Source organism: Embiotoca jacksoni, unplaced genomic scaffold, assembly GCF_022577435.1.
Source record: "Embiotoca jacksoni isolate LCO1_2020_lvr unplaced genomic scaffold, fEmbJac1.0.p SCAF_19, whole genome shotgun sequence".
Lineage (NCBI taxonomy): Eukaryota > Metazoa > Chordata > Actinopteri > Embiotocidae > Embiotoca > Embiotoca jacksoni.
Genome location: NW_027185329.1, coordinates 9,713,791 through 9,857,969, shown reverse-complemented (window position 1 = coordinate 9,857,969; position 144,179 = coordinate 9,713,791). Strand labels below are relative to the sequence as shown.

General features: G+C 41.1%; 6 protein-coding genes and 3 non-coding genes across 17 annotated transcripts; 2 read left to right on the top strand and 7 right to left on the bottom strand.

The window, feature by feature from the left end:
* Positions 1–59,376: 59,376 nt before the first annotated feature.
* mfsd8l1 (major facilitator superfamily domain containing 8-like 1) lies at positions 59,377–68,866 on the bottom strand. Of its 2 annotated transcripts, none has more exons than XM_069153418.1 (12): positions 68,504–68,866; positions 66,246–66,431; positions 66,015–66,077; positions 65,468–65,587; positions 65,240–65,319; positions 64,793–65,129; positions 63,940–64,013; positions 63,474–63,687; positions 63,016–63,138; positions 62,733–62,863; positions 61,515–61,601; positions 59,377–60,934 (listed from the first exon to the last, which is right to left on the bottom strand). In XM_069153418.1, the coding sequence occupies exons 1-11, from the start codon at positions 68,601–68,603 to the stop codon at positions 61,521–61,523; spliced, it is 1,509 nt and encodes a 502-aa protein (XP_069009519.1). In that variant the 5' UTR covers positions 68,604–68,866; the 3' UTR covers positions 59,377–60,934; positions 61,515–61,520. The 2 variants fall into 2 exon arrangements, with proteins under 2 accessions (XP_069009519.1, XP_069009520.1); XM_069153419.1 differs by having other exon boundaries at positions 59,377–60,931.
* A 2,165-nt stretch (positions 68,867–71,031) lies between these two features.
* On the bottom strand, positions 71,032–73,800 carry polr2h (RNA polymerase II, I and III subunit H). Its single transcript, XM_069152897.1, has 6 exons — positions 73,623–73,800; positions 73,369–73,461; positions 72,787–72,870; positions 71,848–71,941; positions 71,589–71,672; positions 71,032–71,410 (listed from the first exon to the last, which is right to left on the bottom strand). The coding sequence occupies exons 2-6, from the start codon at positions 73,439–73,441 to the stop codon at positions 71,293–71,295; spliced, it is 453 nt and encodes a 150-aa protein (XP_069008998.1). The 5' UTR covers positions 73,442–73,461; positions 73,623–73,800; the 3' UTR covers positions 71,032–71,292.
* Positions 73,801–74,184: 384 nt separating this feature from the next.
* On the top strand, positions 74,185–100,938 carry LOC138200600 (lisH domain-containing protein ARMC9). 8 transcript variants are annotated; one of them, XM_069153413.1, is made up of 26 exons: positions 74,185–74,394; positions 74,666–74,834; positions 75,066–75,191; positions 75,427–75,597; positions 76,018–76,173; positions 76,320–76,412; positions 77,142–77,166; positions 77,656–77,813; positions 78,247–78,345; positions 79,029–79,064; positions 81,183–81,217; positions 81,309–81,420; positions 81,984–82,076; positions 84,147–84,237; positions 84,737–84,860; positions 85,114–85,253; positions 86,133–86,209; positions 86,755–86,829; positions 87,274–87,364; positions 87,568–87,620; positions 88,152–88,250; positions 89,746–89,861; positions 90,662–90,828; positions 91,424–91,529; positions 96,939–97,123; positions 99,796–100,938. In XM_069153413.1, exons 2-26 carry the CDS (start codon positions 74,760–74,762, stop codon positions 99,837–99,839), a joined length of 2,547 nt encoding a protein of 848 aa, XP_069009514.1. In that variant the 5' UTR covers positions 74,185–74,394; positions 74,666–74,759; the 3' UTR covers positions 99,840–100,938. The 8 variants fall into 8 exon arrangements, with proteins under 8 accessions (XP_069009514.1, XP_069009515.1, XP_069009511.1 ...); XM_069153414.1 differs by having other exon boundaries at positions 99,792–100,938; XM_069153410.1 differs by having other exon boundaries at positions 96,939–97,140.
* Positions 100,939–108,305: 7,367 nt separating this feature from the next.
* b3gnt7 (UDP-GlcNAc:betaGal beta-1,3-N-acetylglucosaminyltransferase 7) lies at positions 108,306–111,386 on the top strand. Its single transcript, XM_069152896.1, is given in 3 exon segments — positions 108,306–108,490; positions 109,835–110,852; positions 110,854–111,386. Coding segments are annotated over 3 exon segments (1,257 nt in total). The 5' UTR covers positions 108,306–108,488; the 3' UTR covers positions 111,091–111,386.
* Positions 111,387–117,933: 6,547 nt separating this feature from the next.
* Positions 117,934–125,555, bottom strand: ncl (nucleolin). Its single transcript, XM_069153409.1, is given in 17 exon segments — positions 117,934–118,647; positions 118,921–118,978; positions 118,980–119,211; positions 119,474–119,600; positions 119,833–119,975; positions 120,296–120,425; positions 120,570–120,706; positions 121,162–121,288; positions 121,433–121,569; positions 121,990–122,113; positions 122,294–122,374; positions 122,543–122,695; positions 122,941–123,171; positions 123,510–123,617; positions 124,019–124,130; positions 124,244–124,342; positions 125,411–125,555. Coding segments are annotated over 17 exon segments (2,082 nt in total). The 5' UTR covers positions 125,429–125,555; the 3' UTR covers positions 117,934–118,582.
* LOC138200668 (small nucleolar RNA SNORA57) lies at positions 120,888–121,025 on the bottom strand. The gene has a single exon (XR_011178418.1). It is a non-coding gene; the product is annotated as a small nucleolar RNA SNORA57 (small nucleolar RNA).
* LOC138200666 (small nucleolar RNA SNORD82) lies at positions 122,189–122,256 on the bottom strand. The gene has a single exon (XR_011178416.1). It is a non-coding gene; the product is annotated as a small nucleolar RNA SNORD82 (small nucleolar RNA).
* LOC138200667 (small nucleolar RNA SNORA57) lies at positions 123,261–123,398 on the bottom strand. The gene has a single exon (XR_011178417.1). It is a non-coding gene; the product is annotated as a small nucleolar RNA SNORA57 (small nucleolar RNA).
* A 5,831-nt stretch (positions 125,556–131,386) lies between the features above and the next one.
* Positions 131,387–135,101, bottom strand: nppc (natriuretic peptide C). Its single transcript, XM_069152895.1, has 3 exons — positions 134,892–135,101; positions 133,487–133,780; positions 131,387–131,938 (listed from the first exon to the last, which is right to left on the bottom strand). Exons 1-2 carry the CDS (start codon positions 134,982–134,984, stop codon positions 133,508–133,510), a joined length of 366 nt encoding a protein of 121 aa, XP_069008996.1. The 5' UTR covers positions 134,985–135,101; the 3' UTR covers positions 131,387–131,938; positions 133,487–133,507.
* Positions 135,102–144,179: the final 9,078 nt, after the last annotated feature.

The window sequence follows — 144,179 nt, the reverse complement described above, 5'->3', positions numbered from 1 at the left end:
GGCTGCTTCCACCAGCTGGTTCAGAGCACTGCTGCTTTTACTGCTGGTGTAGATTGCATATCCTCTGTTAAGTTTTGTTTATTGCAGGGTTTTATATGATTTCACTCAATGTGAATAACTTTGTCATGAAAAAAGATAAAGTCAGTGGTGGAAAGAGCGTTCAGATCCTGTATTAGTTGAGGGACAGATACAACAATTGAATTATACTCCATTGTAATTAAAAGTCCTGCAGTCAAAATCCAGCTAAATAAAAGTCTATAAGCAGCTAAATGTATTCTCCATCAATTATCTAAACCCGCTGTGGGGAAGAAAGACAGACAACCACTCACATTCACACCAACGGCAATTTATAATCATCAGTTAACTTAACGTGCATGTCTTTGAATGGTGGAAGGAAGCTGGAGTACCTGGAGAAAACCCATGCAGGGAGAACATGAAAACTCCACACAAAAAGGCTCCAGCTGAGATTCAATCCCAGAATCTTCTGGGTTCTGGAAAATGTACTCTGTGTGACGAAAATTAAGTGTTGTGCAGGAAAAAGTGATCTAATAGCACATTGTTAGTACTGATGCACTTTAAATATACACAGCGGCTGAGTTCAGTTCAGTGGTTCCCTTCATCAAAGTACCACGAAACTGTATATAAGTAGTCTTTAAATAAAAGTAGTAAGATAGCTCCTCCATCTAAAAGAACTAAGTGACATTTGTGTAACATATCTGTAAATCATATGTGTATGATATGTGAAATAGATTTCAAGTGTTTTTGTGCATAGGCTTATTTTCTATATATGAAACCACGACTGTATGTTTATGCAATACAATAGGATATTTACTAAAATACAGATAGTACAATTATTGCTTTTGGCAATATACTTTAAAAAAAAAAAAAAAAAAAAAAAAGAGAGAAAAAAATAGCTGATGCTTGACATCCATCAGTTGCTCTCTGTGGAGAATTTGGTGAAGTTGTTTCTTGTGATGGATTTATTTTTGCAACACTGCCATCGCAGGGTTTTAGAGGTTTAGTGGACAGTTATTACAGGCACATCCACTATTACAGTATCTCAATCTGATAGGCGAACATTGTTACAAATGTCAACAGCGAGAGTTAAGTGTCCACGTATTTTTATATCCTCGTTCTGCCCCTGTGTGCGGGAAGCGACAGCCGTGCTGGTGACCTGTCATGGGCTTTCACCTAGCTGCAGTCTTAATCAATGCTGAGTGCAGCTCTCCATCACGGCAATGAGGGGAAAGTCTGGAGGGACAGCTTTAGCCAACATTCAGACTGGAGCTAATGTGCTGAACAGAAAACATCCTTGCATGTGGGTGAAATCAAAGATCAGCAGAGCGGGACCACACGAGAGATTTTCAGACATTTTAGAACACGAGAATCAAAGCGCACGGAGAAAGTCTGTTTGATGAACTCCAAAGAAGCTTTTTTCAAAACAGAATATAAAATTTTTGTCCAAACTGCTAACTGGGAATCTATGTAAAAGGAATGCAGTGTGAATGAAATACTTTCTTAACAGAAGTTACATCATTACAATTTAGCTTGATGAATGTTTAAGTGATCCTACAAAGAAGGCAGTCTCATCCAACCAGGGCAAGGAAAGAAGACAGGACACATGTATTGAGCCACTGACAGATTTAAAAAAAAAAAAAAAAACATTTTTCATGTTGCTAGATGGAAACAGAACAACAAAATCATGGCAAAGAGTACAAAAAAATGCTGTTTTAAACCACGACGTGATTAAAACATAATGGAACGGATGAAAAGAAATATTAAAAATGGTCTTGGTTCTATAATCTGAAATTTTTGGCTTGACTTGCTCTCAATAGAAACAAGGGAACTGTGAGATATCTAAGTGACATGGGGAGGAAGCGAGTGTTGAAGTGATAAATTATGGTACCTGAGTGGATGTGTTCCCTGCTTCTCCAACAACTGCCGCCAGTCAGGAGTGATACAAATTACTTTCTGCTACAAATTAGTTCTGTTTGCACGTCACACCCTGGAGTTATGTCCATGTCTTGTACTTCTGGATTTTTTTTTCTTCTTGTTTAACTCCATTTTTCTCTGTCACCTGTTGCAGCCAATTATCGATATTGGCCATGCTGTTGTCTGCATCCCTGCCAGCGTCTCAACATGTTGTTACAGTCGTAGAACAAGGAAAGTCATTAATTAGTGACAACTGCACACCCGAAAGAGGTGTGAACATTAATGAATTTGAGCTGGTCTGTGAAAAATAGCTACTTTTTGCTGACTCATTCAAAAGGGGAAATAAAATGAAGGTGGAATTACCCATTCATCAGACATCTGTGAGGGAAAAGATGACCTCATCTAAGCTTGTAAAATGCACGTTGAGATTTTGCTGTGAAATCATAGCAGTTGCATATTCATGCACCTCACAGCAGTGAAACTGCCAACCGCCTTAAACGATTCATCTATCCATTTATTCTCATGTGTTCTTGTTTGTTTTTATTCTGCAATTTTTCAGATGTTTTCTTTGCTTGTCATCGTTGCGTTTAGTAAAATTTAGCATTTTGTGAAATGGTTTTGCGTTTCGTAAAATGTCATATTTTATGAAAATTTTATGTTTTGTGAAATGGCTTTTTATTTTGTGAAATGTCGTTGCATTTTGTAAAACGTCATTGTATTTAGGGACATTGTTGGGATTTTGTGAAAGGTTTTTTCATTTTGTGAAGTGTATTTTGCATTTTGACCATCAGGGTGGCATTTCATTATCCTGGTATTTCATAGGTGAAGGTGGTCCCGCTAGTTGTAATAATCAAGATGATGGTGAAGTCACAACTACTTGTGATACTACTTCCTGTATTAAAGACTGTTGATTGTTGATGGCACAAACACAGGTGCCAAAATCTGGAAGATCAGATCTAGTCAGTAAAAAATAACATCAGTGAAGAGAATGAAGAGACAAATTGGAGAAGAAATAGGAAAAATGAAAAACATCGAGGGTCACGGGGAGATGGTGGCAAGAAAGATGGAAAACAGAAGATGGAAATTGCAAAGCAGAAACGGAGAGTGGAAAGCACCAAAGCAATGCAGGCAAAGCATATTGAATAAATAGATAGAGCAGGACAAAACGACAGGGATGAGGTGGAACACAGTTGATGTGAAAGTGAAAGGAAACGTAGAGGAAGGAAAATAAAAGTTCAAAAAAAATTGATAAACTGATAAACTGCAGGAAAAGAGTGAGTGAGGGAAGTATATAAGAGACAGGTGGCAACGATAAAGACAGAGAAGGACAGAGAGCATGAAAGAGAATACAGATCGGACAGAAAGGCAGATTAGATGCAGAGAATGAAAGAGAGATGAAAGTTTCGTACAAGGGATAAGTAGCAAAGGATGAAAAGGACAGAAGATAAGAAGGAACAGGAACTGAGAGAAGGAGAAAGATGGAGGGGGTTTGTTCTGTTTGTCCTGACTCTGAGCCGCCTGCTAAGCAGATGATGATAAATGAGGCGGTGGGGAGGCTGGCTCCCCGCTCTGTTCACCGGATGGAGAGCCGCACACAAGTCTTTTCTCCCTAATTACCTCTCACTTACCATTAACGCTGCCACAGCCACTCAGTTCCACCATCAGTTCCTGGCTCCGCCCGGCCCATCGTCTCCCATTGGTCCCCTGGAACCGAGCGTCTTCAAATGACTCTGCTGATTGGTTGTCTCCAATGGGTTCAAGCCCATAAACCCTCAGGCCTGATGGGTGTGTAAACCTGTGCACACAGAGAAGGATGCACATTGATGAGTGTAGGTCAGCTTCTACTGGGTCCATAGCATACACAGAAACAGGGGGGGAAAAAGACCTAATTTCACTCTCTCATCGTATTCCAGCATCCTTGCTTGATGACTAAAATTGTTTTGAATCTGATGAATCACAATGGTTACTTAAGCATGATTTATAAATCCAGTGTCAAATATCAATCATCCATTCCGTTTACAGCTGAGATTAACTGAAGGAGAAGGTTTTTTTCATTACTGGTGAACGGAATCCCTCGAAACCTTTCACTCTGAAAACAACGTATGCCAGGATGTCTGTAAATAGGCTGAAGATGTTTATTTTGAAATGTACTTAGTGAGCTGAGTGAACTCTCAGCTGTACATTCATTCAGAAAGAGAAGTTCTGAAGTGCTGTGAAAATAGAAACTGGAAATGTTTAGTTGAATTATCTTGAAATTCAGTTTACATCACACCTAGAGTGCAGAACTCTTGCCCCCCCTCCTCTACCAGTGGTATTAAATACAAAAACAGCCAACATGATGTAAAAATTGTGTATACTCAGTGAGCTATCTGGCAATGTTGGGTTTAATCAGCATTGTGTGAACTCGTGTTCCAGGTGCCTCAATGTAACGGATGTTCATTTATATGTAAAAGCCCCGCACTATAAGTTTTTGTAACGAGATCATTTGATTCCAATAAATTCCAATGTTTGAAAGTGTATCAATGTTGGGGTAACTACCCAACATAATATTATAGTATGAGACTCTGACATATGACTTCCACTTCTGGTCTTGAGTATGATTATGATGCTTCTAATCAAATCCTGAGCCCTTTTGAACACATGATCATACAAATCTGAGAAGCAGAAACCATTGTGCAATTTAATGTCTTAATTGCATTTTCCCCTCTGATGATGCTGGATGACAAAAACTGAATGAATAATCTGCCAGTTCACATGATGTCATATTTACACCTTTTTTTGTTACATTATTATTTTGGAGTATTTTGTCCCTTGGTTAGGACCAACTCAACCCAAGTATAGCTGTGAAAGCAAGTTTAAAATCTTCCTGTGAATCAAGGCGTAAGAATTCAGTCTGGTTTTGTTACTTTATTGCTAATGCACTTTGATGTGTAAAAGAGGTTTCTGAAAAGGTGACATTATGAATAGCAAGTCAGCCATTAGCATCCAGTTATAGCTCTTCATTCACAAAATTCAAGACAGGAGCTGATTTGCAAGTAAAATAAGTTTATAGTAAGCAAGTGAATTATCTCACTCCACTGGTACACTTTAAATAATTCAAAGTAATTTGACACTTTTGAATTTTATCAGTGTCACAGAGTGAAGCCTTGAAGCACAGGGAGCTTTGATATTCTATGACGTGGATGATACAGTGTGCCAAAGACATTTCACAAATCATCACCGATGACCAATTAGCTACCTGCTATTTGTTTCTGTTAACCATCCTTGTTTAATGAAAAGTAGAATCTTATTTCCTCTTCCAAATCAACTGCCCCATGGACTTTTTTCCCAAAGCTTCTTCCCATCTCTGTACGGTTGTTATTGATTGAGCCAGAGGAGTCTGGACAGTCAGTAATTAAACAGAACGACTGGTGGGTGTAAAATTAGCCATTGTGTCATTAGACTGGAACGACCGAGTGGGTAAAGGAACAAGTGCAGCCAAGATGACTGATGACTGAAGGCCAATTAAAAGGCAGAGCGAAGACGGCATGAGAAGAACGGCTGAAGACGTGGCAGAGAAGCATATGGATTTGTCTTGGATAATGAACTCTTCAACTGCAATCGATCTGCAGGGAAAGAGACGGTGGATCAAAGATCCACTTTGAAGGAGCTCAGAGGAATCAGTGGATAGTTTGCTTTAGATCTCCAGATGAATTTGTAAACATTAAATTGGTTTTCTGTTAACACTGGGAAATTGTTCTTTTCAAGATGATCTGAGCTACTCTTGTTCTCAATGTGTCAGATGCGTAAATGGCCACTCTCTGGAGTCAACGTTGTTGTATTCATCAGTCTCTGATGAACCGTGCGACCTTCAAGTCCCTGTAACAAAGCATATTAGTCTTAAGCTTTAGCGTCACAGGTCTATAGATGCTGATGGCCAAACTTTAAATTCAAGGCTTCATATTTGACCGTTCTCAAACCAATGCGTGATGCCGCTGTTGGTTGCCGCTTGGACTTGACCATTAGAACGCCAAGCATACAGTGCACGCGACTTTCCATGTCGTAGCCACAAGCTCTCAAGTTCAATTTGAAGGCAGAATATGATTTAGTAAATTCTAAGTTTGTTAGATTTCAGGGTAGTGCCTACAATGCCCCACTTTCCACTGTTTAATTAATGATACGCTGCATCCATGCAGGTTGGACCCAGAAGAGGCTTTTGCATTTTGAGAACCTGAGGCAATGCTTGCATAATGCCTGCTTTACTTGAGACATCAAAATAAACTGCTTTTAAAGGCCGAACTGTTCCAACACCCACGCCCATATATGTTCCAACATATGACATGTTTTTAATTTTAATCTGTTGTAAAGCTTTTCTTAAATGGAGAGCTCCCATTAATTATATATGGAACTATAGTTATTATTCTGGCCAAAAGTATGACAACAAGATCAGGGTTGCAGGTCAGAAGAATGTTTCTTTAAGCTAATAGTCAAAGTGTTTCTCTGGGATAGAGAAAATAATGTTGATGTTTTTTTGGGGGGGTGATATTTGGGTTTAGTTGTAATCCTATGATGTTGTAATATCATAAAACAACTGTGAAAGCCTTCAGTAGGCCAGAGTGAGCACAAGAGTTTCCATATTTTTGCATATCTGCCAATTGTTCACAAATATAAAATCAAGCTCATAATGGAGGAACAACTTCAGGCCCAGCATATTTTTTTCCCCCTTTGTAAACCAGGAACACATGGGGAGTGTTTCTGTGATAACCATGGTTAAGTGTTTGCAACGTTTTGGTAAAGTCCCTTGTAAGCCTCTGTCCAACAAAAGGAGCTCTCTGACTGAAAAGACCATGACATCAGCTCCGTTCACAGGCTAATCTCTGGAACCAATACTTCTCCCTGGCACGGCTGCTAACTTTGGCTACTTTGAATTAAATCAAGATTTGAGGTGAAAGAAAAAAATGAAAAAGCACTGCAGCTCTGTTCAATACGTGCTCGCTCTGATTTCCAGGAGAAATTAATCTGATATTTGGCTGTTTTTATTGGACTTGACACATCACCTTGAGATTTACCAGGATTTGGTTTGAAAAGTGGAGAAATATGCCGATGTATGATGCAATTAAGGGAATCAGGGAGGTCCATTTAAGACATAACCTTGAGGTTAATAATATTGACCACTCGCAAATAAATGATCACACTTGGCCAGCATTGGATTTGAATTGGAGTTTGCTCTTGTTCATTGCGTGTATGGATCTGTGCAACATCTGTTTAAGTTCTGCTCCAACAAGTTTAGCCAAAAAGTATTCCTCTGCAACAGGAAGAAGATTTTTTTTTTCCTCTTCATTTAAACATTGATGGATGAAAAAACATGTTTTTGGATGTTCAAGTCACATCCGAAAGATTTGAGACTTGACCTGGAGTCACAGCTATGTTCTGTGTGGGTCAATCTGTGTGTTGTATGTTATATATGGCAACTTTGTGATCTTGACATATAGCATAACATGATGTATCATACCAATGATGTATCAAAGCAATAGTTTTATAAATATAAGGTCAAATTAAAACTGCAAGCAGTGATGTACGGGCCCTCGCACTCCCGCGCGCCGCCTCCCCGAAGCCGTCTCCCCGACGTGCAGCGCGCGAGGGACTGTGTATCCCCGCTTAAAGTTTCTATTTTTGTCTCATTTCCTGTCTCCAGGCTGGCAAGCCGTTTGGCCACGCCCACTCGCAAAACACATCGGATGTATTGTCTCACCAAGCCAGATGTATGTGACACGTTTCGTGAGGTTTCAAGCATCCTTTGACCTTAAACATCAACTTTCTGTGTTACAGAAGCTGAGCTCGGGCCCTAATAATATTTAATTGGCTGATTTATGAAGAATCCTCCTATCCACTAATTATGTCTGCTTTAGATCATTATTTGTTATAGCTTGTATTTACAAGTTTTTCTACACAGTGCTTCATCCATTCTTTTCTCAATATAAGTTGCACTCAGTTGTAATGAGATAACATCGGGTCATAAGGGTTGCCTTATCTCCACACATCAGTTGCATTATCATCAACATAACACACTTTTCCATATTATAATCTGTCTTGGTCCTGTTAATGTCCATTGCTAATGTGATTTATCAGCGATAATCCACATGTGGTTGGGAAATTACAAGCTGGGTAAGCAGAAAATGTTTCTGATCAGCCCTTTCAAGTCAGATTGGTTGAGTGACATTCTTGAGAACAGCCAATAATCTTGTGTGCTGCTCCAAATTTTCCACCACTCAATCACAAAAGCCTCTCAGAGAGGCAGTTAGCCATTGGAAGTAACATTGGGTGGGAAATGTTTAAATTGTGGCCCTACATGTTGTAAAACATCCTGCGTTCAGACTGGAAGTACTGATAAAAAGCACTTTGAATGTTTGCATGGTAACAAGACAAGTCGTGTTATTAGTGGTAAATTAAAATTTTAATGGAAGGAATGTCAAAGAATTTCTCAACAAACATTTCTATCATTGTCTTAAGGCCTGAAATGTTTCCCCATCCCAGTCTTAAAGGTTTTGTAAGGCTTGTGAGTTGAAAGTGAGTGAATGAGCCGGTATGTGCTTGGTGTTTTGCCCGTGGCCCATTTAGCAGGATGTTGGGGTATCGAACATGTGACAATTTGCTTGCATTATAAAAAATACATGCGAATGAAAATACTACATCCACATGCTCACACACAGATCCTGTCACCTCCATTGTCCTCTTAATCCGAATCCTTAAATAAACCTAGTGCCAGAGGCACTGCAGCTTATTAATATTGCAGCCCCATCGGTATTCATTATGAATGAGAACAAGTGTGAAGACGCCGAATAGGCTGCAAAACAGTACAAGGCTGTGACTGTAACAATGCAGGTCACACAAATAATCGGCATGCCCCGCCAACCTCAGCTTAACTGACACTTGGCACTGCTTAGAAAACCTTGACAGCTTTCTCTATTCCGTGTAATGTGTGATAAAAATATCTGGTGGCATAGAAGATAAAATGAGTCCAACCGTTGATGTCACATTTTTTATGTCACCCTCTACACAATTTAAAATGTTTAAAAAAGTTTAACTGAATTCAATAACATTTGCATGCAAAATGATGTAGGTACGGACATTATAAAGTATGATAGATTTTTCTGCTTTGGTGTTAAATGAGGAACATTAGTCACTCAATTAGGAGCTGTGTAAACAGGATTAAATGTCAAAGTGTCAGTTTCTACCTAGACTTTTATTTTAATTCTGCCACAGTTTTGTACCATCAATATCCATTTACATTTGCAGACAGGGGGACCTCTCAGGGCTCCACAAATGTCTCTATAAATTATTTACCTTTTTCCATTAAAATGTCCTGTGACATCTGTGACGCCTGACCTGGTACTGGAACTGGTGGCAGTGGAGTGCCACAAGGTGCTGAACTAGACCCTCTCGCACTCGCCTCACGTAGATGTCAACTGTGAGTCCGACAACTATAGTTAAGTGCTTCCTGATTTAGATCTACCAGGAGAGCATCGGGGAGACAAAGAAAGAAGAACATGTGGAACTTAAAGGGCACTCAGAGTGCACAGATCTCAGCCAAGGCCACTAATCCGCTCCTCTATAATATGCAAATCTGCAACCGAAACCCCTTTATATCTTTGGATATATTTCTAAAACTATAAGAATGATGTCAAAATACGCCCGTGCCGAACACCTCGGCTGTTGTACCAGTTCCTGTTCTCCCCCATGAAACCGCTGTCTCCGAGCGCTCCTTAACAACATGCTTGATGTATAAAGTTTGAGCAAGCACGTGTGCATCCCTGTCAATTACAGTGGATGCGGGATGTGATATGAAATCATCGTATCTGCAGAATGGCCTTTGTTTTGTCACCATTGAACTTGACTATCATCCACTGGATTTTAAGATGTAATAGGCCAAATGCCCAATCTGGCAACGAAACATGATTAATGGATCCGCCCTGTGATTGGATTGCACTCCAAAATGTAATCGGTTCTTTCTTGGCCTATGTTAAACCCTTCCACCAAATTTTATGAAAACTGGGCCGATATATTTCTGCGATCCTTCTGAAAAACACCCGAACAAACAAACCAAACCAAAAACACAAACTCCATTGCAGAAATAGTAAAAATCACCACTGACTAATTTTTCATTGAGCACAAAAACTGAAGCACTTTGTGACAGTGAAAGTAGTGACACCATAATACAGTAATTGTTCAAGTTCTTAATAAATGGAGAAATATACATCTTTGCTTTGTTGTGGTGAAACAAGTCAAAATGATAAGAACAGAGAAAAAAGCAGCACGTGTGGAATAATGGCAAACTTAACTCTCTCAAAACGTATAAAATGTACCTTTCAGGATCTCACTAAGTAGCCCATTTTATGTAGTGTTTTTAATTCAGGTGGAATTTTTAATTTAGGAAATAGTAAGGCATGCCACATCCCTATTCTTACAGCCTTAATGCTAAACTAAGCTAATAGCCGCCTAAACCTTCATTCTCGTGAGAAAGGAAACAATCCTCATCTATCTTTTGACAAAAATAGTAGTACACAAAAAGTCATACAAAAGGGTTATTATAGTCCCAAAAAATGTAGAAACTGACCTTTCACTCAGTATCTGTTACAAAACAAGTTAACAAGATTCTCTCAAATTGAAAACAACAACAGTGATAGCGTAAAGAAACGTGACATATCACCTTTTCCACCGTTTCTCCTTTATTGTCACCCTCTTTTTGGATGCTATTTCTGAGTCTTAGCTTGCCTTACATTTGTAAATTTAACAAAGAACACGCAAATGCACAAGGACACACAAATGCTTTCATCACTGGAGAGCATATAACATTGACTTATATTCATCTTCTGAAGACATAACCTAAACCTAACCATAACCACTGCTTTCCTAATCCTAACCCCTCACTGTAAACCTAGTCCTTACCCCAAAATGTAATGCTTTACATTATGGGGACTAAAAGATGTAGATGTATGTCCCCACAACATTAGGTAAGTAAGCAAGCACACACACACACACACACACACACACACACACACTTTATTGCTCACTCTTTGGCCTTTTCTGTCACTTTTTTCCAACACAGACACATGCACACATAGCGTCTTCTGTTTCTTTGTCACTCACTCACTCACACACACACACACACACACACACACACACACACACACACACACACACACACACACACACACACACACACACACACACACACCTGCCTCCATTCTCTGGTGGAGAAATGACTGTGTCTGTGCTGCCAGGTGTGCTCTCAGCGGTGGCCGTGACCCCAGACAGAGATCTGCTCTCTGCAGCACCACAGGGGTTACATCGACAAAGCTGCTTCACACATTTATTTTCTTATCTGTCCTCTCTACTGTTGGTATTTTCTTTCAACTTTCATGAACTGTTGACAGTGAACTGTTTTAGCCCTTTAGCTTTTTATTGACTTACTTAAAAATAGAAATTATAACTGTCATTTTCCATATTACTTCTTTCAAACTTGCAACAGTAATATGGAAAATTACAGTTATAATTGATGTTTTTTAAATAACATATCAGATGACAAAAATCGCGAAAGCTGTCGCTAATTTGAATCGACTTAAAAATAATTTCAACTGCTGCAAGTCTCCTCAGATTTACAGAGCTTTTCGGAAAATTTTAGTTCATCGTTTAGCTGTCGTAAGCCTGGTATTGCAGCATTTTAAAACTATTGGAGTAGCCCTTAACCAATGATATTTGACCACCATGTGCTGTATGTTGTGTGAGAAAACTCGATCACCTCTGGCATTGCTGGGACTACTTCAACTTCATCGCACTTAGCCGCCCTCACTGATCGCTGATTGGTCTGCCTTTCTGAGCAAACCTTCATGCTCATTCAGACTATAATTACAATGAAGACTGAAGCTGTGAACAATAGTCAGACGGAGACAGCCTATAGAGGTCCAGCCTGCAACTGTTTTGGTTCACTGCCACCTTAAAAATTCTTATCAAAGATTTAAGTCATTTTACAATAACAGCAATTAAAATACTGGGTAAAGACAGTAAAATAAGAAGTGTTCATTAAATAAAATCTTTGCCATAGCTGGTGGTCATACCAATCGATATGAAACCCCTTCAAAAGACAGCTGTAATTTCTGATGTTTTGACCTGGCAGAACAAAATTCAATCAGCTGATGAAAACATGAAACGGTATACTACATCTTCAACTGAATTCCAAATCCTGAGTACAGGATTAAGTAAGATATCATCGACTGATCCTGTAGAAGGTCTTGGAGGTGCTGGAGCCAATATCAGGTGACATTTGGAAAGAAGTACAACCTGGACCACTCGGCACTCAGTCACAAAATTCAAGTATAATTAATATTTTTCTTCACGTAAATAAGCTTGAACTAGTTAAGAGATAATGCAGCGCTTGCATGAAATGTAGCTCACAGAGGATCTAAACCTACAGCTGCTCTGTTTCATTTTGCTTCTCAAACATCTTTATTTTCCCCAGGCAGCGGAAGCTAAAGGAAAGCCTTCACTGTAGTATAAATTCAGGGATGTGGTGCATCAATAAACAGCAGTGCTGGTCTCAGAGATCTTTTTCTATGCAACAGGTGTCTTTTACTACAGATTTGCCCTCTCAATTATTCACAGGGTCCCTCCGCCTTTAAAAGACGCCCTACCTTATCCATTATTGAAGTGCCTTTCCACTGTGGTTGGAGGCACCTTCAATTATTCAACAACAATAGAGAGCTGAGCAAGGGGTTAATAGGGCCTTTGCTGGCAGTGAGTGGTAGGGGAGGTAAAATGGGCAGCAGAGGAGGTGATGTGGGAGGTGGGAGAGATTTATGATACAGGTCTAGTGGCGAGGTGATAGATTGTGGCACCGGGGGAATAGAGCTGCGAGACGAAGAGATTGAGGTAAAAAAAAAAAAAAAAAAAAAGGGTTAGTGGTGATGGGGAAGCATGGGGAGAACCCTCGCTGCCACGACCAGCATGAGATGAAGCTGGGAACACGTGCATATACTAAAAGAAGAAGGATCCCTCTATAAACAGGCTGACACTTCATTTCTAGTTTAGTTTGTCCTAAAAAGGCTTTCTCGAGTTTTTCTTTGTCTGACAGGTGCTCCGTGACCACGTCAATCACTCTTCAAATGAATTTCATTTTCTCAAATAAATCTCACAAAAATCTTCAGGTTATAAAAGTTACTTTTGAAATTTTACAGGTTACAGATTAATAGTTACCCAGTTAAAAAAATGTAACAAGTATGGTAACTATGTTAATTACTTCATCAAAGTAACGTCCAAAAAGACACCGGATGAAATTGTAGCCCTGGAATCCACATACTGTGTCTTGTCCACATGCACTGAATAACCTACCTCTGTTGACACTGTCAGGCAAATGCACTGCCTGAGCCCTAGGCAAGAACACCTCTCTCACTTGCTGTGCAGAAAAGAAGTAGGTGAGAAGTGCTATAAAGAAGGAGATAACAGAGACAAGAGTAAACCGGAGCTGAAGGGCACATGACAGGGATTTGTTTGAAACTAGAACATTTTCTCATCGGAAGCCAAGTTATTTTAAACCTACAGGGGAAAACTTGAAAGACCTTTTTCAACTATAACAAAATATGTTTGAGATGAGATGTTGGTTTCTGACCAACCAGACAACACGATGCCTTTGAGATTAGCTCTTTTAATAAATTATCTTATTTCTTCTGACACTTTGCATTTTATTGAATTAAACCGTCAGATCAATCCTTTTTTTTTTTTTTTTTCTTTTGGGAATAACTGTTTTTTTGTACTAGTGTGAATTATATATTGCATTACATTTTAGCATTGTTCAACACACATCAAGGCTTTTAGTTGTTTTTTTTGTTTATGATGTTTTACAACTTAAATCAATCAGTTTAGAGCATTTGTAAGAAAAGTAATTCATTGGAACAAGTTACTTTTAATATATTGACCAAAGTTTTCGTTTAAAAAAAAAAGTGTCTCATCAATTGTTCTAATGGATCTTTAAATTCAGGGGATATTGTATTTTAGTGTGGTTATTCTAATTTATTTACATGAACAGCAGGGTTAAATATTAAAAGGATACTTCAATCCATCAAACTTAATTTGTATAGCTGCTTTCAAACAGGCTAATGCAATTCAAATTGCTTTTTTAGGTCACTGACTACTTCATAATGAAACCCGTAATGTAAAAACAATTGAGACTTCTGCACACTGCATATTTACACATATCAAGAGATGAAACAATAAAAAGGCAATAATAATAAAAAAAAAATTAAATGTAAAAATTAAAACAATGAAATAGAAAAAAAAAAAAAAAAAAGGATAAAAATGCACTGTACTTAAATTTGACCCGGCCTGAACTCTGACTGAGGAGCAAATCACCTTCTAAGAAAAGAATTTAAACTATGTTAGCCAACCGCCTGAGGTACAACTGAATGAGTTAACTGCCTGGCTCACAGTCAACCATTTGGATAATAATATTGTATAATATGAGTAAACAGGGGGATTCAGTGTCTCATTCGAGGTTTACCAGGTCACATGGCTGCCGACAGGCACATGTTGACTATTTCTAGTGTTGAACTTGTGATTTTTCCACAATTAGCTGGCCTTTCTATCCTCCAATACAACCTAAACATGTGTTACAGCAGGCTATTGTGTCCCTCTCAGTTACCTTCCAGCAGGGTTGGAAACAGCCTTCACATCACAACGCCTTTGACCATTAATCCATTACATTAATCTGCACAGTCCACCCTGCAATCAATCAAAGGCCATCATTTTGCAATGTTATCGTTATCATCACTAATTGATTTGATGATCCATGCGTCCCATTAATAATGTAAAAGATGGGAGATTAAGAATTTAACTGTCCATTGCCATTAATGTGATCAAGATGTAATAAATGGATGAGCTACATTTCATTTAATTTAATCAAACCCAATTTTATGCAGTCCAGTTTCAGCCCATATATCCTGCCAGCATGCAGACAGGGAAAAAAAGCGGGTGGTTTATTGATGTGGAAAGTTTTTAAATATCTTTTTGATAAATTCTGGCCTCCTGCCCCACCTCCTCCTATTTAAAATATGAATTATTTTAAGTGGTTTTCAAATAAATTAAAGCCTTGTAAAACACAGACATCCAGCAGTATTATCCTTTTAGCCAGACAAATATAATTCCAATATGAGGTTAAGACTGTATTTAGAAAAAGAGTTAAGGAACTGATTACATATTGCTTTTTTACTGGCAAATAATTTACAATAAAACTCCCATTTGGAGTATACAGAAACTTGCTGTCGGGGTCAACCTCACCTCATCTTCTCCATTTCACTCTCTTTGCGAGTTGTCCAATTAGAAATGCTGCAGCGCCCCCTGTTGGCATGGATCAGGTGGGAGGTTTTTGGGAGATTAAAGTTTCCCAGCTTCATCAGATGCAGCTCTGTAATGTAACAGAGACCTCAGCCAGGAAACCAGTCCTGACCAATCTTTATCTGTGATCTATGCGCTGCAGTTTCTAAATGGCAGTCACCAGAGTGGTGCTGGACATGTCATTGAGGCATTCATGAGTATAATTAAGCATGCCTAATCTCAAATGTCATCAATAACTGCCTCATTCTGCTGTACATCTGAGCTTATTCACTTTTTTTTTCCTGCAGAGGAAAATTATATCAATTTCCAGAGATCAAACAGCAGCGGAAATTCTTCAGCCTCCAGTCTAATTACTGGTTTATTGACACAAAAGCACCCTTTCTGCCTTAACAGTTGAATCTCATTTGCTCCACTCTTGAGATTTCTTTGTCTGATCGCTCCTCTGACGCACATTCAAGATGTTCAGCCAGTTTCGTCCCTGATGCCACTCGTTCAGCAGCTAGAAAGCAACAGACAAAGTGTGAGTGGCTCTTGTCTTTTGGGCTTTCATCCTGATTTTTCTTTTGGACAGCCACTCTTCATCTCCAACTACATTCACAGTGAAGCGCCCACCGTGCCACTTTTTCACTCATATGTGTACATGGGTCTGATGTTTCCTAATCAGTATCAGGCAGAATACAAATGCAGGGAGTCACTTTTTTTTTTTGGATAACTGATATCAAACGACATACAGACTTTTCTGACATGAATCCGAGATAACAAAAACTATCGCACTTTAATTGTGTGAATGTTATTGCCTAAAGATGAGATGACTGTTATGATTTCCGTATAAAGGCACCACGAATGAGCAACGCCGGCGTAAAGGACAGTGAGGTGAAAAGACAGCAAACTGCCAACTGGAGATAGAGATGCCTCAGTTAAGTCAAAATTTAAAGACAAACACAAGACATAAACAAAAGTTGTTGTGTGAGTAGGAAAACATTTTTTTTTTTTATTGCGTCTGTGTTTTTTCAGCATACCCGTGAGGTCACATTAGTCTTAGATAAGCAGTTTGAAGTTAAGAATGACTTATGCATGAGTAAAGCAGTGTGAACGCCTTTTTCTTCTCCTCTATGCTGGAAAGGCAGATCGGAGCCCCGGATAGCGCCATACATCTGTCCGTCTGAACGCATATCTGTCAGCCGGGAGAAAGACGGAGAAATGGAAATATGTCTGTGTGGAGTGCAGGAGGGAGGTGGTGTGCCAGGAAGGAAAAGTTTGCCCCAGGTGACAGCTTGAACAAACTCTCATGAAGCTCTCTGCCGAGAGAGTTGCATGCTGGGCCGCGCAGAAACAATGGACTAATTAAGGGGAGGCTCTCGACGCAGGGTTCATTGCAAGTCCTTGGATCTCGGCTGGACGGTGGAATGAGCGGAGAGGGGGGGTGTTTTTTTTTTTCCTGATTAAATTCAGATCAAGGGAGCTGACACAATCTGGCTTCAGTTCTGGCTTAATGAATGGCTCCAATTATTTTAGTTCTATCTGCTTTGACTGCAGTCTGCACACATACAAACACACACATACTTGTGGTGTCTATGTTAATGACAAATACAGCGTGGCGCTATCAATGCCAACGTTTTGATCTCGATATATAACTAGAAATTGTCCAACAAAAGGCATGTCTTATTGTTTTTTCCACATTATACCCGTGTTATGCTGAAACAATGTGCCTGTGTGTACTTCTAACATGTCTCATGCAGATTACTGATTTGAGCGAATAAAGCTTGAGATCCAATATATGCCAACCATATAAAGAGGAAAGATGGTTTTGGAAAGTAAACGGGGCCATATGGTAAATCTTAAGGGAGATTAAGCTTTCATATGTGGTGTGGGTGTAGGGAGAGGAGGAGGGACAGCGTGTAGGAAAATCTATTTTAACAAGATCTGTATTTTTAAAAAAAGGAAAACATTAATAACCATAATAACCAATAATGTCCTTCAGTGTAATTTGTGAGCCTATTTTAATACCAAATTCATCCCATCAGTCACAAAAATTAATGTGCCGTAACTGTGCCTGATATTCTACAAATTGACTGAAACAAGAAGCAGAGTCAGTGTAATTCAAACGGGCAGTTCGGCCCTGGACAATGAAGGGGTCTGGCAAGAAGCAAGACACATCAAATATACTTCTTTAGGTTCCTACAGTGTTTGTGCAGGTTTGTATGCCGCATTCATCTGTAAAGGTTAAAAATGTATTGTGCCATTAGCGAAGTTACAAACACTGAAAACAACAACCAGACCTGGACAATGTTTGTCTAAATTTGTCTGAAATTATGTTAAAAGTGGTTTTCTTTTTGATTTCAACTAATACAAAACAGTGCTGAAATATTGTACAAAACTAAAAGTAATTTAAACTAAAAAGTTCAAGTAAATTTTACAAAACGAAGAGGAGAATCATTTTATAGAATTTCGACTCTGTGCTGATTGATAATGGATGCTGATGAGGCTGTTGTCCTCTAATAGCAAACAGAGCACATTTTCTGGGGTCGTCTTGCCTGTTTGTGAACACTCTCAAATGAAGTCAGATGTTCCAAAGTTGGAACTTTCTTACTTCCCAGCTGTCTGAATGTACGATAAAGTGCAACTTGATTAGCGGGTGGGGCCATAAAGGGGCACAGCAATAATTCTTGTGATTATACCAAGGTATAACTAATCAGCTTAGTGAACTATTGTGGTTGCTTTTTCTCTGCTGATTTTGTTTTTCTTATGTTCTATTCTCCGAAGGTTTTTTTTAGATTTCATGCAATTTCAGTTTAGTTTTTACTCCAAGGTTTTGTGACTTTAAAAGTAGAGAAATGTAATACTTGACATTGTATGTAAAAAGAAAAATTGTTGATTTTTACAAATACAAAAACATTTATTTTTTTTTTAGATCAACACCAATGACATTTATCATCAGAAAAGAGGAAAAGAGGAAGAGGGCAGGAAGTCCTCCAAACTATACGACCACATAGGTTGTTTATTCCTACTCTCAAATACAACCCACAGGAGTGAATCCTAAATTAGCGCCCCTGGTGAGCTTCAGGCACAAAAACAATGTATTTTGTGTTAAAGCAATGACTTGAACCACGTTGCGCAATAAAGTTGCGACTTCCTGAAAGTTATGCAGCCTCTGTCGCCATGGTAGTAATAAACGCAGTTTGAAAAAACTGTTCCGACTCAGTTTGAAAAACAAACAGCGGTCTCCCGCACCCAAGTCTACTGTTGTACCAAACCATGCACTCCACCCTCCTTCTCCGCACAAGGACAAACTCACATTATGAAGACTTCATCAAACCGCGTCACTTCCACAGGACACCAGATTGTCGTTATTTATACGACCACTAGAATTCACTTGACTTTAGAATGTAACTGCGGGTCGTAACGTGCTGCTTGCGCAAAGCATGTATGGCGTCGCTCTTTGGATGAGGACAGTCTCAAAAGGGGGATAAGAACAACAGGATGGAGGAAAACACAGAACAAGGACAGAAAATTTACTTTTTCACTATCGATGTACATGTCATCAAAATGAAAAGGTGAAATTTTCGTGTGGGCCATTCAGAGGACACTGATGTAAAAGTCACAAAAGAGGAATTTTGCTTACAAAAGGATCGCACAAGGTTTTTTCTCTCTTGGATGTGTTTCAATATCATGACCTTAACATAGGAGAGCAGTTTGAGTCATCCTTTTCAAGCAGTGAAACAGGTTTAATCTGCATCTAGTGAAGTGGAAGCATGTGTAACCATCTTGGTTTAGGTCAGGTGACTTTAAATGAAACAAATTTTGTTTTCACGGCTCTGTATTTTCATTTAGGAGGAAAAGAAAATACTGCTGGTCCAACCCTGTTTTACAAAATTGTCAAAGTTATTCACTCTTCTCTGCGACTGAGGTCGGGTAGTTTTGTCCAGCTAGTTTAAACCCGAGAACAACTAGGCCTGGTGATAGTTGAACAAACACAAAGATTATTGTTAATTACAGTTTTAAAATAACCGGTTAGAGCTCTGACGTAGCCACTAGCAAATGTAACCACTGCCTGGTTAAGGTAATTAAAAGAATGTGGAACATGGTTGAGCAATATGACATCTTTGAGATTGATCAAAAGTTAAAATACAGGATTTCATTATTAAGCGAGTTAATTGGAGCTGCCCGGCTCTCTGTAAAACTACACTTGTCTTATCAGCTTAAATCACAAAGAAAGACTCGAGAGAGACGAGTCTCTCCTGCCTCCTAATTGACACCTTTTTGATTAGCTTCTCTTTGCTCAAATACAATTCTGGAAACTATCTTAGTAAGATCAGAAGTGTAAAATATTCTTCATCTTAAAGTATTTTCTATGAAAAATGAAAAAGAGAGTAGGCTCTTCAGTCGAAGAAAGCTCAACTCACATGTTATGTAATTTTGATGAAAAGCATGGCAGATAGGCAGTTGCTAAGCAAATGGTGCATTGAATATGTGGCTATGTGGCTTTGTGTTACCTCAAGGTCTTTTTTAACTGACATTTCTTCTTTCATAAATAAGTACAGTGCAATATGAGAAGAAACTTACACTGGATGTGACAGGCTTAATGCAGCTGGAAAATGAGATATTTTAACTAACAGTTTATCTGTTTGTCTTTCGCTATAGAAGAATAACTATTATTTTCTGTACAATTCCCAGCTCTAAACAGACACAATCGACAATCTAAAACTCGATCCATCACTGTTTTATACTGACAGTTCATTTTGGGGTTTTAAAATCATTCCAATTTGGCAGTGACAGCGATGGAGCTTATCGACGATTGGGAAACAAACAGAGTCTGTCATCTGTCTGTCTGTCCTGGACTGTGATGTTCTTCCCGAGCGACAGGTTTTTTTGCTCGGCAATCTGCTTCGTCTGCTGATTTGTATTGAGCTGGTTTTGTGTGCGACAGAACAAATATGCAAGCGCTGCATGTTTGTGTGTGTATGTATGTACGTGCCATGCGTTGTGTGTGTGTGTGTGTGTGTGTGTGTGTGTGTGTGTGTGTGCGTGTGCGTGCGTGTGCGTGTGTGTGTGTGTGTGTGTGTGTCCATATGTCCAGCAGATTGAGTTTTCGTTAAACATTTTCAGATGTAGGGCTCAAGCTGGCAATAGAAATAAGAATGTGGCTTTTAAAGCCAGAAATAACTCAACTCAGCTAACGATCCAAACTCCAGTTGCAGAGCAGAAACATCATTTTGTGGGCAGAGCGGGAGGCGCCGCCCCCGATAATTTCATATACTGTAAATCATTTGCCCCTGTCAATTAAATCAAATGTCTGTGACAGTCTCAACAGATCTGAGAGAGATTAGACGAGGCTACGGCTCACACGTCACATTCATTCACACTCTGGACCAACAGGACGCAGCTACACAGTAAACAAGTTACACTCCACTATTCCGTCATCTCACTTACCGACGACAGTCCGCAGCAGTGTTGAGAATAATCTGTTACAAAGTAACAAAATTACAACACGTCACTGTAATTCCACCATTTCTGGCGGTAACTAATCTCACAAAATACTTCTCGAAATGACGCAATTACAATAACTGTTGTTACTTGTTCATTTCGTCTCGCAAATAGCAGACAACTAACTGAGCAATTCGGTCTGTTTACCTAATTCCCTGCCTGCTCCGTTCAAGAGGAGGAGAGTTGGGAACCCGAAGGTGCATGGGGAATCACCGGGACGAAGCCGCGCTGCCCAGTGTCGAAGTTAAGGGACCAAATGGTCTGCTGGGACGAAGTGCCATTTGTACGGGGACCATGCACTTGCACGCACCCCGACGTCAAATCCGTCAGCGGTGGGAGGGGGACGGAGGGGGGCGCGTAGAGTTGCCTAGTAAGGAGTGACACCCAGGCTATAGACGGCTGACCGCAGCCGCACGAGACCGACATGGAAGCAATGGGCAGGGTGACGGAGGATGAACAGACAAGGCCCAGAGACCATTACAAAAATAAAGCCCAAATTTTTTGAAACTGCTTTATGTTTTTTTTTTTTTTTTTCTGGATCTAAAGAAAATGTTTTAAATTACAGATGTGCCATTGAAAGGGCCGTCCCGTGTGAAGAATTAAAGAGCTTATTAAAACGACAGAAGTTATCCTGACAAAGGATATTTTAGAGTGTTAATGTAATTTTTCACGAATCTATAAAACTTTACTAAAGGTTTAACAATCGATAAATCAATCAGTAACACATTTAACTGAACTTTAATGCCCAGGGAACATTTTTTCTGGTGAGCAACTGAGCAATTATTGCACTATAGAGTACAATGGTGAACATGGAGTACATGGTGATTCACATGCAGTTGATACATCAGTTAACAGAGCTTTGTTGCAGACATCTGTATAAGTGGAAAACGAGTCAGAAACTCTGCGGCTTTGCGTTTCTGTCTGCTGAAGTTTGACTCAACCTGTGAGATAATTTTTTTGCCATCAGAGCAAACTGTGCTTGTGAGGTTGTTTTTACGTCCCCGGGCGTTAAGAGAAAGTCATCTGTAGGAAAGAAAGATGCTGAATAATGATCGGAGCTCAGAGATGACAACCAGCGCAGAGAGGAATCTGTGACCTTTCCGACTTTTCAATATCAAAAATGTTTAGGAGGAGAGCAGCTGTCTCCTCTGATCTAAAGCTCCGAAATGAATGAGAAACATTATCGTTCCCGAGTGTCGGCAGATAGCTTTGTTGGGAGCGGTGTGTAACAGGGCGGTGGTGGGTTTGGCAGTGTACGGATATGTGCGTATCCCTTTATGCTTTTGTGTTTTCCTGTTTTCTTCTTCCCCAGACAAAACAACTGAAACGCTGTTTTCATCGCCACATATTCTTTGCATTATGGGTAAGACGATACACACTGCAAACTGTTCAAAGCCTGGGCTGCATGGGCACTGTCATCTGAAACGAAATGAAATATTTAGCCAAGGGACATGGACCCCAACAGGGTAGCAAAAGCAGACAGCATATGAAATGCTTGTGAGGGAGTGGAGGGAGGGGAGCACTCAAACAGTTTATATCATAAGTGGTGCCATCTTCGATGGCCAAACAACTCAATCAGCAATCTGTCGGGACATTTCGAAAATGGGATTCTCCTTCAGTGATGACTGCAGGCATTCACTTCCACGGTGATGGAACGGTATCAACCAATCCACTGCTTTTATTTACCCATGGCACTCCATCTCAAATTGAATATAACAACGTGTATTTCCACATCTGCCGTGGCTACTTTTTTTTATCAGAGGTCAAAAAGTCTCCAAAACTGCAGAGTTCTGTCATTAGAAGTCTATCATGGAAGAAACATGAAATGAAACCATCTTGGCTATGCTCTGTTGGTATTGCAGCCTCTGCTACTGACGGGCCCACGGACTGTAGATGGGGTGCAGTGCAGTGCACCGTGGGAGCTGCTGCCATACAGACAGATTACTCTTGTCACTGCTGATCTACGTGGAATGGCCGGCCATCACCGAAATGATCTCAGGCCGCCTACAAATGCACATTATACGAGCACAGCACAGGTGGACAATCGGCACGAGATAGATATTTAATGGAGACGGGTAGTGTGTTTTGTCGGTTGCAAGGTGAAAGATAGATGGCAACACAGACTGCGATGAAGTGCTGGTACACGTGCGCGCGCGCACACTCACGAACCTGAGACACACGAGAGACGCACACATGTGCACACATGGAGTCCCAAAGCAGATAAAGCCGTCAGTGGAATTAATATCTGTGTTCTGTAGTGCTTTGGGCCAAAACCCTCCCCGTAAACACATCACTCACAGTGCAGCCAACAGGCCAAGGGATCAACCCAAGGTTTGGGAAAGAGAGGAAACAATTTAAGTGTGTGGGTATGTTGCAGCTGAGCAGCACTAAAAACAGTAAGACAGTAAGCTTACAAATATAGAGGAACGGTGGACGTGTACTTTCTCGGTTGTGGAGGATTTTCTTTTTCAAATGTAGCATTTCTGGAACATTTTCTGTACATAAATCACATTCGATGGTCCAGTGAGACAGTATGTTTTTTGTTATTTTCAACAAATTCTAACAAAAACAAAACAAAGAACGAATCCTAATTGGTCAAATTGATGACTGCTGTTTTTTTCTTTTCTTTGCCAGTCCTCCATTTTCATCTTAAAACTATTAAAAACACACCTGGAATCCACACCATTGCACAGACTGACCTGTTTTTTTCATGCAGTAGTTTAAACACCATCCTGCTACTGGACATTGACACTAACTTATCATATTTGCGTTAATCCATTGCTGAAAAAATGCATAATTTACACGTGTAATTTTATGTTTTAACTACAGTATCTAGTTGTTTTATAAAATCAACCATTTTTTTTAAAAAAATGAAAGGATATGAAACCTACAGTAGCAATGAATTAGTAACGGTTGGCGAAGTTGTTAATGGTGCCGAACAGGCTGGAGTAGGCAAAGTATTAGTCGTTTAGATTTATTTACAAGATTTATTAAAAGAGCAGTTTGTAGGATTTACTGGCATCTAGTGGTGAGGATGTAGTTCGCACTTAACTGAATAATCCTCCCCTCACCTTCTAAATACGCAAGACAATCTCCCAAAAAACACAAAGGTCCCTCTCTGGAGTGAATGTTTGTTTTGTCCCTTATAGGCTACTGTAGAAACATGGTGGTGCAAATGGCGTGCTCCATGGAAGAGGACCGGCTCCCTATGAAGAAGTTAACAAAAACACAACCATCTTAATCTGCGCTGCTTTTCTGCTAATGAAAAGACAATCAATATGATCAATATCATATTCCATTTCTCCCTATAGATCCCCCTAAATCCTACGCACTGGTCCTTTGACACAACAATGACATAATAAGTATTACTATGGTGAGCTCTTAATCTATACTATAACAAAGATGTATGGCTTGATATCTCTATACTCCTCTCCACACTGTTAAGCTTCTATTAAACTCTTGTGAAAGATTAAACAGCCTTTGTTCAATTGAAGGTTGTTTGCTTCAGTACAACACATCTGAAAGATCTGTATCCAAAGAGAGGAGAGCTGTTATCATGCTGAGTTGATAAGAAAGCAGAAATGTAGAAGTGTTTGATAACATGACATCAAAAAGAGGCCCGACCAAAGAGTTTTTTTTTTTGTGGCCTTATGGTTTAAAGATCCTGTCCCATAACTTCAGCAGCAACTTAAAAGATTTTTGTGAAGATGCAACAAGTGGAAGATTTTTATTGAGTTACTAGAATTCATCTTATTAAAGTCCTGCAGATGACGGTCAACCGTTACTGGACAGAAGGAGGTCATAGGCTGGGAAAGATGGCAGCAGCCGACTGTGGGAAGGAAGAGAGGCACAGAGGATTCGGGTGAGACCATAGAGGGGGGATCGGAGAGCATTTGGGAAGTTAGAGCGGTCCATGTCAATCACACGGGCCTGAACCGTGGCTGAGTGGGAGGTGGTGATGGACCAGAGCAGGCTCCCGTTATCAAGAAAAAGGGCAGAGAGGGGACAAGCTCAGACAGGCTGGCGATGAGTGAACCTCGGCTGGAATGAAATAAATAAATAGAGCGAGTGAATTTTTAAAGAAAGCGACAGAAACAGAGAGGCGGCTGTTCGGGGTCCAACATCAAATGGCATCTGGGGCGTGGAGGGCTACTGTGTGAAAGAGGCTACCAACGTGTGGGAGATGGTGGGGAGAGCAGAAATATATGGAGGATATCAGAATCGTTTTAAGGGATACGCCGAGACAAAACATGGGTGAAAGGTAATTGAACCGAACAGGGACAGTCTTTGTTGTCTCATTCTTCGTGGCTGCCTTGTAAGCCTGATTACTCAATCTTTGCAACCGAAAGGAATGACTATCCCCGGCCATCTGTGGAGCCGAGCACACACAGGCCCACCATATGTCTAAAAGTAATATGGAAAGCCAGGATCAAGGCGCAACGTAACTGAGATAGAAGACACACTCTGCAGGTAATACGTGGATCGAATCGAAGGCTCGCAGAGGAGAAGATCAATGAAGCGATTTGGCGCTGAACTGTGGCTCAGTCTCATCCAGCTTTTATTAGAAACAAGGAGCAAAAGAAAGTCAGTGAGTCAGTAGAGAGATGCTTCACCTGCAATCTCCTCTGGCAGCCATTTTGTAATGACAGAAGGGAAAGGTGGAGGATGAACTGCAAGGGAAGGAAACAAAGTGGAAATGAAGGGATACAAAGGAGGAATGGTTTTGAATCACATACAATTACAATTCTAGGAGACATTTAATATATCCTTGTTTCAAACTGCACTAAAACCTGTAGGTTTCAATAAATGTGAGCAGCTGGCAAAGGAAAAACATGTCAACCTGCTTGTGATTACAAGAAAAGCATTGTTTTGTATCAGTGCCGAGACAAAATAAAACAGAAGAAATAAACTGCGAATCCACTCGTGTGCAGTACTGAAGGTGTTTTCATGTTTCCTGTAAGATAAGACTGACAAACCACCTTTGTGGACGCAAATGTATCAACTACTGAACTGCAAATGTATCAACTACTGAACTGGCGGTGTTTTCCTTGTTTCTAGCAGTGTCACTGTTCAAATAAACGCAACCCGACTAGAGAAAATTAAAGCATCTGTATTTGCACCAACATATGGGGACGTGTCAGCCGTGGGCTGACGACTGACTCTGAAATGCACAGCAGTGCTTGTGAAAATAAAGTGGAGAAATAGAGAGTGAGTGAAGCGCGAGTTAATTATACACAGAAACAGTTGTAAGCAGGAAGGAAAAAAAAAAAAAAAAAACATTGCATTCAGTTTGATTGCTTTTGAATCGGCTTCAAGTGAAACCAAAAAAAAAAAAAAAAAAAAACATGGAAGCTGGGCATTTTCTTGTCAAACAGCAGAAAGCGGCTCGGCATGCTTCAAGCATGACAGGTTTCTGGCGCTGACCACCCACTTACTCGCCTCCTTAAAAAGTGTGAAGTGAGTTGCTGAGAAAAAGTATGAGAAAGTCTGAAATCACAACCTTGCCGACGCAGCCAAAATCCCCACAAACCCGGTGTTTTTCGCGGCGCACACACGTGTCCGAAGACATTAAACGTGACGCTTTTTATTGTCTTTCATATCTAATCTGGGAAATGTTGGACAGAGACGGGCTATCATTTAAAATTTCTTGGCAGCCTTTGGGTGAAAACTGACGATAGCAGGTCTGCTTAGTGTTCCAACTGCTGCCTCCCGAGACTCATTTGTAAACACACGCACTCTGAAGATTGCTTCACACACACACACACACACACACACACACACACACACACACACACACACACACACACACACACACACACTCTCATACTTAAAGAACCTCCCCATACATGTGCAACAAAAACCTTCCCACTGAAATGTATACACATTCGAAACCACCCACACTTAACACACACTGTCTCTCTCTGTCCGTCTGTCCCTCTTCTCGTCTCTCGCCATCTTCCTGTCTCGCTCTCCCTTTCTCATGCTTCACCCAGGACGTCCGGATGAGCCTCTCTAACTCCTCAATACAAAAATGTCCCCCTCTCGTCCCTTCTTTTCATCTCTCTGTTTGCCTGCTGCAGTGGGGTGGGAGCTGACAGCCAATAAAAGAGCAGCCTGTTTCGAGTTCTCCACAAAATAAAAAAAGGGGACTGAACCATTCTGTGTTGAGTGGTTTGTTTTTCCTCCTTTCTGTGTACTTTGCTCCAGATTTTGGCCTCTTTTAATGTGGTCTTAATAAGAGAGAGGGATTGATTTAATAGAATTCATTACCCCGAGCTGCCGGTCGCAGCTTGGCTGTCCATCCAAAACGCTTTCTGCGCACACAGCAGCAGGATGTTGAAGTCTATAAAAGTCTATAAAAACCTAAACAAAGATATAGTGTTTGGGGGGATTTAATGACTACAGTCAAGTCAACATGTTCATTCAATTAGAAAGATTAATTTTCTCCAGCACGCAGCTGACAGCCATGATTTGCGGCATTGATTTAAACAAGCACAGTGATAGAGATAGCAGTGGTCAGAGATGGGAAATAACTCATCAAAATCTACTCTGCTGAAAGTCGCAGATACATTCCTAATATTTTTATTGGAAAAAAAAAATACCTTAACTGTGTTTCTTTTTCGGGAGTAAACAGAAGTTTCACCTCACTAAAGTTTCAAAACTTATACTTTAAATTCATACATAGGCCATCTGTGCATCTGTTCTTGAGATCAAAACACAACTTACCACTAAAGGCACTAAAGGCACAAGGTGTGCTTGTTGTTGTTATACTCTCCACCAAACACCGAACTCCCTAAAGTTCTGTAGCTATTGGACAGGCACAGAAGGCTTTTTTCCTTCTTCAGCCCCTCCACACCATTTCATTGTTAAATCTTTCAATATAAGCTATATAAATATTTATTTTCACTGTATTGGGTTCATAAATAATTCAGGAAAGAAGAGGGCTCTCAAGGGCTGTGGTTGTTGTTATTGTTACTTTTGTGCTTGCAGTTATGGCACTCTTCTTGGCCCAGAGCTAAAGCCTCTCTTCTTACAGTGGTCTGCTTCTTAACTGGCTTGTTTTGTTTGGAGACAATCACTGTAGGCCCTTTTGTTTTCTTGTGATTAGTCTGTGTCCATTTTGTTCAGGGGAGGGTTGGCTGGGTGTTTTGTTTGTGCAGAGGCCAACGGAAACTGCAGAGAAATCCGTCCATCCCTGAAATGTATTGTGAAGCCAGTGCATTATCCAGCCTTGTCCGTGAGAGGAAAACGTGTCAGTGTCACGTTTTGCCTTGCCAAGGCGTTAAAAAAAAAGAACACGCATGTCTGACGTGGCACCCCGGACTTTCACCGGGGAGCCCGCGTGCCTGAGTCCGTGAGAAAGCAAAAGCCAACATGGATTTGTTTGAAGTGGGTTAGTTACATAATGTACCGTAATTAACTTGCGTAACTTACATTAAGTAACTTTTGTGACGCATGTAATGTTACTTGCGTAAAAGTACCTACTTTCAACCGAACCAAGATCTTGTCCTGAGCCTAACCGCTTCGTTTTCGATGCTGAAACCTAAGGCAGCTTGCTTATCATGCCTAGGTGAAGCAAAACGTGAAGCTGAACCGGTATCCTCCAGTGCAGGGGTGTCAAACTCATTTTAGTTAAGGGGCCACATACTGCCCACTTTCACCTCAAGTGGGCCAGACCAGTAAATTCATAGCATAATAACGCATTCATAACGACAATATTTCTCTATGTTTAAATCATTGGTGAAGGTTTTTGGATGATAAATCCTATTTTAAGGTCTTTCTACAATAAACTAGAAACATAAAGACCAAAAACTCAGACATCAGCCCACTGTTTATCTGCCTGGGCTCTCCTCTGCAGATTCCCGAGCAGCGAGCGCTGCTGCCTGTGGCAATGAGCGCTGCTGCCTCCGGAGCAGAAATCGCATTTACGCTGTTTTTGAAGCAATTACTGGATCGATTAAAAATAAAATTACAAAATGTTTGTACTCATAAACCTCCATATTCTCATAGAAATGGAATTTATGTCTTTCTGTAATTTTCACATTTAGCAAAGTCATCCGGCGGGCTGAGCTGGACCCCCTGGCGGGCCGGATCCGGCCCGCGGGCCGTATGTTTGACACCCCTGCTCTAGTGGACTGACAGGTGTATTAGATGCTCTGGTGTGATGCGGGGTTGCATTATCGCACTTAGAACTTATGGCACTCAAACACACATACAGAATTTACCGAATAGCGTTTTTATCTGAAGTCCCAATCATTTTGAGAAGGATTGCTGATGTTTCTGGTGATTAAGAATTGAATTCAAAAGCCATGCTTAGCCAAAACAAATCAAATGACTGAATAACATTGCCATCCCCAGAGCCATGCACCTAGCGAGGCTTAAAATGTATCTCCATTCACTACAATGTTTTTTCTCAACTTGTTTTTATGTAGTGTCTCATCATTTTTAACTTAAGTGATAAATGAGGAAAACAACCTGGCACTGCAACATCATAAAAGGCCTATTTGTCAGAGGGGGGAAAAGTTCCAAATAAGCCATTTCAAATTCATTACACTCTGTTGATCACAGGTTTCTATTTGCAGTTCAGACAGGGTTTATGAGTTTGACCCGTTGCCCTTCCATCAAGGGCTCATGCAATTGGCAAGATAAGTAATGCAACAGATACACAACAGCAGTAAAAAAAAAGCTGCCTAAGGAAAAAGCTCCATCAGATTGAGGTTAAGACTTAAAGCGTTTCCCTTGCCTGTTGCCCTTAGCCTTGCACAGCTCAAAATGCAGGTGTGGAGACAGCAGGGCTGCTGTGTCAGCAATCGGCACTCACTGGTAAACAAGTGCAGAAGGACAGAGGAGAAGTGAGAGTAGGTAAATGTTGAGTACTCAAGAGTGATTGGTGTGGAAGAGGAGAAGGGCAAGAGAGGTGGGAACCACAGAGGGCGAGGAGGGGAGGAATAGAGGGTGAAGTCAAGGAGACGGAGAGACGAGGGAGGAGAAAGTAAGGAGGCGTATCTGGAGGTGAAAGAAAGAGTTGAGCAACTAATGAGTCTGCGATTGTTTATTGGAGTTTGAGCGCTTTAAAGAATACATAAGCGTGAGTATGAAACAAGGTGGTGTGTCAGGGGACGCACGTCAGTGTTCATTTCTACTCCGAGGGAACGATACAAAATGCAATTTGGAAAGACACATGAAGGTTCAAGTCAGTCATTGGTGGGGTAAACTGGAGCAAAGATACAAGGTGAGAATGTTGAAGGAATTGGTGTTATGATAAGTCGTTTAGTTTAGGATTTGTGTATGAAGGGATTAGAAGATGATAGCTGGGGCCACAGTTGGGAAAACAGGTTTGAATTGTTTAGAACTGCAGCTGATCCAGTCTGCCTGGCAGATGCTGGGAGAGCAAAATAGAGTTTGAGTAGTATACCACTTAAAACAATTTCAGGGTTACATTTTAGTTTTTGTGACTATTCGGTACACATAAACGACCAAAAAAAGCTTCTGTCACCACCAGACACGGCTGATATATTGAGCCTAGTTCTGTACACATAAAGGACAACAGAGGAGTATCCCAATGTGCACCACAAATTCTCTGAATTTGTTAGACCTTTTTTTTTTTTTTTTTTTTTTTTTTAAGTTCCTGCAGTAGCTTAAAGTTTTTTTTGCGTCGCTATTGAACAGAAAGGTTGGAAAATTGCTCTCGCATTAAGCTGTACTCTCTGACGCATTGCATACACTAACAATCGATGGGTCGCTAATGGTTATCAGTCAAGGTGGTGCAAATAGACAGCAAAAAGACTCAAAGATGGCAAGACAGTGGTAAAATATATGCTAAAACTGAAGTCAATTTAACTTTAACAGAAAGTTAAAGCCTTTTTCTGTTTATCTGCACCATAAAGACCAGAGCCTCAGGGGCAGGAAGGTGTGGCGCTCACCTGTCAGTCACCATCAAACGTATAGAGTCTCGCGTCTTAAATTTTCCCAGAGGCCTCGGCACTGGTAAACACGCTCGATCAGTCAGCGCTCAAATGTGTCAGTGAATGCGACAGATTTTTTTCACCTTAAAAAAACTGATACCTTCGATACAAACACATCAAGGTTATTTGCCTGACTCCATAAATCACAGTAGAAGACAGTAATGTCGTTACAATTGAATGCGTAATTAATTATGACAAAGAAATCCCCTAAATCACTGTAGTTTTAAGTGATGTTTTGCAGCTTTTTCGAGAGACAAATCTTTACAGACTCGAGCCAATTAATTTTGCTCTTTTAAAAAGACCCACACTGGTGTGGGCTAATCAATAGTATACACAGAGCTCCCACTGTGAGGCCTTCTTTGTCCAAGGAAGAGGAATAAGTCTTCTTCTGTGTCTCTGAGGTCTGTGAAGCCGGACCACCGTGAGCTGAGCCACACTGCGCGCAGACAACTTTAATCTTTTACTACTGCCGACGCATGGAGATAGAATCTATCTGGAGTCTAAAGTGGAGTGCTCAGGATGGAAGATTTAAGGTGTTTTACCTCCTGCTGAGGCTCAGAGTCAAATGTCTGTTTTCTTGATCTCCCTAACCTGCTTTATAGGCCATTTTTTATTGCTTCCGCAAATTGTTTCCCATAGGTTATCCAGTCAAAGATGTTCATGCATAAAACTGTCCTCTCTTCTGCTTTTTTTTCTCCCTGGCCGTCTCACTATTTGGTTGCCTTGTGAAAGCAGTAAATGCCTCTCGAAAGGAGTCGTGTTTTTTTCTCGCCGATGGATTGAGAAGTAGGGACAATTTGACGGTGGAAAGGAACAAACTTTTCTTTCAAAAAAGATGAACAGGAAAATTTTAGATAGTATTGTTAAAAAATAAAAAATTTAAAAAAAACTCTCCCCTTTGTCCTGGAGAATTACCACTGCGGTATCAGGATTATTCTTTCTGCATTGTTAGACAACCTCTGCAAATGCTGTGACATGGTAAAGTCAATTCACACTGGATGATTACAAATTTAAGAAAATGAATCAATTCATAACCGTTTTCTTCTGCTGTATTGCCTTGACGTCATGACCTGCATGCACCAAAGACAGAAAATGAAAGAAATCTGCTGGAAATGATTTCAAATAGAAAGAAAAATACATCAAATAGAGTTAAACAATTATTTTCACTAAAACACACATTCATCAGCACATATATTTACCTACACAGTGCCTATATAGCCTCAGTCTTTGTCCTGAATCTCTACCTTCGCTAGAGGTCATCCCCTGAACAACGAGTCACGTTGAAGAGTGAGCTGGATTTAAGAGACATGCATCACTTCCAAGTCAGCCTCTAAAAGCTGAGGCCACTTCCTGAAAGGAAATGTCAGAGACCTGAAGGGTTTTGTTGTTGTTTGTTCTGTATTTATCTTAACTCTGAGTCACACAAATGTACTCCACATAAGATCTCATAGATCTCATTCAGCTGTCAAACTGCAGTCTCCTGGCTGTATTTACGCTCGTGTAATTACTAAAGCCAGATGACAAGTCGCTGACAGATGGCAGATAGATGGGCTGTGCCCTTGAGTTTGGACTGCGCCCACATGGCCTGTTCATCAAAAACATAATAATCCTGTAGGTGGATGTTGCAGAGTCTCACATGTGAGTTCCAAATTCAAGGACACAATGGTGTCTGGAGGTCTCTTCAGAAACTGAATGGCAATTATACATTCAGCACTGAATACAAATGCAAGTTTGAATGTTCACACTATTCATCCTTCCCAGGAGAAATATACTGCCATAAGTGCCATAAATATATTGGCACATAAGTATTTTTGACAGCAAGTTCCCTCTTCTGGGAGCAGTTCCGTTAATGCTTGTTGTGAGAGAAAATGGATGACTTTTCAGATGTTGCTGCCATCAATCCTCCCCATAGTTTTCATCTGAGAGAAGAGATGGGGGTAGCCATAATGTTGTCATCTGTCAATAAAATACTTTCTTGCTCCAACGGCAACCGTGCAGCACCATCCGGCTTTCAGCAGACTGAAACGTGTATCGTCTTACCCATAATGCAAAGAGTGTGTGGTGATGAATATGCCCCTTCAGCTGTTTTAGTTGAGGCAAAGAATAACAACCAGTATCACATATACACATGGCAATTTTTGCCATCACACGAGAAAAAAAAACAACGTTCATTTGTGGACAGACAATGCAATCATGTAGTCAGGTTTGACTTGAAGAGCCTTCAGTTCCCGCCCCATTTCACTGCAGGAACTGTGACGTAAATCCTTCATAATTCTATCGCTGCAGTATTATTTCAGCTGCCATGGCCACTCGCAGCAGAGGCAGGGAGACAGTTGATGTCGGTGTTCAAAAACAACAGAAGAGCGCATCGAAAACCTGCGAGGGCCATGCCAAGAAACTTCGCCATCTCATCACCATCTGTTTTGCCTCTGCATAACTTTCATTCTCGGGTCCGGAGACTCCGGCTTTCACTCGTGGTTGCCTAGCTGCTGCCATTTTGTGATGCGACAAGCAAAAACAAAGTATCCTCTGAAACATGCCCGTAACTCATCCGCAGCTGCCAACGCTTTGTCAACGGCCAGTGGAGGAACACGGCACAAATCACAACGCGGGTAACTGCACGCTTTCAAGCATTCAGCCCCTCCAATCACCTGACAAATACTTCTGACACATTGGCTCATATAGTTTTCACCACATGTACATACAATGCAAAGTAAGGGGCTGGAAAAACACTCAGAAATTGCTTTAGCTATTATCAGCACATCATTAGCTGAGGAATAGAAAGGGTCTGTCAAACATGGCAACATCGAGCCTTTAATCTGTGATTTGTTACATGATACAGATGAAGACTAAATCAGCCATTTGGTTATATTACCCCAGGAGGCCACGGCAATGAAATGTTTACGAGCGCACAGAATTTTGCCTCTTGGCCTCTATTATTTGTAGGCGATCACAACCAAATATTTACTGGTGGGCTTCTCATTTCCTGCCTGGTTTCAGTAACAGTTGACTAAAACTTTAAACATCCGTGTTTGTTTGATTCTCGTTACAGCTTAAGGAATCAAACAGAGTTCGGAACTGTTAAAAATATTTCTGTGCACAGAGAGACACAATGTTCTATATGAGCTGAAAGACTGGAATGACAGGTAATTCACTTAATAGGAAAAAAATGTTTCTTCTGGCAAATCTGTCGTAAGATCTCGGCACATAGGGTTTCATAATTTAGAGACAGTTAGCAGTCTTTCACTCCGTGTATGTCTGTGTGTGTGTGTGTGTGTGTGTGTGTGTGTGTGTGTGTGTGTGTGTGTGTGTGTGTGTGTGTGTGTGTGTTCAGCACAGACCTCTGTACCCGTCATCCTGTCTCCAGAAGGATTTAATCTAGTCCCTCAGGCCTTATGCTCAAAGGCAATGACTGACAACTGGCAGAGGGTGTGAGAGATATGCATTACTATGTGTACTGTAAGTGTGTGTGTGTGTGTGTGTGTGTGTGTGTGTGTGTGTGTGTGTGTGCGTGCGTGCATGCGTGCGTGCGTGCGTGCATGCGTGTGTGTGGTGTTTCTGAACACTACCTGTCTATTGTGCCAGTTTGTACAGTACGAATGAACATTAATCCATACATGAATGAGGATTACATGTGTATGTATATGATGAGTGTTTAACATTCAGCAGCACTTGTCCTATATTGATATATTGCTTTTGAGTGCAACGCCTCCACCCCCTCTCCTCCCCTGTGCATGCCATGTGGACTGTATAACTTTGAGATGCCTGACAATCCAGCTCATGAAGAAACACAGAGTTAAATTGAATTAAAAAATGATTAGAAAAACATGGTTACCTAGAAGTTGTTAGTCCTTTCAGATCTGTAATAATACAAAAAACACGGTAGGAAACACAATAATGCCAAGCATAAAACGTATTTGCCATCTGGGCGACGGTAGTGCCCCCCCCCTCCCCTTTGTTTACCAAAGAACGACCAAAATTTTCATTTGATCCACAATCCATTGAGGTTTTAAACAAATAATGAACCTAAATGAAGCAGGATGTCCAGCTGGTCCGGCCATCCATCTTTGGTGCATGGTGTGTGAGTATGTCTATTGTTGAATCTATATGGGTGTGTGTATGAGGATTATGGGTATGAGGTTTTGATGAAATGCCACAAACCATTCCCAATAGGGACAAATAACTATGTAATAAAAAGGCTGTAATGGGATAACATTTGGAATTTAGACATTACAAATACTGAAACATACTTCGTACTAAAATAATAAAGTAATGTCACGGTAATTACGTTGGACTTACTATTATCTTCAGGAGCTTTCATTATATGAAAACTTGTTGTCGTGGGTCGTACTGTCAGTCATGAGAAGACAACTATCTCCATGACAGCTAAGCAAAATCCGTATACAATCAAAGATTGTGAAATGCATTTGAAAGTTCGATAAAAAGAAAGTATTTGAACCTTGAGATGAATTATTTCATCAAATTATAGTTACTTTAATTGGTTTGAATACTATTTAGCTGTAACTTGCTGATTTTAATTAAAATAAAATGTCTGGGTTTCTCTAAGGTTTCTGGAGGGCTCAGGTGGTCAGTGGTCAGAGTGAGTGTGTGTGTGTGTGTGTGTGTGTGTGTGTGTGTGTGTGTGTGTGTGGTGGGAGGGGTTGGGGAGAGTAGTTAAAAACATTTAGGACTATTATCACTGCAATATTTATTTAAAAAAAAAACACTGTGCTATATAGATAACAATTACAAAACATTGGTAAAGAAAGGCTAATAGTGATTAGATTTGAACTGCATTTTTCTAATTCAGAATATTTTTTTTCTGTTCATCTGGCTGTGCTGTGAAAAAAACACTTGTAATGGGGGAGGAGGGGTGGACCTGTAATGTATTCTTTCAGCAAAACACATTTGCAAATATGAAAAGTTAAATTGTACGTTTGATCTTTGAGCACGGCTGCCACAGTAGAGTACATATATAATCAACGGGGTCTTTATTTCACATGAAACCCTCCATGCACTGCACTACATCGCAGTTTACTGCTGGATACGCTTGTCACTAAAAGCTGGAATAAAGATTGACGTTTCATGTAAAGGCCTCACAGCTGTGGGTTAGTGTTGGCTAAAAGAGAGTTATCAAGCTTTAAGGCTGTGAATGGTTGCACTGTATGAACAGCGGTCTCGTATGTCAATCTACAGGGGAACTACTGTTGCACCGCTAAGCCTTGTCATTGTTACAGTTGCTACTGTCGGAGAGGCGACACACTTACACTGCTAAAAGCTTGTGTGTGTGTGTGTGTGTGTGTGTGTGTGTGTGTGTGTGTGTGTGTGTGTGTTTGTGTGTGTGTGTGTGCGGTGTGTGTGTGTGTGTGTGTGTGTGTGTGCGTGCGTGCGTGCGTGTGTGTGTGTGCGTGCGCGTCTGCTGTGCACAACATGCACGTGGGCACAAGCACGTCTGTTTCTACCTCCTGCATGTGTTCGTATCAGTGTGTCCTCAAGTCCTCTGTGTGCTTTCCATTGTAAGAGTGTGTCAGTGTGTGTGTTTTGGCAGAAGATCAGATCCTGTGCCGACAACAACAGGACCCTCAGTTTAGTGCCAAGTCACACAGTGCCCCCCTAATTCCCCATAATCCACCCTGTCTCCAGGCAGGTGATCCTTGTGTGTCTTTGCGCGAGTGCATCTGTACTCCTATGTTCCCAGTCCCACTCTGGTGGCACCGGCAAACTGTGGCTTCTCTCAGTGCTTTGGAAACTCATTTTCCCATCAGTCTGTCACTCCTCACAGTAACCAGTGGGCTAAGCCTGTCATAGCTCCAGTTAAGCCTTATCATGTCTTTTGTCTCTCACAGTGGGCCACCAGAGCTATTAAATATCAAAACAGGGACACTTTGGTCCCACCATCAGTCAATCTGTCAGCCATTACTGCATTACAAGTGCAGCTTTGCTTGGTAAATGTCTGACCAACTGGAGCCTAGCTGTAGTAATTAGGCACCGTCTGAAATTCAGTGCGATGTTTTCCAAATTTTCATTCATTTCAGTGACTCTAAAAAGACAAAGGGGGCTCAGATGCTGGAGTGCAATGTCAAAAAAGCTCCGGGGTCATCCAGGAAAAGCTTAAACCTGACTCCCTCAAAGATAAACACATTGCTTGTTTTATCTGACCAACTGTCCAGAAACCAAAAATATTCAGTTCACAGCTAGCTTCATATTTCGTGTACAAACACAGAGGGGGTATCGATCCCCTCAGGTAACTCTCAGCAAGAAAGAGAAATAGCACATTTCCCAATATGTTGCACTGTTCTTCTAATAAAGCCAAAGAAAAGCAGGCTTGTATTCTGCTAAAACGGACATCAAACATTCAGTATCAGTATTGCATCAAGCAGAATTCCACTATGGCTGCCAGAGGATGTGTTGCATTACCTGAGATTTCTTTCTTTCAAAAATAATTCCAGATGTGTTTTGGGAGAAGCTGGAGGCACACATTCGACAAATACATGCGCTCAAACAGATGTTTATACTCCAGAAAGCTCACGAAGACATCTGTCCGTCTACACACTCTTGCACTCACACAAACGCCCGGGACACCACCACCATCTTTCCACCCACAGACTTTAACATGCCCACTGCATTTGTCAATCACTCAGTCAGTTATACCGGGTGTCAATCACTGTCCTTACTGACCAGCCATCACGGTGTGCAGCCAGAGAGAATATTGGCCCCCCTGCTGCACTCCAGCCCGAACTCCTCACCCCGACCATAATGCACTTGGCCTCCGTCCAGCCTTCCTTCAGCCTCCCTGCTTTTACCTTTCTCTCTCTATTCACAACACCAGCATTTATGGACTCACAGATCCATCACTCAGGGTACTTTATGTCCCCTCTCGCCGATTTTGTGCCCTCTCCCCCATCCTTGTTTAGGCTCTCATCCAACTATTCCTGGTATTTAGCCTGAGTGACAGTGTTTAATAACGTGTTCAAGAATAAAAGGGCATTATTAAAAAAGGGTGGAGGTGGAGGGACGCCGCTAAAAGGCCAGCTTTTAGGGCAGCCAGGTGAGGAAGCGTGTTTGTTTGATGGGCACTCGCTGGAGGGTGCGAACGGGTCACCCTGGTAGTAACGTACACTGGCATGGATCTGTGGATGTATAACTAAAAAGGAAGCACACAGGAAGGTGTAATAGCTTGTTCAATCATTAGACAACAATTATCTCAACAAATTCTAGCCCCCTCCCCCCCTAGAGTACTCTGTCTGACAAATTCAACATTGATAATACGGAGTAATGAGGACACTCCAGCTGCAATTTGGTGTGTAATTCTACGTGAAGTTAGCATTAACTGAACATCACAAAAGGCATTACCGGCATGTCTAGGAATGTGTGCTGCTCGGCCGATCCTGGCCAATGATAAGGCACCATCTGTTACCCATGAGTGGAACTGGTGAGCTGTCCCACGTACACAGATGCATACACACACCAGTCTGTAGAAAAGATTACAGAGAGTTTGGTTGGTTTTCTCTCTGTTATTGTAACGTCTTTGAACGGCAGGCTCTGCCCTTTCTTCCTCTCTTCGGTTTCTACCGGGGATTACGAACAGTAATGGGGGTGAAGGGACGGCTATAAACTCCCGTCTCCGCTCTCTCTCTCGCTCCTCTATGAATTTAGGGACACGGGGCCCCATAACAGCAGTTCCCTTCTCCTCCCTCCAGTTTTAATTTGATTGGATGTGCTAGCAGGGAAGAGGGAGAGACTTACAATGGGAGCGATGAAGTGACAAGAAAAAAAAAAAAAGATCCTGCTATATCATTTTTTTTTCCTTCATGCTGTGTACAGACTCTGGTTGTTGTGTTTGGAAGAGGTTCAGAGTGTGAGAGGGCTGCCATGGGGCACGGAGCGAGGATAAGGTGACTCCAGCTTAGTAGAATGGTCACAGGATTGGATTTCCACAGAAAGCTTTTAAAAAGTGGCATTACAATCTCTCTGACCTCACTATGGTTTAATTAAAGAGCAAGTAAGATGAATGTCAGTCAAACCAGATGGAAACTATACATTTTGAAAGTCTTTTTTTTTTTTTTTCTTCCTGCCTTGTAATGTCATACAAAAGTGCAGCAGGGAAAATGTCCCCTCTAATAAAAGCTACAGATTTGTATTGTTCTTTTATCTGATGGTGGGCTGGAATGACAGTATGTCAACAAATAGCTGGCCAGTACTGGTCTGGGGCGCGTCGCTGCTGGAAGTAACTATATGCCTCATATCTGCTCTCGCTGGTGCTACTTAAGATGGTCTGCTTGCCAAATATGAGGATGGAAATGAAATATGAAAACAAATTAGGTTGCCATTCTTCAGCGAGCGTTTCTCTATGCAATCAGTGGTGGGTAGTGCGAATATGAGGTGCTGCATTGTGCAGATACTACATTTTGAAACAAGCTAGTTGATATTGCATCACTGAAAGGGCCAGTTAGACATGTAAACCAACAAGTTGCCAATTGTTTTTTTTTTCTATTTTCAACTTTTTTTGCAACGGCAAAGGAGTACTTCTAAAAGCACAACAAGAAATCTGTCAGAGGATTCAAATACCGCACTGGTCGAGCCAATGAATTTAATAAAGCAAACGCCAGACATCTTTGTCTGACTTTGATTTCACAGATCTTTTGTCTGCTTTCTGTCTTTGGTTTGAATTGCTGATCCGAACGTTTTTGGATGTGTCCACTCTTCATTCTGCTTGTACAAAAAAGTTTTCTGCTCGCTCGATTTTACCATCATCCACAAGCAAACGTCAAACCACCTTCTAAAGCCGGTTCCCAGTTCAACTGGAAGTCGCTTCCAAGACTTCTCCCATTACATGGAACTTCACGTTTTCAACTAGCGCTCCCCGGGAGCGAATGGCTGCCATCACCTCTTGACGCAGGAACGATAAGTGGGTGGAGGCAGAGCAGCAGGAAGCTGGCTGAAAAATCCACCAGGATGTTGGTGAAGAAGCAGCAGGAGGGTGAAGCAGACAGCAACGATGGGAAACGGCAGTACAGACGCGGAGAAGCAGTGAGAGGTCTTCAGAATGGTGAGAGGAATCCAGGGGAGCACTAGCAGGGGGTGTAATGAGAGAAGCCTGGGATGAGATGGTTAACAAGACGGTTGTCAGGTCTACTCATCCAACCAACTCAAAAGATCTGGAGAATGAATAAGTAATGCAGTCTGCTCTCATGGATGAATGCTAAGTTATTTATGACTGCTATCAGCCAGTATGAATTGCATCAGCGATAGAAGTTTTCATGACCTGCATAAGTCTCTGACAGGCTCTCTTTTTGTCTCAACTATTATTTATGACAGTTTAAAAATGATTATTTGATGGCAACAACGCCATAGACTCGCATTTAAAAAAAAATACAAAGATGTGCAAAGTGGATAACACCAGAAATCTAACGAGAGTAATATGTCATAAATTTACGAAAAAAAATAACCTTTGCCTTTTGCCCCTGAAATATGTGTAGGTTATCGTGTTTCTAAACTCACCAGCGAACTCGGCATGCGACCGAATAATCTAAGTATGCATTACGGACGTACACTGGATCTCCTGCCATTCTCTTGCTCAGAGGCTAGATCTTAAACAGATATGGTGGTACAGTGGGCCTTACGGGTATAATAGAGCTGTCCTGTGACCAGCCCCCCACACCCCCCACCCCCCCCCCGCACCCCCCCCACCCCCAAGGCCCTAGTCATAAACAAATATGTATTCCCGGTGAGCTTGTCAGGTTAAATAACGGGTTAACCAAAAGAGGGGTGGGCTGAAGATGCCAAGTGTTTGACACCGGAGCGCTGGCGGACTATTGGCAGGAAACCCCTCGTGGCTGTCTCATATCCACTGGCAGCCTCCCAGGTGCTTGCTGCCGGTGGAGCGTTCGTGCTGTGCAGGGCATGCAACCGCTACGCTAGCTTAATGGCACACAAACTGCCCTTCAGCCACGACAGCATGCTAGGTGCACGAGGTCACAGGAAAAGAGGACGCGTCTTATCTTTTTTTTTTTTTTTTTTTCTTTTTTTTTTCCCCCTCATTTGGTTTCCCTTGTTACCGCCATCATCTGTGCAACAGCAATGTCGTCCAACTCAGCCCCCCACACCTCACACACACCCCACACACACACACACACACACACACACACACACACACACACACACACACACACACACACACCACCGCCGGTCTGCCGGCTAATGCCACTAAGATAAAGTCGAAACAAACTGCGCTGCTTTACGCCAACACAAATTCAGTGACAAAGTCAATCATAAATTTCTTCCTTCATTTCACAAAACGCACAGAAAACCCGCCGCTGGCTGACAGAGTAGGTTAGCAGTGACGAGTACGACGGCTTGTCGGAGTTTTGTGTTTATATATATTTTTTTTTTTTTTTTTTTTTTTTTTTTTTTGCGTGAGTGGGAGTTTATGTTGTCTGGGGGCCACGAACGCAGGAAATGTGGCAGACCCGGCTGCCTAATCTCCATGTCCACCTCGCCTCTGTTAACCGCAGCGCTCTCTCTCTCTCTCTGTGTGTGCCGCTCGGTTCTTTTCCGTCACACTGCAAACATCTCAGCTGTCCGGCGCCTTCACTGTCAAGGTGCTAACAAACCGTGAAAGGTGTCAATACGCAGGTCATCTGATCAGCGTTTGGCTTGCACATGAAAGCTGTCGTACGTGTGCGCCCGGAGCCCATCTGGCCCCCGGAGCGCCGCTCGCGACGGCAGGCCCGTGACTCTGCGACGGGAAACGATGGCGGGGCCAAACAGCCCCGACACACTCGGCTTCTCGGCGACCCCGCTCTCCGTGCAGATGTGAGCGATACTTTGGCTCCGGCCAGCGCAGCGCTGATCCAAAACCTGTGAATCTGATACCAATTAGTGGCGGCCTAATCATGTGCCTCCCAGTCCTGGCTTTTGTTAGGAAAGAAAGAAAGAGATGGAGGAAAGTAAAAGGGAGCGAGCCAAAAAAACAGGGGTGGGGGGGGGTGCAAAAAAAAAAAAAGTCCAGAAAGAGCAGTGAGAAAAGAGGGGCCAAGGGATTGTTTTGAGAAGTGATCTGGCAGCAAAAGGCTTCAATAGTCTTAATTTAATCTGAGAGGAAAATGTTCTCTGGCCTTCGTCTGCAGGAATGAGCAGCGACAGGAACCCGGCGGACGAAATGTAGTGCACTGCTGGCTGGCCACATGTTAGCATGATTTGCCACACCCGAAAACTCCCCACACTCATGGAAGCACCGACGGACACGTGCAAATACACGGCACACAGACTCACGGCCACGCACACGGATATGCAAGATGCATCACTGTCATTGTTCTCTTCGCGCAGGTTGAGCGTTGGCATTTAACCAGTCAGCACTGCCCCGCTGAGCTCCCAGCAGATTTGCAGTTCATCAGAGGGTCATACCTCTCTGGCTCTCTATTCATTCATTACTCAGGTTTTAACAGCCGCTTCTGCCAAACTGAGGTGAGATACTGCCCCCTACTGGAGCTTCTCTGTAACAGAACAAACAGCATCAGTCAGCCCTGCAACTCTTTGAGCTAATTTGAACCAATAACCTCTGTGTGAACCCTGTGTCATTCAGAGTTCACGGTGTCTGAGTTAACTGCTAAGCTTCTTTTTTTATTCTGCGATAATAAAGCTCAGACACATGCCTGATACTGTAATTGAGTTGGGAGCTTTTGTTTGTTGGCTTGCAGCATCCTATCCTTCGATGATGATGATGATGTCAGTGGACAGTGTGTTCGGGCTCCGAGGCTCAGCTGCTGTTGAAAGTTTGAATCGGGCTGCGAGAAATAAGAGCCCGTTCCATAAAACTTAAATATTTGTATTTTAATAAAGGAATTATTCGCTAATTTCTAACCTCCGGGGTCATTTTGCTTTAGACGTGTTGTTTTCGAGATTCATACCAAATAACATGGTTTGTCGTTCTTTGAAGGAAATATAAAGTTACATTACAAGAAGACATTCCTTTGGTGTTAGCAAGTCTAGATAGTAATCTATGGTTCTGATCTATAATTTACTAAACACATGAATGTTGGTATTTAATGTGTATGTAGTAGAAGTATGATATAAAGAGTTTGAAGGAGTATATATCCTTGTTTTTGTGTAGATTTATACATTATTTGTGTATCTGTTTTGTACATGTGTTAAAAAGTGGTGCAAATGCATTAAATATATGATTAAGGGCAGATATAATTTTTATTATGATTAATGTTATTAGTTTTTACATTTTTCATAGTGACATGTCCAGTTTTAAAACAAAGTATGAATTACTTATTGTAAATAATATTTTAATGCATCTCTGGATTTGTTTCAGGTAAACAGAGTTTTTTTTTTAATAATATTATTAGAGACAAAAAACAAGAAAAAAAAAAACAGCACGAGTAATTCATGGCACAATCTGAGGAAGCCGCTGAAAATACAAAAAATATAAATAATTTATTATTTGGTGGAAAATTATTTATTAATGCTTCTAAACTTCTGGCTCACGGTGTCAAAGTGTAAAGCTGCCAGCTCTGTATCGCACTAGAAAGAACACTGGGCGCACTCATAGGGAAATGTAACATCAGCATATGTTTTCACAATCTTAGATGACACATTTCTACTTATGCATTATATGATCATTTCTTAGAAAGAAAGATAAATAGATCACAGTGTTATTAATAAAACAGACAATCAAAGTAGCCTTGAGCTTTTTAAACGTCTTACTTTTGCAGATTTGTACTTTTGTTTCTAGTGTCTTTTTGTATACATTAGCCTCGTACTCATTTAAACCCTGTGGAGATTATTTTGAAAGAACATTTGTTATTCAGTATGATAAATATTTTAAATCATGACAAGGTAAGCAATTTAGATTTATTTTTATTATTTTTGCCCTAAAAGTACAGACATATGCATATGAATACATATTTGAATTAATTATTTTGTAATTTTAATTATATTATATGATAATTATTTTCTATTTACTTAATAATAAAAGACACAATTTTTTGCAGTTTTACATGGTGTTTACAAATATAATACAACTAGGATTTTTTTGGGGGTTTTTTGCCTGTTTGTTTTTTGTAATGCCACACATAACAAGATACTACGGTGAGTTGGAAAACAACAGGTAGCAAAACTAATCTGGGTGCGAAAAACGTATAAATAGATAAAGTATCTCGCTGTTTTCAATTTATAACGGGAGAAATCTATTGAGGACGAATGAGAAAATAATTACTAAATGTAAATACTCTAATAGCCTACTGAAAACAGTTAAAAAAAATAAATAAAGTAAAATAACAGGCAAATAAAAGTATGTTGATGTTTGCAATTTAGCCATATTAAGATCTGGTAATTTTTTTTCAAATACTCTTGTGATGAGTGAGCCAACACAGAAAAAAAAAAAAAAAAAAAAAAAAAAAAATATATATATATATATATATATATATATATATATATATATATATATATACATATTTATTTCTGACTTTTCAGACTTTGTGAATAAGTTGTTGCAACTAGGTTCTCAGTGTTACTTTTGCTCTGCGGCACATGAAAGCACCCCGGCCTGTTTGTCAATGTTTATCACTGTTGTCTTCCTGACATTTACACATGACCGCCAGCGACATGAACGTGATGAAGGAGAACGAGGGGGGGACGCTGATGAGCACTCTCGGTACGCGCAAAGACATATGATGCACTGCAACAGCATCCGGCTATTTAGAGAGAGAGGGAGAGAGAAGGAAAAAAAAAAAAAAAAAAAAAAAATGGGCCATTGCCTCTTAGCGGCCTCCCTTACAGTATGTTCACGTAACAACTGGTCTGCTTTCGTGGACACTCTTATCTTAATGAGGGCCAATCCTTTGTTTAGCCCACAGTGTATCCACAGATAGGATTGTTTTTAAATAGGTCTCCCCTCCTCCCCCCCCCCCCCCCCCCCCCTCCCCTCCCCCCCCACGTTGCTCTTCTACCTCTGCTGGCTCACTGCCAGCACCGCATGAAGCAAAGGCAGGCCGCCCTCCATGTCTGAACTACTGAGACATGATACATCAGTGTCAAAGTTGTCATCTATTCTGGGACGAAGAGCCTGTTAGGGAAGATCTTCTCTGCTTTTCTTGAGGGTTCGACAAAGACATTTGGCTTAACTGCCCCTCTCAGCACACCCTGATACATATTCAAGAAAAGACGGCAGCACAGTGCGGCGGATGTGCCGTGAAACCCGATCTCCCTGGGTTGTTTGTGATGTTGCACCTAAAGAGGAGTTTGTCAGATGCTGTGTCTGTCTGTGTTCTGGGCTGGAAACAGTCACAGACAGCAAGGCTTAAGATCAAGAGCCCAGTGAACGGAGTACAGAATGGCAGAGGTCGGTGGAAGGTTAGAAAGGCTAGAAAGGCTCTGCTGACTATCATTGTGACTCCGAAGGCCTGGAGGACTTCCACAGTGGACGCACAAAGACGCAAATCCCAACGAAACTAGGGCAGAGAGTCATGCATTAGAGCAGGGGTGGGCAAACTTTTGGGCTCAGGGGCCACATTGACTTTTAAAATTTGACAGACGGGCCGGGCCAGCACCAGATGCATACATATCAAACATAAACATAAAAATTTTTTTTTTTTTAAAAAGGCATTACAGTGTTAATACGTACATTCACTTTGAGCGGGAACAGTGTTGTCGATCACCCTTCTTTGCCAGCGCATCGAAGTCCGGTGTTGGTTTTGTCGTGGCAATTCTCAGAACAGATCTGAGGTGTTCATCGCTCAACTGGGATCTGCGAGGTGCTTTGTTGGTGTTCATCACACCAAAAGTCTGTTCACACGCGTACGTAGCGCCAAACAACACCAGCGTCCTCTGTGCCACCTTCTGGATGTTTGGAAATTTGGCTGCGCTTTAATGAAGCATAAAACTCATCCAGTTTAAGAGAGTTGAACTTCTCCTTTAAGACGGCGTCCCCTTCAGGGATTCCACGGCCAAAAACTCCTCCGTTATCTCAAAATTGTCATTAATCCCTCTGATAAAAAAAAATTAAAAGCTGAGCGGTGACCTTTATGTCATTACTTTCGTCCAGTGCCAAGGAATATAATGTAAATGACTTTTTTGTTTAGCTTCGAGTAACTCTTCGTCACCGTCCTGCGTGATGAGCTCACGCTTTCAAATTTGTTCTCGCTCTCGGGACACCAGACACCTGCCGCCTCTACCGCGCACTCTTTGAGAAACTCCCCTTCGGAGAAAGGCTTGAGCCTGCAAACCAGCTGCCGACCTCCGAGCGGTCGCCGTCCGTTCCCGCGTTGACTGGCTGTCGGCGCAGTTAGCATGCTCGGTGGAAAAGTGACGGCTGATGTTGTCTTCCTTTAAAACCGCGACGGTTTCTTGGCAAATGAGACACGCGGCCTTCGACCGGACTTCAGTGAAAAAGTATTTCGTCGTCCGTTCCTTATTAAACACTCGGCGCTCGCTGTCGACTTTTCTTTTCTTTGGCCCGTTCATCGTTGCAGATGGGTTCGGAGCGGCAGCAGAGTAACGACGGAGAGCAGCCCGGGCCTCCGCAAAATCGAGCCAACGTATCACTGCGCCTAGTGCGCCACCTGGTGGACCGCCAGGTATTACAGGACGAGGTCAAATGAATGCAGTCATAACTGTGATATGATTTGATTTGGGCAATTCTGTACCAATCTTCGGCGGGCCGGATTAAAAATACCAAACGGGCCGGACGTGGCCCGCGGGCCGTAGTTTGCCCACCCCTGCATTAGAGGCACAGCAAGCTCAGTCTCGCCCCTCGTTCGTACGCTTTAAATCAAGGCTTCCACCTTGACCATGCTGCCCACTGACCCCGGGCCTTCACAGGCCATCTTTTTCTGTGTTCTAAATGCCGGCGGCCATTTACAGAGGACGGACAAACGCTGGAAACGCAGGGTGAAGAATTCCTTCAGCAGTGAAGTCCCTGCTCTCTGTGTTTATACTCACACTTGGCGAAGGGAGGCAGCAATGGTGCTGGAAACAAACTGCAACATCTGAAATAAGGTCGTGTTCATTTTAACAGACAAATGGCTTTTTTTTTTATCAAGTGTTATAAGGAAATACAAATAATGTGTGCTATGAGAGAACGTAGAGATTTGTCAGGAGCCCCACGGTAAGATTATAGTGGAGGCAGACGTCCTGGTTGGGTCTGTTCATCTGCGGCTGGGAACACTTGACTTTTTGGCTGCAGGACTTAGTTTTGGAAACTTCACGGTTAAATGCTCAGATAGCGCATAAAGTATAACAGATTAAAGTCTGAAATTGAAGAAACTTTCTCTGTTAACTGTTTGAGTCACTATTTGAGGTCTGAATACTGTTGAAATGTAAATAGAATATTAGAAGAAATGATATAGCTAAGCACAGTATGCATGGTAAGAATCCCAAGCGTTAATACATTCACTGCTGATAGCGATAGTGTGTAATATATATGTGTTGGTGAGATAGAATCTGTAACACCACTGGTGTGCGGTGTTGCAGTAAAAGTATAACTCGACCTTTTGTGTGATTTAATAGGATTTGGAAATTCCCCCCAAAACCTCGTAATTGTGCCACCAAAAAAATATGTAAAATGCGTTACAGCACAAAATACTATTTTAACCCAAATATAGAAACTCACTGCCAACTTTTAGCTCCCAGTTTTAGTACTTTTGTGGCATTACTGGAATATACTCTAATAATAATCAAAATATAAATAATCTATTTATTATTTACTTCATTTTAGATGTTCAGCTATTTATTTATAAATCTAGCTATTGTTAAGTTTTCTCAATTATATACTTTTTAATGCTAAAATGTAAAAAAAAAAATATTTGACGAATTGGAAATTAAAGACCTTCTAATTACAGTTTTGATGAAAACATCAAAACCAAAATAAGGATTCAGTAAGGCAAAGCTAAAAATGTTTAAATAATTTCAAATATTTTTAAGGTAAAACATTTTTGATGACTTAAACTACCAACATATAAATCGTGCAGACTTTTCTTTACCTCAATACACTGTTATATTACAATAGTACACTGTATACTATGTGTATTTTTAATTTACAGTATAAATAATAATAATAAATCTATGAGATGCTACTTAACGGTTACTGTTTTATTCACTCTAAATTGGCCTCGAAAAGTATAGGAGGCTAACAGCAAATGTTTAGAGAGCAAAGGTTTAAATCTTTGAATAATTTAAAAAGTTCGCAGTATGATCTTTCATTGTCAGTTTAAATACATCAAGACAGAGCAAAACTTTTGGTCTCGAATAATGTTTTTGCAGATCCTATAGGAGTAAGGGGAGAACCTAAAAGCATTTCTGCGAGCAGTAATTCAGCCTGACCTCAGGGACAGAAGATAACCAAAGCAGCTCCTGAGGCCATAAAACGTTATTTCAACCGAGGACTTTAACGATATAAGAACCCCTGTGATATGCATACAGGCACAGAAGAAACTTTGAAGTAATGTCTACATACAAGGTAAGAAAAAGAAGATACATGAGAACCAAAGGTCAAACCAAGAGTCAGTGTTTATAGTCTGTGATCGTCAGGAACACCAAGATCGGAACGCAGATGATAACTACAGCACATTAAATAAGCAAAGGAAATAAAGGCAAACTCGACATGGCCAGTATTCAAATTTGACATAATTTGAAGACTTATTAAATTAATCAAAGATGAGTCAAAAATGATCATATTATTTGAGTGATGATAAAGACCGTTAATGGATCAAATTAACACAATCAAATTATAGTGTAAATACTTAAAAAATAAATAGCTGTTACATTACAAAAGTTAACTATAATTAGTTACAAACAAACACAAAACATCTTTAGGCACCAGCTGTGACTTGTATGATAGACATTTGTACGTTTTACTGTTGCGTGCTTCACAGTTCTTTTGGCAGTTTCCGGCCGTCTTACCTCGCGCCACCTCCGTGGAGTTCGCCTCACCTCAGCCTCGGCTTCTGTCTTCTTCCGCATTTAATTGAGAGAAATCTGAAATTGGACAACACTCTTCATTAAATATTTACAGAAGTGCTCAAGAAGAAAATGTTACATGTATTCGGTGCAAGACAGACATGGATTTCCTCCAGGACCCAGGAGGGTCTTTCAGGGATATTATATAAGCACTGTAATTAAAACAGTTCCTCTGGGGATACAGTGCCAGAGTCGATACAGAGATGTTCCTCAAGGCTCCACTCCTCATCCTTTGCACTTTTGATATTGTATTTTGAATAACTGTAGTTATGTAAACATTGATTTCTGGTATCAAACACTGTAATTGCATCCCTCTCTTTTGAAATACACTACCAACATATCTGTTGTATAAATAAAAAAAAACATTTTTTTTAAATGTTTTTTGCCAACACTATTATTTAGACCAATGAGAAAAATTTCAAGATGTAGTGTAATTAAATAAAAGTAATTCAAACGTGTGTGCATGATACCCAGACCCCTTCTCAGACAACAGAAGAATTATTCTCTAATAACTTTTTGAAACTGTTTTATAATAACATGGCAAGAAAAATTCAGAAATACTAATACATTTGAAGATTTTTTTTTTTTTAATAACCTTTCCATCTGTAGGCTGTTGTGTATTTATCTACAATCTATACCAAAAGGGTTATAGCAACTATTCAGACATGGAGACATGTCTAGTTTACTTTAAACGTCTTTCCGTCTCTTAAGTGGCTTCAGTATTCCTGTAATCCTGCAGTCCTGTTACAAAGGAGATTTGCCAGACATTCTATTAACAGTAAACTACTTCAATGAATTGTCTAGTCCGTTGCGCTTTACTAATAACCAGATTACTAGATTCTTGCTAACATTCAGAGGTAACTATAGACAGGATAACCTTCCCTGGCCATGGCAGGTGTTGCATTGATGCCATAAGCCCTATTTCTGTCTGTGTACAGCTGCAATTCAGCTGTAATTCAGTTATAGAAGCAGGTCCACTCAGAAAAAAAAGTATTTTAAAGCCAAGGCAAGGTTAGCCTATTTTTATAGCAGCATTCAGAAAGAAGGAAATTCAAAGTGCTTACATATAGTCATAGAAATACATTTGAAAAAAAAAAAGAAATGGACAGTTCAGACTGCTTTTCAGAAATACATTAAGAGTATAATATTCAAAATAATTTTTAAATTGCATTTAAAAGACCCCAAAACACCAAAAACCAAAGAAAACTACAACAAGGCAGTTGAAAGATCTTTATGGATGCAAAGAAGTACAAGACATTAAAATTGCAGATAGATGTTTACTTTACTGGAAGCCTCAACAAACAATAACATTTTCAGCCCTGATTCAGATGAGCTGACAGTTTAGCAGACCTCAGGTATTCAGGAAGCTCTTTCCATAGGTCTGGAGGTCAGATCTTCAAAAGACATTGAAAGACCTTTGAAAAAGGAGAAGAAGATTTGGATTAGAAAGGACAGGCAGCACAGAGATGAGGCTCATGAATCACAGATAAGGGAAAAACAGTGGAATAAGAGTTGGAAAAACAGTATGCATTAGAGCAGCGGTGTTGTGACAGGCAAGTGAACAGGACCTAACTCGCAGATCACCAAACCAAATGACACTTCATGAAAAGAATGACTAAGTTGTCAAAGTCTCTTACAATCCATCCTTGTTGGTCTGTGCCTCAAACCATCGCAGTCAATTTCTGAAACAAAAACATTACGGAGCATGAAAACTGGAGAAAGAGATTAAGTTGGGAAGAAAGTGAAATATGAGAGCGAGGGGGAAGTTGTGAACAGATTATTAAATCCAAGAGGGTTAGCAGCATTTGTCCATGGTTAATTTTTTTTCAAAGTTTCGAGCGAGGTTATTGAGAGGCCACAGCAGGGTGTTATGCTGTGTAATTGCGCGGCATTTGTCTTGGCAGTGCTCTGGTGTGACCGCGGGGTCTCGGCACCACACGAGAGCGACACTGAGGTGGTAGTTGTTGTTTTAATTTGATGAGACATTAATTGGCTTGACAGTGAGTTCGGCATGCGAGGCTGGCCGGACAGATTTCTCTTTGACGCGTCATTGGACGTTCAGCAACCTCACACACCTCGCTGTAGCCGTACAAAGGTAGAGAGGTCGCAGGTGAAAGCTGGGAGTGGGTGAGTCCCACTGCTAGGTCAGAAGTGCAGTGCTGAAATTTGTCACCTGCTCGGCCTGGCACGCAATTCTCCTCAGGAGCAGCAAGACGAAAGCTCTACCGTCCCCCACACACCCCCAATTCTGTCTCCTTCTACCTCCCCCTAATTGGATTTAATGAGTGATTTAACAACACAGCACTGCCCAATCAAATCAAACTGCTACTGTCGGCTGCACTCAATCCCCGATCTCTCCTCGCATGTTCCAGGAGCCTCCTTTCTGCGGGGCACCTCCGGCCCTCTTGCTGGTTTCTGTCTCGCACATTCTCCCTCTGCTCACTCACCCTGCTGTCTTTTTCTCTTAACGTCCACCGTGCCTAACCCAGAATAGGCTGAGCAAAACCCCCTTTCTGAAAACAGCTCCAGTAAAGCTCTCCCAATTTGAAAAAAAATATGTCCTTGACTGTTTGCTGTTGAGCTCAGGGCGTGATCACGCCTGCAGGTCAAAAGGAGTCTGATCTCGGGCCTTGCAACTTCAGCTCAGCATGTTGAGGTTTATTTGATTTTTAAAGTTGGTGTTTATTTTTTTGAGCCAATTAAAAAGATGCCGTAATATTAGCATCAATCCAGACTTAGATGTTCTTTGATCCACAATTTACAGGGGTGAGAAACTTGTGCCCAACATATTTTAACTTCGGCCTCTTTCTTAAAATTATATTCTCAATACAATTGCCCACACTGTGAAACCACACTTCAGATTTACTGATCAAACATTCAATTGAGTTTAAATCTGTCTAAAATCACATGACACAAATGCACAAAACATTACCCATTCCACAGTGCTTTCATACAAGAACATTTATATTAAAATCATATAATAAAGAAGTGTGTAGCAGTCTTCAAAGGAAACGCTGGACACTGTCAAGTTAAAACGCATATAGAAGGGGGATTTTCAAGGATGCGCCCTTGGTTAGCTGCATTTTGCTGCATAATCAAATCCCGTGAAGGATTTTCTTGATATCCAGGATCCTTCGAAATTCTACCGAAGACAAAGGAGTCCTTTGTTCAGAGAATTTTCTAGGATACATCAGTTGTATCCTCGGCAGTTAAAGTATTGAAAATCCTTTGCTCATGTACAAGGGCAGGATGTTTCAGTGATACCTAGAATACAATTACGCCCCCCCCCCCCCAAACATGTGTTGCCTAAAAAATAAATTAAAAAAAAAAATCAACACATAGATATTACCTGATAAAGTCCAGTTTTTTTTTTTTTTTTTTTTTAAACATATTCTTCATATAGATGACAGATGCTCTTTTTGTAAGTATGTGGTAGAAAAGCTAGGATATGCATTCGTCTGTTGTGTTTCAGTTGGAACTTGAAACCACTTTTGGTGAGGAAAATGTACTTAATATTGAATACCAATATTGAAAAATCCTAATTTCTCCAGCAATGAACAATTTGTCATGAATTGCTATTTCTTTTAGTCAAAATTTACCATCTTATATTACATTTAAACAAACACATCTTAGTACATACTATCCCTTACACATTTAAAAAAAAAAAAACCTGTTATAAAATAAGATATAAGAGCTATTAATTAATGCACTCTATATTGTAGCTTTTTTTAAGTAATGCTCTTGTTTGGGTTCAAATATATATTAAATGTCATGTCAACCTTTCTTTACGACACAAAATATGTTTTCTTTTCCTTTGGTTTTAACTCTTTGTCTATATTGTCTTGAATTTCCTGAACATTTTTGTTACAATCACTAAATATTGTAACAAATAATATTACATTTCACACTCAGAGGCCTGTCCCATTATGTCCAAATGCTATGAAGGAGTGTTGCCTATAGCCTCTGAAGGACCCATGCTACAAAGAACTCATACTTGAGACTGAGAAAGATCCTCTAACGGTTAGACATGTAGACAAGTTTATGGTTAGACTCTAACCATAAACTTGTCTCCATGTTGTCTTCTCCAACAAACTAATCTGCCATTCCTTCACTTTTAACGACCGTCAGTAGATACCGTCTCTCACACTTGCCACGAGTTACATTGTTCCTCATTAAAATGTCTCACACTTATGTCACCAAATAAAAATAAAAAAACATCAGCTCATTAAACCGTTTCAGAACTTTATGTTAAGTCTGTTCTCATTATCACTGATTACAAATGAAGTTAAAATGTGTAGTAAAAGATTTTGGAGTTAATTGAGGGAGCGAGGAAGCATCCATGCATTGCGAGTAAGACAGTGGCAGCCTCCACAAAGCAGTAGATCAACAGAGAGAGAGATTTGTCACTGCAGGTTGGCAAACCTGCTTCTCAACTTGTAACTCCAAAAGCAGTTTAATTATTAGGTCAAAGGAGAAAGGGCCAGCAGCTGAGGTGGTGGGGGTTTCTGTTGAGGTTGTTCGAGTTCAACATGTCATTATCGCCGCATTTGTTTGGGGGTGTCAACGCAAATACAAAGAAGTATTATTGTCTTAAAACGGCCCAGTCCATAACAACATCCCCATCATGCCACGTAGACAATACCACAATGTAATCCTTTGCACCTCATTTTAAACAATAAAACAAAAAAAAGTTGTTTATTTGAAAGTATATTTTGTATATCCTTTTGACATATATAGTATTTATAGATTTCATATAAATATTCCAGCATACATATATGAAAACAACATGTATTGTAAATTTGTAAGTTTTAAAATCAATGCAAATGCAACTTGATTACATTGAACACGGCTTCGAATTAAATCTCCGTGCTCCCAGTCCCACTGTTGGGAGTGGTGATGCCAAATAAAATGAACAATGGGTAAGTTGGGGTTTTCTTGGAAAAACAAAAACAGGAATGGGCTAACAAAGTAAAGCTTCGTTCAGTTATTAAATTCATGGACGTGAGTTCACCTTTTTATTAAATAATTTGTCGATCTTAATTAACCATGTATCAGTGGCAGTCTCACCCTGCTTTGAATTTTCACCGTCGAATGCGAGTCGACCATTCAAACTGAGCCACATAGGCAGTGGTGCATTTCTTTGTGCAACACTAGATTTACAATGTTGATGTGCATGCAAGTAAACAAATAATTTCAGGCTCATTAATGACGAATCCTCCAAAGACTATTGAGCTGATAAGCTCACAAAAGAGCATTATCCATGGCACATCAATGATTAAATAAGAAGCGCTATATGAAGTCCATACTAATATAAAAAGTTTGAATATCATCTGACAAGGGATTTGATTGTATTTAATTATTTAACACTCCATACACAAATATGTAACAGTAAATAAGGTATGACAATGGTACTGTTTTACAACAGAAGGCTGCATCTGAATTTGTTACCACTTTAAAAGTCAAAGCAGAATACATTTAAGTTTGTTGTGCCTTGGGTATAAGACATGGGGGGAATCTTAATATATGGAGAAAGGGCACCGACTACTGTATGCATTTCCGTTTTTAAACTATGCTCCAGTTCATGCTATTCAACAACATCTACACTGTCTTCTCTCTGTAATGATAATCTCACAGTAGTAGTTACAGCTGAATCATTAATGTCCTCTGTTGCACCCAGAGGCTCTACAGAAGTCCATCAAGGGGGCACAGTGAGTCATACCAATTTATGGTTTACTGCTGGGGTCTATATTGCAACTGACACCCAACTGCACTAAAACAGTGAAAGATATATGTGCACATATCTCTGCCTCCTGAAATATCTGGTAGAGGCCTCTAGCTACTTTTAATCTCGATGCCATCACTGTGTCTCTATTTTTTTTTTTTTTTTTTTTGGGGGGGGGGGGGGGGGGGGGGGGGGGGGGGGGGTGGAGGGGGGGGGGGGGGATTCTCCTGGCTCCAGTTCTTGTCCACCCTGCCCAAGTTTGCCCAATTCCCCCTCGGTTCAGCGGCAGGGCACTGGGTCACGGCACTGGCTTGATTTTCACACTGTTCCCTCTACTGAACACCACATCAAGTTAATCAGGGTTAACAATTGCGGCAGTGCCTTGCTGAGCACAGCTCCCATCGGCTTAGCGTGGCCTGGCTCGGGTGATACAGATGGGCTTGTAATCTCTCTTCTGAGAGCAGAGGGGACAACATGAGGGCGGAGGTAGGTGGTTGGGTGGGTGCGAGTGTGGGGCACTCGCGGTGAGCGCACAATTAAAAAGTGACACGGGACTGAGACAAATTTTGAAATAAGAATGGGGAGAATTCGAGACTTCGAAACAGATGATAACCACATTTTTCAAGAAATAAAGTCACCTTTTTCAAAATGGAATTAAAGCTAACGATTGCGAGAAATGCAAATGTTCTTGCTGTTCTTGCTCTTACCTTGTTTCTTCATTTCTGGCCCTCGGTGCTTTGCCAGAAAATTCTCTTTATAGCTCCATGCACCGGTGTCTCTCTCAATATTTATGTGCATGCAGAGCAGACCTGTCTAAATGAATCTACAACTAAAATATGTGAGTAATTGAGGACTCAAGATTCAATGAAGTGCATTGAAACGGAAGAAAGGAGCAGAGCTCGGCAATGATAAACTAGAATTAGTATTCTTTTTTATGGAGTCTAAAAACTGGCCAAATGAAAGAGTCCGAAAAGATGCACATAAGTGTTCTTAATCCCTTATGTGGTGCTCTCCTCTCATCAACCACAGGTCAGGATGAGTGTGATGTCAAAGGTCAACAAGACCACTGGAATTTTCAAATCCAAGGTAAGTGTATGATGTTTCCAGATCAAAGAGACGTTGGAGAAGGTTGTTAAGAGTAAAACTTCCAGTCGTGGCGATGACTGAAGCGTGACCCATTTGGCCAAACAGAAGTCAGTGCAGCAGCAGCTGGCTGGCTTTCACAACACAGCCCACGGTGCCCCCGGCGATGCAAGCTACACAGGCTTAATTATTCATTCAGTCAGAAGAAACATTACACAATCGTGCTCTTCCGATAGGACCCATGCAAAAGTGAAACTCTGCCCGTCACACTGCCCTGGGTGACAGAAATGAAGCTCAATTTTCTGCAATTTCTTACAGCAACCAAACAAAACTGTCAACACAACCTTTTCAATTAAACAAACTAGACTAAAGTCCAACTTCAGCGTGAGATTGTTTTGTATTCCTGTGTTTCAGAAGACCTTCGGTCAAAGTGCGTGCCCTTTTTCTCCGCGATACAATAACTAAAGCACTCTGCTTCTCCCATTTTTTTTCCATAACCCTCCTGCGTTCGCAGTCGCACCTCTTCAGAGGGACACATGTATTATTAACACGGGATTCTAGCGCTATCCCTGCAGGGACACTCAAGACACTTTCACAGGTTTCTGTCGGTGCCGCCACTTTGATTTGACTGTGGCTATGAACAGTTTTTGCACAAACATTAAGAATCCGTAAAACCTGTGCACCAAGTAAATATTTCATGCGCTTGGCAACTAAAAAAACCCTAAATTCGAGCTTGAGAGCACTTCCATCTATTTATTACTCATCTCGACTAGCTTCATGAAAGTCTTCAAATCACGTCGAAGGCGTTATTCTCAAAGTTGTCCCATGAACGGGGAAAAGGTTTTGTAAAGTTCACATGAAAGGACAAGAAAAAGGAAATATGCGGGAAAAGTGGTGCTGATGCTGTGTGGCTTTGTCCACACTCACGTGTAAAATATGGATGTTAGCCCTCGTGTTGTCCTCGGGTCAAAATGACCCGCAGCTGTGTTCAACCAAATTCTATTTTATTTTCATATTTTTTGGGGATCATTGGTGACAAGGAGGCTGTGAGGGTTTCTTTAAAGAATGATGACCAATGATCCCAAAAAATATTTTTTTTTAAAAATATAGAAATAAAATAGACCTCGGTTGAACACAGCTGCGGGTCATTTTGACCCGAGGACAACACGAGGGTTAAGCTAAGCTTCAATGCCCCACGGGCTTTAGAGTCAGGCTGCATCATCCCGACGCCTATCGTGCGGGTCAATCAGTAATCAAGCCCAGGGAATGAGATCGAAGAAAAACAACAACAAATGTTGATGTCCTACTAAACTGCATTTGCCCTCGTTGCCCTCTTTCGTCGAGGTTCGACAGTTCACCAAAAGTTCACGTCTATTATCATTGTTGAATTTGGCAGTGCCTCATAACATATCCCTGTGATTGGTGAGGAAGGAGGAGGAGCGAGTCGGCCAAATGTACTCCGACAATTGTTGATACGACACATGACGCGTTCTACCCTTCTGACCCCGATATGCAGGGTCGCTGTTCGGTCAGACTGCCGCTGCAGGCCGACTGTGCTTGGGGAGTGTGTGTTTGATGGGTGAAGGGGACCCAGTTAAGTTGGAAAAAAAAAAAAAAAAAAAGAAGCATAAACCCAAAATATCTCCGTTTCTGGCGCTGTGTCGTAACGTTTCTGAGCCTGCCCCGCCCGACAGCAAAACGGGTTCAACTGGAGTTCACAGCGGAGGCCACGCCCCCTCGCCACCTCGTCATCGGGCAGACGACGTGGCGTCACGATCGTTTGTGGTTCCGTGTTGTCAAGGATACAGCGACCCCAAGTGGTGTCTACGACTTGCGGCTTCAAAAATGTTCTTGTTTAAAATGTGTTTTAAAGGTCTATAATGGAAAAGGAAAAATATTTGTTGTCAGTTTATGTACCTGAATTTCTTTAACGGGTGATGCATTTTTTTTGCATATGAATAATTATAAACTATCATCACCAGCTAAATGTTGAATTATTTTTTTTCACATGAAGTGCAACATTCTATTTTGAAATATAGTCGCAAATACGTCTTATTAAATTAGCATTTCAACAAGTAAACGTGGCTAATGTTGATTTTTCTATTCATTTAGTAAAACACATTCGGTATCACGTGCTATAACGTTGCTAATAATGTGGAAAAAATTAAACAAAAGAACATATTCTAGCAGTGCATGTTCATGTTTTTAATGTGGGCCTTTTTTGTAAAGAAAATATTTTTGTACTTTGTCATTGTCAATTCAAAAAAATGTTACCTAAATGTAAGCATTTTTTATATTTTTTTACAATATAATTGAACATGCTTAATTTTAAAATCTATTAAAAATTAGTAAAAATTAATTAGTTCAGGTAAAACTATTGTTTAATTATAGATTAAATGTTGTGGTAAAAGGGACGTTTTTCCATTTAGCTTGTTATGATCCTGTTATCCAAACTTTGTCCCTTTATATATATATATATATATATTATATTATTTTATCTTTTTAAATGTATCATTACTTTGTTGTTGTTCATATAAAATTAAAATGTGAAAATGTTAAATTCTATTTGAATATTACTACTATTTGAATTTCACTAATACACAATTTACCACATTAGAATTGCACGTAGTATTTTATCAAGCAAATGAATAAACATGACAAATTAGAACTGCAGATGTAGACTGAGCTGACCCCAGTGCAACACATCAAATAACATTCCATAACTTTTGTAAAGTCTCTTAGAAATTAAATTAAAGTGTTTACTAAAAAAAATGAATACATAAAACAATTAATAAATACATTATTACAATATATAAAATGATTAAATACTAATTAAAAATAACAATTTAAAATAATGTTTTAAAATAAATATCATGGAAAAGGATGATTTTTTTTATTGTAGCTGGCTGACTACATTTAAATACATTTCTGATAAATGTCTTGGAGGTTAAATTATTTGTTCTTTTTCGTTTCAATTTGTAGGCCTCCAAGGGGATAACATGTAACCTACCAATTATATGAAATTCAAACTACAACATATTTGTGCATTATTATAATTGAATTCCCTATAAATACTGTATTATAACAGCCGTATTTTTGAGCAACTCCCATAATTACGTTGCACACACACAAACACACACTCGTTGCTTCTTGAGAGAATAATGAAACACAAACCAGTGACGTGTAGATTGAAGTTAATAATTCACAGGGAAAAGATGAAAAAAAAAAAAATCCACATACATATTAGACATCCAAAAAAGATCCTTTAAATAAATGCATGATAAATAAGAAACAAGTAAGTCCCGGTTCATAACATATCTCTTGTTGTTTGTGAGAATAAAACCTGAACAAATGATCAATAAATACAACATAAAACCTTTTGTAAAAGAACATTTTTGAGATATGCGTGTTCTGTCCTAAAACATAAAAACTGTGAATACATTTTCGCCAAATGTTTTTGTAACAGTGCACTTGGTAGCCGAGATGCATACCAAACACTGAGCTCAGCAGTAGTGAGGAACAAAGACTAATGGCGCCCACGAGTGTTGAAAATATGTATTACATCTGCATCAAACAACTGGAAGTTTGTACTTTCACTGCTCTTTTTAAAGCTGGAAATGTCCCATTGTTCACTGAAAGATACGCAAGGCAGATTAGACATTTTAGACACCTTCAATTCAGATTTGACGGAAATCAATGTTTTTCATGAAATTTCAATACTTGTAGAATTTATTTTCAGATGCATGATACAGTGGCAAAATGTATTAGGCCCATTTTAAAATGTTTCCATATTAACTCTAAAAAAAAAAAAAAATTATAAATATATATATATATATATATATATATATATATATATATATATTTCTAATTCCTTAAAGACTGTTCACTAAAGTGATGAAATTTCCCACACTCAGTTCTTTTGTGTTAGTTTTAGCAGTTCTTCTACTCGGAGGGACCCTGCACACTGATTCAATAGAGGCCACTGTGAAAGTATTAATTCCCAAAGAACATAATTCAATAATTAAAGAATTAAAAGTAAATCAAATTTAAACATAACATCTTTGCAAATATTTTGATTTGTTCAGGGAGGGAAAAAAAAAAAAAAAAATCCTAATTTGAGATGCACATGTGAATAAAGAAGCGTACTCAAATGATCACCATGGCCAAAATCCTTCCGACATAGTCGCAGTGAAAATTTGCTAAAACATTTGAGTATTTTACTTAAAGCCTGGTTTTGTATCTGTGAAAAAGTGTTAAAATATGTATTACATCTGCATCAGAAAACTAGAACTGTGTACATCACCACTCTTTTTAAAACAGGAAATGTTTTATTGTTCACAATGATATTCAAGGCCAATTAGAAATTCTTAACAGCCACTTTCAGTTCGGGTTTGACAGAAATAAATGTTTTTCATCAAATTTCAATACTTGTAGAATACATTTTTCCGAATGAATTACAGAGCGGCAAAATGTAATATCTTAAAAGGTGACTATTTTTACACAAAAAAAATATTTTCAACTAAAACGTATTTGGAATTTGACATTAATGTTAACACTGTCAGGTTGAATAGACCTTTTCTGAACAAACTCACAGACTCAGTACTTTGTGTAAGTTTTAGCAGTTCTTCTATTCAGAGGGATTCAATAGATTCAAACTGATTCAATAGAGCCCACTGTGAAAATATTCATTTCCAAAACACATATTTCAACCTTTAAATGATTAAATAATTAAAAGTAAATAAAACAATTAAACGAGTTCTTTTCAAATATTTTGATATGTTCAGGGATAAAAATTCCAAATTTGAAATCCACAGGTAATAAATGTGAATGAAGAAGTGGAATGAAAATATATTTAATCAAGGCCAAAATCCTGCTGATATATTTGCACAGTGAAAATTTGTTAAAACACGAGTATTTTATTTAAAAGTCTGGTTTTGTATCTGTCAAAATTCAATTAAGCAAATATATACAAACACTTTAAGATACTTTGAATGTCTTGTTTTGAAAGCGGACGAGTTATTGAGCATCAATGCAAAGCATTTAATTTATTCTCCGACAGCAGCGGGACAGAAGTCAGCTAAATCCTCAAATATTTGGCATGTTCATTTATTTACCGGTCAAGTGTTATGCCGCGTATGCTGAAACACAGGTAGAGTGTGCAATCCACCCCGTGGGTAACGAAGATGTTCGTCCAACATTTGTTCATGCATTGTCAGCACGATCTGATATTTCCATGGGAAATATACTCAACATACACGCAGTGTCGGTCCCCTGATCAGCCTCAGCACAGAGAACTGACAAGTCCAAGTTTTACACAATGAGATGGTGTTGATGTGCGTGTGCGGCCCTACATTCTGGTCCCAATGCAGAAAGTGAGGTTGTGGAGGGACTGAAGGAGCAGGACAGGGACCCTCCCACTGTGCTGCTGTGACAGACAAAGAGAGAAAAGGATAAGATGCGACGTAAGAAGACGGGCTGCTTTGGACTTTCTGGCCCACTTGCTTAAAACTGGTGAAAATAAGTTCCTCAAATTAAGGAACCATGGGCATATAACATAGTTAGAGCAACACAATTATTTCATTGCATTGGAAATGTTAGTTGTCAATATTTTACATTTATACAAGGACAGCACCCGTGTTGTACGAAAAGGGTACAATCAATCAATCAATCAGTTGACTGATCGATCAGCCGGTCAATGAATTTATTTAAAGTGCAAAATTACCAGCAACACGGTCTCTATACACAGCAATGACAAAAAACAGACCAGTGAGCGAATAAAGTAATAAAAGTGAAGAGACAACCACATTAAAACATCAATGTTAACATTCAAAACATTTAGTGGACGATAAAATGACAAAATTAGAATGATCGAATCACATGAAAACATCAGTGTTGAAAGGTTGAAATGACATGTGGTAGTGGTATTTAAATACGTGCAGAGCAAATGATTGTGTTGAGAAGAAATTCTACATAGATAAAAAAAATATATATTAAAAATACTGTACCTCCAATCACTTTTGCTGCATCGAACTGTCCGTTTGCTCCTCCACAGCAGGTTCTACCAGCCGGTTGTATGAGAATGCCAACATCATCTGTGGTAGATGTAGATAGTATTTAATCGGCATTAATATAAAATATAAAGTGTGCTACTACATAACACAAATTAATGCTGGATTCTCTCCTACATTCCTACATTTTCGGTTAATTGTTTATTTTCCATAAGTTTCTGTTGGACTGCCAGGTTGCTGTCACTGATGGATGTGACACTGAAAACCATCACAAATATAAAAACTGTTTAAAAACATTAATATGAATAATTTGTATATCCGAAAAGTCATGAAAGAAGTGCAATGTGGACTTCCTTTGATTTGTTTAGAAGTGCTTCTCTGACAGGCAAATACCCAGGTTTGGTTTTCTTCTTTGTCACTGACAAACTGAGGAAACATTTGATTGTTGTGCTCTGGTGCGCCCACGCTTCATTACGAGCATTTTGTTATGCTTGTTTGTTTCCTAATCCAAGAGGAGCTGCTGGCTATAGATGTCAACTTGCATCTTCTTTTCCGAGCTTTCAACCCTTTTGCGTGGTTTGTTTGTTTCTCATTTGTTCTAATTAGTTTCTCGCTGCTAAGAAAACACTCACATGGCAATTTTTACTTGGAACAGAAATCAGCTGTACACATTACACAAATAATGGAGCTCAATTTTAAACACTGGAAGTGCTGAGGTTTTAGAAATGGGGGCAAATCAAAGAGCATGGGCTACTTTTATTCATCTAAGCAGCCTGGCGGGTGGGGTGATGAATCATTATGTTCTCAGCAGGTCCCATTACTCATACCTCATAAATGAAAATTGGTAAACTACAAGGGAGGGAAACTTAGGAAAAGTTAAATGGCACAAATAAGGAGCCAAATAAAAAAAAAATAGTGTTCTTTTATACACTCAATTTACATTTATGGAGATACTGAAGGGAACTGGATATTCAGTAATCAGCAAAATGTACCATAAAATACTTTTTCGAAGTAAAATAAAAATGTCAGATTTCCTTGAATGTGTTTAATTCAAGTCGTTAATAAAGCTGGGTTTTGCCCTGGTAGTTAATGGAGGTTCAACTCGGTTACACTGGGTTGAAATTGCACACAGCAACAGCGTCCGTGTGGTTGTATTACCATGGGTCCATCTCCATTCACTCAACCACAGACAAAATGACATTTCTATTTTCCTACCGTTAACAGTGCCAGCAGTGCTAACATCACCCCCATCATAATATACACGTTGTCGGTATGACTTCCTGCCCACAGAGGGCCCAGGATGGTGGCCAGGCCCCCCACTGAGCGACGCACTCCCTGACTGAAGCCTGTAGTGCAGACGAGAGACAGACAGAAGAACCCAACACACAAAACACCACAGGGTGAAAGACTTCCTCTTTGAAGTTATGAATCAAACGGAATCAAATGACATCCAGCACGTAATGCCTTTGTTGGCCCACTAGATGGGGTTGTTTCTCACCTTGTGTTTTCTCCGCAGTAACTTTGGAGAAGAGGGAAATCTGGGCTACATTTACAAATGGCAAACCCAGAACCTGCAGAAATACCCCAATGATGAACTGGGTCAGCTGCCATGAGAAACTACCTATAGAAAACAGAGGGAAACAGAAGAAAACAGGAGAAAATATTGAGTTAATAAGCACTACACTGGCATTTTCTGAGGATGCCTATATCCGTTATATATCCATCAGATATTTTTATCCAGATTTAAAGATGTTTGGTTGGAAAAATTCAGATAACGGTTAACCTGCTTTATAAACAGGGCATAAAAGTCATATTAGTATACCGTTGTAAATAACTCACTTCCTGAACTCAAGGTGTGTCTCAGTGTGAGATCAGGGATGGACTGTCTGGCAACATCAGTTACTGTTAGTGATGATATGCTGGTGCAACGAAAAAATGTCATTCAAATTCTCTGACCTATCGGGTTGGCCATGAAGATGAGGCACCAGATACAGGAGATGATGCAGATGATCAGACCAATGACGAGGATCACCCGCTCCACAACGTGGCGGCTCAGCCAGCGCACAAACAGGAAGCCAGAAATCATCACAATACCGCCGAGAAAGTACATCAGGCTGTTCTCCAGCTCATCAAAGCCGAAATATTTCTGGGTCAGCGGAGTCACAATGGTCTGACGGGAGACAGGTTGAAAATTAACAAGTCATAGTGGGTTAAAATGTCTGCTGGTGGGTTCTACAATTCCTTTTCCAGTATGGTTTCACCAGTTTCAGGTTTATTTCGAAATAACTATCAATCTCTTGAAAATAGGTGCATTACTTCACATGTTGAAGGAAAAGTGATGCCTAACTAAAGAAATATGACGCAAACTTGTTTTGTTATTCAGTCCCATGATATCTATTTGTATGTGCATGTTTTTGGGCACCTCCAGCGCTGTCTGATTGAAGAGGGTGATGAACTGAGCAGCCAGCAGCACGACCACCTCCTCTCTTATAAACTCTGGTACAACGAGTGTCAGAGATCAGCAGCAAGTTCAAAGCAGAGAAAAAGAGAAAAGAGAAAAAGTGAGAGTGATATGTAAACGTCCACCATTTTGCACCTGTATGTTACAAAAAGATTAAATGATTCCTCCCAGTGCTACTTGGAATATGGATACTTGAGCGGTTTTAAAAAATGTTCTGGAGCGTGTACTTTACAGCTCATAACTTGGCAAATCATGCTACTTTTTATAAAACTAAATATACTTTTTTTTTTTTTTTTTTTACAAAAACCAATAGCTGCCTGGCCTGGCCCCTCCCGAAGTGGAGGAAATACTTCCCCTCACGCTGGTAAAGAATGGCCATGATAGAATTACAGCCTACTCTGTGTTTCTGCAGCACGCGGGAAAAATAGGCCTCGGTTCTATTTCAAAAATGTCGCACCGCACACGTGAGGCGTGAAACGCAGATGAGACGCGCAACTCAGGAGGCAGTGAGGCTTTTCTAATACCTTAATATGGACGCCGATATCAAATGGTGCCGCGCAGCAACAGATAATGCACATGACACGCAGTTAGCGTGTTCAAGGCCTAATACTAGGCTGATGGCTTTCTTGCATGGTAAGGAAATACAAAAAATGTACAGCATGCATTGGAAAATTTGAAAGGAGCTAAAACTTGTCAACAAACTATTTTAACTCTTGAAGAGGAAAAAAGACATATTGAGCTAACTGAAGTTGTGTAAACAGGAAATACACCCAACCCTGAGCACCATCTTGCACAGATAGTGTGAACCACCCACCTCGGAATATGTTGGACTTCTTCTGCAGGGGTGTTGGTGTCGCAGGAGAGGGAAGTGGAGAAATATGATCCAGCGTGGGGTTGGAAGCACGGTTTCCGGGTGAACTGGATGTCACCAATGACCCGTAGGACCCCATCAGCTCCTCGGACCCCATCAGTGGCTTTTCTTCTTCATCACTCTCTTCTTCAATCTCCATGCCAAGGCCTTGTTTATTCTCCTCCTCCCCGTCTTTGCTTCTCAAACGACCATTGGCCTTCCCCTTCTCCAGGGGTGGTAGGTCCCAGTACATGAAGCCCACCGCCAGTTGAAGGAGAATCCACAGCAGACACATAAACAACTGTAAGGGGCAGAAGAAGAGCGTTACGGCCTTTCTTTGGTGGGACAAAGGATGTATCACAAAGCTGAAACATCTTCTTACGGTGCACACTGATACGTTCTGAGCCTTACCCCAGGTGCAGTGTATTTATTGACTGCAAAAGGACCCATGTGGAAATCACACAGCCTCAGAAAGATGTTAAATGCTGGACCTGTGTAAAAACATGTATGTTAACCCGTGAAACCTGGCTACAATATCTGGGTAAGTAAGCAGTTTGATTGACCAAAAAGATTAAAAAAAAAAAATGCAAATGATCATGATCTTTGGTATTTGTCGTCAGAAAGCAGAGGAGCACGGACCAATCAGAAGGCCAACTTGTCGACATGCCATGACAGCAGCAAATACAGTGGCCCGGTCCTCTGGGGCAGAGATTCTGGTCAGGAGGCCAAAGATGGAAGAGCCAGAGCCTGCACCAATGCCTGAAAAATATACTTCATGAGTATGTAAAACCTGCAGCTTTGCAGAGGATACAAATTCAGAGTATATTGTATACCATGTCCATAAAACATACAAGACTGTCATTAAACTAACATAATAACACAAGTAAAAGTTGAATTACAAAACCTTACCGGTGAACCTAAAATCTGCAGATTTATGGGTGCTGTTAGGAACTATAATAAAGAATAGGGGTGTATCTTGAAAAAAAGCTTTTAAAGAGGTTTGTTGATTCACACACTTATTCTAATCCTAAAAATATCATTATTTATCAGTTTTTTTGGTTAACTAAAGGGTTCCAAAACGTAAATTTATTTTTCAGATACAGAGAATATCGTAATCTTGTCAAGCTCCTCTGTATGACAAATGTATTATATCGGGATCCAATCTGAAAAATGATTGCTGACTCACCTGCTACCAATCTGCTTGACACCAAGAGCCACTTGGAGTAGCCCATGAAGTACATTAAATTACCTGGACAGTAAAAATAAAAAATAAGGTTATAATATACAACATTGATAGTGATTTTACTGTAAATGGTGATTTAGACAAGACATTCGGGTAAAGGTTCAAGCTAATAAAAATCCTATTTGTGGGCAAGAGCAATGGCTATAAGAAAACATGCGAGAAGTGTGGACTCACCAACTATCTCAAAAAGGTTGGAAAACAGGATGATCTTCTTCGTGGTGAGTGTTCTGTCGGACCACAAGCCAAACAACGGTCCTGACAGCAAGCCACTCAGACTGAAGGCTGACAGGGTCATACCCAGGAAGTAAGGCGCCGCATCTAAAGTCTGCAAGTACCTCCATATTGTGGGTAGGATCACCGCTGAGGAGACACCAGTGACAGGATTTAGCTTGTACCTTATTTCTGAATTACTCTTCATTTTCTGAAACACTATCCTTGAGTAACTTCTTGGAAAACAGCTTAATGTCTAACTCAAACAAAATTCGCCACAATACTGCATGTGCTTTTTGTAAACAACCTTATAGCCTGTCAGCAGAGTAACGAACACCATAACAGCTGGTGAGCAGATAACAAGTCACATGTATTAGGTACGGATTCTTAGGCCAAGAAATTGTCTTAAAAGTACAAATCTGAATACAGAAGCCGGACTTGTTCAACCTGAATACACAACACTATGAAGTGAAGTTTGTCTATTGTAAATATGTTGAATGCACACCATCTAACCCAGTGATCGTGAGTCGTCAGATCCTTACAATTATTTAAACTGCTGTGTTGGACTTCTGCCTTTTCATAAGTATAATCACCTCTGCTGCACTGTTATGGCTTCTGGAGTCTGTTCTACAACTTTGTAAATTCCTTTTTGTCTGTTTTAGTATACATGTATTTCATTTTAATCTTTTCTCTGGTGTTTCCTCATTACAGACTTATCTAGGACTTTGCACACGGATGGATAGGGAAGGAGGAGGACGCTTAAGTGGTATTGTTATATTGAAAATTTAAATTCAAAATTAATGTCACATTGTGTTTGTATGAACAGTGCTATACAAGTAAGATCTGATTAATTGATTCTTGGTGCAACTTTTGAATCAAACAATCAGGTAACACAGAGAGCTGCTTGAAGACAATGAAGTTGAACTTTAGCTGCAGTGGTGTCTCTTTCTCCTCAAAAGGACAGAGAAAGGACAGCCTGATTCATGTTTTCATGAGATGACATGTTATAAAAGATGTTGATTAACTGAAAAGGACAACTCGGATGTGATTCAATGCGGTCTCTTTAAACAGGATTTTGGTGCAACTGGGCCATGTATATTAACAATTATATAGTGGTCTAGCTAGTGGTTCTGTCCCAGTGTACCTTGAGAGAATCACTTATCACTTGTGAGCACATTCCTCCTTTCCTAGCATCCTCACGTTGACTCCCTGTTTAGGCATAATTTAATTTAGTAATTTTTATCTCTTGTGTACAAGGGATTAAATGGAGCAGCTCCAGTTTATCTATCTGACCTGTTGCACTCCTATAAATCTTGTATATAGCTCTTTTGGGTTGGTCTTTTACAGACTTATCCAGACTGACTCGTAAGGTCGAATGTTTTGTCAGTAGCAGCTCCAGTTTTTAAATCGAGACTGAAATCTTTCTTGTTCTCACTCGGATTTCCTGATTAGGCCCCATTTTGATTGTAATTTATTGAAAAGTTTTAAGTAGTTTGGTTGGTGATATTGTTGTATTTTATTCTTTCTTAAAATGTTCCACAGAATTGCATCAAACCCTCAAAATTTCAAATAAACCTATTTTACCTATTTATTATTTGGGTTGCAGTGTAGTGACATATGTACATATTTCTAAAGCAGAGTTGCTGATGTGTGAATTAGAATTCAGTTTGTTAACACATGACCTTTTACAGCATGATTGAAGTGATGTTATTTTGTTTGAGTGAGGTTTAACAACCCACAGATAGTTTCTGTCCTGTCTTTTTTCCATCAGATAGTAGTTTAAATTACATTTTTCAGTCAGTAATTGTAACACGATGTTGAGTTACACAGCTTTTTTTCCACGATGAAGGCTGCACAAAAAGAATCCTGAGTAAAAAAATGCAAGACATGATAACAGCCTTCAACATTCATCAATCCAACCCACCAATCACACACTGTATGGGTCACAAGTCAGTAACTAACTCTCAAGTTTGTCAATCAAATGTAAAATTCATTCAATTTGGCAATATTCGTCCTGTATGACAAAAAAATAACCACCAAAAGCTTGATTTTGACGTTCACAAATAGACTACTTTATCTACAATATCTGTTCACTAAATGAAATATCTTACTAGTCCCAAGAATTAAAATATTTGAGTTTACGGGAAGTAATTTAATTCTGATCTTAAGCTGATGATGTTTGAGTCATTTTCTAGGACTGTCAATAACCAAACAAATCTTACCATATTCCACACCGCTTAGAATAAAGATGAGTCCAATAGTTAAGAATGTGAGTTTCTTCCGTCGATTATCCATCTCTGTCCAGCTGCTACAACTTTCCATCTATTCTTTGCCTAATTATTCTTCAAAATACATTTCCATTCTTGTGTCTCTACGAAACACGAGCTGACATAATCCCGAGTGCAATGCCTTCAATTACAGCAGGGAAATGCCAAGTCTCTCAGCAGACAGCGCGAAATATGTTCAATTAGGAATGCATATTGTTCTGCCCGGCTCAATAATGAGTGTGCATGGCACCAGTTTACTGAAAATGGTGCACCTTAATAATAATTAAAAAAAAAACGAGCTGGCAACGCTGTTTGCATGTCGCAGCTCGAGCCATCAGACGCAGCTGTGCGCTCCTGCGCAGTTTAAACCCGCCTACATCACTGCCGGTGGTCTAATGAGAGAGGCTGGGCAGGCTCAGACACTGAGCCCCCCCCCCCCCCCCCCCCCCCCCCCACCAATCCGTAAAAAAGGGACGTACACGTCAGATTATACGTGCTCTTTGAGGCACAGTTGTTTCATAATAATGTCATTTTGCACAAGCCGCTGTAAAAGCCTGTATTATTTTGAGTTTAAGTGAAGAGGCTTAGGCTATTTGAAGTCCAGAAGCAATGCCAAAACATACAGTGTGTGCCTGCTCCAGTAATTATAGCAGAACTATGAGTTTATTTTGCATTTAAGATGTCATCAGACAAGCTGTCATCACCCAGGAAACTAATTTATATGGAAGAACATGACATGAGGGATGTGAGCAAAAAGACCTCAAAATTGACTGTGTAAACACAGTGACATAGACAAGGATCATTCTGGATCCAATCACAGTGAAAAGGCTGTTTCAGAGGTTTTCAGTCATCACAAGAGCAGCCTGATGCAAACAACTGGGTATTTATCATCAGTCAAATAAAACCGAGCAGTTCTATTGACTTTAAAAATTAAAAAAAAAAAACACAGTGAACCATTCATCCATTATCTATACCTGCTTTTATCCTGAGCAGGGTCACAGGGGGGGCTGGAGCCTATCCCAGCTCACATTGGGTGAAGGCAGGGTACACCCTGGACAGATCACCAGTCCATCACAGGGCCACATAGAGACAGACGGAAACAAAGACCATTCACGCTCTCATTCACAACCAAGGGCAATTTGTAGAACTAACAATTAACCTGAGACGCATGTTTTTGGATGGTGGCGGGAGGTCGGAGTACCCGGAGGGAACCCACGCGGGCACATGGAGGACATGCAGGCTCCGCACAGAAAGGCCCAGGCCCGGACACGAACCCCAAACCTTTTTACTGTGAGGCGACAATGCTAACCGTTGCACCACCGTGCCGTGCCGCCCCCACAGCGAACCATTCAAGACAATGTTTAAGATGGGTCTTCCAACAGTATACTCCTACAACGATGTTCTTAAACATTACAAAGCATTACTGTTGTTGTCTCTGCTCAAGCTACAAGCTTGCTCTATAGCGTCACTACATTCTCGTGTATTTAAGGCTTTCCATGCACACATCAGGAGTCTGTGTGAATCACTGGCAGTGCTCTCCGCCATCCTGTGACATCCATTACCACTGACACAGAGAATCCTCTTTAGTGTACAACAGCTTCCTTTTTGCCCATAATTACATTTTCTGTCTCCTGAGTGTCCACATTTTATTTTGCTGCTATGTAAGCAAAATGTAAAAAGAGTTTCCCACGGCATCCTGGGTAATAAAGTCCCATCTGTGAGCTGGTATTAAAACATTAACATTTCTTAACGTACTTGCCAGGAAACATAATCTTCAAAAGTTGTATCAAATGATCTGAGGCAGGTTTATCGACAGTTCATGAATGCAGAACTGCATAAAAACAAGAGGAGTAAAGGTTGAGGCCAAATTTGAAGGCAGCTGCTCACTCTAAAACATATATAAGTTATATGAGCAGTGTTGGCTGGTTACTGTTGAACTGTAACAATGACAGATTAATAGTTATCCTGTTAAACATGTAAAAAGTAATGTAACTATTTGAATTACTTCAAAGTAATGTAACTTATTACATTCGGTTGTTTTCTATCTCATGTTTAAAACCGGGCAATAAAGCTGAAATGTTCTCAAATCTAGTCCAAACTAGTCAGCGTAAACCTCACAACACTCAACACTGATTACTGTATAACTTTAGTTAAAAGTTCTTCAATATAATTTGAACAAGGATGGAAATGTTTAGATTTACAAGTTTAACCACCAGAACAAATCATAGCATGTAGATCGAAACTGACTGCAGTGAAGGATAAATGTTCAGAAAAGCTCAAACTAAGTCTACAGCTATTATTTATTCCATGCCGAGTGATGACAGAACTATAAACAGGGCTGGGTTCTCTTTTTCACACTGGTTCGTGAATGAAAGTTTTCAACACTGCATAGCGTGAAGTAGGTACCGAGATAAATGGTTGGAAGAAAACCTAAAAGAATAAACATGCTACAACAAAGCACGAGGTCACTGACAATCTAACGATCATTTTGTATAAAAGAAATCTTTATTTACAGTTTGCCAGCAGGTGGAGGTTGCAGCGGTTCTTACAAGTCACAGTCTTTAGTCTGAAGTTCATCTTCTTGGAGGAACTATTTGGAATCAATAAGAGTAAAAAAAAAAAACTGAATATGGTTTCTGGAGCGTTTATGTCCTCTGTTTGCATGTTTGCGGTCCCCGGTTGAGTATGACTTCAAGGCTGACTGTGGCGGTGGTAGAAACAAGGTGGGTGAGCGGAGTCGGGTTTCAGAAGGCCAGCTTCTTCATCAGGAGGTAGACCCTGGAGTCCACCTCAAAGCCGTGCAGGTTGTTGGCGTCTCCCTGCAGCCTCATGAGGAGGCCTCCGTAAGACACGTAGGCAGAGCTGAAACGAGGAGCACACCACTCTGAAACACTAATCACTGACTGATAAAAAAAAAAGGTCGCCTCGGTTTAAATGACCCCACTGTTACACACACAGACACATAGATGACGACTTCCTCTTCGTGTAATACACCAGACGTGATCGTTTGCAGATTATGCAGCGATGTAAATTCACTCACAGACGTGTTGCAGCTTCGGTTGAAGTCTCGTCGCCCTCGATCTTGTAAACCTTCCCGTACATCACATAATCAAACTGGTCGGCTCTGGAAAATCAAACAAAGGGAAGTCAGAGCGCAAATCTCAAGCAGCAAAAAAAGTACGATATACATTAGGTGAATATGAAACACGAGTGAAACGCAGATGCTACTGGATCCACTAACAAATATGGCCACCAATATATTAACATGTGTTAAAAAAAATAACAAGCAAATATCTTACCGAGACGGCCGGTCATCCTGAGGATTGTACTCTCCATCATCCGGTGTGCCATCTTCATACAACGTGCTGGCAATAACCAGTCTGAACTTGTCACCTTATTGAAATGGACAGATGATAACAGTGGGTTTATCAAATCATCGTGCACTTGTGCAAATTGGCTTATTGAGGGCTTTTTCACGCATCTTCCTTTATCCCCTTATGAAAAGCAACACTAAGCTTCAAAATAACTTGAGTGTTACACTGACTTGTAATACAGAGACTGTATCACTCTTTCATTCCCACCCTGTGCCCCGAACACCTCTTCTTGAACTACGTAACTCGGGTTGACCAGCTACCGTTTCTCGTTAGAGGTGCGTAAACGCTTTACGTCACACACGACCCCCGACTGCGTCGGTTCACGCGAGTGAAACTCTTGATTCTAGTTGACATGCGCTTCGTTCTCGAACAGGCAACACGCACAGAACTAGAACATCTAGTAATTACCATTGTCTGTGTGATTACCGCTCGTGGCCGCAGAGGCGCCTCTTATTGTTGCCCAGCAGAAGTTACACGATGTAGAAACTCAGACGAGCATTTCTGTTTTGATTATACAGCAGGTCTTGGTGCTACAAATACTGTGGAATGAGCTGTTTAGACTTTGCACGCCAGAACACTGTAATGGTTTAGTTTCCTTTGGTTTGAACAAGATAATCATATTATAAGCTCATTTTATATGTGTTTGTAAACTAAATTCAGATGTTGTAGGAGCCAGTGAGGATACAATGATGTAACTATCTTACCAAACAATAATCTTTACTTTTAAAAGGCCAGGTGCAAAAGACAAAAAAAGTTACTCTTTTTTTTATTGTATTTTTTAAGTTTATCTTTATCTTGCACCGTGAAGCACTTTGACATGCTTTTCTGTATGAAAGGTCAGTGGAGTATGGTTGAGTTCCTTACCGAGATCAACGGGATAGATCTGAATGTTCACGTCCAAGATGAGGTCCATCTTGAAAGACTCACTTTCACAATGTAGACGAGACACTGCAGCAAAAATAATAATAATAATAATAATAATCAGCCATTGCAGAGTTTAGATTTGTTCATTTACACTTTTGAGCTGAAGGACATTAATTGAAAACCACCGGACACACATTAACCAAATGTAAGAAAACACACAAAACATAAAACTCAAAACAAAAGAAAGAAATAAGATCACTAACAACTAACATTAGAATTCATTTTTGTAATTTTTAGCATTGGTTTTTCGTGTTGTTGGATACTTTAAAAAAAAAACAATTCCTATAATTACTCCCCTTTTACTTGCGTTTAGATGTCCACAAACAACAAAAACATATGGGTGCTTAAGTTAGATAGAAGCTAACATTTATCTATAATTTTAAGATCATGCCCAATAAAAAAAAATTAAAAAAAACCTGCAGAAATTGCAGTAGCAGAAAACAGGTCATATTGCAGTACACAAGTCGGTGATATAATTCCCCACATTCCTGAAGCTCGTCATACGTATTTCATTTCACACACCTCTGTCAAACTTCTTGCCATCCGGATCGATGTCTTTTACATCAAAGATATCCTCAAACAGAATTCCGGCCATCCCTGCCCCAGTCTATGCGCCTGTAAAAGACAAAAGACAAAAAAACAGAAAATCAACGACGCCTCGCATGACTGAATGACATCGAGCCAAACTTATGAGCTCCTGTCTTCAGTATTAAGTGCAGTCAGCGGTCTTCTATTCAAACTAGCTGTTAGCTTTAACGTGCTGTCCCTGAGCTCACCTCAAAATAAGACCCAAAAACTCGCGTGTTATGTCGCGAAGACAGCGGCGTCGCAGGTCCTCGGTTTCGCTCCAGACAACAAGCGTTTAAAGACAGCGCTGGATTTCTTTTTCGAGTGAAACTTCATTCATTATTTCAAGAAACCAGACTTGTGGCCGCGCGGGAACAATGTGCTCGACCTTTCGCGTGGGAAGTACTTCCGGTTCACGCCGGCCTACAAAATAAAAGGAAATAGCGAAAGGAAAATAGATGTTGAATGTCTATGTCTGAAAAAAGTTAAAAAAATTTTTTTAATAATAATAAATAAAAAGTCGCCGGTATAGACGTGTATCTGTCGTTACTGTATATTAATGTTAAAAAAAAAAACAAAAAAAAAAAAACGCTTTACACCTTGTTTATGGGGAATAAAGCACAACCCTCAGTATTTCAATTTTTCCAGAAAAATATCACACTAGTCTCTTGCTAGTCTCTAAAAAAAATTACGAAGACACTGAATGTTCCCGAAAGCGTGTACAGCATCGAGCTCGCTGCTGTCAAGATTTACGACATCTGCGTCCACTTTCCAGCCTGGATTTCACCAGCTACTTGGTTGCTAGGTGTTTTTAGCGTCCTGTCTGTGTACGGTTGCTAGCTAAAGGCTAGCTCACCGATATAGCTCAAATGAAGACGAGAAGGACTGCCGAGAAAAGAGTTTTATAAGTTTCAGCTGCACATGATCACGTCGAAAGGTGTATTAGCCTGTTACGAACCAAGTAAATGACGCGCGGATGAGGTAAGGGTGACCATCGTGTCGTCTCTTAACGTCTTTAACTGATTAGCCAGCTTATAAGCGAGTAATAGCTCATTACAATATCGCCGATAGTGATGCTGTTGCTGAATTTTTTTTGCAGCTGAAGATTGTTTATTTCAGCTTTTTAACAAAACAAAACAAAAAAAAACTAAAACGTAAATTAATTTGACCTGAATCGTTGATCTGTTTTGCTCACTGAAGCTGATACTCACGTGGCCAGTTATTGTCCCATGTGGTGTCTTCATCCTCGCAGGCTGCAGGATGCTCCTCGGAGGCACAGACCTCGTTGAATAAGAGCAGAAGTCTTTGTTTGTCAAGTAGGTGGTTTGAACATTTTTGGGGCTCTCATGAGTTCCAGGGAGGCAGCCAAGATGGGCGACATCTTGGCGACTGAGGCCGATCTTCTTGCGATGATCAAGGAGGTAAACGCATTTAAAATTCAGAAAATACACACGCAGGACACTCACATCGGAGTGAACCTTATTTAAAAAAAAAAAAAAAAAATGCACCCAATACACGATGATTGGACGTGACACGGTTATCGAGAGATGAGTTGTGCAGCTTTGTTTAATCCGGATGACTTCAAACACAGCTTCTTTATGTGGTTAAGGTGGAGTTAATGTCCCTTTTCTGGGTGTTTCTGTCTTTTGTAGTATCTTAAGTTTGAGGAATTCGAAGAAACTGTTCACAGTTTTGACAAGGAATGCAAAAACAAAGGCAGGCTCGTCTCGAAACCTCGAGGAAGTGCTCACAGAGACTCAAAGACTCGTGTCATTGAGGTAAATGATCATTAAACCTGGTGACTGGTGATGGACGGGAGGATTGGTGGAAAGTGGAAAGGATTTTTTTTTTCTCCCAAATAATGCTAATTAAGATGCTGTTAATGCAACCTGAGAAATAGTTTCTATAAAAAAAAAAAAGATGTTAAGTTTTAGATTGTGCAACTCGTCAACTTGCTTTATGATGGGCTTTGTTTTTCCTGAGCCCACTCATCTTTAAATGTGATTTTTGTAGAAAGACCTCCTGAGCTCTTTTGATGATGGAGACCACAAGGTGTTCTTTGAACTGTGGACAGAGAATATTCCATCCGAGATGAAAAACATAGACGCTGAGGCCCTGAGCCTGGAGTTCTACCTTCACATCCACTTTACCATCTACCCGCTGAGGAGGCACCCTGGCAGACACGTACGTAGATCCAAGTTTTCTTCCTTTTATAAAAGAGAGCCCCCCATCAGTTCTGCCCAAAAATATTATAACGTGCTGTTTTTCAGTGTGTCCACCAGGCTGTGCCACAGGCTTTTTGCTCTCAGGGCTATCAGTGACGTTGTTGCAATATGCAAACAATCACTTCTAATCTCAAGAGTTTAAGATATCAGTCGGTGTGAAGGTCATTGCCGTTTGAGTTGACACATTTAAATGGATGTAAAGTTATTCAAATAAAAGCAGCACCTCCTTTAGTTTTTGGAGGTGGTAGCAGGACAAGAGATACGATCATCTGAGTGAAGAGAATTCATGTGTTTTTAAATTCGACAGTCAGCTTTGGTGATATTTTTGTTATTGACTTGAAATAAGTAAGTTCACTGGAAACCCCAAATGTGCCTCCAGGACCGGGCTGAGTTTGAGCAGAGGATTTCCTTCTTCAAGCAGTACCTGGAAACTCGTGGAGCAGCACTGAGCCAGACCACAGAGTTTCTGCCTTACTACGCTCTGCCTTTCGTTCCCAGCCCCACCGTCCACCCTTCCTTCAAAGATCTTTTCCAGGTGCTTAGATAGTTACAGAGCATTAACGTCTAGTTATTACATATGCAAAGATATAACCCAGTGCCACCTTAAGAATGAATGCAACTATGTTTCCATATTTTTCTTACTGATATCAATATTCTCCTTAATGCATTCTGTGTATTCAGGATTCCTGGATACCACGGTTGAAGGGGAAGCTGGAACAGTTCCTGTCAGTGGCACTAAAGCTGTCCCACAGCCCAAGGCTGTTGAATTTATATGTATCCTTTTACTGTGCCTCATTCAAAAGTCCTTTCTGAGGAAACGCCGACAGAATAGAAGAAGTGAAGGACGACAAGATTTATTGTGTTTACTGGAAACTTGGTTGATTACCTTTCATTTTTCATGAAACTAAACTCCATTCTTACTGGCCAACAACAAAAGAATACTGATTAATACATTAACTATTATCTTAAGGGCTCACAAAATGAGTCCTGTATGTACAAAACAAGGGAAGTCTATCTAAAATGCATTATATTTCAATGTACACACACCCTGTAACAAGCAGCACTTACACGTGAGAATTATCTCTCGGACGAGTGGCCATTCCCAAATACTTCCATGACATTTAAGACTCATTTACTTGAGTTCATGTAGGCACACCGGATGACAGCAATGTTTGCCACATATAGGATCTGGTAAAATAGGACTTTAGTGTGATATATGTATCCCTCCCTTAAAACCAACAATACTGAGTCTATGCACTATGTTAACATTTCATCCCACAAAATTCAACATACTAAGTAAATCCTGAATAAAAATCTGTGATGAGTTTGCACTCTTCAAACAGGATTTATAACATATTTTGTTTGTCTTGCGTAAAGAAGATAACATCTCTTCTCTTTCAATGCATGTATAAACTCTGAAAGGAACCATTGAATAAGAGAACAAATACACTAGAGATGTTTGATTTGAGGTCAAGTAGGCATTCTTTAACATGTGTCATGCAGAAGGAAAGCGGAAGGAGTACTAAGGGTAAATATTCCCTTTCATTTATCAATCCATCATCTTTAAAAGGAACAAATGCCTCCAATTCGCTGAAATCTTAAGACCAAACCTGCTTATCGCTCATCAGAGGTGGACAAATATTCTCGATGAAGAAAAGACTATTTTTCTAGCCAAAAACACAAACGATATAGAAATATCATTCTACATCTTAACAGCAAAGATATGCCCTGCAGATATGTTCTGTTAGTGTGTTAAATGGTTGCAAATGGAGGTTGATAACGGTTATTGCTTAATTATCGCTTACAGATACAGTCAACAGCTAAAATACTGATCCACAAACTTAGGGGGGGGGGGGGGGGGTTAAATATTGTTTAATATGATCATAAACATCAATCCATTCATTTTTTTTTCGAATGTGAATTTTCATGTCATGACAAACATTTGAGCCGAATGGTGCACATGAAGTCAATGTTTGTTTCTGCAACCTTGTCTGTGTGTGCTTCCATGGCTGCACAGAGGCCATTCAGCAGTTACAGCTCCAGCTGGTTGAGTCGGATCGACGCATCACCAGCTACGTGCGGAAGTTCAACAAGATGCAGGCCGACTACCACAACCTGATTGGAATCACCGCTGAGCTGGTCGACTCGTTGGAGGCCACCATCAGCGGAAAAATGGTAGATCAGGCTGACTGTGGGGCAAACAAACACGCATTCTAACAGACGAGCTACAGGCGCAAACTACTTACAGTGGACGGGCGCAGACGAGACACACACACACACACACACACACACACACACACACACACACACACACACACACGCTAATGGGCTGTGCGCGCACACACACACACACACACACACACACTCTCACACACACACACACACAGAGGCTTTAAACGAGGCTGGTCCGTGCATGTGCAACGTTCACAGGTATACACGCCAACGGAAATCCTTTCCAAGTTCACGGTGTAGTTTCAAAACGGGAGTAATTCTATTACTTGCACACAATAACTTTCTGCTGTTTCCCAACATGGCCATACAATGATAACCCCGCTCCTCCCACACACAGTATTTGAAAGCTCAAGGGGCCATGCTGGTGTTTTTGCAGATCTCCCCTGAGTACCTGCAGAGTGTGTGTGTCCGCCTGTTCAGCAGCCAGATGAGGCAGAGCGTGGTGCAGAGCACTGACTTCACCAGGCCGGGCACCGTGAGTCTCAGCACACAGCTCTCTCTCTCTCTCTCTCTCTCTCTCTCTCTCTCTCTCTCTCTCTCTCTCTCTCTCTCTCTCTCTCTCTCTCTCTCTCTCTCTCTCTCCCCCCCCTCCCTCTCTCTCTACTTCACACCTCACTCGTACAAGAATAACAACACCAGGCCCCTGAGGAGAGAGAGAGCATTTCGGTTAGAGCATGGAAAAATGTCAAGCGGGGGAATGACGATGCGGAGAACTGCACTCGCAGGGAGAAAAACCGCAGGTGACCGGATCTGGGTGTGGCATTAATACACCCTCATGTGTTGAAAAGTTAAATACACATGACACAACCCCGAACATGGGAAATTAACAATTTCAATGTCACAAAATCAACTACGTTTGAAATGCAACTCTAGTTATCATGTTTTAATTAAAAACATCCCTGTGATGTGATTTGAGAAACTTTCCTTTGATTGATCATTTTCAGCGTGACACAGATATTCCAGAAGCTCTAAAAAGCTTGAGGATCATGCTTGCTGTCAGTGGCCTTCATCGTGTGTGGAACTCTTACCTTGCGAAATCTTATTTCTTTCTGTTTTGAACTGAACAACTTTTTCCTGTGTTTGTGTTTTTGCGTGTGTGTGTGTGTGTGTGTGTGTGTGTGTGTGTGTGTGTGAGATGCTTTTTTTTTATCCACAAAGGGGTATTACTCTATGAGTCCCTATGATGATGGCTATGTAAGTTTCATCTGTTTTCATCTCTACTTGTCATCACTCAGGTCCCCACTCATCCTGCTTGTGCCTCAGTGTCTTTACGTCTTCCCTTCCCTTCAAATATATATGTACCTAGCTGCCTGACCTTGTATTCAGCCCGTTCACTCTGCCCTTTTCTTTCTCGTTCCTACTAGACTGTCCTAGTTTAAAAGGATGTTCGACTTAATTTGTAGTAAGAATTGCCCCTTATTAAGCCAAAAAAGAGCGCCTTTCAGGCTATACCTCATCATTAATTCACTTTGTTCCCAAAGACCACAGTCATTGTTCATCCTCTCAGCTCTTCTTATTGGCTTCTGTCTTTTTTTTTTTACAGTTACTGGCCAGTTTCAGCTTTCTCCCCCTTTGTTAGGGATAGATTTTGAAAGAATTTAGCCCGATGCCATGACAGAACAAGAATAGCCAACACAAGGCTCTTTAATGTCAAAGCATTTCTCTCACGCTCAGGTTATCAAACGGGGAGAGTTAAATTACAGACATTTGAAAAGATGCAGCCAGAACATTTTGTATGATCGTGTTGCTTCTTAACATCTATAATTGCAGGCACTCAGGATAAACCTATATTTTTAATTAAGACGATTATCAGGGATTGTCAGGTCAAGCCTTTAACTGTCGTATGAAGAAAAGCTGGCAATAGTCGCAGTCGGAATCTCCTTGGATTTAAAGATTGGTTAATATCTAAGCGGTTTATTACTATAACTATGGTGGACAATAGTCAACAGTCCTGTTAATTTAGATAATATATTTGCCAGTACCATATTTGTCCTCATGCAGGCAAAAAACTTTCCAATTGTCATTGTATAACACCATAATTGACCATAATTATTCGACTCTTCATGCCTTCATAACAATGAGAAGACTCTTACTGATTTTCTTTTGTTACTCGCCTATGATTTATTTTTTCTCCATGGGGGGTAAACTTTTATAAAAACAGGGAGTAGAGCCGCCTTGTTAGACAATAACGTGAACAATAATGGTCTTCAGTTTTCCCCAGAGTCATAAAGGAGTAAATGATTGGAAGATAGGCTAAAGAGGAGAAAAGAGTAAAGCTTATGTAAACCGTACATTGTCAGAGATTTCGGGTCAATGCCTTTCTTTGTGTCGGTGTCCAGTTGAAATCAGACAATAAATGTGGCCTTGAAATTTTTATAAAAAAGTTGAAATCCCTCAGCCATTGCTGCAGAGAAATCCCTTTTTTTCTACCCCAGTATTGGCACATATGTGACAGGCTTCCTTGATAATAGACAACGTTGGCTGCTAATTCTTAGCTGCATGTCACTCTTAATCCAGCCCACCGGTGTCAAATGTCACAAGGTAACATGTCCCCTTGTCCTTCACCATTCCTCCGGGCAACAAATGTTTAGAGAGAAAGGAATTTGGGAAAGAATCCAACAAGTATCCCTGTTCTTCTCTTCTTCTGTGTTACCCACTGCACACCAAAGCAAAAATGTGACCAGACCAACCGATACCTCAGACGACTCGGATCACTGCCCTGACCCAATTCTGCCCCCGCTATAGGTCCAAACTCCCAGCTTTTAGATTGAATTTCACAGCCTTTTCAACCCTTTTCAGTTGTTAAAAAAAATTAAAAAAAATAAAATTGTTTCCCCTCTCTCTACACATACACAACACCATATTCCTCTGTTCAAAAGACTCCCTTTGTCTCAAATAAGTCCACCCAGGCCTAAAGTACAAGTGCACTGAGGTGGAACACATGCAGAGATACTAACCCACCTTTTCTGCTACTGGTTCTTAGTCTATTTGTCATTTACTGCATGGATGATGTTACCAAACAACACTATACTGTATGTCCTAGTGTTTAGCATGTACCACAAGCATGATGTTTGCATGTCCAAAAGCACACTAATGACTTGTTTAAACAGTAGCTAACCCGGGGACCCTATTACTACTTTGAAAGGGGACTGGACATTAAGAATGATAAAGATTGAAGGATTCATTTGAACAGTTGCATGACTTTTTTTTTTTTTTTTTTTTTTTTTTTTTTCTCAAGTAAAATTGTTATAAATATATTCTTAAATAAACTCCTCACTGCCTCCTTTTCTTGATTGTGTTTTTCTGTTGTAGGCCTCCTCCATGCTCCGAGCGTCCATTGCGCCACAGTGAGTTTTAAATTTGAAGGAGACATTTTTCTACTAATCTTTTAGTGCCCTGATAAAACACTGCTGACATCTCATTTGTATGAACCTCCAGGAGACCTAAGGAGGTGCCGATGCTGCCCTCATTAGACTATGAGAAGCTTAAGAAGGACCTGATGGAAGCTCCAGACAGACACAGGTCTCTGCTGCTTCAGGCACTGCGCTGGGTGAGATTAGAGGATTATATGACCTTTCTGGTGTCACGGGTCATATTTTGTTTGTCGTTCACACAACTGCACTTCTTCATGATATTTTTTTTTTATTTTTTTTGCCTCTAACTCGTACAATCGCTGTATTTGTTTACTCTCAGAGAGCGACAATTCATCCACGTTTGACTTTTATTTGCTGCTAAAGTGACCCGACCTTTATTCAGTGCTGGTTTAAGTACAACCGAATATATGTAGCAAAATTCTATCAGTGCGTCACACGTCTTAAATTAGCAGGTCTTCAGGGTGCTACAGTACAATATCTACTTGAACTGTACCCCTGATACAGCTTATTTTATGTACAACACACTGTATGTTTAGGTGTTAACATTGACTTTAAAAAAAAAAATGCATATTTTACACAACATGCAGTCTTCTTTCATTAGAACAATGTGGTGAGACAACTAAAAATGAGATTTTATTTTGGGGCGTCTCATTATTACAGCAGTTTGTGAGCCGGAAGGGAAGTAGCATACCTTTCATATTGTAAGTGTGTATTGTCTGTTTCTGATGGTTTTTTTTAGAGACTCACTCGCTCACTCCCCGGTGAACAGAGAGACACGGTGCTTCAGGCCTACATCAGCAACGACCTGCTGGAGCGCTACACGACTAAAACAGTGAGACTGCAGCTTTGACTCTAATAATAATCTAATTGTGTTGTTTTCACACTAAAAAGCAGCTACTAAAGTAGATTTAGCCCAATGTGTCTAATAATATTGTGAACTGGAATTACCAGTTTAGTGATGAGTGACTTTGTTTGGACAAGCCCGTATTTTATTCACTCATTGGAGCCAAAGTAAAAAAAAAAAAGAACTCCTTGTCCTCTGGCCACACTGCCGACGGTAATTAATCCCAGGGCTCTAATTCCAGGCAGGTCTGAGCTGATGAACTGGCACCTCTGCAAGGTGCACACAAGTTTGTTTCTCACCATTGACTAAACTCTGGAAAGTGGGTGAAGAGCATAATCTGAGATAAAGTGGACATAGCGTTGAAGTAGGCATCCATTTGATTTTGGGATATGTCGTAATTCATGTTATCCCTTTTAACTTGGATCTTTTCAGAAAAGAAGAAGACTTTTAACTTGAATGTTCGCTCAGATCTGGCTGTTGTGTGATTTAATATCACTTGTCTGTCAATATGCCTCAGAACGCTCAGAATGAACACTTTGGAGGTATTTCCTGTAGATGGCAAGGGCAAGTTCTTTTTATTTGTTTACCAATATCTTTATGGAAATGTTTACAAGAACTATTTTTCTCACCACGCAGTATTTGATTTTAATGAAGCACTGGGAAAAAAAAGTTATCTCAAGCAAGCACTAAAGTAATGAGACATTATATTACCTTAACAGTAGCTTCCCACCATTTTGAAACATTGTGGATACTAACGATGTCTTTGTCATCGACATATTCTGAATTTATAATAAACTGGAAAAGATGGACAGGACATGTATGCTATACTTCATTCATATATCGTTAGAGTAACTCAATTTATTGTCTGAATATTTAATCTGAGCTCACACATGACGTTATCTATGTAAGTATATAATTGGCTTTAGTACAATCATTTCATTTTAACCTGACTGGAGGCAGTTTATGAAATGTTCCCAGTCTCAGATTAAGAAGTATTTTCTTGAGCAGTTTCCTGTTTTTACTCAACAAAGGCCAGAGTAAGAATCTCAGATCATCTTCCAAACTTCCCCCTTTCTAAAGGCTTTCTTACAGATTGTATTGTTTTTTTTGTTTTTTTTATTTCACATTCCCTTCACCTTGCCTTTAGCTGAAGGCGATCTGTCAAAGACAGTCTCTTTAGAGGCGAGTAAATGATCCTCCCCTTACAGTTGCTTTCTTTTGTCCGTGTAGTTGCCACGGTGTTCCAAGCCACCTCAAAATGACACTGTTGTCATTTACAGTAGCAAGCCACAATAATAGTGGAAAGGTGTCTGTTTCTGGTATTGAAATCAGAAACATAATTGTTCTGTGTTTTGACAATGGCAAAAAGCATAAATGAGGAGAAGTGAGTTTCCCCAGGGTGTCGGTCAGCTTGTCATACCTTTATTTTACTGTAAAAATGAGAGGGTACAATAACCAGGAAGCAGGATTCAGAGAAGTAAAAATGAGTTGTCCAGTTATTTCCTTTTTTTTGGTTAAAAATTAAGGATCAACATTAAGTTCTTATTGGAAGTACAAAACAGTAAGTAATCAAGTAAATATATACCTAAAGACGAAAGGTGAGATGAATGAAATATATATAATGGCGAGCCCAGCTAATTATAGGTGTTAAATTTTTAATACATAGCTAAAATAGATACATAGGAAACATAGCTATCCAACCAATGTTTTTTTGTTTTTTTTATATTTAAACTGGTTTTAACATGAAGTACAAACTGCATCAAGTGAGGTGATGGTACACCGTTTGAACTAGAAGTAAAATGCCAGTTAGCCTGCTTCATTCAAAGTTTCTTTATTTCTATTTTTGTGTAAAGTTACAATCTCCAAAATAGATGAGACTACTGATGAATGATCATAAATTAGTTCAGTGTAAAGTGTAAGAAATTAAAACGGTGTCAAACAAATTGGACAAGATAATGACAAGAAGTTGTGTTTTTTGTTGAAAGTAATATATTACTAATCATACCTGAAAGCCCTAGATATGATTTTAAGCTGCCCTACATCTTGTGTTTTTCTTAGAAAACCGTGCTTCATTTAATAAGATCAGCGAACCAGATTGTCCGCCAATACTCGTCTCGTCTCATCAATGCATTTGCTTCCCTTGCGGAGGGTAAGTTCTCAGCTGCCATTAGATGTGGTCAAGCATCATTATTTCTTTGAAAGATGAGTCACGGTCTGATTGGATGCACTCGGAAACACAGACTGATGGAAGACCTCAGTGGCTCTCAAATCAGAATTGAAGCCGCTAACGATGCATGCCGGGTACTTTGGAGGGCAGTTAGTGAAGAGGCAATGTTTTAAAGACAGATTACATTTGTGCCATTTCTGCCTCAGGTTTAACCTTTACTCGTGAGTCCAATCAGCCTTTGGTTTTGTTATGGAGATACAGTTCATACTTGTGTTGTATTGTAATGTCCTCACTAGAGTTCAGAGTGGTACCTGAAGCTAATTGGCAAATTTATGGCTTTTTATTTTTGAATGCACTCCTTATAACTTTACTAATACCGATGCATTTTATGTCGGATGTTTAGGACGTTGGTTTTAAAATGTCTGAGAGTCCTTTTAAGAACCCTACGTCCTTTTATGCCATGTTGTGTTGATGCTTACAGGTCGGGTTTACCTCTCCCAAATTCCCATACTTCTTAAACTTCTGACGGAGACACTCAGGAAGGAGGAAAAAGACTCCGTGACCAGAGAAAATGTGCTGGTGGCACTGCAGAAACTCAGCCTCAGGTAAAATGTAAAATCACCAGGGTTCTTCTAAAAGCTTGGATCAATAAAATGAAGTTAAGACTAAATAGCATGTTTATCAAACAGACTGCATACAAGTCTGCGCAGTCAACAACCAGCCATCTCCTCATTATGGCCCTCCGAGGAGTAGGAGGAGGAGGAGGAATGTCTTAAGGCAACAGGATACTGCCTTTGCAAGAGGGAATTTAATCTCACGTGCTTCTAATTAAATCATTCACCATTATATTCTTTTTAGGAGGACCCAGCAGACGGCCATGATTAAAGACGGTCTGATTGGCTGGCTGGTGGATGAGTTGCAGGACTCAGACTGCCTCAGTGACTACACCCTGGAGTACTCGGCTGCTCTGCTAATGAACCTGTGTCTGCGAACGAAAGGTAAAACAGGCGCAAGTAGATGCTGAATAATTGTAGAATTCCCCTTTAAGATCCTCCCGGATGTTTTCTTGCGTTACAGCGTTGAATTTGAGGAGAAAAAAAAAATACATCCCATAAAATAATGTTGTTTTTTTGTAATTATGTTATTTACACTGTTAAACAAATACCACGTAACATGTTAAATTGTGATTTTTAGAAGACGCTGAAATGTTGACTTTGTCACTGTTGCACAAAACCAAGCAAACGCTTCTTGTTTCCAGTTTAAGCGATGTACAATGTATTTAAATAAGAGTTCTATTGCAACTGTTTCAACTCTGATGGAGTCCGAAATGTCACTCATACAAGGACATCTGAGTTTATTAGTAGCCCACAATGTCATATAAATCAATTCCATGTCTTTTAAAGCCACATGGACTCTGTGTCTGTCTGTTGCATGATTTTATTAGGGGTAGACTGGTGGCAATTACTGTTTGGGTTTGCGTTCAGTGCAAAATCAGAAGCTTTTACAACTTCCTCTGAAAACAGCGCTTATCAGTGAGCTGTGCATTATTTCCTCTGACATTTCTAGAGTGTATCTTTGTCAGCTCCTTTTACTGAATGTACAGCATTAACAAAGATTCACTCCGGCTTTCTCAGGACCTCCCGACGACCTTCAGTCTGCTTATATCGGATTCCACAGTAAAATACTGCCCCACATTGGGTTTTCCAATGGTTGTATTATCTTTCACATGGAAGATAAAATCCCCAAAAAAGGCTGGAATAATTCATTTTTAAATCAGAGTGATATAGTCAACCAAACTGAAATGTCAGATTGTCAGACACACACACACACAGAAAATACTTTTGTGTTGCTAAATTTAAGCGTGTGTCTTCATACAGGAAAAAGAAAGTGTGCAGAGAATGCCAAGCATGTGCTCAAAGTTCTGACTGACCTGCTCGGACATGAGAACCACGAGGTGACGCGCACGCCTTTCAGCACATGTGAACAGATGTTACATGCACGGCACAAGTAAAGTGATCACAGAACACAGTCATAGAGGCTGGAAAGGATACATACACAGCATTATGTATGAGGACATATGTAAACATTCGGAAACCAATAAATGTGCAGAATTAAATGTTAATACAAGATACAGAGAACCAAAAAATCCGAAAGAGACTTATGAACACTTCTCAACACAAAACTTAAATCCAAACACTAAAGTGGACGACACACACCATTATCCATTGATTAATAGCAACCACATGAATAGATAAATACAGTTGTACATAAATACAGCTTCTCTCCTGGTTGACCTGTTGAGTGTATGTCTGCAAAGCATGAACAACCCTGACTCACTCATTTTTATCCAATGTTGTGAACATCTTCTGTTCCTCTTTTTTTTTGGTTTATATGCTGTTTTTCTTCCTCTATGTATTGCTGCATGTTTTTAACAAGCATTTTTCATTTAGCCCGAGATCATAAAGACAGTGGTCATGTGTGTCCCTTCGCTCTCCTCAGATTCGACCATATGTGAACGGAGCCCTCTACAGTATCCTGTGTATTCCCTCCGTGCGGCAGGAAGCCAAAGAGATGGTGAGATAGCAGAAATGTCTTCACCTGCTTGGAGGAAACAGACACAGTTTGTGTTTTGGTCTGCGTTCGACTTCCTTTCTGTCAGCCAGTGTTTGAGGGGAAGCAGCAAGTGTTCACTTGTAAGACACAGAAACTCTGCTGAATGTGGAGCTGATGGAGAGCATGGATGGACCTGAATATATCCCACATTTCAACAGATATCTTACACTTTTGCAATCGCTGTTTTATTTCAAGGCCATAAAACACATTTATAATACAGCCGATCAAATAATTTTACTGGCATGTCTTAAAATGAGAACTCTTGACCTCAGCCAAAAAAAAATATCAATCGCGTCTCCTTCCTTTCAATGTTTAACATATCATTTTTGATTTTGAGGCTAAATTCCCTGTATGTTTGTCAGTCAGCTTTACCCTGGTGTGAATGTGTTTCACCCGTGTGTGCAGAGTGTGGAGGAGATTCTCTGCTGCTACAGTAAAGAGGAGAACCCGGACCTCAACAGACAGATAGAGTTCATCATTAAACAGCTAAACTCAGGTTAGTGAAGTCATAGTTACTGTTAAACATTGTTAAACACTGAGTAGCAATAAATATGAAGCTTCATGGTGTTTCCCTTGTGTCAATAGCATTTATCTGTTTTTAGATACTCAAAAGGCACTTAATGACTCCTTTTCTTCGAAAGCATTGGGGTTTGGGGAAAATGTACCATCTTTTTAACCCTTACGCCATTTGTCACCCAGCTGAGGGGGAGGGGCCAGAATCAGACGATGAAGAGGAAGAGGATGACAATGATGTAAGGCCCCCTACATCATTGCATGTGATGTCCGACTTGGTGTTTTTTGTTGTTTTTGTAGCTGCTACCTGTTCACCGTGCCCACAATGGTGAACTGATATATGTTGCCCATTTCTGAATGTGAGTCCCAAGAGTGCAGGCTACACTGGTCTCCTGTCAGGAACCTGTGGATCGATGCTCAGCACAGTATCAGTGTTTAACCCGATTTGCAGACTCACATCCATGATTAACGTGAACATTTTTAGTGCATCTGAGCAGATTACGGACCACCAGAGTAACTAAAGCCACAGCAATCGGCACATCCCAAGAGTCTTTTATGTAACAATGTTTTATTTTCAAAGAGAAACAAGCCAGAGGTCGATATTTCAGCCGTGTTGACTTTGTTACTTCAAAGCATGCTTTCATCAAATCTAGTCAGGCACTAAGGCGGCCTTTTGTGAACATTATGGTTCAGATTTAGTCAATCATACCTTACGTCAATCGCACGTTGTGTAATTTCTGACTAATTTTTGTATTATTGTCCTGTGACAGGAAGATTTAATGGAGCCGGACCTTGACAAAGAGGAAGTTCTCCAACCACAGCACAGGGAACTGTCTGGGGAGAGTCTGCTCACCACTGAGTACCTGGGAGTAAGAGCAACTCTAACAGTATTCTCACTATACACAACTCAAACATATTGTAAATAGCTAAGCAGACACCAAGTTCACACCCCTACACCATTCAGGAAGCATCAAATATTCATTGAATGGCTTCTAGTTTTTTTTCTTCTTTTTTTTTTTTTTTTTTTAATACAGTCAGTCTGGAGAAGACAAGCTACTGCACAGGACTTATTGTTGGAGTTTGATTATTGTGTCTGCTGTACAAGTCCAGGTAGTTCAAGATGCAGCAACAAAGGGAAACAATACCTGAGACAAGGGGAACTAAAAATGTTTGCACCGTGAATGCTACAGGGACGTTAGCTCCAAGAGCTAATGTTTATTGTGCTTCTCAACACCAGCGTAGAGAACATGTCCATCAGATGGTTGAATACGATACAGCACGTACTGTATCTCTGCCTTCTCGTGCCTTTAAGCATACCATGGAGAGGACGTACAAAAGTGGTGGTTTTCATGAAGCAGGTCATCACATTAAAGGGAATCTCCTCCCTAAAACATAATGTTCACTCTGCAGTGCCAGTAATTTTAAAGATTATCAGCATCTACAAACGCAGACGTTTGTCTCCCGCAATTAGAAATATAATTAAAACTGCAAGTAGTGATATGCGGGCCCTCGTAGCTTCACGTCGGGGATCCAGCGGGTCGGGGCCGCCGGCTGCCCGACGTGCAGCACGCGAGGGTCGGCATATTCCCGCTTGCAGTTTTTTTTTTTTTTTCTCAATCTTGTTCCTTATTCTTCTTTTGAAAAAAAAAAGGCTTTTTTTTTTGGCGGCTTTAACATCTTCAAAAACTCGTGAAAGTTGGTGCCTGACGCAAGTTTCATGAGGTTTGGAGCATCGTTTGACCTTAAACATCAACTTGATGTGTCAAAAATTAATTTTGGGTCACTTTTTGGACAACATGCTATAGTATGACTTTTCTTTGAATATTTTGTACGAGTATGACCTTTTTCTGAACTGACATGCATGACTCAAGTTACTTCTCACTGTGAGGCAACTGCTCTAACACCACTGTGTAATACTCATATTGTAATCACGTTGTCTGAAATTTGAAAAAAAAAAAGTCACTTTTGGACTTGTATTTTTTTATTTTGTTTTGTATTGTTGTTGACCTTTGGTTTGGTATTAGTATGACTGCACGTACAAACCCGAACCTGTGTGGCTTACCCTTAGAGGGACTCGCCTTAGGAGGTCTCGCCCTCCGTGAACCACGTGGCTTATTAAGGGGACTCACCCTCAATAAACCATGAACCTTGTGTGTTACCTCGGCGGGTAAACCATGAACCATGTGTGTTACCTCGGCGGTAACATGAGACAGTCCTTTCACACTGACTGAAACAACATGTGTCAGTCATTACGGTATAAATTCAGTCTGTCTTTCTGTTTTTTTTACCGTCAATGTGCTATGTGTGTCTGTGTGTGTGTGGGTGTGTGTGGTTGTGTGATTGTGTGGTTATGTGGTTTTGTAGATTATGACCAACATGGCAAAAGTGAAGAGGAAACAAACCCCTCTGGCACAATCAAGTGCAGACGAGCCTCTACAACGTCCGGTCACGCCTGGCTCTCATCGTAATGTCAGCTCAGGGTAAGATTGGAGTTCACTCTGACACGGACACTCTTCTCTTCTGTGTCTCCGTGTCATATTGACCGCAAGTGAGCAAGATATGTTTTCCTTTTCTTGCCTAAGGGTACTTGAGTTGTACAAATGTTCCAAATACTTTGTACACTACCAGAGAAATACATTTTTAGGTAAGGACACCTGAATTTTGGCCTCTTTTCTCTCGACGCCGATCCGTTTACAGCAGCACGAACAGCTCGTCGTCAGACCGGCGGGTCATTTTTTTTTACAATAACTGGGCTGCCCCCCTTTTGTTCAGCCACATGGATATTGAAGTTTCAACTGCCTTTAAAACTAGTGCTGTGGGTCAAAGCAAGAATGGCTCTAAATACATTTTGCCACCAAGCAAACTCTGAATTGTAAAGGGATGAGTCAGCAGGAGTAGCCCGCAACCAGAATCACTTAGTCCTGAAAGTAGACCATTGTCAATACAAACTGTAAGATAGACAGCAGGGATAACAGAAGGAGGATTATTTAAGAGTAATGAATATGACTGCTAGGAGGTGTCCTACACATGATCTGGCCCTGGAAAGACAAGAGCATCAACTCACAGCAAGTAACTGATACTGTAGATTTATGATAAACTAACTAAAATGGTAGTCCTGAACTTTATGTATATAGCAAGTTTAAATGTAAAGTTTGAGAGTGTTGTATAACCAGGAAAAAGGTCAGTATCACTATCAAGATAATGGTTTTTAAGTTTGATTACCAATATAAAAAAAAAAATCCCAATTAATGAGACGTCTTGTGTTTTGTGTCGTGTGCAGGGATTATCGAGGCTGCAGTCAGGGGGGTGAGAGCAGCAGGGGCAGGGAATACCCTCTGAGCAGACAGAAGAGTGAAAGAAGCCTGCCTCCTTCCAGATACAACTCCCGACCCCCGACACGCTCCGGCAGTCGCCCCAGCACTGCTGACTCCCTGTGTCACAGCATCGGTGGGTTGAGTCACCTTTTTAATGTTTGTCAGAGAGAATTCACCAACAGATAAACAGCAGCAAAAGTTGAAAGAGTAAAATAATGCGTCTTTGACCCGTGTCTAACGGCTGCGGCTGCTGATTCGATATTTGCTGTCAGGTTACTCATATACTATGCATTTTTGTGGCACAGTTTAATTTCCCGTCCACCTGCTGCTCTTTAGTTGGTTTTGCATTGGATTCATTTGAAGTCACGCCCAGTGTCCACAGGGAACACGAGGCCCTTCCAGACAAGGAAGTTGCAGCAACTTCTTCAAAAGTCACAAAAAATAAAGACTCAACAAAATGAGCACCAGAGGCCCAGTGGCCTATGTTGGCTTTCCATAAAAAAATAATGTTTAGTTGTGTTTGTGTTTGTAACTGTTTAACAGCACTGGTACATTGTTTGTTTGTGTTGTATTTAAGTTTTGACTTTAAATTTCAAAGCCAGACTTTTTCAAAATTCGTGCTATAAAACTGTTATTTCACTCTCTGTCACGCGCACGCACGCACACACACACACACACACACACACACACACACACACACACACACACACACACACACACACATTCAGACTCAGAGTGTGGGCGGTTGTCCCAGGAGTCCGAGTTGGACGGGCCGTACGAAGGTAGAGCCAGGAAAGGACGTTCCCAGGAGGAACACAACGGACACTCTGCCAGGTAAACTTACACACAAATGTTCACGACACACACACATACACACACGTAACGCGACTCTGTGTGTTTGCACTAATCTAGCTCCAATTTAGTGGGAAGAGTTTCCCCGATGAGTTTATCGAGTTGCTGTATTTGATTACATTGATAAGAGATCAGTCTGAGACGCCACAGTTTCTCACAGTCACAGAGGGATTACTGAAAGTAATCAGAAAGTTGAGTTGGGTATGGATGCAGAAATATGAATCAAATGAAATGTCAAGCTCAGGAGTGCAGGCCACACATTTTTATTTAACTGGTACATTTTATCATTTGAATATAAAGTGTATCAGCTGAGGGAAACAGAGAGCACACGGAGCAGCTTTTACAGTCCGTAAGGCCCAGATGAAGCCGACCAGCTGATGATCGTCACATCTCAGCCAACCGCCTGCTCTGAAGGGCTGCGCAGTGGCGTCGGGGGAGGGAAGCTCTTCAACCTTACAAATTCACACAATACATTAGTAGTGCGTCGCAGGTCAGTGCTCTGGCTACTTCCTGGTGATGCGCAACATTACGTATACAGCGCACGTATTATAGAAGCCCGTATGGAGCGGGGATCCGCTGCTGTGTTGATGCTGCGGCAGGTGAGACTTCTGAGGAGGAGAGGATGCCTGTCGTGACCGCAGGCTGGTGCAGCTGTTTTCATTTGCTGAAACAAGTTAGATGAAGGCACATGTATGAGAGAGATATACTGTATGCCCCACCGGCTGTCAAAAAGTGTTTTGTGACTTGATTGAATGATTTATGATCCCTAAGCCCCGCCACCTTTTGTGACTTCCTCCAATCAGGTCCCCCCCCCCCCCTTTTTGATCTTCACAGGTGTACTTTGATGAATGGTTTATGATGTGTAATAAACTATTTAATTACCGTGAAAAAGGAAGTATTTTTATGATCCATTGATCCATTAGTGATTTGACAACGTGTAATAAACTGCGTAATTACCGTGGGAAAGCGAGGAAGGATTTGTATGATGCATAGATCTTAATGAATTAAGCATTGTAATAAAAAAAAAAAGTAGTTAATTACCGTGGTGAGAGGAAGGAAGAAGGAAGGAAGGACACTTTGATCTTAGCTGACCTTAGCCCCCCCCCTTACACGCTTCCCCCGGTCGCGTGACCCAGAGGTAGAGTTTTAAAAACGAACCAATGAGACTGGAGTGGACTCGGGTCGGCTTTATACGGAGCGAATGGATTCATACGGTCGAAATGAAGTTGCCGCTCTAAGCACCGCAGTGACAACAGGTAACTAAAAACTTAAACCATCCAAGTCTCCGATTAACTAATCCATCGGCCCGGAATCAAACACTGTCCACGCAAGCACCGTCTAGCAAATATTTAAGGTATTGTGTCGCACAGTCAGCCTTCAACCACAGAGCGCACAGATCTTTCTAAGTCAACAAGTTGATGACAGCAGTCAAAGCACAAGTGGAACATATTGAGCTAGCAACTACAGTGCTATTCAATTCTCCAGCCTTTTTCCAGTTCAGCTTCACTGGACTCCCCGCAAGTCTTTTATCTCTAGCTTTTCTTATTTTACCTTGAAACCTTTACCACAGAGATTTACACCTGAAACAGCAAACATTTCAACAGTTATCAGGTTTAAAATGTTCACAGTTGTACTCACATTTTAAATGGACAGTAATGGATGTATGTCGCTTTGTATTGTGACAACATTTTGCAACCGTAAACTGTAAGTAATCCACATTAAGTCACCACAACCACGAGAGAGACAAGACATGACTTTCCTTCATTGCACGTCAGCTGAACATGTCACGATGCAGAGTACACTTCAGCATGCTGCCACAAATTGTGCTCCCTGTTTATGACAATTGACGTGAAACAAAGAAATCAGTTGAAAAAAATGCTTTGATGACACTGATACCAAATCTTGGAGTTCAGCTCGGGATGTCAGTCACATCACTCAACCTCAGCCAACATGATACAGAGGACCAAAACAACTCCCTCATTTCCTGGTGTAAACTTCTTGAAAGCAGGGACCTGCTCTGTTTCATTAAGTCCTTGTTGGTGTTTTGCGGGATTTGAATATCCATGTATAACTGCTTCACAATCACAAGTTGCTACCAGTGCATCTGAAGCAGCTATTGCTTTTTCCACTTCGGTCTCAGACTCAGCGATTTGCTACCCTCTGGTCACTAAACGCAAATTCTTGTACCATTACTATGAAATGACTTTACCAATTATTGCACAATCCATTCACGAATAATGAGAGGCATAACATAAGCACATTTAAACAAGCTGTTTGAAGAAATATGAAACACAATATGTAATTTTAACTTAATTTAAAAATAAGATACAATAAATTTAAAAAAAAAATAATCCAGTACCTGGTGAGGTCTTCCCAATAGGAGTTCCACTGTTTAAATGCTGAGCTGCTGCAGACCGTCTCGCACTCTCCCAGACCCATGAGCTGATCCCCATAACCCTTCACCCCCCCCCCCCCCCCATCCCCCATCCCCACAGAGCCGGTGGCTCATTTCCCCGGCCATCTGAACCAACAAACTTGCCTGTGGTCACTTACCAAATGCTTTAGCTTTTAGTGTGATCACTTTTAGGACTATAGGTTTATACAGGTTTGTTTTTTTGTTTTTTTTAAAACACACATCTGTACTTTCCAGTGTGCCCTTTTCTAGACCAGTTTTTATTTGACAGAAAAAGATTGCTAAACGCCATTAATACAACACAGCTAATAATACAACACAGCTAATAATCGATGTATCTTCCCCCAGACTATGTAGCTTTGTTTTAATAGCTTCCTGTTTACGTTTTACTGCGCTACCGTCTGCAATTTCATTTCAGTGTCAGAATTCTCGGTGTGTAATTGTGTTGACTGTATTCCAAAATTTCACAGAGCAATAAAAAAAAAAAAAAAATAGAAGTGTTTATGGTGTTTCCACAATGTTATGCTAACAATGCAATCATCACATTTTCCAAACATTGAAATGCCCATTGTTCATCTTATCGGCCGCTGGTTTTGATGCAAAATGATGACGATTAAGTGTAAAAAAAAAAAAAAAATCCTAGTGAATGAGTCAGACATCCGTAGAAGGCAGGCGGTCAGAGTTCGTCAAAAAAAAAAGTGTGTGTCTATGTGCGTGTGTGTGTGTCTGTGGAGTTGGCAGGAGGGTTGTTGGGACACCGATGGGTGACTCAGCACTGCCAAGCTGGTCTGTGAGACTGTGACATGCGTTTAAACGAGCAGCGGCCACAAAGAGAGCCATTCAATCAAACCTGCTCTGCTTCTGCTCTCCTTTAAATCCCAGAGGAACTTGACTCCTGAATCCCGCCGGCAGTAATGAGTCCCAGAAAACTGCTTCAGTCCCCCCCCCCCCTCCTCCCCTCAACCCACAACCCCCAGCTTCCTTACTACCCACCCCCACCCCCCCCCAGCAGGAACGTAAAACACCTTCGCAATACAGCCTGGCTGAGTCGGACTCCAGCAGCCTCGTTTCACCACCGGTTTGAAAGACTTTTGAGATGAAATGGGCTTTCATACTGAGGTGAATAGGTAATCATAGCAACACAGCAATTTGATGAGCAGATGTATATTTTTGCAATTGTTTTTAGACCAATGAACTTTTTTTTTTTTTTTTATAGCTTGGTAACAGCTGTGGGACAGTCGGGCTGTTGTCCATTCAGACATCAGTGTTAGAGACATCCTTTCCCTCTGCTCCTCCTGCAGTATCTGACTCTGTGGGGAGGATTTTAGGCACTGAGGGCAACATATTTTCCTTTTTGACTTTGCTGCTCCACACGGCATGGCGTGCAAGCGTAGCAGACTCCACCTTTGTTCACAGAAATACAATCACGGTTTGTAGCACTCATTTATAGCAGATGATGTCAGGGATGTTGGATCTGGCGTGACTATCCTGAGCAGACACAATAATGAAATCCATTCATTTGGTATGGTATAGGGTTGCTATAAATGAGGATGTAGGTCATTTGACTGTCATACTCATAGTGACATGACTAAATTGTCACCTGTGTGGTTTCAGTATCACCATAAATGCAAACTACTTTATCAGCTGCTGTAAATTAGATGGAAAAAGGGAAACCTAATAATTTGCACGAAAGGACACAACTATGAAATGTGAATACATACTCATATTAATAATCAGTTTGAATAGAATCAGTGAATAGGTTTTCTTTTTACTTAGTCGCACATATGCTGATTATAGTCCTAGGAAATTAATAATTGTTATTGTTTTAGTGTTTCAAAGCTGCCACAGACACACTAAGTGTGTGCAGGTTGGACAAAGAGGAAAAGCAAAACATCTCTCAGCTGTGGTTCTGTGAGAGTCTGAGAGGAAGTAGCTGAATTGTGGTGACATAATCTGTGTAACACTCGATACCACGTATAGAAATGTGTCTATCTCCAAAAGTATAAATCGAGTAGTGTGGCACGCTTTCAGCAGGAAAGGATGAAATAGATACGATTAAATGTCATGGGCAAGAGGCTGGAGCGAGGTAGATCTTGTCCTCTGGACAGCCAGGATTTTATTTGAAACGAGATCCTTTCATGGCTGTCGTATCTCATGACAACTGAATAGCTTATCAGATAAAAAGGTGATCTCTCTCTGAATGATCCCTCCAACCACAGTCAACCATCATGACACATGACCATAGTAGTCGTAAAGTGTATAACAAAGGACACAGAAGGAGCCTGAACACAAAAGCTGCAAATGATCTGTTCCCAGTTCATCTGTTGAACTTAAGTTTGTGCTGCGAGTTTTATTTCCAAGATAAGACAATACTTTATTATTCTGACAGCAGCTTAAGAATACAAGTAGAAAAGATGTGTACACGTTTTTTTCTTTTTTTTCAATACATTACAAATAGAATAAGAATTCTTTAAAACAAATTTAGAAAATAGAAAAAGATTTTAGTATAAATAAATACACACACACACACACACTATGGTCACTGAATAGTCATATTCAGTATATACAAATGTATATATCGGATACATATATACAGTATAGGATAAAGATGTATAAAAAAATATATAGTTAAAAATGTATAGGAGATATATTTTATATATAGTATGCAACATGAACATATGTACTCTTAAATATGCTAATATAATATCATCAAAATATTACAAAGATGTGGCGATGTTGAAATTGGTGGGTGCTATGACAGAGACAAAAGATAGTGCAACATTATGTTGTGCTGGTATTTTTGAGATTCTTCATACGCTTGCTTCACATGTTGTTTGATTATCTGTTTTCACAGCACCTTTCTGTACCGTTGCGTTTATTGTGACTCATTTAGTGTTAGTGATATACAAGATATTTTATGACTGCAACAAAGCATAACTCGTGGTGTTTTTTCTGCCTCTTCTTTTCCCCGTCTTCAGCAATGATTATGTCCACGCATTTACGAGCGGGCCCAGGATCCCCCGCACACCTGACACAGCGCCCAACCAGAACGGCGCTCACCGGGGTCGAGGCTCGATCCTGGCGCCCCAGTTTTCACGGTCCGAGCCACAGCAGAGCCACCAGCCCGGCTCCGCCAGCTCCACAGGAGGAGAGAGAAGTGGAAGTAAGCCTACGTTACGGGTGGGAAATCAACACCGGCCAGTGTCGGCAAATTTTTGGCTCCGGCCGGTTACTTTATCGACTCCGCCAGCCACTTTGGAAATTAGCCAGCCGTCAGTTGGAGATTCAGTGCCTCTCTGAGAAATCCAGTTGGTTCAGAAGCAGTTGTACTTCAAGATGAACTAAGCGGCAACTTTTCTGTACCCGTTTCAGTCTCTGACCCATTCTCCTGCATGTGTTTTAACTTTACATGACAAAAAAAAAAAAACACGCAAAGCATCGCGAGTACGAAAATATGGTGATGTAATAAATCTGGAAATTGCATTGGCAAAGTAATCACAGAAAACAGCCACAATGAAGTGGCTAATTTTGGCTCATGCAGTACATTATATGCCTGAAGAATTACATTACTATCGTTTAAATGGCGCAGGAGTCTCCCAAAAGCAAGATTGCCATAAGGCAGCCATGCTCGTGGAATTGTAGTATTATCCACATAGTTATTAAGTAAGCGAACTATATTTCTAAAGTGCCTTTTAAAACCAGAGTTACAATGTGCCGGACCTGAAATTGGAAAACAAGAATTCAAATTTTAACAATAATGTTAAAAAAAAAATAAAAACTGCACAAAGGGCAAACAGAGGTCAAAAACACAGAATCAATTAAAAAAAAAAAAAAAAACTACCCAGAAGGCAAGCATTCATTACTATAGAGAACAAGAATCTTCAACTCTGCCTGTTGAACAGTGAATGACAGGTGCCGTATCAATAACCTGCTGCAGTGGTGTCGCTGCTCGTGTGGGCATTCACGCCATCATCTCACCCTGAACATCTTCTTTGTGTCTCTGCCTTCTGACCCGTTTTCCATCTTTCCTGTTCCTGCATCTTAAATAGAGTTTTTACCATAAATGTCCACTCGAGCAGGAAAGCAGCAGACTTACCGTAACGCAACAAGAAAAGTGGATTTTACTGTAAGACGAAAGATCGTGTTCCAGTTTCTACGAGCTCACGTCTTGAGTAACACATACGAATTTCAACAGTTTTGACGAGAAGTCTGTAACAAAACCTGCTGTTAGTTTTGTGTTACTGCCAGTGATGACACTTGGTTATCATGTGACAAAAAGCAGCACTTTAGACTGGTTTTCACCGACTCGGTTCGGTCATTCACTCAGATCTTCACTTCAGCTCCACATCGACATCGACATCCCTCCCACGCCCTTTTTTGGCAGGTCCGGACGCCCTTCAGTTGGGGGAGTGGACAGGTCTTTGTTGTTGAGACCGAAGGATTATGTCAGATGTCAGTTCATCTTATTTGATCTGATCTCGCAAAAAAAAAAACGTTTTACGAAAAAGAAATAGGAAAAGCTAATTGTGTAGGCTGTCCAACCCAACCAGGGGTCCATATATATTTCCTGTCAACTTCGCATGTCGCACACAGAAGTTGAGTCAGTGCAGAGAAGACCTGGTGCTCTTAGATGGACGATAACATCTCTCCATGCTCTCATGCACTTTAATTGCATTGGATGAGCGACTACGTCCGGCCACAATGCTCGTAGCGGCGTCTAATGGTCACTCAAAACTGCCACATCCTCCTCTGACTGTGTGTTGTGCTTTTAGGGTCTGGCAAGTGTCTGACATCTATTGACCCAGAAGGAAGTCACTTAATCATCATTCATCTTAAAAGGGCAATAAGCAGGACACACACGGCACGGCAAACAACTTAAGTACAGATTTACTGTGACCTTCCGGAGCTTTTATTGGCGTGTTCTCAGCTACCTCCTGCTTGTAGTAGAATCTATTTATTTCACTTGTATGTAGCTTCTGCTGCCAGTCGATGGTGACTATGTCTAATGTTTGCTGCAGGGGGGGGGGGGGAACCACACACACACACACACACACACACACACACACACACACACTGAAGCCCCTCAGGCCCACTTTTGGTACACACACCCGCTGGGACTGACAGAGACGCTCCCCCGGCTAAAGGAGAGATAAATAGGAGGTGTTTGTGTTGCTGACGAGGCCACCCACTCAGCTGACCTGCCATGTTTGAGAGGGTGGAAACTACAGCATTATCCTCCCCAACTCAGGTCGGGCGCGCTGACTTTGTGTGATGACAGATCCCCGTTATGTTGCCATGCAACCAGAGAAGGTGGAGGAAGTGCAGCAGTATCTCTTCGGACGGTCGCTGCAGACCTCAGTGATAACTGCGACGAGGAAGCATGATTTTTTTTTTTTTTTTTCGCCTTTGATAAGTCGGGAAGAACTCTTTCCTTTTCTTAGTCTTTGATTGAAGTCTCCAGTGCCCAAACAGTAAGAATAGTCTTTTCAGCTTGATAGAAAACATTGTGTCCAGGAGGTTGTATGTTCATAGACCCAGGATTATACAACGATGGAGAGGAGGTAGATGTTCTTTAAAGAAGCTTTAACATGGTAACGGAACTTTTTTTTTTGTGGGAAGAAAACATACTAGACTTTTTTATTTGTATTTTTTTTTTTTTTTATTTTATTCTAAGCAAAGTGTTGTGTTGATGGGAAAACATGAGTGGAGGGAAACTTGTGTTTTCATACTATTGATAATTATCCCCCACCTTGTCTTTTCCTCTAAACCCTCTTCATCACCCCTCCCTCCTTCCCTCCCTCCCTCCCTCCCTCCTCTCTCTCCATCTTCAGACAGGCAGTCGAAGAGGAGGTGAAGAGGGAGCTGTCACCGTGGGGTAGCACTATCTCCCCAGGAGCGTCAGGCTTCCTGTAACATCATCCCCTCGGGTTGTGATGAGGGTCAGGGCCACGGAAATGCTCGAGGATCAGCGGCGAGAGGAGGAGCAGGAGTGGGGAGAACAATGTGTAGGATTGTGGTTCTGCCTTTTTTTTTTTTTTTTTTTTTTTTTTTTTTCTTCTCCTTCGGCTTCAGCACGGACTAATTCTGTAACATGATATGAAGTCAGACAATAATCACAACTGCCCCCCCCCCCCCACCTCCAGCCCCCTCCGCAGCCCTGTGCACCCTGTAGCCTCATTTAGCCCTGAATATTTCTGCAGTCTCTCCTCAAGGTGAGACTTGGCACATAACAACACGTATGTGTAAAAAGATGGAAGTGTTCTCACTCCGTCCAAGAAGGGATATTACATCACTTCTCTCTCTGCTTTCCCTCCAACTCACCCATTTTCCTTTTCCTCAGTTGGGATAAACCGATTCCCAGAGAAAACTCTAGTTGCGGATAAATCCTGAATATACGTGTGCACCAGCAGTCAGGGTTTAACAAAACGTAAAAAGGGATATTTAGAATTCAAAACTACAGCCTATTCTGTGTCCGTGAACTAACTGCAGATATTAAAATGAGTAATACAGAAGCTCATTCTCAAAGTTCGCATCTTGATTCTACAAAATCAATAATCTTCTAAATTTCACAATGTACTGTATGTATTGATTTTTGACCGTGTTGGATGATATCTGGCTGCATGAATAAATGATTGTAGCAGCTGTACTTCAGATATACTGCAGACACATAGCTCGTATCAAAGCTGCTGCTCCTGTTTTAAGTGACGCTCCAGGAAATGCACAGGTCCTGGTGTGACTAGTGCATGCTTTTAATTTATGTTAAGAGCATATAACGTTTAATGTACACTGCCATGCGCTCAACATCTGACGAAAAACTTGAATCTGCGTGAGTGTCTTTAAAATCTGCATCGTTTGCATTGCATAACATTTGCACTGTTGGCAGGTGTGGTCATGTATATTTATGTTAAGTGCTACATTTTTGTTGTCGTGCATTTTGATCGATTTTTAAGTGGTTTTAAATAAATGTGCCAGATGTCACCTTTGTCCTCCTCGCTCTGTTATCTGCTCAACATTTTCTGAATATCCCAGTTTTGAAGAGTTTGTAGCTCCATACTTCATCCCAGCTGGGTTGCTGATAAATCTTGAATAATATATCACGTGCTCCGACATGTTTTACTGCCACAGTCGGAATATTATTATTTGGAACTTGTCCCAAATTAGTGCCGGATACTGCGGTGTCTCCCTCTCCGTGCCCTCCTCTATTTTTTAAGTCTCATCGGTGCCCAGACGCAAGTAATGCGAGGTGTCGATTGATTGGGTGATTGGTGTCACTTAATATGAAATGTGCTGTGCATGTGATGGCTCTGTGTTTGAAATGTGCGAGGTCAGGTGTCAGGATTTTGGAAACTGCATTTTTTTTTTTTTTTATATCGTAAAATGGGCATGGAAAGGTCTGAAGAGAATGTAAGCATTCAGGGTGGACTCGCATTTCTCCATTACCAGAGCTGAGATAACTTGAAACGAGCATTCTTTTGAGTCAATATTTAAAATAAAACAAATGAAAACGGCAATGACTAAAATAACGGAACCCCGGAATCAAATGTGTTTTTGTTGTACAGCCTTCTGAGGAAATCACTGCTAAGAGATGACTTGGTGCACCTGTCAGGTTCATTTTTAGTTTTTCTTTGTCCTAGTGGGAGTTCTTGGATTTTCTTTCATGGAGGACAGTCAGAAAACGATCTGGCACCTGATATCTGACTTTGGAATTCAACTGGTTATCTCTGCGGAAGGTTTCTCTGACTCTTTGTCTCCCATTCACATCATTCAGACAAGAGGTCTACTTTCCTCTTGTTGCTGCCTGCAGGTACTTTGACTGCAGCCCCACGTACCTTAACCTTCTTCAGAATATTTGCCACTGTACGCAACGCACTTGTCTATAATTTTCCGTCTGATCTTCGCACACAGCTTTCTGCTTTGCTCCCTCTGCTCCGCGTTCAGTGCGGTGCACACAACGATACCAAAACAGGAGCGACCACTTCTCCCCTTTTTTAGGCTGACTGACCGATTACAAGATTGCAGACGTGTGTGGCACTAATTAAGACCACAAACTGTTTGTTTGAAATAAAAAAAAATGCCAAGGTAAGTCATTACAATATTACAAATGCACCATCACAATTTTTCCCTGTTCGCTTTTGTTTATTGTGCAAATAAAGACAGGTAACAGACACCGTATTTATTCTCTTTTAACCAGCCACCAGAAAACAAGAGCTGGATGAAGCCCTCGTCTTCATGATAGTGAAGGACACACAGCCCTTCAGTATTGTGGATGATGTTGGATTCAGGGCATTTGTGTCCAAACTGGATCCTAATTATGTTCTCCCTACAAGGCAGGTATGTATGGGTGCATGCATGAAACAAATGAGTACTTTATTGTGTCTCACAGTTCAGCACTATATATTTTTTCCTTTAGGCTCTGAAGGCCATGGTGGAGGCCAAGTATGAGTCAGCTAAGGAGAAGGCTGAGGCTAAAGTGGAAAAGGTGGCTGCTGTTAGCCTTACTTCTGACATGTGGACATCCACAAAACCAAAAACTGTTGAGAAACTGTTATTTCTGAATAAAAATGAATAAAATGTCCCCTGTCCTGTACATCATTGTCCAAGTTACACAAGCATATTCAGTCCCCTCTTCCTAGTTCCACAAGCACTTCCACTGTCCTCTGCCCGCTTAAGCCCATGCCATTTTCCTAAAGTGACAGAAAAACATTATTACACAACCTGCCATATTATATGATACTACCATTTTGGGAAAATGTACACACACAGAATACATTCAAAAAATATTTTATTATGCACATATGTGATAATTTATGTACAGAAATTATTTGGTCATACATTTTTGTAATTCATAGTCATTCCCAACAGCCATAACAGACACAAAAATTCAATGCATCACATTATGTGGTTCAGATTACAGCTGCCTGTGATTATACCTGTGGTTTCGTGTGCACATGAAGCTTCGAGAAATGAACCCTTTCTGGAACCAATTGGCTGAAGTGGTTCGATGCCTCATGAGGCTTCATCTCACCATCACTAGTGCAATGTAAACATGTAATGTAGTTTTTATTTTTTATGTGAGCAGTTAGCAGAAGGCCCTGCGACAAGTTTGATCAGAGAATTTACCCGGATATGTGGAACAGGTGTGACACCATCTGTACTCAGCCTCTTGATTGTTCCTGCAGGTGTGTTGCATGAGTGGCTGATTACGAGTGACATCAGTGCTGAGCCTCTAATAAACATTTTTAATAGAAGACAGAAAGCAATCATTTAAATGGCCAAATGAGTAGTTTTTAGCTACTTCATGACAAAGGAATCGTTTAGTCAGTGTCTGCTATATAAAGGCTATAAGCATGATACGGATAGTCTTTGCCAGGCAGGTCTTACTAACTGTCACGTGCTGTCCACCGAGAGATGACATATTCAGCAATTAATATTGCGGACGCTGCCAGTGAGAAGCAGCACAATGCGAGGAAACAGCCCGCACATGACTGACTGACGCACTTGCAGCCAGGTGGCCGTGCAACCCTGAAGCTCGAGCCGCGCTGGAGGCGTCCAGCTGTAGCGGCGACGGAGAGGAAGCTGCTGCTTTCTATCAAAACAAAAGCGTGGATAAACACCGGGGGAATGGGGCTCAGAGATACAGAAAACTATCAAATTTCTCCAGAGTCTCAAAATTTCAGAAAGCTTCCTTTTTTTTTTCTTTTTTTTTTTTTTTCAGTTGTTAACTTAATTGAAAGTTTACATTACTACATTAATTAGAAGATCAAGCCGATACAAAATGTGCTAAGAAAATCACGATTTCAGCTTTGTATCCAGTTTTTTTTTTTTTTTTTTTTAAAGCAGTGACATCGTCCACTGGAAAGCCCTACGTGTCATCGGGATCACCGGCATTCCTTTTAGCTGTGTTTATCAGGAGACAGCCGCGTGCACTGCTGATAAAAGGTGACGCCAACCGAGAAGACGCAGCGTTTCGGCGTCTGGGTCTCCCAAACCTCCCGTTTCCTCTCGTCCAGTCCCTTTGAACAGACGGATCGAAGTCGACCCCCCCCCCCCCACAACCGCCCTTTTGTTGCAAACACTTGAAGCTCCGGCTTTCCATTCAGGCCTTGCTTGGGTCACTTCGGTAAGCTAAACCAAAGAAAAGAAAAGAAAAAGAAAGAAAGAAAGAAAGAAAGAAAGAAAGAAAGAAAGAAAGAAAGAAAGAAAGAAAAACAAAAAACCTTCTGTACATATTGACAGAACCTCTCGTCAAAGCTTTGGGTATTTTCCAAATCTTTGTAATGTTAAAGGTTAAAGAGGCCACTCATCAAACAGATTGAAGACTGAGGCTTATTTGGAATTCACCTTTTACATTTTTGACCTTCTCAGGAATGTCCTCACAAACCGGCCGTTAACCTTCAGCAAGGCAGCGCCTACACCTTTTCTGCGTGTCCACCAGAACAAATCCCAGCTGTGAGTTAGCACGTTTCGGTTGACAGTACAACGCCCCGTCCGAGGTTGTGAATTCAGATGAATAAGAGATCAGTCACAGATGACAGCTGCATCGGTTTAACCGCACGCCGCACTCTGCGCCTTCCTTCCTTTAGGTTTTCTGCGGGAGGACTAACCGAGCTCGGCAGACGGAGCCTACGTTTGCCAAAACAGCAACTTCTAGTCTTTCCTGTTGTAAAATTGAAATACACTGTTTGAAAATACTTCAAACAAAAGATATTCATCCGGTTTCCGTCACTTATTAAAGCTCGGGGTCATTGTTGCCTCTTGCGGACGTTGGGAGGGAAAACACACCCACTTGCACGTCTGCGGTGACGTCAACTGACGAAGTCGAGCGTTTGTTTTGAAATTTAGGTCCAACAGGAGATGCAGAAAAAGAGCTAAAAGAAGCAGTACCAACAGTTGTAGCGACAACAGCAAATATCGAGGAATCGAACCCCGGAGCAAGAACAATGCCAAATATCTAAAATTAAAATTTAAAAAAAATCATTCATTGGGGGAGGGCAGCTGTCGTCTACAGCTTGGTGAGTTTTGTCACACAACATGCATCATACGATGGTCAATGACGATCGGTTAAAGACGGCTGAAATATTTTCTAAATGAACCCGCGGTGTTCATGCAAGTCCTGGAAACAATCCCCCCCGATGTAGCGTAGCCGGACCCGATCTATAAATGAACTGTGTTCCGCCGATGGGGCCCAGTAATGTACCCGTCGCAGCTCGTCACCACGCGGCAGAGGACGGGGAAGAAGATGCCGAACAGGGAGTGAAGCTCGGCTCAATAGTTCCAACTTGACCTCGGAAACAGCTTTTGACAAAACAACCCCTACTGACGAAGACCACAATTCAACAGGTCCGAGAACGCAAGAAACTAAGTGGACCTCAACTTTTGTCAACTTGTTTTACTGCTAGATATGCAAATCACACTCTGAACATGCCAAGTTTCCCCAAGTAACATCAAGTAAATCATTAATATCATCCATGCGACTTTACCTGAAATAAGTCATAACGAGTCACGTATTTGAAACCAAACAGAGAGCGCTGCCAAAGTGAAAATCAACAGAGCATGAAGAAAATGGATTTGTAAAGGAGGAGAAGGGGCTGGTGACCTTGCTAGAGTGTTTACTAAACCTATGGAGGAGTCTGGTTGGTTACAGCTGAAAGGGGCATTCATAACACAGCCTGATCAAGCCTCCTTTGTTCTACCTCCCTTTTCTGAGGAGGAGATCCCCAGTTGACAGCTGAGTGGAAAAGAAACATCCCCTCAAGCCACTTTTTTTTTTTTTTTTTTTTTTTATCTTCTTTCGCAGTAAATTCTTTCATGGTGAACGAGGAGCTTGCAGCCACGGCCTCTCACTTATCCAAAGGAGGAGGGGGACACACGTTTTCTGAGGCTCGTTCATTCCAGTCAAGTCAGTTGACAAAAGTCAGACCGACCTGAAGTAGCCCTCTCCCAGGTCCCTCAGGTGTGTCAAACCCAACAAGGGATTAGCACGAACTTCCTCTGGGCCAAAAGCAGTGGCAGGTTTTTTTCCATTTCTTATTTTTTTTTTCTTTTACCACCTCAACCCTCCAGCTCACCTTGAATTTCCAAATGTAACATAAACTTTAATGAATGTCGACAATGAATCTTTGAGTGGAAAATGATCCCTGACAGGAGTACCTGTGGGAGGGAAAGGTGTGTGACAAGGGTGGGGCTGGTTGTGTAATTTCACCTGTTGAGGACAAAGATTTCAGAACTCTTTCGCTATTTACTGGCTGTCAGGTGCTCGTTTAGAAAAGTAATGGGAAACGTCATCATCTGTGGACATTTTTCCATCCACCTCTGTAAATACATAACCTTTAATATCTTGGTCTTGATCTTTGGACTTTGACAACAATATGTTTTCAAAAATGTCTGTGATTAAAAGCCACTTTCTGATTGATGTTTTTCCTCCCTGTCAACTCAACATTCACTTATGCAGTGTTGAAAAACAGTGATGCAAATTTCAGCAAGAAGAATAAAGCAAAAAAAAACAACAACAACAAAAAAAACGAAGGTATTATTATGATGATTAACCTCTAGTTATGTGATTTTTGTTATTATACCGTTTAACTTGATAATTCTTCATGGATTCATCAAAGCAGTCCCTTTTAAAAGTAATCATGTGAGCTATTGTTGAAATAAAGATTGGAATAACTGCAAATTTAATGTGATTGTCAGCAAACTTCATCATTTCATCAAAGTTTCCTTTTAAGTTAAACATGAAAATCAACAAATTCACAAATTACAAAGGTCATATCAAAAAAACAAAGTGACTCACTTTGCTCACATTTTCTTATTGGCTGATTCTTCTGTTAAAATTCAGGAACAGTTCTCGCCTTTTCAGCCAAGACTAGGACGAGCCGCCACCTCACTGCGCTGCAGAGGATTTACAAAGAGAGACTGCACAGAGAGGGGGAAAAAAAAAAAAAAATCTAAACGGGAAAAAACACCGCCGGCAGGCAACAGGATGCACATGGTCCTAAGAAGGATGGCTGGTTGGATCCAGGAAATGGAGAGAGAAGGAAAGGAAAGAGCGATTTTGGATCGCAGCTGCGTTCGAATTGAAAAATTCTTGTTTTGAAGCACAGAGAGGCATTTTGTTGTTCTTCTCCCCCCCCCCCCCCCGGACCATAAAGAGGCGGAAGGCCACAGTTTGCCACAGCAAGAGTTAAGTGCGGTTGTGTTGGTGAAAGCTGTGCAATCAGCATTTCAAAACGCACAGCTCTTATTTTGTTTTCATGTCGGAAAGACTTAGGGAGAGAAAATCAACTCCAGTTCTCTCTTACCAATACAAACTGTTTTTGCAACCAGAAATAATATCAAAGAAAAAGTGCCGTCTGTCGTAAGTCATGAGCATGTACTTATGACTTGTCAGATCGTGTCACTCAAAAGGAAAACCTTTTTTTTTTGGGGGGGGGGGGGGGGGGGGGGGGGGGGATTTTCAGTAACTGTCGGCGAGATTTAAGAAGTCACGTCGAAGGTCTCGTCAAGAGCGCTAACTTTCTTTGAGCGCGGCGGCTCTCCTTCCTGTTCGTTTTTTGGCCATGCATCTGCAAATAATCCAATCACTGATTAGATGTTAGGCCTAAAAAACATTGATGAATATCTTTTAAAGATTCTTAAGAACAGATACTGACTCTGGCTCAGTATTTTCTACTTTTCTTCATCATATTTCAGCCAAATGACATTTAATGGGGAACTATTGTAGTTTTTACTTCACTGCCTTTATCCGACAGACATAAAGTTATTGGTTACTTTACATAATATTTGACAATTAAAACATATTAAAAATGGTATTCTTCCATCGCCCACTTAAGTACCCAGAAGTATATACAGATGTTAAAAGTGTCATCTAAGTATGCTGAGCAGGGAAAGACTGAGGCTCACATGTCATTGTCCTCAATTCAATGCAGTAAAGAAAAGAAAACATTACAATATACAAATTACAGGGATAATTCCTTGCTAATCTACAAATAGGCTACCTAATCAAAAAAAAATAAATATATATATATATATATATATACATACATGGTAGATTTTAAGACTGATTAAGCTCGACTCTCCAGTATAGGAGATTTGACCAGAATTATAATCCTCGTGGTAAAGACTTACCTTTAAGTCATCGTCCGTAGGCTTTTACAACGTTTGCAGTTCGCTATTCCTTTAATATCAACGTTCATTTACGGCTAAAGATTTCAAACAACAGCGTCGTCGCGCCGCGTGGATGTGGGACGCGTCTCCGCGTCACCGAGCCTTTAAAAGGGGATCTCCGTAACGCGTGTGCAGGTTCAGTCCTCAGCAGCGCGCATCTGCTCCACCGCCGCTCTTAACCGCTTCAAAACAACCGCTTCTTCGGAAAGGATTATTTGACCCTTTTTGTCCAAAAAAGACACAAGAGACATAAAGTCAAGCTATTCCACTTTTCCCCCGGTGTCGACAATCAAAGCACTTTTATTCGGTTTCGCTGTTTTTAAACCCATCAACGGATCCTCGAAAGCGGAAAAGGAAAAAAAAAAATGTAAGTGCCCCTTCTTCTCTTCGATGTAATTGTTGATTCGTTGATTTCACAACCGTTTTCTGGCAGTTCTTACGCTCTTTCGTTTCATGAATTTTCCTGTATTATTGGAGATTGTCCTTTTAAAAGTAGCCTGTCAGCAAACTTGGGGAAAAAAAAAAAAAAAAGTCACTCGGCAAGAGTTTTAATTTAATGAAATGCTGATGTGCTTCTTGCAATTAAATAAACCATCATACTTTAAGGGGAAAAGAAAAAAAAAGAAAAAAAAGAACAAGAAACACGACACAAGTGGGGAAAAAAAAAAAATGCAGATATTATCTCGATTTTCAAGGGGATATGCTGGGGATCTATGAGAGGACGTAAAACACTCATGGGACGATGATCATCTCGCATTTGTTAAATCGAAAGGCGATTTATTTTTGCCATTATCTCAAGATTGGATTTCAATCAAACTCAAGTGAATTAGCATTCACAACAAGTGCACCCGTGCCTAATTTATAGACTATTTTCTGTCTGTCTGTTGGCTTCACCTGGTTCCAGAAATGACCACATTCACCTCGGTAGTGATTATCTGAGGGGAAAATAAAAGGGGGCCCACCAGGGAGTGTCTCGGGGGTCGTAAATGCAACGAGCCCTGGCATGACATGATGGAAATATGAGAATCGAAAGTACATTCCACATCTTCTTCCAGAGGACATAATCACTGACCGAAGTGCTACTTTATATGAATTAAAAAAACAAAACTACAAAAACACTAATGAAGCAACGTGTTTCTTCTTCATGTGATGGATTCTCTTTTTTTGTGCGAGGCATTGGCAAAACATTTCCTTCACTGGCTGTACATGAAACAAAAAATATGTGGGAACTTATGATGGTGAAAACCTGTCTGTCTTTGCCTTACTGGTTTTACTATATACAGCAAATATGCCCACAAGTGTTTTTTTTTTTTTTTTAAAAAACATAACCTCTGTAGGGGATGATTATGTTATCTGAATGATGTGAAATTCTGCCTATATATTGATATTTATTTTTGAAACTTCAAACTGTTCATAAATCCAAAATGCATGTCCACTGTATCATTGGAAACCAACACTTTAGGACTTCATTTTGTAAGTTATTTCTAGGTTTAGATATAAAATGGTGTTGGTTTCAACATAAAAAAAAAAAAATGTCTGAAAGAAAAACAAGTCGAACTCCTTTATAACCACAAACTTCTGGAAGGGAAAAGCTTATTTGTTTGATGCCCTTAGAAGGCATCTGGAGGGATTCTCTAAATTCTCGATTAAAAGATATTAGGTCATTTCGCCCTTACCTGACTGGCATCTGTGATCTTTGTTTTTATTTCAGGATTAACAACAGAGATCGCTGGAGGGTGTATAAGAGGGTCAGTGTCATGTTTTTCCTGGCTGCGGTGGCGCTGACTGTCGTCCAAAGAGGGAGCATCAGCAACGGGGCATCCTTCGAGCTCGAGAGGCGAGCTCGCGCGAATGCCTCTCAGGGAGGGGAGCCCGGAGCTGCTCTGCAGGCCAAGAGTGACTCGAATCGGGGGATAAAAGGCTTCTGGAAGGCTGGCGGACACCAGTCCCAGCCTAAAGCTCGGGCCGCCACGCGGGAGTCCGGCAACACTAAAGAGAGCGCTCCCAGAACCTGGGACGTAACCAGCTCCAACTGCAGCGTCAACCTCAACCTCTCGAGGCAGAATTGGTTCAAGGGCCTGGAGGACAATTTCAAGCAGTTTATGCTCTATCGGCACTGCCGTTACTTCCCCATGCACCTCAACCACCCAGAGAAGTGCGCGGGGGAAATATATCTGCTCGTGGTAATTAAATCGGTGGCCACCCAGCATGACCGCAGGGAGGTCATTCGAAAAACCTGGGGCAAGGAGCAGGTGGTGGATGGAAAGAGGATAAAGACCTTCTTCCTCCTTGGCAAGCCGTCCAACGAGGCAGAAAGAGCGAACCATCAGAAACTTGTGGAGTACGAAGACTACATCTACAGGGACATTCTCCAGTGGGACTTCTTGGATAGCTTCTTCAACTTGACACTCAAAGAGACCCACTTCCTCAAGTGGTTCCACAGCTACTGCCCCGGCGTGCGCTACGTCTTCAAGGGGGACGACGACATCTTTGTCAGCGTGGAGAACATTTTTGAGTTTCTAGAAAGCAGCCGCCACGACAAGAACCTGTTCGTGGGGGATGTGATTTTCAAGGCTAAGCCCATACGTAGAAAGCAAAACAAGTACTACATCCCCCCGGCTTTGTACAATAAGACCCACTACCCTCCGTACGCAGGTGGAGGAGGTTACCTGATGGACGGGAGACTGGTGAGGAGGCTTCACTGGGCCGCAGGCACCCTCGAGCTCTACCCCCATCGACGACGTCTTCTTGGGCATGTGTTTGGAGGTGCTCCGGGTCACGCCTGTAAAACACAACGCCTTCAAGACGTTTGGCTTGGTGAAAAATAAGAGCAGCAAGCTGAACCGAGAACCTTGTTTCTTTAAGAGCATGATCGTGGTGCACAAGCTGCTCCCGTGGGACCTCATGCACATGTGGAATCTGGTGAACAGCGACCTGGTCTGCTCCCAGAAAGTGGAGATCCTATAGTTTGACGAGAGCACCAGGTAAGGCCAGCACCGACGCACCGAGCTTTACCTCGGTGGATACCACTTGGAAGTACAGTACATGAGAGTCGAAAGAAGACCGAGCGTATTTAAAGTTGCCATTTTGAAGGACGCACTGTCGGCGCGCTGATTCAGAGACGGTAATTGAGTTGAGCTGCTGTATCAACGCGCACACGAAGCACGACGGCTAAATGTTTAAAACTAAGAGACCTTTTAATCCATCCATCCATCCATCCACCCGTCCACCCGTCCATCCATCCATCCATCATCTTCCGCATATCCGGGGGTCAGGTCGCTGGTGGCAGCAGGCCAAGTAAGCTGACCCAGACTTCCCTCTACCCCGCAACATCTTCCAGCTGATTTTGGGGGCGGGGGGGGGGGGGGGGGGAGTATCCCGAGGCGTTCCCAAGCCAGCCGGGAGATATAATCCCTCCAGCGTGTCCTGGGTCTTCCCCGGGGGTCTCCTGCCAGTCGGGCGTGTCCGGAAAACCTCCAGAGGGAGGCGCCCGGGAGGCATCCCGATCGGATGCCCGAACCACCTCAGCCGACTCCTGTGACGCGAAGGAGCAGCGCCTCAACTCCCAAGTTCCCTCCTGATGTCCGAGCTCCTTACCCCGATCCCCGAGGCCGAGCCCGGCCACCCTGCGGAGGGAACTCCTTTCGGCCGCTCCGTAGCCGCGACCTCGTTCTTTCGGTCACGACCCAGAGCTCGTGACCACGGGCGAGGGTCGGGGACGTAGATCGCCCGGCAAACTGAGAGCTTCGCCTTCCGGCTCGGCTCCCTTTTCGCCAACACGGCCCCGTGTTAGATCTGTTTTACAATATTCTACAAACGCCCTCCTCCTCTCTTTCTCCGCGGCCGACATGTATTCCTTTTCTTCCATTTGCGTTGATGCGGCGGTTTATAATCGAAACGGGAACCTCGGAGCCTTGTGGCAGAGACCCGTGACCAAATCGGTAACGGCAGTGAACCCAGTAATGTGAATGCACTTCCAAATTGAAGGTAAAATGTACTGCGAGGACAAGTGGTTACCCAAATCCTAAATGTGTTCGTAATCTATTGTGCTTTTGGACAGATGGGAGGGAAATAATGTTTGATTTTTTTTTTTTTTCATTATCGAGAGCCCCAGAAGCTTAGGTTTGAAACTTCACTTCACTTGGACCATTATGACTTCCAAGTCAGAGAAAGAAACAACTCTCTCTACCTCAGCAATTCTGGCATAAAACTCTTCGTTTTCATCGTCGGCCATCTGCACTATGACGTCGTTCGTTTTATCCCGCAGGACGCGTTCCCAAAATAAGATTTGAATCACTTTCTTGTAACGTAGAAGTCCTTGCGCTCTTTGTTTTGGAACGCGAGTGACTTGATCCGGACGTCTACTGCATGTATACTACTGAAGGTGTAAAACGAAACAAAACAAAACCACAACAACCCCCGCGAGCTATTGCCGATATACTTGAGGGTTTAATGCGACACTGTGAACTAAAACTATTGCTGGTACGAGACTATAACGTGTTCATTTAAAGTGTTCCCCCCCACCATCCCCCCCCCCCCCCAATAAAAAGGGGGGGGGGGTAAACTCGGGGTTCTTGCATTTAATTTAAAGCGACAGATGAACACATCCGTGGGTTGTGCGAATTATCATAAGAGTTTAACGTTGCGGGCGTAGTGGGTGATGTTTGCGATGTAAATATTATGTAAAATTCAACGTGTACATAGTATGTCGTTTGTAAATAAACATATTGACAACGCAGTTGTCTTTGAAACCTGTATGTTCAAACAAACATTAAAGTAGTAACGGTGCACTTCACACACACACAGGGTTTTTTTTTTTTTTTTTTAATCAGGATGTTTTCCCGAACAGCGGTGTTTGCTTTGTGATAACAAAGAACTCTCACAGGAAAAAAAAAAAACAACAAAAAAAAAAAACTGCTGCATCATAACTTTTAGACAACATTAACGGTACAAGCCTCATTAAAAAAAAAAAAAAAAAAAAAAAAAAAATTACAAAAATGACACGTTTCTATTGTGTATTTTGTTTTGAGAAAGCCGCCGCCGCGCGCGCTCCTGAGTCGGCGGGACATTTCACGCCGTTTTATGTCGAGCGTCCCCCGTCAAATATTGTGCGTCCACGCGACAGCTGACGGTGAAGACACTGCGGGCAGCGCTAAGTCGGCCCGACGAGACGAAAGAGGGCGTCGCAATACAAAAGAACAAAACAACAACAACAACAAAAAAAACCTTCCTCTTTGTTTTTTTTCACAATCTCTCGCCGGGGGCAGAGACGAGCAGGAACCGGCCGGGCCGACGGGGTCTCCGAGCTTCACCGTCTCGGCGGTTCAAGCAAAACGGTTAGACCCGAGTCGCTTTTTTAAGCGCGCCGGCGGGCCGGACCCCGGGAACGACGACGGGTCGCCGCGACATTTTTGCGAGGCTTTCCCGGGCTTCGTATTTGCTGACACTTAATTGGAGGAAGCTTTTTTTGATGTCAGCCCGGTCGACGGGTCAGCCGGACGGGGATGCGAGCTTTCACGCCGGCTCTCGATTTTTCTTCAAAGGCCTTCCGGAGCGCCATCGGGGGGGCGGGGGGGGGCACGGCAGAGGACGCGGGGAATGTCATTGCTCCGGCTGAATTGAAAAAAAAAAAAAAAAAAAAAAAAAAGAACATTCCTCGGGCTGCGGGGCTGCAGGACCAAAAAAATAAAATAAAAAATAAAAATAAAAAAAATACTCTTGTTCTTTCAGATCACGTATTGTGTAGCTGACTTTACTGCAGACCATCAAACCGGGGATGGTCAAACGCAATAGAAAAAGAGTACATGGAATAAACAAGAGGAATAGGATTAAACAGCATAAGCCTGTTTATGATACAAAACAAATCCAAGACGTGGTTGGGGCAGGTATTTGTCAAAACAAATTTGATAACTGGAACAAGCTTTAAAAAATAAAATAAAATATATATATATATATATATATATATATATATATATATACAACACCTAGTTGAGGATTAAACCAGCGGTTCGGATGTCTAGGAGTTGCTCACATGGGATTTTTTTTTTTTTCTCCCCTCTAAACTGCTATTTTATTGCTTTTCTATTATTCTATTATTATCTTATTGCTTCCTGTATGCTGCTGTAGTGAAAACATTTCCCCTCGGGGATTAATAAAGTAACTACCTAACCTAACCTAACCAAACCTAACCTAACCTCTCATGGTTTCCCTTCAATAAATGTTCAAATGATCCAATACCTCAGCAAACATCAAAGGTCAGCGAAACGTTCTAAACGACTTAAAACGGGTCCTTTCCTCACCCAGTAATCACATGAAGACAACTCCCATGGATCTGCTGTCCCTGGATATAAAACTGTATTATCAAATACTTCAAAAAATAAGGATGACGTATAATATCAGTAAGTTTGAATCGAATGCTTTAACTACATTTGAGGCCAATGCTCGTAGGTCTGTACGTACTTTTACTGAAGCAGGATTTTTATTTTTATTTTTATTTTGGAAATGCGTTGCCGTGTTGGTATTTTTGCCGATGCAATAGAAGCGAATGCTTCTTCCAACGCCAGTTAAAGAGACGCGGGTGACGAGGACACGGTAGAGGACATTACGCCGGTTCATCAGTAGCTTGGCGTGGCGAGACACCCCCCGGGGAGAACAGTTTAAAAAAAAAAAAAAAGTGTTGTTTTATGGCTTGGCTGAAGGGGGGGGGGGGGGGGGGGGGGGGGGACTCGTCCAAGAACGAAAATCAAACGGTGGAAGCGAACTTATCGAACGAGACAAGTAAATTCACAGAAGTCTGCGTGACTTTCTGAAATACAGAACTATTCAGTCACCGCAGCTGGTTCCTGTATTTCAAACAGACCGTGTTATGCAAATATGAATATGAAAATTGCAGTAGTCAGATACCCAAGTATTCTGAAACAGTAGACAAACCACCGACCGGTCCAAGTCTAATCATATTAGCCGTTTAAAAGAACAGAAAATAACTATATAAAAGCCTTAAACTCCTAAATTTCATTTTTTTTTTTTTTTTTTTTTTTTTTTACAATGCATTCGGTCCTTGACTAATCTATGACTGGAAATGATGGAAGTGTGTTGATGACAGTGAAACAACAATACAACCTCACACGCATCCATGACGCCAAGCAGTGTGTTGTTCACCACTACGAGCGTCCAGCAAATCTGTATTCAGCAGAAGAACGGCGTGGTTGGTGGGGTGTGTGTGTGTGTGTGGTTGGTGGGTGTGTGTGTGTCGTTGGTGGGTGTGTGTGTGTGTGTGTGGTTGGTGGGTGTGTGTGTGTCGTTGGTGGGTGTGTGTGTGTGGTTGGTGGGTGTGTGTGTGTGGTTGGTGGGTGTGTGTGTGTGTGTGTCGTTGGTGGGTGTGTGTGTGGTTGGTGGGTGTGTGTGTGTGGTTGGTGGGTGTGTGTGTGTGGTTGGTGGGTGTGTGTGTGTCGTTGGGTGTGTGTGTGTCGTTGGTGGGTGTGTGTGTGGTTGGTGGGGTGTGTGTGTGTGTGTCGTTGGTGGGTGTGTGTGTGGTTGGTGGGTGTGTGTGTGTGTGTCGTTGGTGGGTGTGTGTGTGTGTGTGTGTGGGCATTGTGACTTCAACAGTGCAGTTCTGTGCCCTCGTCCACCACATACATGAAGACGACAAAGCTCCTCTGTGGAGGGGGACTCCGAGCCGAACACTCCCCTCATCTTAAAAGAGGACTGGCTGCTCCAGATGAGATAGGTATCGGGCCTCTCCCTCTCCCTCTCCCTCTCTCTCCGTCCGCTCTCCCTCTTCACAATGCCCCATTCACTCGGGCGTCCGCGCTCCGCCGCGCGGTTTTGACGGTACCAGGTGGATCCCGCTTTATCGGCGCCCTCTTCAGCTCTCCTCCGGCGGTTCCCGGCTGGAAACGGTATAGAGCGTTTTCACGGAGCTTCTTCCCACGATAAAAGTTCTTCCGCGTTGCGGGGGGGGGGGGGGTTTGGCGACGGGAGTCGTTTTATTTTGCGCGCGCGTAGCGTTTGCCGAATAAACGACGCCGTCGTTTGAAAACGACGCAAGAAAAAGAATTTGCGGCGCAGCGAAACGGGGAGAGCTTTGAACGACTCCCGCACGGGGAAAGAAAGGCGCGCAAGGTCGTTCCGGACGGCCGACGTGACGGCGCGGAGGAAAAAAAAAAAAGCGAGCGGGATCTCTGGCACTGATGGGGTGGGGAGGGGGGGGGGGGACAAATCTCTAAATGGAGGTATTCAGTGGTGCCATCATCGGCGCCTCCCGCCCAGGCACCTTCAGGAACAAAGATCCCTGTTCAGCTGGCAGGGCCATCAGATGACAGCGTACTGCTGTCCCGCTGTCCCCCCCCCCCCCCGTCCTCCCACGCCCCGTCTGGTCGTGTCGCTGACAAGCAGGACCTGAACCGAGCCCGGGGTCAGAGCTAATCTGCTCATGTCCTCTTAAATCAAGACGGCAGGAACAGTTCAGGTTCTGGGGAAGTGATATATAAAAAAAAAAAAAGTGACCTCAAAGCGAGCGAGTTTGTCCCGTCGAGACACGCGTCTTGTCCCGTACGAGTTTTTAAGTTTGCCTCGCGTCCTCGTCGTCGGGGACAGTCCGCGTCCACCTTTCCCGTCCATCCGTGTTCTGGGCACCGTGTGCACGATCCCAGTAAGTTTTTAGCTCGACGTCCGGTTCCGACTCCTCAAATTTGAACACCCGTGACCATTTGACCGTTTTAGGACGAGGACCGACTTAAATCTTCCCGTTCCCTCGCTCTCCCGGGGTAACAAAGAGGGACAGGCTCAAGCCTCGACGCGACCGCTGGAGCACCGAGCAAAATCCATCACACTTCTCGATTCGTACGGCGGCGTCGCAGTTTGCCTTCGACTCTACTGCCACCGCAAGGCGGACTTTGGTATTCAAATATTTCAACAATCACCGGATGGATCGCAATGATGCTCAGAAGATGAATTCTGACGAGCTCGATCTGGTGACTTCTCATCTGCAAAGGGAATTGATATAGGCAGCTGAAATGCAACTCCGCTTTTTTTGTTTTTTAAAGCTGTAACAGACCGTCAGGATGCAAAGTGTAAAAAAAAAAAAATAAAAAAAAAAATAAAAAAGCTGACAATTAAGTCTTCAGCTCTGGATCATCCAATCATAAAACAGAACATGCTCATCTAATTCAGCAGATTATGACAAATTCAAATTATTCAGACTTCTCTTGCAGCGTGATCGCCCTCGCACTCTCTTTACAGTTCTTCACCGGGTCGAGCCCCGATCGGTGTCCCAAGTCCGCCTCGTTCGCATGGGGAAAGGCAGTGTTGCCGGAGAGCGCCCCCTGCTGGAAACCGAGGCTCATCACCAATCTAGTTATTTTCTGGCGGTATATATTTATGAAGGCTTTAGACCGGGCAACCGGCGTTACTGAAGAGCGGGTTCCGTACTTTACGGAGGTTTGAGAAATATCAAAACGCATTCTTTAAAAGATGCGTCATCCGTGTCGGAGGATCTGGACACCACCACCGACACCTTTCAACAGCACCATGTATATAAAAATTAAAAAAAAAAAAAAAAAAGGGGTCCTCGTTAAATTACAAGCTGGGATATATTCAAGTAAAGCGTCACCTCGGGTGTGTCGCGTCCCGGTGACGGTTCATCACCCGACAAGACGCACGTGGAATATTTTATGCCTGTGGGACCCCTGCTGATGCTTCAGATTGAGTATAAGGGCAGACATTTAAAAATCGCCACCTACATGGTTTTATTTAATCGTGTGAAAATCTTGAAGGATTGGATTAAAAAAAAAAAAAAAAAAAAAAATTAAGTCAATGCACTACAAATATTTTATGTTATATAGATCAGAGGTCTTTCATCCGCAACTCAGACATCAACTGTACCCCACCAAACAAACAGGACACGAACATCTTTGCCTTATTTTTTAACACCCGACTTTAGAGAATGGACTCGTCTATCAAAATATGCTTTGCACATTACAGTAAAACTTTGCATCTAAAGTAAACTAAATGACAAAAACAAAAAAACATATGGATACAAGAGTTGTTGTTTTTTTTTTGTTTTTTTTTTACAAAAGGTAAAATGAAATCATACAAACTGTTTACATTTACACAATGTATCTGGCAAAACAAGCATATTTTTCACAGCAAACTCAGTTTGCCAGACCCATTCCATTTTACTCCTTCGGAAAAGCATGTAAGCTAACGAGGGTGAGAGGTGCAGGTTTGCATTCGGGACATTCATTACTCACACGTAGCACTTAAGCTGAAAAGGTCAAAAGTACCGTCTGGTACAGAAGGGGGGGGGGGGGGGGTGTGTGGAAGGTTTGAGGGGTCTAAATAAAGGGCTAAAATGCCCGTTTACAGTTAAATATATACCAATGACGCTTTCTGGAATGTCCAAAAGCTCTGAAAGATGATGAAACCAGAGTTCATTCAAAAAGTAAAACGGACCAAGGCTTTAGTCATCAAACTTGATTTTCTTCCCCTGGGGCTTGGCTCCAAATCCACCGCCACCTCTTCCACCTAAAAAGGGGGGGGGGGGCAAAACAGGAACGTTTAGTCGGACAGCATCGGCACTTGAAACCAAATATGACTTGACGGGGAGAAAGAAAGGGGACACGGTCAACGTCGATCAAAGTCCCAAACAGTAAAGTTAGTTCGTCCAACTTGTTCAAGGTGTCGCTTGATGTTCCGATTCATTCAACGTATATTATCCAATTCTTAAGGTTTGGCTACAACGTCCTCCCCCCCCCCCCCCCCCCCCCCCCCCCCACTGGGTCCAGTGTAATCCCCTACCTCCAAAACCGCCGCGTCCGAAGCCACGTCCGCCTCCACGAGGTCCCCCCCCTTCCTCCTCCTCTGCCGCCGCCGCGGCCGCCGAAGCCGCCGAAACCACCCCGACCTCCTCTGCCGCCGCCGCCGCGGCCGCCGAAGCCGCCGCCGCCGCCTCGGCCTCCGCGGAAGCCGCCGTCACCCTTGGGCTTGGCGTAGTCCAGGGTCACCCTGCTGCCGTCGATCTCGCCTTCCTCCATCGCCTCCTTAGCCGCCTTGCAGTCGTCCTCGTTGTCGAAGTCCACGAAGCCAAAGCTGCAGAGAAAGACGGGGGAGGGGGGGGGACGACGACGACTTGGTTAAACTTCACTAAAATCAATCACAGGAATTGGGAGTTTCGGAAAGGTGTCGACTGTTTCGCATCAGACATGGGCAACTCCCACTGAGGTAGCTGCCTGTTTTACTGCGAGTTTCCTCTACTTCTCATGCGAATCCGAACACCGTCACTGATCGACAGAGCGGTGCTCACGAGAAGAGTCAGCGGGCAGAGGGGACGTTTACACGTCTCCAGACTCACCCTTTTGATGACCCCGTGTCTCTGTCTGTAACTATCCTGGCTGCTACGGCAGTCTCAAAGGCATCCTTAAGGGTGTGATCCGTCGTGTCCTCTGAGAGACCCTTGACAAAGAGGGTTTTTGTCGGACCTGATAAAAACGAAACAAAAAAAGGGGGGGTATCGTTAAAAAAAACAAACAAAAAAAAAACAATCCACCACAATGATAATCTGGACAAATCCAACATAATTAAAATCGAGCTGGAGCTTCAGGCACAGAGCGGATCAGGACTCGACTAATGATCCATCACATCTGGCCGGGATAACTTAGCATCCCAACACGGACAACGGCTGCTTCGTTGGATTCCGGTCTGCAGACCTACCGGAGTTCCCGCGGCCTCCATCTCTCCCGCTGCTGTTCTGGCTGAACTCCAGGCGGATTGACCGGCCTTCGATTTCTGTGTTGTTGAGGCTTTCAAGAGCTTCCTTGGCGTCATCCATGCTCTCGAACTCTACAAACGCAAAACTAAGAGGAGAGAAGCACAACATCAGGAACGGGGTCAACGTGCACATTCACGTGGCTTTAAACCCGAAGACTCCTTCCACTGGACAACTGCACTTGTTGCACAGCAGACATGAGCGACGTCCACGCGGAAGTAGGACGGGCCTGTTCTGACTGTTCACTGGCTCTGCTTCTCGTGCGAATCCATGCAGAATCACGGGGAAGATTAAGCGGAGCTCATGAGAAGGTGCTTCAGTTTTACGGACAACGTCCTCGCCGGAGCCAAAACGTGTCACTTTTGCCCGGTCAAGCCAGTTCCTCGCTCATGCCGTGCGGATACCTACCCTTTGGCTCGGCCATCTTTCTGTGGAATCCTTATAGAAACGGCCTTCTCAAAAGTGGACTGTAGCGCGTCCTCTGTGGCGTTGAAGGAGAGATTATTCACTACCAGCGTTTTACTGGCTCCTCCGGTCACTGCGGGAGAAAGGAAACAAGGATTGAAAAGGGCATCGTCTTTGGCAATCTGGGAATATTAACACCACACAGCAAACTCTTATGTTGGGAGCCGCGCGCGAGGCGTAAATACAGCTTCACCTTTCTTAAATGTCTTCAGCTCACCTGCCACTTTGGCCCCTTTCTGGCTCTTTTCTCCAACAAAGTCAACCATGATGGACCTCCCCTGTACATCAACTCCCTGGGCCTCCTCCAGCATCTTCTCGGCTTCGGCCTCAGTTTTGAACTCGATGTAGGCAATGCTGTAAATGGAGGAAATATTACTCATCTCGAAAATGCCTTTAAATATGCATTTTGCTTCATTCTATATTTTAACTGTTCTAATGCATTTGAAATGTTCATATTTCTCTCTGACTGATCGAGGCAAAGAACGCATATGAAAATACATGTTCGTTCAAGTCTACCAAAAGTGATAAAACACAAGAATGTGACAGCGATTGAGGATAGGACCGGCAGACGATAAAACACACCGGTACCGAAGACATAGCGCTGCCTTTGTTATACCTCCGTACATTACACACACGGGTACTAAACAACCACATGTATGCCAAGAAATGGAGGACGTGTGGTCACTTTCGTTTGACATTTGGTTTTCTACACCTGCATCAGTTAGAAAAGTCACGTTTCCTATCCTTCCCATGATTGTCATATTTGTGGGACTGAAACAAGAAACAGTCGCATGCTGCCGTGCTCTTACCCTCTGTTGGAACCGTTCTGGCCTTGAGGCAACCTGACGTCGACCGCATCTTCAAAGACTTCTTTCAAGTCCTCAGCCGTCGCGGAGAACGGAAGGTTTTTAACAAACAGTGTCCGAGCGTCCCTCTCTGTGGAACACATGTCAACGTCAGTATGGGTGTACTGCAACCGACTTCTTTTCAACTTCTGAGAGACGTTTAATCGAGTTAATTAAAAGAGCACCAGGTGTAGTTTTTTTTTTTTTTTTTTTTTTTTTTGAAGGCATCTTTTACCTTTCTTGCCCTCCTGTGCACCCTCTTTGCTTCTGGCCCTGTCCAGCTTCACCTCCTGACCCATGACCTTCTTGCCGTTGAGTTCCAGTGCCTTCTGCAAGTCCTCCTCAGATGCAAAGTCCACATAGCCAAATTTCCTGTTGAAGGACGAACCATTAGACATTCCTGCTTCACTCTGAATGACAATGTCTCATGCTGCATCTACAGACTAACGTCATCTTTTTAAATAAGACAACAAACAGTCAAACAACGAGTGCATTTAATTTACAATGACGCGAGAACCAGTTACTTTATTTTGAAGGATTAACAATGACCCACATCTGGATCTAACGTTCAAATATGACTTCAGAGGTAATACTGGATCGTTTTCCCCACATATACTGACAATGGAATAGTCCGAGTCAGGTTCGTTCCAAATACTTTTTCAATAAGATTTCTGTCAACCCAAAACTCCACACACACACCTGAGCATTAATTAAAAAGTACAAATCATCAGTATGCACAGCAGAGGAGGTTAATGTATATATATATATATATATTTTTAATTGAGTGCTTACTTTGATCCTCCTAACCGGACATCAACGACCTCCAGGCTGTTCTTGGTGAAGAATTTCCTCAGTGATGCTTTGATTTCTTCAAAGTCTTTGTTGGAGTTCAAGTTCCCAACAAACAGAGAAAACCCTGACAAATGGAAGCACAATTTCAATGAGTTTAATGATTTGCGTAAAACGGTTTTTGTTAGAACAACGATGCCAGACAGATTCAGACTAACAGAGGTGACATCACACATCAGTATTAAGTCCCTTGTTGATCATCATTATGTTTAAAGTCTGATCAGTGGGCCGGTGCATTCATTCTTACCTTCGGCTTCTGACTTTGATTTCTTGGCAGGAGGGGTGTCCTTCTTGCTCTCTGCCTTCCTCTTTCCGGGCGTCACGGGAGCTGCTGTACAGAACAAGTAGCATTGCATAATTTTTAAGTCAGTTCGCCAGCTCACCATGAAGAAGCACAACACACATTCTGTAAAAGTGCGTGCGGCGGTTAAATTTTGGAATTCGACTTTTGCACAAGTTTTAATTCGATGAACTTCCATCACATTTTAAAACTCACCTTCTTCGTCATCGTCGTCATCCTCCTCTTCATCATCCTCCTCTTCGTCATCTTCATCCTCATCCTCTGACTCTTCCTTGGCCTTCACCATGCCTGCTTTCTTTGCCTTGGTGGCTGCTGAGGCTGGAGTGGTGTCCATCTCCTCCTCGGAGTCTGGAAAGCAGAAACATCGTTGAGCTGTAAATCACTGACCAAATCAACATGTGTGACCGCCTGCAGTTCGCCCGCGTCAGATATACGAAAGGTGACATCATACACTGTCAGTATTAAGTCCCTTGTTGATCATCACACAGCTGTAACTGTAGTTTCAAAGCAAGCCACTCCAGTGACTCGGTGTCAAATACAAAAGACTTGCATTATCTAAAACAAATACGAAGAAATTAGAGACAAAGTCTCACCATCTTCATCGTCGTCATCATCATCAGATGACTCCTCTTTAGCAGGCTTGGCCTTTGCAGCGGATTTGGCAGCTGGTTTAGCTGGAGCCTTCTTCGGGGGTGGGGCCTCTTCTTCTGAATCGTCATCCTCCTCCTCGGAGGACTCCTCTTTAGCAGGTTTGGCCTTCGCTGGGGGCTTAGCAGCTGGCTTGGCTGCTTTCTTGGGTGGTGGGGCCTCTTCTTCGGACTCATCTGAACGGAAAACGATGCGTGAAAAATAAATTTCAATTGTAATTTTAAACAAGATCTCTTTCAAGTCTACCAAAAGTGATAAAACACAAGAATGTGACAGCGATTGAGGATAGGACCGGCAGACGATAAAACACACCGGTACCGAAGACATAGCGCTGCCTTTGTTATACCTCCGTACATTACACACATGGGTACTAAACAACCACATGTATGCCAAGAAATGGAGGACGTGCGGTCACTTTCGTTTTAAACAACGCCCGACTGTATGTTGGGACTTTATCCAACTCTGTCATCAACTGTTGTGATCCGTCATAGCACAAATGCACTTCAGGACATACCATCATCGTCATCATCGGACTCCTCTGCCTTTGCGGGAGCTTTCTTAGCTGGGGTTGCTTTTGCAGGCGTCTTCTTTGGTGGGGGGGCCTCCTCCTCAGACTCCTCCTCTGTTGATGATTGACATATCATGAGCTCTTTTGACACATTATGTTCAAGTTGCGAACATTTACATTGGATAAATACAAATACTGCCGTTGGTGTAACAACAGACATTCAAGCAGAGACGGTCCAAAAACATGGCATTAATATAGTTATCATACACTATCAACACTTCCTGTGCATTTATCATTCGACTACTGCATGTCTATTTAATAACATTTACGTCAGTGTGTATATATCAAGTTGCACTATCCTGAATATCGATAGAAAAAATATACTACACAAATAAAGTTAGAGCAGGTTGACATCATGAAACTGAACCACCGAGATTTTTTTTTTCTTTCTTTTTTACCCCCACATACATACTATGGAAATCCCCCAGAATAAAAGGTTGAATTTCATTGCTTACCAGAATCATCATCGTCATCTTCACTTTCGGCTTTTTTAGCAGCGGAGCCATTTTTAACAACCTGGGCGGCTTTAGCTGGTGTGGCTTTCTTCACCACTTTGGGCGGAGGAGTCTGCAATTTAAACAAAAATCATTTTTAAAACTTTAAATTTACTTCAAATATATATATATTTTTATACATTGTGATTTCTAGAAATGCACACAAACACTTCAAAGTAAACGTACCTCTTCCTCATCGCTGCTGTCCTCTTCACTGGATTCCTCCTCCACTTCTTTAGGGGGTGGAGGGGCCTTTTTCTTCTGAGCTGCTTGAGTATTTGCTGCCTTTAAGGGGAAAGGATGAAATGCAAAAAATAAATAAATAAATAATTCAATAAAAATGATTGCATTAGTCCAAGCACAGGTTCTACTAGGAACTACTAAGGTGATCCCGGTGCTCCAGGTGATCTTCGCAAACCCGTTTGCACCGTGTAAACGTATAAAAGTAACAACACGTGAGGAGCCCCAACTCCACTAATGATTGAATTACTGTAACAAACAAATACGTGGGTTAAACATGGGGGCAGTTTAGCGTCAGCTCTCCGCGTCCTCTGTAGTTCGCCTCGTGTGTCACTCAGAGCAGGCGCACAACCCACGTGGAGCTAAGGAGGTCGGCCAGCTAGCGCGGTGGCTAATTTTACCGTATGCGCACCACCTTTTTCAAACATGTGCTCACCCTCCTATCGTGGGGGGAAAAAAAAAAGAATAAGAAGAAAAAAAAAAAAGCGGTTAAACTGCGAATCAAATTGCAAATAAAAAGCCAAACGCGGCGACGCATGCGTATTACGTCAGAGAATTAAAAGGAAATAAGCGTCACAGGAACAAAATTGGGACAATGCTAAATGATGGTAGTATAGAGCGCACGTTTCACGTTTAAAACAAACGATCTTTTCAAAGGTTTAATATTAAAGAGTTCGGTGGCTAGTGTAAATAAAAGTCAAAATCACTCCCGTGTATCTTTAAACTAACACGCTGAAAGTCGAGAGCGCGCATGAAAGCCATCTTGGGTAGTCTTGTTAGCGTTAGCGGGCCCTGCATGGGAACCAACCCAAGGCACAAACATGGCCGACCTCAATAAAAAAAGAACGAAAAAAAAAAAAAAAAAAAAAAAAACCGGATTTATCTCGAGAGCATCTCCCACCAGGCACTTTGTTCGATGAAGACTTTTCGACAATTTTTTTTTTTTTTTTTAATAAAAGAAAGCATTCGTCGCCATACACGAGGATACATCTCCCCCCTTCTTTTCCTCTCAAAACGCAGCAACTTCTCCGTCAAGGCCTCACGCGTAAACATTTCTATCACAAGCGCGCACAACGGATTAAACAATTAAAACAGACGTCGTTCGGGCCTTACCTTTGCTAACTTCACCATGGTGCCGTTGTGTGTTTCGGTGAAACACAAATTGCTGGACGTTTGGAGACAAGTAACAGAATTAGCTAATGCATGCACGTGGCTCTGCCTACTCGGTGGGACATTGGAAAGGAAAGACAGATAAGTCGAAGACGCGCTCGTTACTCTCCTGCTCTGCGCGCTCGCGTGGACCCGCCCACATGACCGTGCCCACCAATCACAAGTTGTTATATTTCTGTCGTGCCCGCGCCTCGCCTTACAAAGAATTTATTACTGCACAATAACAAAGAATTAATTGTTGCCCCCCCCCCCCCACCCCCCTCACCCCTTTACCGATATAAATAAATTCATGAAATAAATAATTACGTGATAAAATTACTGTCGTTGCTTTTGTGGTTTACTTACTGAAATCAGTTGTATGCTATTCTGAATTTAAAAAGAGACTTATTATTGTAACGTGGTAATATTTTGGACTTTAAATGTTAAGAGGAATAGAAATTGTCGACAATTTGATAAACTGTATATTTTGTAATGGTAACACAACAAAAAGCTCTTTATGTCCCATGCAGCTGTTTATATGAACCACGTGGTTCGGGCCAGTTGCCATAAAACATCAACCACGTGTAACGTAACATGCGGAACACAGCCTGAGTCTACAGCAATGCTGGAAAGTAGCTACTTTCACTTTACTGTACTGTACTGAAATACAAATTTGAGTATTTCAATTTGATTCATCCAACTTCCACTCCACTACATCTTTGAGGGAAATATTGTACTTTCTGTTCCTCTACATTTATTTATTTAGGCTACTTTTAACAGTGTCTATTTGACACAATAGATAATATAAAGCGCTTTTAAATAGGCCTACAATACATTGGTCGAGATTAAACTTGTGGCTTCCAACTTTTTGGGCTTTTGATGTCTTACAAAAAGCAGTGTGTGGTCAAGGTCACATTTCAAATGTCATAGATGTCATTGTTAAAAGCTCTATCAAATCGTGATTTTTTTTTTCCTTCTTTTAAACCTCTCATATAGTTTCATTTCAACAATTATAACATCCAATATCTCAGCAAGAGCAAAAAAAAAAAAAAAAAAAATCCCAAAACATTTGTGTATCAAAACTTTTTTTTTTTTTTCTTTCCTCCCCCAGTAATCATTTGACCAACCCTCAGATTTATCTGCTCTCCCCGTTTATTAAACTTGACATAAAGTCGTTCAAACTCACTCCGCCTGCACCAGCTACAACAGTAACACGGATTCTCCAGTAGCAACAATTTAATGATGTCATATACAATAATATATCAGTAAGAGGGACCAAAAACATTTTGCTGCGAATATTTCTGGACTTTTATTCTCGTCAGGCAGGACTTTTCCTTGTAATGAAGTATTTTTACATCGCTGTATTGGTTGTTTTACTGTAAAAGCGCACTTCTTCCACCACTGATCCACAGAAATAAACACGATAGAGCAGTAATATAATACATTTCAGTTATTCCTTATCTTTACTTATTCTTAAATTGTTGTAAAGTTTCCAGTCACAGTACAGATTCATATTTTACACGTCTTCATAAAAATGCCTAATCATTGCAGGTTAACCTAAAATACCTGACAGTATGAAATAACTATGGTGTTCCACCCCCCTACAATATCAATTGTATATTGATGCAGTAGAAATTATATAAGAACACTGTTATCAACACAATCCAACAGGACATCTAATCCAACGGTCAGTCAGCTGAATCTCAGGGGACATGAGCAGCACATTTGAGTAATTAACCCTCAACACCACACAGAGGCAGCATTGCATTTTACATCCCTCACTCACAGAGGAGTCTTGCTGAAATAATGCTACACATGCTGTGATTACCAAGAGGTAATATATCGTATTTACTTAGTTTTACTAGCTTCCTTCAGTAGTTTTCTTCGTCAAACAGAAAAGTCATTTGAACTATTTTCCTTGCAAAATTTAAAAAAATGAAAAGAATAAAATAAAAACTTGAACATGAGTTGAAGACTTTGTTCACTTATCATTGATACTGATGGGGTTTCTCTTGAACTCTGGTGTCTCGTAGAGTGGAAAACTTCAAACTATCCATCCTCCAGCTGTCTACCAGCATAAAATGTTGCTCTTTCTCGCCCACTTTTCACCCCCTCTAACTTCAACTGTTCAAGAGGAAAAATAAAATGTTACTCATCTGTTGTGTTGTTCGTGCCATAACCTTCATGCTTTGTGATCACCATTGTTTCCTTGCTGATGAGTTTCAAACTGAATGTCAGAACAACTGAAATACTATTTTTGAGTTAGAAGAGGTATTTAAGGAGGTGCATCACTACGCAGACACAGTGATCCTGGTAGTTTAGGTGTGGGGATTTTCTTTATGACAAGGAAATGCATTATTCGTGGGTAACCACCCAAAATGGCTCATATATAGTAACACTTCAAATCAGCTGTGAAAACAGAAGTAAATCCCCAGTAACATTTTCTAATATGTCAATTTTATACGGCATTTCAAATGGAGCTAAATACTAAAGACTTGTGACTGCTGCTGTGAGTTATTGACTGCTTTAGGGCCACACATTTTCATCAGGACAGCAGCATCACATAATCAATTTGTCTGCACTGTACTGTATTCCTGGAGTGGACAAATTAAAAGACACAAGAAGTAGTTTCCCATTGTCTTGACTCTCAATTCTCTGTCAAAGACTTATTGTACAACCTCCAGGCTGTTGTCAGGGGAAATGTTGGGTCTGAAGGTTAAAGGAGCAATTTGAGGAACTCCTAAACCCGACCAGCATTTCCTCTGGGGAAGAAGCTGAGTTTGACACTCATTCATATCTCTGGCAGAGGTGCCTCCGATTGTTAAGAAGCTCCTCAGTACAAAGGTGCAGGAGTGGATGAGATCAGGCCTAAGATGCTGAAGGCTATCAATATTTTGTTTTGTGGACAAGGAGAAGACCTATGAATGGATCCCTTGGGGGATCTTGTGTGTGTGTGTGTGGGGGGGGGGGGGGGGGGCACTGCAGGAATATGAGGTTTCAAGGACATTGCTATTAGTCCCTTTACAACCATAGTCCAACAGAAAGTCCAACAGGTTTCCAGTGGGTCTTGGCTTCCGCCAAGGTTGTCGCTTATCATAAATCCTCCTTGTGATTTTCATGAACAGGATCTAAAGGTGCAGCCAGGGGAAAGAGATTGTCTGGTTTGGGATTCTCAGAATTGTTTCTCTGATAAAGCCAAAAGAACCACATCATCTGCAAATTTCAGACGGTGACTTTCGGCATGCGCTGGAGTAGTTTGCTGCCAAGTGTTAAGTGGCTGGTTGAGTGTGAGCAACTCCAACACTGAGGCTGTGGTTTTCTACTGGAAAACGGTGGTCTGCTTCCTTCAGGTAGGGGCGGTGGTCTTGCCCCAAATCTCAGGGTCTTGTTCATGATGAGAGTTTGATGGAGCAAGAGACTGACATGGGGATCACTGTGGCATCAGCAGCAAGGCAGGCATCGTACATTTTGGTGGAGGGAGCTGAGCAGGAAGGAAAAGCTTTTGATTTACAAGTCGATCTACGATGCCACCTGGACGCAGACCATTGGAAGTTTTCTGGGCATGTCAAACTGGTAGGACACACCGGGGTACACTTGGAACAGGAGCTGGAAAATGTTGCTATGGGTTTCTGGAGAGAGGGACGTGTGGGCTAACTTCCTCAACCTGCTGCCTCTGCGACCTGACCTCAGATAAATGGGAGAAAATGGGTGGATGAAGACTTATAAATATACTTATAAAGTATATATAGCCTGGATATTGGGCCTTTTTTGTTCACGAGGGAATAGCTGTAGCTTCTTGAGCTAAGGAAATGTAAATATTCACATGCTCTGCATGAATTTAATACGCATGTTAGACATCAAATATAACATCCAACCTGCATAAGTCACATTTATACAATGATTCAGCAACCATAAAAACTACAAAAAGTGCAAAAATAGACAGACAATCAGATTCATAAAAAAATGAAGAGGTTTAAAAAGTTTGTTTTAAGACAGGATTTGCATTTTGTCATAAAAACCTCAGCAAATAGTTTTTGTTGTGGTATCTGAAGCACTCAGCTGAATTCTGGTGTTCATACTTTGTTTTTGTTTTTTCATTTGGAGTATGTGAATGTTATGAAGGAACGGTCTGAGAAAACAATCCTTTTAAATAATCCCTGTCCTCTGTTATGCAATCTTTCTAAGCAATTGTCAGACTTTATAACTCCGATGAGACTCTCTCAAAACACAATTTAATAAATTATCATGTGTGTATGTGTAATGTGTAGGGGTATGTGTGTGTGTTTAAGATTGTATGCCAATGAATTTGAGCCTCCCACATGTAGTAAAAAGGGTTTTCTGTTAGTCAGCAAACAAGAAAAAAGACATACAAAATATAATTAATTGCATTTTCATGAATAAAACCTTGTGGATAAAAGCTGATTTATTATTATGGTTTTCCTTTGAGTTACTTAACATAAGAAATAAGGTTTTGAAAATGAACCAGTTGAGTCACTGAAATTTTACACAAAATTGTTCATATTTTGTTAAACAATGGGACTCGCTGTGATTTTGCAACAGGTGTCTTTGTCTCCCTCAGCTCTACGTTGCCCTCTAGTGTGGGAGTATAACTGTGCACGTCATCAATGTTAAGACTCCATGGTTGAGCACATTGATTCACACGGGAAATAACATCTTTAGGAAATTTGAAAGGATTTTCTAAAAGATGATTTTCACAGTCATAAAGGTTTATCGTCCGACATATTTACAGTATAGTAAAGATCTCGTGACCTTACTTGAATCTACTACCTTAATTCTATTTTAACCCATTCCCAGATAGAAAAAAAAACCTAACACCTACAGATATCCGTCCAGTGCCTTTCTGACTTTGCCCCCTTCTATGTGATTATACCATAAGACTGTGAAACAACCTGTCTCAGGAACTTCATCTAATTAATTCATTCTCACGTTTTCCTCATAAACACACTTTTATTGACTTGCTTTTATATCTTTCCATCCTATATCCTTGACTTGCTTGTTTGTTTCTCTGTATATCTCACATATTCAGGGATTGTTTTGGGATATACTTTACAATTTTCCTTAAGGCCTTTTACTTAGGAAACTTAGCTTTTAGATGCGTACCATATAAATAAAACATGTATTATCATCCTTACTATCATCATATAACTCGAGGCTGTGGAAGTAAAGGTTTGACTTGGATCCAAGTTCTAAATGTTACTGCAAAAAAACTTTAAACCAACTGCTTACTTTTTTCTGCCCTCCAACATCATATTTATTCTTTTTATTTCAAAGGATGGTGAAGAGTCACAGGAACATGATAAACATGTCTGCTTTTGAAGCTTCACCCCACTGACATCTTTACAATGAGTGATAAACGTAATTGGTAATTTGGGTATTATACCTAATTGCTCCAAGTCTAAATCCCTCCGGGTCACAATGTGAATTTATATTGTAATAGTACAATATCACCTTTTCACTTTCCCCATAATGTTTGTCTCTCTTCAGTAAACAATTTAGTGGCCTAAACCTGTACTGAATGTTGATTAAAGACGCGTATAGACTTGCTTTGCACCATGAGGCCATACATCCCGGTGACACACATCTCTGACTTTCTCGGGTGCAGGTCGCAACTTAACCTTTACCAGAATGATTAAATCTATCACTATCTGCAATTCCCCCCTGTAGGGGATGTTAATGTTTCATGTTCCTATTTTGTTTCAGTAGGTTCGTTCAACTTCCCGCTAATAAAGCCATTTTAAAATGTGAATGGCATAAAAATGAATGGTGATCAGGCTGACAGCTGGGCAGTGAGCTGTTCGTATTCCTTCCAGACAAATGGATATGTCCAAGATACCACTTTTTCACCCAAAAAACAGACCAAAAATGTTCTGTAACTAGAATTCACCGCAGTAAAACACAAACACCCAGAGAGGATACATGTAAGTGCACATCGAATGTTCTTGTTTATCATTTTTGAAAACATTTACAACTATTTGAGACAAAAAGAAAAACAGAATTGACCTGCAGTTTGCATCCATTTTCAAAATGTTACATAAATAAAACTCATATTTATAAATATCTCTTTTTTATAAACATATAAATAGTTTTTAAACATAAATACATTTATGCAGGGGAAGATGAAGTACATTAATGTACAGCAGCAGCAGCAGCAGCAGCAGTAGCAACAACAATATACAGCTTTGCAGTTTGTAGTTTTTACACCATTGTCCACCATGTTGTAGTATGCATCTGTGGTTGTATCTGTTGAGCATTTTGTATGCTATACATATATGTATATATGTATATATACCTGCATATTTATTATATCGATATATTTATATGAGGATTTTGTAGCATTGTCATTCCAGTCTTTGTTTATGCTGGTCGTGGTGACTTTCGTACCGAAAATCGATCACGTGATGAGTTTCTTTTTTTTCTTTTTTTCCCTCAGGTAAGAACAACGTGTGTTGTCCAAACCCATCGTCCAGAGATCTGGAGAAAGAGAAGAAACAGGAGAGGAAAGGTTAGACTGAGCTTTCAGAGACAGCTTACTAAAAACAAATATATTTATTCTGTGATTTTTATCTAATGTTTGTATTCATGAGCCTCTCGACATTCTGAGAATCTCCAAATGTACTTGTTTTAATCTCACCAAAAGTTGTTACCTCGACTCTTCACCTAACCACTTCATCACTGAAGAACACATATCTAACACAGACTTCCAAATTTACGGGTGTCAGACGATAAAAAACACACTTGCCAGTGCTAGTCACAAAAATCACACTCCCCCATTAAGATTTCACAGTTTGCCACAACAACAAAAAAGGCCTCAAGCCTTGGGACTAATTGTGTGTCACCTTTGCTTCCTCATTACTTCATTCACCAGCGTTGCCTCAACGTTGTTTTGGAATAGAGAAAATGTGTTTCCCAGAACGATACCGTCCACCACAGGGTGCTGCGTTTTCAAGTGTGCGTATAAATGTGTGCATGCATCGCCACTTCCTTCTCCCCGTCCTCTTTCTTTTTTCCTAAACATGACACATTGTTCCTGTTGTCTGGATGAAGCACATGGGATCATTCATGATGATGCACATGACTACAAAAGTGGACTTCTTAAATGCCCACTAGATTGTTTCCCATACATCAGTTTACATCAGTTTAAGTGGGCTTTCCTGCTGTCTCAAAGGGTTTCCTGTCCTCATAGAGAACACGTCTAGATTATAAGTCGAGGCTTGATGAGATCACTAGTCTGAGACGTCATGTTTTTCCCCTCCGTCATCTCAAGTATCTGCTTTCTGATAATGTGGAGTCAGTCATAAAGCTAAAGTCAATGACATTTAGTTGAATGTGATTTCTTACACCAAGGTGACCTCTGACCCCGACTTGAATTTTTCACCAGGCAGAATACAACCACGCATTATCATTGCTCTTTTATGTTGTGTATTGCTGCCACTAATACCTGATTTTATGAATGCAAAGCATACACTGTCCTGAGGCAACCAGCTAAATAACCTTGAACATCTTTTTTTTGTTAGTTCTTTCTTGCTTTCTTTTTATTTCCCCTCCCTCCCTCCCGCCCACCCTTCCTCCCTTCCTTCCTTCCTTCCTTCCTTCCTTCCGACCATACCTACTCTGAGTCCTTCCAGCAGCCAAGACCCACCAAAAAACACAAAGGAGCTTTGGATTTTCTCTTTTACCTCTGTTTTTTCTTCTGTTCTTCTTTATTATTTACATCATTCTGTGCTCGACATGGAGTCCTCCCATGTCTACTAACAAAAGTAAAACTTCCCTCTTGTCCTTCTTTCTTTGCTCATATTTTCCTGCTTTACATCTTTTAGCACAGCCCTTTTATAAATGACACACTTTACTTATATCTTTACATACTTTATCCCTCGATTGTTTTTTGTCTCATTGTCTTTGTCCTCTACTTGCCCATTTATTTTCCCCCTCTGGATTGTGTTTATATGTCAGTAGCCTACGTGAGGTTCCAGGGAGTCCATCTAAGTGGGAATTGGGACTGTGATATGAAAGTCCACTCACCATCGCAGCGCTGCTCCAATCCTAGCACCCCATGCCGCTGATGGTTCCTATCCTGTCCATCTTGTGTCCGAAGCAGCCACTCCGCGACGAGGAGCCCCCTTTCTTGTTTCCCGACTTGTGTCTCCTCGCTGCTGGCTGGTCGTTAAGGAGACGAGCCCACATCCCTCTGGCCCGGGTGTCCATCCGTAAATCTCGCAGTAACCGTATCCGCGAGCGCACAGTTTCTAGCTGCCTCTCCCTCTCCTCCGACTCCAGAAACTCTGCCAGCTCCTCGCCCAGCAAACTTCTAAGAGACTGGAAGAATTAAACATTTTTTTTTTAAATTTTTATAAACAATGTCTTCCTGAGGCGAATACATTGTGCAAAGAGATAGCCTAAGCGTATGATAAAATTCAAATCAATCCTTGGTGCCTGTTTGAGAAGAGCAATCATTGAATAATGTTTGAAGTTAACCACAACTTGGTTCATTACTCACTTTCAAACAATAAGCATTGGCCAAGAGAGAATTTTTTTTTTTGAGGAGTTACACGCATGGCAACATCGGAGTAGGAAGAGTGATTGTTTCTTATCCAACAAAACAACAATTTAGATCCACAAAATGCTGCTCTCATTTGATTTAAACCTATGTAAAACCCATGAAGTAGTAGTTAACCTCCCGTGGGGGGGTTCTGTACATTTATTTTTGAATAAGTGAGAGCTCAGCTCTGACACCTCACCCTGAGAGAAGAATCATATAAGACAGGTGGCTGCAGTCCGCTCCTCTGAAAAGAGCGTAGACTGTGGCATCCACCTGGGTTCCTAAATTCTAACCATCCAAACAAATAACTACAACACTTATGTGAAATCATTACTTCTGAAGTCTGGATGTTATTCTGTTGATTCGACGGGCTGCAATTCAATGCCAAAGCACGGTTTTACGCACAAAACTGTTACGTTTGCTGACATTCAATTTGAAAAAGCAAAAGTCTTAAATTGTTTCTTAAAGTGCTTTAAGTGCTCCGAATTTTAAGGATCCATATACAATATTTCACGTCTTACTTAGTCGTCCTCTTTGGCGCTCTTAAATGAGTTCACTGGTGCCAAAAAGCTAAAACTGACAAATGATGCTGGGCAGAAAAATGCTGAGACTATCGGGGTTAGACATTAGTTAAATAACACATGCTGTCTCTTTATGAATTAAATAAAAATAAGTTTTAGACTGTGAGTGTGGAAAAAAAAACTGTCTTTGCTGAATTGCTCAACGTAACTGAAATTATGAAATTCGATGCGTAAAACAACAGTCTTGGGCGTTTGAACCACAGAACAGCTGTTCACTTCTGAAGCAGCTCTCAGCTTCCAACAGCCAATAGTGCAAAAATAACTGTTTAAGTTCTCAGTAAGAGGGATAGAAGAGAGTTCTTCTTACCTTCTGCTGCGCTTGAGATAAAGGTTTTGCCCCCATCCTCACTGAAAGCAGAGTGACTATAAGTCCACACGCTACCAAGTACGACAAGTTCATTTTGGCAAGTCTTGTGTTCTGACAAGGATTCCTCTGCGCTGTAGTTCAGACAGAAACACTGTAGCTTCAGTCAATCAGTTAAACATAAGAGGCTTGAGTCCGTCCTTTACTCCAAAGCTCCTCAAGTGCTTCTCTAACTCCGTGTATCAGTCCTCACTGTTTTATAACCAGCCCATGGTGATGTCATGACAACCTGCGTAATGGTCCTCCTTCCACGCCAATTCCCTGTTTTCTCTACCTGCCTCTAAGCACGTCATGGCAGGGATTAATTAAATGATACAAGCTCCGGTCAGCGGTGCTTTAGAGGAAATGATATGGGCTATAAGCTATCAAAAAGCACAGTCTTTTAACTTTTTGACCTCTGGCTGAGATGCGGCAGCTGAAACCAAAAGTGGTTTCAAAGGCTGCGCGTTAAGAGCTGAAGAGAGACTTTGGCAGAGAAAAGATTTTTGAGGTGCCAGCCGTCTGTCCTGCAAAACATCTCAACAATTCATATGATACACTAAGCTTATATGACAGTGATTTTTGTTGTTGTTGAGAAAATCCACTTAATGTCTTAATCTAAACATTTGCATCTCAAACAGGTGGAATTTTATTTGACATCATTTTATGTCATCCCCTCACTGCAGTGTCATCGTCTATTTAGTTCCAAGTGAAGTTGGGCTGCTGCGTAATGCAAAGAAACAGGGATGGATTTTATGTTGCAATACAGCCACCTTAACTGTCCACAAAAAGTTAGCTTACCTAACGCAGAGCGATGACATCAGCCGTTCAAAGAACAATGGATCTCATGGTTCATAAGGAGTGATTCATATAAAACAGGGGGATTCATAATGAATCATTAATGTGTCTTAATTTAAAAACACGTTGTGTGCAAAAACCCAAACCTACATCACTGGGTCAGATGTGATTTTTGTCTGGTTTTGTAGATCTTGGAGATATCTTTGCTTTTAGTTGCAGTGAGACTTGTGGCATCAAAACAGAAGTCCTGTGGCTGCCTCACATGATTAGTGTTTTAACTGGATTCTGTTCAAACAGCCACCCACTGCTCTCATAAAGGAGGCTGATCGAGACTCTAGCTTATGGTGTCACAGCTCCATACAGAAACATAAACATGAAATCTTTATATGTAACAATACAAGAGTGTCAATCAAGAAAGTATGCAATATTGTTTTGAAAACAAAATTGAAACATTACTCTTGAATGATAAGACAAGTCCAGAGACAAACACTTTTGACTTTTCACTCTGCTCCCAACTAGTGCTTTGAAGAATCTCGATCACTTATTGGTAGCCCAACAGAGAGTTCTGCTACAGCTGTTCATTTTGAGTGTTCTAAAGACATTTTCAGAAAATAAACCCCAAAAACAAAGGGTCCAGTAAAAAAGAAGGGGAGATTTTACCACAGTGGAAGCGAGAAGGTACAACCATCTGTCTGACACTAATACTTTGTTACCTGATGACATTTGTAGGCTCATCTGTGGCATTAATATGCTGTATTTACATGTAGCCTAATCTGTTATCAGATATAATGCATTACAACGTTGTTGCGACATCTCTTTATTTGTGATAATTCTTACATGCAGTGTTTAAAGCTTCCCCCCAGAACAGTGGTGTTCTAAAAAAGAGTTGCAATCAACACACAACTGGTGTCAAGAGAAGTGTCAAAACAAGGAACCATATCATCCCACTGATATAATGATTCATTTGCTTCAAGAAAAGTGTGTTTTCCCTTTGAGATGAAGTAAAAGGACGTTGTTAAAATGGACATTTTTTGCAGTGGGGAATGCTCCTGGATGGAGTGCAATCTCAGGCAGCACCGTCTGTTTTGGAACACAGAGTGGCAGTATTTGCTGTGCCGAAAAGTGAACACCCCTCACAGTCGCATGATTACTGGATCAATACTATCCTGTAAAAACGGAGTCATTATTCAGCAGATCACGAGCATATAAAAATCCCAATAAAACTGTTTAGAGTAGATTTGGAATTTGCAATGAGTACACCGAATTCTGTGTCATACATCATATTTAGTGTACCAGAGCAGGTCTGCCTGACCTAGAGTGTAAATCTAAGTTTATTGGAAGTGTGTTGAATTCTGTGGCAAAGACGATGTTTGGATGATCGACTGCAGTTTTGCCGTCACTTGCTGAGGCCATTACATTTATGAAAGCCCTCACAACATGCTCATTTGGTTGAAAGTGAGTGATGAGGATAATGGCCTCTTACTGTATGAGTTGAGGCCTGCAAGACATTCATTTTTTTAAGAAAAACCCAACTATTCAGTGTATTATCCCTTTAAATAGTGTAGTTAAACAGCACTCAGCAGTGACATCCAAACTAATACATTTGTTTTAGAATTTCATAAATAGATTAACTTGACCTGGCCTTTAAATAGATTAGAATGACCTGATACCTGACATTTCCTGTAACAACAGGCAAACATCACTTACTGGGTTGAGGTATTATTCTCATCCTCACACACACGAACACACACCTAAAGTAAAGAATGCTTCTCATCCTTGTCCCCCCTGGATTGTAAGAGCTGTTCCCAATTACACGAGACTGAGACAAATGGTACATTGTTTGAAATGTACAATTTGATGGACACCGGCAGTCCCTGCGGGCGATAAATGTGTCACACTTCTCAGTGTCTGTTACTGGGAGAAAAACAGCGGACTGAAGTAAGATAAATACAAAAGTACATTTTCTTCATGTGGATCAAGTCATGTTTCTTGTCTTTCTTGTCATGTAATATTTTCTTCTTAATGTTTGGTGTCACAGCATCTTTTGTTGTCAGGAGTTGGTGTTTCTGCTCTGCACTTTGAGGAGAAAACTTCTGAATAAAACTGTTTTGTTGTAATTGTAGTTGTAATGTAATTTCTTTGACAACGTTTTAGTAGCTGGAACTCTTTCCTACTGCTTCTCCTCAGCCATGGTGATTATTATTACGTATCCCTGTATGCCTAAGACTAAATACAAGAATTGCTGGGCAGAATTTTCCCAGGAAAGAGCAACCAGACACTACGACAACAGACTCCAAACTTCTTCCACCTCCATTTCACACACAGTATATACACAAATGATCTGGGGTTATAACAGCTGGGAAACGCTATTGTGTTATATCAATCAGCAAAGTGTGTAGCAAACTAAGACATTTACTGATATGAAAATATTGCAATTATATTATACATGATTGCGTAAGGAAAATGAAACTTCCAAAACTGAATCTATGTGTACGCTTACCAGGTCCGAAGGGACAAAAACGGCTTATGTCAAACAGAAGATTAGAGGCAAATTTATTAATTCATAGAATGTTTACTGAACATGCACACTTTTCTTTCAGGGAGCTTGGCCCTCCTTAATGCTACACAGGGGCACGATGTGACTCATTTCACCACTCAGTGTGAGCACGCCTCTACATTTAAGCTGCTCCACTGGGGGAGTTTAAGGGTAATGTGCTTTGCTCAAGGGCTCTTTGACAGTCACATTTTCATTCATTCCCTGCCCAGGCTTTGACTCCATGACTCCAAGTTGTCTTGGATCCTAACTAGAGGCCTTTGTACTAACTGGCTTACTATTTGCTCACTGAAATGAAATGATACCTGTAGAAATGAAGCACATGAGAGTAGGTAGCTTTAAATTTGGTGACGATCTATACCTCATAATGGTCAGTGATTCCATGTTAAAGGCAATGAAACAAATAATGTCATCATTTTATGAAAATTTTATGAAACATGAGCGTGTTTGTCTGATTTTGAGTTGCCTTTTTGTTTCCTTCATAGTAAACTAACTTAATTCACACATGCGTGAACATGTGTTCACACAAAGAACACAGAGTTCTTTCTTTATAAAAACAGTTCAAAGAAAGTTGTTTTCTAAACCATCAAAAATATGTGGTTCCTTACACTTGTGCGGTTGAACACTACTTCCAATGACTGATACATTTGTTGTCATACAGATACATAATGAATGAACATTGCATAAAACATTTTGGATCATTTATCTGATGCTGTTATTGAGTTGTTTTTAAAACTGTATTGTGGGACGTTTACATATAAATGAACGTCCATTACATTTGAGCACTCGCCAAATGAGCTCTCACAAGGCTGATTAAATGCATCATTGCCAAGTATAAATACAAATCTGGTGTTGGTGAGACAATAACACGCTGGTCAGATTAATGTATACTAGTCATTCTCTATGGGCACAGCATGAACCAGAGAGACTTCAGCCCAATGTTGACTGGAATGGGTATAAACTCAATATAAAAGATATCTGCACAGTTAGATCTATGCAGTGTTTCACTTTATTTAAGTCTCAGTCTTCATCAAATCATACATGGTTCTATAAAGGACAGCCAGCTATAAGCAACCAATCCCATTTGTCATCCCTGGCAGTTTGCAAGACACCTGTGCATACACTGATGGTAGAAACTCCCCCTCGTGGGAATTGTAGTTGCAGTTGCAATCGTAGAAAAACTCAAATAAAGTGGAAAAACTGCATGTGTGGCAATAACGGAAACATCTAGATTTGAATTTCGACACCTATTTTAACAAGCAAGAGCAGCCACACAACCTGTGTAAGACCCATGTGTCATACATGAGTCATACCTCGCGTCTGCGGCCACCATCATTTAGAGAATAGACGAGGTGCCTCTTTTTCGAGCGACGTATGCGGGTCCCATTAAAAATAAACAGGGAAAAGATCTATGATCACATGTGCACCATCATAAAGTCATAGCAGAAACCCAATGTAGGCTCTAATTACTGTGTATCACGGCAATGATTTAACAGATGAAAGCCAATTGCTTTTTCCTGGTGTGCTGTCGCTTGTGACTTGTTTTAAACGAGGGTAAACAAAAATCAAGTGTTTGGTTTTAGCTACAACTGGTCACTTGTTTCCCCTCAAAAATTCAAACTTGGATAGACATTATCAACAGGAAAGTCAATGTACACACGCGAGCCAGCCGCAGCAGCAGTGCAGCAAGGTAGCCAGCACATGCACATGCCATACAGAGTGACCCAAGTGTAAGCGTAGTTTTTCCTCACTGATATTGCCGAGTGGAGCAACCGTCTTTCTGCATTAACTTGAACAACATGTTTATTACTTTCTTTTGAAGTGCACAGGACCTGTACAAGGAAACCTGCTGCTTGTTTGTACAAGAATAGGGTGTGAAAATGGATAATATGTGTCCCCACATTACAGTGTATTTAACGTAATTGCTGATGTGAAGTGTGTGCTTCATGTGTTTAAGTGCAGGTTTCCAGATCTGTGCTGCCCTGTCAACAACATTGTGTCCGAAAATCCCTCCAAGCTCTTTTGCAGCTTTTTGTAGCAGTGGGATGGTGCGTGCCAGATATCATCACAAAAAGAAGTCTCATTAAGAACTAAATGAAGGTTTATCTCTTTCAGCAAATGTACCTGGAGTGAGGATTGTCAGTGTCATGCAAGAGCCTCTTCATATCGAACTAATCCACAGTCATCTTCACTTTAACAACAACAACATGGAGCTACTGAACTCTGGTGACCTTCTGTCCATGACGACTTCTCTGGTTTTAGCAGAATATTTTTCTCTGATTGCTAATTCCTTTATTTTGAATTTTAACAAGTGAGTGACACATTCTTCCTTGATGCCACAAGTGTTGTGTCACAAGTTTGTCTTTTTTTGTATGGTTTAACAATGTTACACGCTTTTCCCGATGACATCACGCGGGTTATGAGAGCACCTATTTTGCTGTGTCCTTTTGTTCTCCCCCTTTCTCGCTCTGCCTTTGCCACAAAATCGTATCCGCTTAATTTTCAGTAAATGTTCTGGCTTTCATGTGGCTGAAAAAAAAAAACATGAAGCAGCCTCACTTATTTGCCTCAGGAAGCTATACAAACCTATGGAGGGACCATGTGTTGCAGTAGCCATTGCAGTGAGTGTCTCTGGGAGGATTGAGTGTCTTTATTCCCCCTCTGGGGTTTGTGTAAGACAAACTACAAGGCTGTTATGGTCCTATAAATAACGGTTTTATTGCATGTGGAATTTTAATGCTTTTTACACAAGCGCTCTGAAGGCTTTCATACGTGCCAACAACACGCTTGCTTTCAATGGCAAGGGATAGATACTTGACTATTAGACTAATGTATACACACACACCACGGTTAGGACTAAACTCTTTTTTCAGGAGGTAGGATTTTCTCTCTTGATTTGATGTTTTGGGCATTTTTTTTATTAGTCAGGCAGATATGAATGAGCTCTGAAATCCTACACTTGTTTTACTGTGGAGGACAAACAGTGCAATTATCACTGGAAAGGTTTTAATAAGATTTATAAATGTAAATGTTTTTTGAAGTGAAAAAAAATGGATCAGAAATACAAAACTGGTGTTATGTTCACAAATCAGTTCAGCATCATCCTTTACACAGACATTTTTATGTGTCAAAATATTTTAAGTTTAATGTACACCAGATTTTTTTTCGCACAACATCAATCAGTCGCATCACTGTTTGTGTAGTTAGTCAGAAAGAAATAACATTTAACCACCAGAGATTCAACAGTTCAGGGATTGGGTTTGTTGTACACAAATATGGTACATATATACAGGTGGACATTTTTTTTCCACTTCTTGTAACCTAATTTAGATTTGTAAAGTTTCTAAAATGCATGTGAATAATAATTGACATACTGAACAATTTGGTTTTGTTCTCTTTTTCAGTTTTAGTACCTATGTTTGATTTAAGTTACAATGCACAACACATTCCAAACAGCTCTTCCTAACCACTGGTGGAAAGTAGGCCTCATTATGTCATTGTCTTCTCTCTGCAGTGAATCCTTCCATTTTCTGACACTGTCTTTTATTAGTGGTTATACTATTATTATAAGGCGGTGGTTTGTGTTTGAGGGAGTTTTTTTTTAAAGGACAGGCAGTGAATATTTTCTGTTGTAACATGCTCATTCAGATGTTTTAGATGTTCTATAAAAATCTCTTACATTATACAAATGTGATTGTAAGTCTAATCATTCATGTCAAACTGCTTGTGGTGTTTACAATTGATGTCAAAGACTAAACAAAGCCTGCATGTGAGACTGACGCAGGTGCATAGAAGATGAGTTTTCCTGAGGATAGTGGAACCCCTCCATAATATTGTTTAGCGCTGGTCATGCATGAAACCAAATACAAAGGAGGAAGAAACCACAAGTGGAATACAGTCATATGAACAACAGAGTTTTATTGCTTGTTCCAAAGAATACACTTGTGCTTTTGCTTTATTGCAATTCCATAACCATAATATACTGATGAGTTTTGAGCAGACAAAAAAAAAAATGGAAAAAGTTCAGTCACTTACAAACAATTCAGGATGAACATTTCATGATGTCACACGAGAGCCATAGCAATACAAATTAAAACAGTACAAAAGACTAAGGTTTTAATTGAACAATAATGCCCATTCCCTGTGAAGGTTTTAATTTAGAAACTGCTGCACTACTTTTAATGGCTCGACACTGTTGACCATTTAGCCTACTGTTCATATATTTAACTTGTGACAAAATACTTCACAGATTCCTCAGTTAAAATTTTTTGCTCTCATGGCATATTGCCTCAGTCGGAAAAACATTCCAATCTGGAGGCAAAAGGAAAGAACAAATGAAAGAGGCTCTTAGGTCAAAAGTTATTCTTACAGATATTTTGTTGACGCTGTCTGGCTGTTATTTTACAGGGTTTATGTTTAGCAGCTGACATGACTGTAACTGCACAAATTGCTAACATCGCTAAATACTGAGCCAATGATATCAATGTGGATGCATGTTGCTCCTCCTGGCATCATTTTAAAAGTACCTACAATCATTATAGTAATTATTGAGACATCATAATTTTCCCCTTTATCCTTGATGTCTTTGCCAATGTTACTCTTACAATCAAAATCCTAAAAGTGAATAATATACAGGCTGTTTCAGGGGCATTTATTCCAGTGTTCACAGCATTACCACACATACTTGGTGGTGGAAAGCCACTCTAATACTGGTGTGTCACATTTTCAAACCATGTGGAAAAATGCGTGTTTGGGGTTTGGGTGGCACAAGCAGTGACAAAACCACATGGAAACAGGACATTTCATCGCAGATATATAATCTTGGATCAGGGTTACAAATAATTAGCTTGACTGTAAATGAAGTGTCCTATTGCTAGACAAATGCCACTGCACAAAAATACTGCTACAAACTCTTTCCCTAATTATTTTTTTTATTTGAGAACAGTATTTCCCCAATATCTAATTTATGAGTGATTGCTTTTAGAACTTGCAGTGACTCACAAGGATTATGTTTTTTTCAAGTATTAATAGCCATTTTATCTGAACAACAGAACCTCACTGTATATGTTGCTGCTGTACTTAACTGCACACCATTCCACAGAAAGACAAGCTTAGCCATGTAGTAGAGACTATTGTCACTGTTCAATTAAACAGCTCATGTAGAGCATCATTTAAAGATCCCCTCCAGACAAACTATAACATGTACAAATACTCTGCTTGGAACAATGAGTGTCTCATATGACATTTTTTGTTATTCCTTTCAAACAAGCTATTTCTATTCAATTCTAAATTTTCTAAACAATTGCATTTTCTTTTAAATTGTTGCATAACATCTATATCTGAATCGTATTTGTCATAATTCACTGTTTTCCAGTTGGAAATGTTTCTCTTACATTCCATGGCTGTGCGATTGTTCTAAATTTACAAGCGTCACAAAAGCACTAATAAATGGTTAATTGTGTTTAAGTAATGTTTTTCAGCACTCTGGCCTTTTTGAGGTGTTATTTAAGTTCAACATGTTTTTAACTTTACAATAAGGAACACAAAGAGCATGAATACTTTGCCAATTATAGTTAAGTTATGCCTATATAACATGCACAATAATTCATAGGTTACGCATTAAGCTAAGGAAGGTCTACAAGGTACACAAACAACCAAACCTTGAAAACATGAAGACCATGGAGTGTGTCCACTGATCTCAACTTTAACCAAAACTAAGTCATAAGTGAGAGGACCGACATCATTACACTTGACTAAACCTTTATAAAAAACAAGTTTCTTTCCAGGAAAATAATTAGCTGTCAAGTTATGACAAACATGTTAGTTAACACATTTATCATCCATATACTGATGATTGTACTTTAATTAACATGTAAATCCTGACTAAATGAGACTACAGA

Bases quoted from the DNA above. Each gene is read 5' to 3' on its own strand.
- polr2h (XM_069152897.1), bottom strand. From the start codon at position 73,441: ATGGCCGGAATTCTGTTTGAGGATATCTTTGATGTAAAAGACATCGAT. The intron at 71,942-72,786 runs GTAAGGAACTCA...CATTTCAATAAG, and splicing joins GATCTATCCCGTTGATCTCG to GTGACAAGTTCAGACTGGTT. The intron at 71,673-71,847 runs GTAAGATATTTG...TTGATTTTCCAG, and splicing joins CAGGATGACCGGCCGTCTCG to AGCCGACCAGTTTGATTATG.
- nppc (XM_069152895.1), bottom strand. From the start codon at position 134,984: ATGAACTTGTCGTACTTGGTAGCGTGTGGACTTATAGTCACTCTGCTT. The intron at 133,781-134,891 runs GTAAGAAGAACT...TAATTCTTCCAG, and splicing joins TATCTCAAGCGCAGCAGAAG to TCTCTTAGAAGTTTGCTGGG.
- mfsd8l1 (XM_069153418.1), bottom strand. From the start codon at position 68,603: ATGGAAAGTTGTAGCAGCTGGACAGAGATGGATAATCGACGGAAGAAA. The intron at 66,432-68,503 runs GTAAGATTTGTT...GTGTCTCCTCAG, and splicing joins TCTAAGCGGTGTGGAATATG to CGGTGATCCTACCCACAATA. The intron at 65,320-65,467 runs GTCCGTGCTCCT...GTTTTTACACAG, and splicing joins ACAAGTTGGCCTTCTGATTG to GTCCAGCATTTAACATCTTT.
- LOC138200600 (XM_069153410.1), top strand. From the start codon at position 74,760: ATGAGTTCCAGGGAGGCAGCCAAGATGGGCGACATCTTGGCGACTGAG. The intron at 75,192-75,426 runs GTAAATGATCAT...TGATTTTTGTAG, and splicing joins CAAAGACTCGTGTCATTGAG to AAAGACCTCCTGAGCTCTTT. The intron at 90,829-91,423 runs GTGGGTTGAGTC...ACACACATTCAG, and splicing joins CTCCCTGTGTCACAGCATCG to ACTCAGAGTGTGGGCGGTTG.